Below are 144,179 nucleotides of genomic sequence, written 5' to 3' on the forward strand. Positions count from 1 at the left end.
TTATGTTTTATTGTATTATTTGAATATTGGTTATCCTTCTGTGCTATACATTGTTACCCTCCTTTGACCTGATAGCTAATTAACTATGTTTTAATTTGCTGTGTGTAAATTTTGTGAAAAAAGTACATTAACATGCACATTTGATTTCATAACTGATCTTTAGCTGTGAGTGTAAATGTGGCATTTGATAAAACATCCCACTAATATGAAAAGAATATAACCTAGATGCACTATTACTGTCTTATATATATGTTTTCTTCTACATTACCTTTTTGAGGCATTTGGCAGGAAAAAGGTGGGGTTTCTTTTGGTTTACAAAAAAATCAAGATATAATGTTAGTATATGGCATCAGTGAGCCCTGGTCACTGTCTGGTTTACTATTCTGTTCTCTAGCTTATGCTCTGTAGCTCTGTTTATCTCTTTAGTTCCAAGTTTGATATTTGGTGATAATACCAAGGGCACGTCTCGGAACAATCAACATTTGGCAGAATGTGCTTTCTAATTCTAAGTTTGCAGACCGTAATAACCAAGGTAGGGTGTTCAAGTCAGGAAACCCATCCTTCTGGAGCCCTCTCCTCTAAACTAGCTCCAATTTGAAGGAATGATAAGAGGTTTGTTTTCAGGATAGTAATAATGGCCAGCTGCTTACTGGATTCCACTTACTGGATTTCAGTCAGTCTTAAGAGCTTTAAGTGCTTCTGCTCATTTAATTCACAGTACAACCCTGTGAGATTGTTACTGTTTTACTTTTGAGAAAACTGTGGTTCATTCATTCATTTAGCAAGTGCATATGTAACACATACTATCTGCCAGGCATCAGTCTAGGTTTGGGCCTAGCAAAGAGTAAAATAGACACAGAGTTCCCGCCTTCTTAGAGTCTACATTTGCTGTAGCCTCCAAAAAGGTTTTGAGAACTTGGGAACCTCAAGCTAGAGTGCCTTTTGAACTCTAAGCCAAAATGTCACAATCTATTTGGCTCAGCGAGGGTTTCTGAGTGTCTACTGTGCATGCTCAATGGGAACAGCCTAAGACTGAGAGTCAGACATCCTCACGATGTGTCTGTGGGGCAAGTTCCCAAGCTTCTCTGACTGTATGGGTACTAGATGAGGTATCACTGAGTTACTCTACTTGTGTAATGGTTCTTTGTGCCTAAAACCTTTAGATACAGTCTATAAAAATATATGTACTCCAGAAACAATTGTAGATGCTGACTTTGAGGAATGTAAACCTTCTGTAGGATTATGTAGTTTGAAAGTTTATTATTAAGCTTTGGATTAGTAATTAGAAAGATTGGAAAGATGCTATTATTTCAGTTTTCCATTTGTGAAAACTGAGGTGAAGTGGCTTGCCCTAGGACACAGAAGGGACAAACATTGGGACAAAGACTCAAGTTCCTCTCTTCTTGGGGGTGCCTGGGTGGCTCAGTCAGTTAAGCGTCCAACTCTTGATTTCAGCTCAGGTCATGATCTCATGGTTTGTGAGTTCAAGCCCCCACATGAGGCTCCATGCTCTCAGTGCAGAGCCTGCTTGGGATTCTCTCTCTCTTCCTCTGTCTGCCCCTCCCCTGCGCGCTCTCTCTCTCTCTCTCTCTGTCTCTCTCAAAATAAATGAATAAGCTTTAAAAAATCCTGTCTTCTCACAAATTGTGGCCCAGCTCTGTCTCTATTTGGAAGGTAAAACTGAGCTTGTCTTGGAAAGAATTATTAATCTTTTAGTATATTCAAGATACTGTGAACAAAGATAAATGGAATACGGACTCTACTTTGTAGCACTTGTAGTTCAGCAGTAGGGGAAACACTTATACATAAAAACTTCTAAAAAGGAATAAGATGGTAAGAGTCTTAAGGAAGATTAAAATATGTGGCAATGGGAATTGGTTGGTGGGATAAATTATTTTAAGTGGGCATAAAAAAAGATTACATAGAAAAACACCATTTAAGCTTGTCATATATGAACATATGGAGTGTGTGTGTGTGTGGGGGGGGGTATTCTAAGTGATAGCCTAAGGTAAGTTATGGAAATAGGAAAGGATTAAGAAACAACTCAGAATTCAGTTTAGCCGGAGCATAAGCTGTGTAAGGGTAGCAGTAGAAAGGCCGGTGAGACGGGCTTGAGGCCACTGGTGAAGGTCCCCAGGAATTGGACTTTGCTTTATAAGCTCTTAGGAGCCAAAGGACATTTTGAGCAAGGGAGTGTATGATCAGAGTTGTGCTTCAGGAGATCCAAACCATCAACAGTGTATAAAATGGATTGGATTATGGAATAAAAAGGCAGAGTGTTATGCATGCTCCATGGTGCCAGGAACAAGAGAGGTGGATCTATATAGACTGGAATACTGAAGGATTTTGCTAGAGCAGGGATAACTTGGTCTGGACTTCGAAGAATGGCCAGATCTGCTAGGGAGACGTCTTGGTGGATGAGGATGAGCATTCATCCTTCTAGCATTCATTCTCATCAGGACTGTGGTCGTTTTAGGAATAAAAAGACATATTGCCCTTTGAAGAGCAAAATGAATAAACAGAAGGGCCCCCCAGAGTGAATCCGAGGGTTCAGAAAGCTCTGGAACCAACCAAGGAAGTAGAGTCAGGGGCCAGAGATGCCTCTGGGGCTGCATGACCTAATCCTAGGGCAAGTTGAGGCCCCGAGACAGGAATTTGACTCTTAAGGAGAATGTGAGGCTTTATGGTATTCCCAATCGCATCAAAACTAAACAGTCATCACTAGATTTATAGAGGATGGATGGACAAGATTAGACCAGGTGGCTGGACAAGACTCAGAAGCTCAGCCTGAAGCAATGTAGCTCTGCTAGGAACAGCTGGGAAACAGCTGCAGCCAACAGCCCCTGCTGGCAAGCTACTGCCAGCGACAGGCGTGCTCAGCACCCGGAGAAGTGACACGAAACCTGCAACGCGAAGCAATGGGCATCAGACCTTCCAGGCCAAACCTGAGACACACATTAGGAGGCCTCTTTCTGCTGGTTGACTTACTGTATTTCACTTGCCCAGGGAGGAAAAATGCCAGCAGATTATCTTTCTTGCTTCAAAAGGAGACCAGGAACCTCCATTTTGAGTTTCTTAGGTCTTATATGTCATTGTTGTCTACACAGCAAGCCTCCTGCAACTGACAGACTTTTAATGTGCTAGTGTGTTTGTGTTTACGAAATTGCCAGGATGTTGTCGGGCTGATTCATCATTCTACATTCCTACCAGCAGTGTATGGAAATTCCAGTTGGTCCTTTCCAACGGTTGGTATGGTTGGTTAGGCTTTAAAGGGTTAGTCATTCTAATAGGCTATCATTCTAATAGGCTATCTAATAGGCTATCATTGTGTTAATTCACATTTCCCTAAAGGATCTTCTCATGTGCTTACTTGCCATCATATACCTTCTTCGATGAGGTGTCTGCTCAAATCTTTTGCCCGCTTTAAAAATTGGATGCTTGCCTTCTTTTTAGTTCTAAAGATTCCTCGTATATTTTAGATACAAGTCTGTGATCAGACCTATACTTTGCAAATATTTTTTCCAAGTTTTTGGCTTCTCTTTTTATTTTCTTAACAGTATCTTTTAAGAGCAGAAGCTTTTTAATTTTGATGAAGTTTTTGCTTTCTCCTTCCCCCATCTCTCTGATTCTTTCCGATCCAAAAACAAGGCAGATTCTGTTGGCTCACCGTGGCTGATGTTTGAACAGGGCCATGCTGGGTCAAGTTGCACCTGAGTTTAGTTCAGGCATTCCCCCTTATATGTTTGTGATTCCATAGTTTTTGTGGCAAAGAGTACAGGAATTGAGTGAAAGAGGACCATGGAAGGTGAAGGTTTTGTGGGAACTCTCATCAGATCTTCAGTTTGCCCAAGAATGGCACTCAACCCATTCCAAAGGATTTTGAGGGAGTTTCTCTTATATTCATTAAAAGCAGATTCCTTGACAATTGTCTTTTTGGACATTTGGATCTGGTGCAAAATGTGACTTACGTAGGAAGGGAAGATTTGAGTCTGAGCCTTGTGACTTAGGGTGGTAGATTTCCTTGAAGGCCACTTCAAGTGATTTCAAAGTATTGACTACTCCTGATATTTGAGTCATTCTCCAAACCCTTCAGAGGCCAAGTTGCTTCTTGTTAATAAATTTATTTATTTATTTAGAGAGATAGAAAGTCAAGGCTAAGAACAGCTAGTCTTAATTTCCAGAAAAATATCTGGAATATTCTTTAAAAACTGTATTTCATGATCCTCTAAAAACTGTTTCTAAAAATGTGTTCCTATACCAACCCCGTACTTACTGAATCAGAACATCTAGTCTGCGGGTCTCCCTGTGATTCTTCTGTACATCCACACTTTAGAAATTAGGGAGAAATGGCTTTTCTTGTGTGTTTGATCAGTTATACAATGTGAATGCTGGCCTTTGTGCTGGGGCAAAAGGATCACAGGAAGGCAGACTTTATAACCAATTTCATGCTTTTTATAATCAAAATTGTGTACTTCTAGAGACGGTGTAGGAAAGCAGGATGAGAATCCCACACCGACCCCTGGAGCAAAAGGGGTTAAGTTGCAGGATGCTAACTAGCAGGACTGGATTATTACCTGCTCTAGGCAGGAATGCACCTAAGTCTATTGGCTGCAGGCAACAGAGTCCCTAAGGGGTGTGGGGCAGAGGCATCTGTGGTTGGGAGGCATTATTTACTGCCTATTCTGTGGGGCTGAGAAAAGTGGATGTCATTTTATTGAAGTCAGAAGGAGTGGAGAATGGCAGAAGTCATTTCCTAGAGGTTTGGCATTTGGTTGCAGAGGTATAATACATGTCAAAGAATGGCTTTTTATTTTCTTTCCTAACAAAATACAAACCTTCTTGTAATGCTAAAAAAGAAATGGTGTTTATCATGAAATACAAAAAGCTTCAGACAAGTATGACATCCCATTTATCCACGATGTGAGACCATCCAAAGCCAATAATAGAGCTTTCCATATATTGGATATACACTGTACTTTCCCACTTCCTCATGACTGTGTATGTATTTTCTCTTAACGCTTATCAACATTCTATCCATTTTCCAAGGATAGACTTAAATGCCAAGTACCACCTGACTGTAGTCCCGCCCTACCCATGCCCCCACTCCCCCACCCCCCACCCCCCATCCCCCATGCCCCCACCCCCCCATCCCCCCATCCTCCACATCTTGCTGCTATATACTTTCAACTCTTCCTTCTGACAGGAGGTCATTGCCTTGCCCAGATTAAGTCTTCTCACTGTTCTTATAGTGCCAGGCACAGGATCTGTTTCAGTGCACTTGCCGTATTTTCCCCAACATCTGAAATGTTTTTCCCCTCTCTGCTCTTTTTTTTTTTTTATTTTTTTTTCAACGTTTATTTATTTTTGGGACAGAGAGAGACAGAGCATGAACGGCGGAGGGGCAGAGAGAGAGGGAGACACAGAATCGGAAACAGGCTCCAGGCTCTGAGCCATCAGCCCAGAGCCCGACGCGGGGCTCGAACTCACGGACTGCGAGATCGTGACCTGGCTGAAGTCGGACGCTTAACCGACTGCGCCACCCAGGCGCCCCGCCTCTCTGCTCTTTTAATACAACTCATATTTTAAGATCAGAATAAATCCCACACCTTTCTCAAGTTTTTGCTTGACCATGGAAGTCGATCACTATTTCTGCCTCCTCTGCTATTATAAGAATCTCTATCTCTGTACAGATCTGTATCTGTATCATTTTTCATGATTTGTATGATTTATTATCTTTTCATGAGTTTTATCTTTCCAACCAAATTTAAGTTTCTTGTAGGCTATATGTCTTCAGCTTCTTCATGTTCCTCCATAAGACTGTCATAGAAATCTAGCAATTCTAATGTTTCCTGGTGAAATTCAATACAAAGAGAAGATTCTAGAGGCTAGAGTAACACACACACACACACACACACACACACACACACACACACAGAGCTATGTTCTAATCTGCCATTTAGAACATATCTGAATCATACCTGTACTTCTCCTATCTCACCAGATGGTGAGCATCTAGGTGGCAAGGAATCTTGTGTATATCTTTAAATTCATAGTTGACAGTGAATTCATATTTGTTGAATTGATGATTAGAATGGACCTTTTTATAACACCAAAAAACATGATATACCCTACCCTTACCTCTCAGCATTCTTTTTCTTTCTTTCTGTTTCCTTCCTTCCTTCCTTCCTTCCTTCCTTCCTTCCTTCCTTCCATGTGCTTTTAAAACTGTAATATCAATGAATAGAACTGCTTAGAATTGGATATAGTACCTTGCATATATCCTACTGTTTCACATCTCTGTGTCTTTGTTCAGAAAGTGAGTGCCCTCTGGAATGCTTTGTCTTTATTTGGCCAACTTTATAATGTTCTTCAGGCCTCAGCTCAGAGTCTTCTCTAGGAAATCTGATCTGAACCCTTAAGAGTTACGCTGCTTTTCTGCTATATTTCCGGAGCAACCTGTCCACACCTCTATTTTCACCCTATCATATACTGTGGAAATATTCTGTTCATGTGGCGGTCTCCCTGGTTAAACTCCACCCCTCCAGGTCATAACTGTGTCATGTTTTGACACAGGTTATTTCTCAACCTGTTACCCATCTCCCACCCCTCATACACAGTCTGGTATAATATCATAGACATGCCATAAATGTTTGTTGAACTGTTGGCCCGTAATTCTCCACTGGGGGGAGGGTGATTTTATTCTCTACAATGCACAGTACAGTCTCTTGCCCCACCCCCCCCCCCACCTCCCACCCCACACCCTTCCCCAACCCCAGGAATTATCCAGTTCAGAATGTCAATATAGTGCAGAAGCTGAGAAATTCTGGCTTTCATATTGTGGTGTGAAAAATGTTTGCTAAAAGGAATGCTTTGGAAATTTTAGACGCTATGCTCTCAACTCTATATTATTTGTCTTTCAGGAAGACTTTTAGATTTGCATTCACAGATGGGAATGAACTTACAATAGTAGCAACTTGTGATATGCTAGTGAAATGGCTTGGTTTCTAAGTGTGATCAATGTTGGAAATTAGAAGTTAAAAGCTTTTGTTCATGCAGGGTTCTGTAGGTTTACTAAAAAACTCTCTACGCAACTATTTGAATTAGTTTCAGGTGAATATTAAAAGATCGAATCTTTGTGTGTGAAAAATCAATCCCACAGGGATTCAGAATAGCTTCTCCTGGTCATTTATGAACTGAACTGGGGAACTTTTTGAATTTTATGTACTAAATGTAGCCATACTCCCACATAAAACTGCAGGGGGAACTGTACTTACGCAGGAGAGACTCTGGTATGTAACTGCACGCAAACATGGCTTTCAAATGACTTCAACTCACCTACTTAGACCAAAGAGGCTGTCAGTTAATTTAACAAACTATCCCTGTTCCCTGATCTTTGGGCCATAAAAATTGTTCATCTGCTCAGTCACAGGCCATTTAATTTTGGATGCATCGTTGCCAGTTGGTTACAGTAATTAGCATTCCCTATATTGTGGCAGCTTCCCTGAAGCTATGCTAAGTAGGGTTGCACTTTTGTGTGGAAACATAAGCTGGGTTGTGCAAATGAGCCTGGCCACCCATCTTAGAGACAGAAGCCCTAACTGCCATCTTCTTGGCTCGGGGTGCCTTCCAGGCCCACCTGCAGATCTTATTTACTGATTATTAATGACAAGAACTGTAGGCAGCTGTGAAAGGCACAGCATGGCAACTCAAAGCTGCAACTCAAAACTATCCTCCGTGGGACTGTAATTTTCTTGAATGACACCTGACTTCATTTTAATTTCTTTCTTTGCTCCAAATGCACTTGTGCTGGAGAAATGCAATAGAAATTCAATGAGCTTCATGTTTAATAGGCAGACTTGCAACATTTGTTGGTGCATCTGTTAGTTTCCTGGCAGAAGTGGGGCATTTGGAAAGGAAATATACATTTGTGTCTGTTCCAGAGTTGGCGCACAACCTGTAAGGCGATGATTCAGCAGGGCCCCTGGTGAGATACCAGAGAACAAGGTTACCTAGTGGTTCACTAGTTGCCAGTCTATGAAGATCATATATTATTTGGGTTTAAAAATCAAATTTGATTGAATAAATGTTAATTTCCGAATAACATCAACCTTCACGGTTAGGAGATCAGATTTTCATTCCAATTAAGAGGGACATGGTATTCTATGTATAACTCTGAAAATGAATTGGCTTCATTAGGAATGAAAGCTGGATATAGTTCTTTCAAATGCACACATCTGCATTTTAGTTTGTACATCTGCAGAGTTTTGGTTTCCCGGGAAACCACCATGCAAGTTTGTAAGAAGGTTCACCCATCGCACGTTGCTTTATATCCAGAGTGACTTTATTTCCTTTTCTAATACGCTAGAAAGTAATATTTCATCCGTGGAATTCATTTTCGCATGTTTAATTTTCAGATTAATAGGATGAACACCTTGAATGTCATTAAAAATAGGTTATGTTGTTTTCTTCCATTGACTGATGCTAATGCAAATATGGGGGCTTTAGCTCACATTAGTTGCCTTCTTGTCTTTTACTGCAAGGCTGAATTGTTCCAATGAATAAAGGCATCTGAAGTTGAAATTTTGGGGGTGAGGAACTTATAAATTTTATGACGGATTGGCCGTTTTGCTGTCCTCTTTAATCATCATATTCTCTAAGCACAGTGAACTCTGCTAATTAAAAAATGATCTACGTAGTCTGGGTGCAATTAATCTTTATTTGCATAAGTTCTGAGGAAAAATAAAGTAAATATTGCAAGTATGGAAAAGAGCTACTTTCGGTATTTGGCGATTGTGCACGCGGTGGGAAATAGTGATGGTGACCACCAAGATGAGGACCAGGAACGCGTTCGCTAGTGCAGTTGCCTCACACTACCTTCTTAAACGGAAGTCCACAAAGGATCATTTTCATAAAATGCCAACATCAGCTCAGGAATCCAAGAAGAACAATGGATGTGCCGGGGGGGGGGGGAGACGGGACGGAGCCCAAGTCCAGGAATTTCTCATTTTGTTACAAACAAACAAACAAACAAACAAACAAAAACATGAAAGGCTCAAACAGAATAGCCACAGCAGGGGAAGCCAGGAGCAAAAGGACTTCAGAACCCCAATTTAGAAATTCTTTCAGACCACATCACAAGAGCTACAGTAGGAGGAAAAAAATGGGACAAGTTCTCATTGTCCACGATGTATTTCTGTTAGAGCAGGTATCTTTTAAAACCATAGCAGGATCGAAAAGCTAAGGTCTGCTTCCACTCCTATTCATTTTTTAAGGTAACAAAAGTCGTTTTGCTTTTGCTAGGGGAGGAGGAAAGAATGTAAATACTTGTCTGAGAGTATTGTGGTGAATGGCCTTTGGAAAGCTTTATTGACAAGTGCAACCTCAATTATAAATGAAGGGAAAGGCAAGGTGTTTGTAAAGGCAGTCTTTTTATTGGGGTCTCCTAGCAGGTTATTCTGGTCAATGTCCAGAATGAATCAAGAAAGAGAAGAATTCAGAGTGACTAGAGTTCTGTTCTCCATTTTACCATCCTCGATGGCTGTGGGACATTGGGGAGACTCTGGAGGGTAAGCAATTTCTTAGGTGGTTGCAATGAAATTTTATTTTGGTCAGGAAGACCTCTTCTAGGGGAGCCAGTGATATAGGAAGAAACGAAGCCCTAAGTTTTTGAACTTCGCAAAGTTATTTCTTGTCCATAACAAATACACGTATTTTGCTGAGTGCCATCTGTAAGTTCATACCTCCTAATGGTAATTCACCAAACTATGATAAGTAGTGAGAAAATAAAATGATGGTAATAGACATCAAATCATATAACTTAAAAACTGAAAGGAACCTCGAACATCACCAACACACACAAAATAAATTAATAAGAAAAGAGTTTCCCCCCAGAAAACAAAACAAAACAAAACATGATTTTTTGTTCCATTGTGGCCTATATTTAAAGCACTGGCCAGGTTTCCTCTTAACTCTTTGTATGCTGTTTGTTCTGCATTGTTATTGACTAACTGCAGGAAAATAAAGGGATAATTGTAAGATAATTGAGGCCAGGGTTTCAAAAATTCTCTGAAGTGGATACCCTGTCACAGCAGTTCAAAAGTGGGTGTAAACTTTGCCCAACTCTCCAGGTAGATGATATTCAATCCTGGAAGTTATCTTTGGGAAGCCCAATCAATTCTCTAGTAATTCTGGACATTCGTGTCTCGTACCAAGTAGATTTGGAGTGGAAGTGGGGAGGGGTTTATCGTTAAGGAATACATTTGTTCTCTGATGATGACATTTGGTTTATGGAAACTTAAGGGGGTATTCAGCCAAAAAAAAAAAAAAACCCATCTGGGACAGATTTGCTTTGCTGACTGCATTAAAATGTACCCTAGATTCGTTTTAATCAGGTGATGGTGATGCCAACAGATCAGGAGGCAACCGCCATCAAGGAACTAACTCAGAGGTCCCTAGAAATAGGCATGGCCCATAGGGCCATATGGGAAGGCCCTATGGGAAGTAATCCATACCCGGTAGGTCAGGAGGCACAAGGGACAATGGGGAAACATGGCCACCAGCCTTTACTGAGTTTCTGCAAGAAAGGCGAGGCAGGGCAGGGTAAACAGTTTAGGACTGAATAGTTTGAATAATTTCAGTGAGCTCTGGATTAAATGGGTGGTTTCTAAGTGCCTGATACCTGGCCCTGAGGTGATACAGGATAGGGGAAATACTGGCATGGCGTTTGAGAGTTTGTTTAAGGAGGCGATTGGGGTAATGGGTTTTGTTTTGCGTATCGAAAGCAAACTCCCAGGCAAATTGTTTTGCTATCTCTAGGAATTAGCCACCCCTGGAGGAGCAGTCCCTCCCCTGGTCCACAGGGACCCCAAAATGCCAAAGAATCAGAAAATATAGAAAATTAAAAACATGATGAATGCACTGGCCCTCCTTCAATCTGAAAAGCCTGTCTTGTAGGACTGACCTGCAACTAAAGATGAAATCTTGAAATTGACTGGATGCTGGCCTTCCTCTCCTGAAAACAAAGTGGGATCTTGACAACAGATGGCAGCTTGTCTTAAATGTTTGGCCAAATAACTCTCAAGGAAGTATAATAATAATCAGAATTACTATTTATTGATTCATTACTCTGTGCCAAGTACTATGTGATGCACTTGGCATATATTATCGTATTTATTTCTTTTTTGACAAAGTAGGTTCTGTCATCTCCACTGTGATATGAATATACCAGAAGCTTAGAGAGGTTTGACAACCTGTCTCTTGTTACTTCCTCAGTTGACAGCAGAGTAGGGAATCTTACCCTGTCCACCTCTGGCCACCGAGGTCAAGGTGTGTGCTCTTAACTGCTACACTTAGATGCTGAGATTTCACAGAGCGGTGAAAAGGAAACAGTAACAAAGATAAAGAAACTGACTGAGAATTGGCAGCATTTTAGTTTTGCAAAGACCGTTTAGTGGCAGGGAGGTGGGGGAGAAGTTATTACACTATTCCAACAAAAAGACAAAATATTTGAAAAAATGGAAGTAAGAAAGACGTAATCTCAGCACACAGAGCAACTGTTTCCATGGAAATAAATGCAGTTCTGTAAAAACTCACTGTGGTGCCCTGTCACTATAGATGGTGTCTGAAGGGCATGGGTTGGGGATAGGTGTGGGGCAGCACTGAGCACTGAGTGGTGGCGAGGGTCCTGGCACCTGTTGGCAGTGCTCAGCATCTGGTAGGAGGCCCTACAGGAGGCCATCCCCCAATGTTGTGAAGAGCGACAAGAGATCAGAGTGGCAGCTGAGAGCTCTATGGCTCTTTCTAGAAACACCATTTTCAGAAACCCCAGAGCAAAGTGTCGACAAAGGATGAAAGGGATTTAAGGCAAATACAAAGAGAAAGGGATGCATTTAGTGTCTTATTTGACTGAAAGGCAACAGGATAAATGGCTTATTCATGAGATAAAAATTTAGCAAAGCTGTGGAGGACAAAGGTGAGGTATTATTGAATAAGGACGAGAGAACTTTGTGCAGAGATGACTGGTGACCAAATATCCTATGTCCTCATTAAGGACAAAAAAGGGACATTGGCTAAAATAGCAGCAGGAAGGTCATAAATCAGATATACAGAGCACATGATGACTGCAAGGTTCCTGAAATACTGGAATTAAGAGTAAGAAGTCCTGTTCCAACTCCTTAGCCTCATTAATTCTTAGCTGTTGATCAATATGAACGATGGAATTCATTTTTTTTTTTGATCCTCTCATTTCTATTTACAGCTGAAATGAGTTCTAGGACAGGTCTTTCCCATTTGCCACTTTGCCTTTTTCATTGTGATGAAATATTTGTACATTTCTTTTCAGAGCTATTGTTGGAGGAGGTCACCGAGAGGACATGACCACAGGTTGACCTGGAGGTGGACAGGGGGCAATCGGAGGCTCCTCACCTCCTCCCCATCCTTAGAATATATGTCCCGCCCACTGTTCCACACCAGGAGCTGTTTTCAGGACAGCCTCGAGAGAGTAAGGTGTTGTTGAGACTTTCTGAACTGTTTACGTGACATGACCCCATTCTGAATGGGACTGACCCATTCAGGCCTCTATGTAAACTTTTAAGATTCTGGCAGGAGGGTGTGGAGAGCTACTAATCTTGCAGCCGCCCAAGACAAGCCCCAAAGGTAAGTTCGCTTGCTCATGTAAACGACCACCTACCAGTCTAGAATGGTCTGCCTCATTTTTCAGTCTCTCCTTGCCCTCTGTGTAGGGGGGCCCAGAAGGGGAGCAATTTGCAAACCAATAGCTATCTATGAGACTGAAGTAAAGAATCTCCTTTTTAAAGTTTGTAAAGACAAATAAAGTAGATGGAGGAGGGAGATGTCCTACCTAGGTCTCACTTTGGCCTTTAGGAATGACAGCAATACTGTGTCTACATACGCATACACTAATGTGACCTATGGCTGTGATAGTGTGTCCAGGAATGTAGAACTCAGCAATTCAGGAAACGGTTTCAGGGTAGGAAGGAATACGAGCTTTGTGATAAGGGTCCAGCAGAGTGAAACGCGGTATGTGATTGTCTGGCATGCAGGAGACCTGAGGTCTTGCTTTCGCTTTTCCTCTATAATTTTTGGGAATGTTTGCTTTCTCTCTGTACCTTTACGCCTTTGCATTTACTTTGTTACTCACTAGCAAGCTATGATTATTGTAAAGAAAAGGGCAGATATGTCTCAGGCTTCTTGGAAGAATAGTTCTTAGCATTAGCACATTTTGGAGCATGGTTTTACCAAGTCCCTTGTCTTTATCTTTATGAGCGCTTGGCAAAGGAGGCATCATTTTTTATATTTTGTAGATGAGGAATCAGAGACCCTTGAAAGGCTACTGACTTGCCCACAGCCACATAGTAGGGGAGATGAGACTGAAACTCAAGGCTGTCTAGTTCCAAAGCAAGGGCTCTCCACCTGTGGTGTGCATATGCACCGAGACCTTGTGAAACGGCAGGCTCGGGCACAGGGGTCTCAGACATGGCCTGAAACTCTGCACTCCTACCATGCTCCCGGCTGCTGCCCATGCTAGTGGTCCCTGGACCACAGGTGGAGGAGCGAGGTATGAGACTACCTCTTGTTAACAAATACGGTAGAAATCTTAAGTTGCCTTCCTCCTGAATTGAGGGGAAAGTATTCAGTCTTTCACCCTGAATGTGATGTTTGTTGCAGTTTTTGTTTCTTTGTTTGTTTTGCTTTTTTGGTTTTTTTTGTAAATGTCTCCTATCAAATTGAGGAAGTTCCCTTTTATACATAGTTTGCTGAGAGTTTTTATCGTGAAGAGATCCTGAATTTCTGCAGATACATTTTCTGCATGAATTGATACTAGCACATAGTTATTTTTTAATGTTTAGTTATTGAGAGAGAGAGAGAGAGAGAGAGCACAAACAGGGGAGGGGCAGACAGAGAGGGTGAGAGAGAATCCCAAGCAGGCTCCATGCTGTCAACGCAGAACCCGATGTGGGGCTTGAACTCACGAACTGTGAGATCTTGACCTGAGCCAAATCAAGAGTTGGATGTTTGACTGAGCCAGGCAGGCACCCCCATAGGTGTTTTTTAAAAGACTGTAATTATACTGATTGGTTTTTGAGTATTGAGCTAGCCTTGAGTAATTATTTTCTTAAATAATATTTATTTTATTTAAATTCTATATATAAGATATGCTTGTTGAAGAACATCCAGCAAATAGAAAAAGAAAAAGGTAAATAAAAATTACCCAAAATTTCACCACCCACTGGTAATATTGCTAATGTATTATCAAGCTTCCATATAGCTTTGAAGAAGCATTTATGTATTTGTATTTTTACAGAGTTAACAGTAAAACAGTGTAAGTATACTATGTACACCTTCCTTTGTTTATGTGACATTTTATCTTTAGCGTTTAAGATTGTTAAATGCTCCAGGCCTCCTTTGCCTCAGCGACTGTGTGCTTCCTTTAATCTGGAATCCTTATTGACACTTAGGTTCTGTTCTGCTTGTTTGCTGTTTGTTGTTATCCTTATGAAGTAGGACCAAAAGTATGCATATATAAATATTTGCTAATTCTTAACAAATTAAATTCATTTCTAGAAGCAAAATTATAGACTCTTTGTGTGTCAGTATCTTTAACATTCTTTTTTTTTTTAATTTTTTTAACGTTTATTTATTTTTGAGACAGAGAGAGACAGAGCATGAACGGGGGAGGGGCAGAGAGAGAGGGAGACACAGAATCTGAAACAGGCTCCAGGCTCTGAGCTGTCAGCACAGAGCCCGACGCGGGGCTTGAACTCACGGACTGCGAGATCGTGACCTGAGCTGAAGTTGGACGCTCAGCCGACTGAGCCACCCAGGCGCCCCAGTATCTTTAACATTCTTAATGCCAATTTTTTTAAAATAATTTTTTAAATGTTTATTTATTTATTTTGAGAAACAGAGAGAGTAGGGGTGGGGTAGAGAGACGGGGAGAGACAGAATCCCAAGCAGGCTTCAAGCTGTCAACACAGAGCCACATGTGGGCTCAATCCCACAAACAGGAAGATCATGACCTGAGCTGAAATCAAGAGTCGGTCGCTCAACTGACTGAGCCACCCAAGCGCCCCTAAATTACTTTTATTTTTTTTAATGTTTATTTATTTATTTTGAGAGAGAGAATGAAAGCGAGTAGAGGGGAGGGGCAGAGAGAGAGAAGGAGAGAGAGAATCCCAGGCAGGCGCCCGCTGTCAGTGCAGAGCCCGATACGGGGGCTCAGTCTCACAAACTGCGAGATCATGACCTGAACCAAAATCAAGAGTTGCACACTTCACCGACTGAGCCACCCAGGTGCCCCCCACATTACTTTTAAATAGCCGTGTACAAGAGTGTTTTGGTCATTCTCTCTTTTTCGAAATTAATAAACTGTTTTTTAGAGCAGTTTTGGATTCACACCAAAACTGAACAGAAAGCAGAGTTTCCATATAGTACCTCTTGTCCTCACACATGCACAATTTCCTCCCCATCAACAGACTGCACTATAGTGGTACAGCTGTTAAACTGGATGACTGTATACTGACACACATTATCACCCTAATTCCATTACATTAGGGTTTATTCTTAGTGTTGTACGTTCTATGGGTTTTGGCAAATGTTATTATCTTTTAAAGTACTTTTATCAAATTGGTATTGCTGTCTCCCATTTTAAAATTTAGATTTTCTTTTTAGGAGATTTTTTTAAATTTTTTAAGTGTTTATTTATTTTTGAGAGAGAGAGAAAGAGAGAGAGAGAGAGAGAGAGAGCGCGCGCGCGCGCGCGAAGAGGGGGGAGGGGCAGAGAAAGAGGGAGACACAGAATCTAAAGCAAGCTCCAGAGCCTGACACAGGGCTTGAACTCATGAATGTTGAGATCTTGACCTGAGCTGAAGTCAGCTGCTTAATCGACTGAGCCACCAGGCACCCCTCTTTTCAGGAGATTCTTAAGTACTCAATTGAACTGTTTATGTCTGTTGACTTTGCCTATGCTATCGACATGCTCTTGTTTATGTTGTTTGTAAAAGCTTCCCATGCAATAAGGCTTGTAATACTTTTTCTGTGTTTCCCGCAGTTTGTCGTTTTATTGTAGTTTGCAGCATACAGAGGTTTAAATTATTATATATTGAAATATATTAATTCACTGAAATACTTTAATAGGTTTAATAGTTATTCTATTGATTTATAAAGATTCCTTCTGGTCATCTTATCTTCAAAAAAGGACAATTTTCTCTTTCCCATTCCTTACTTTTATAATATGTATGCACACGTTGTTTCTTATTCTTGTCTTTTTGCACTGGCTAAGATTTCCAGATCACTGGTTAAGATAGCAGTGATAGTGAGCATCTCTTGTTTTTGTCTCTAATTATCGAGGGTCTAGTGTTTTACCATTTAGAATGATCCTTATCACTAGCTCTTAAAATAAACTTGTAGCAGTGAGGATGGTTTCTCTATCTAGGTTACAACGAGTTATTCCCAGCAATGACTGATTCCTGATTTCCGTGGGATACTATGGATCTTTGACTCTGACATTCTCAGCACCTGCATACCAGGATGGGGCTTTGAACCATCAGTTTAGCTTCCTAAGACTGTCTTGGAATTCTTTCTGGCAGCAGCCATTAACTTGGCATCTCTCTGTGGTAATTTTGCACTCTTCCACAGTATATCCAGACCATAAAAAATCAATCCAGACTTTAGCTGCTGAAAGCTCTACGTTCAGCAGAGGCTCCAGAGAAAACGAAGCCCCTCGGTTATCAGATGCTTCTACTATTTCCATCATTTGCCAGAACTCCTGAGGAACAAATACTCCTCTTTTTATTCTCTTCTCTTGGATTAGGAGTCCCTCAGAGCAACCATTCCTGTCTTCTGCTTCTCAGGGACAAGGGACACTCCTCTGCCCACTCCCAGTCTATCTAGACCTGCTGGTTCCACTATTTTTAGGAATCCTGTGGCCAACTGAACGCTTTCTGATTCCTGTCCACTTGGAACTGAAGTTTTGTAAGGGAATTAGAAAAACTGGAGGTGGAGAAGCAGGTAAGCCATTTGACCATCTCCAAAAGCATCCCTTGTATCTAGAGAGATAACCTCTCAGCATTCTGGAAATTACGGAATCTGCTTTACTGAGCAAGGGGTGAAGGGTGGAGGAGTGATTGGGGTATCTTCCAATCTTCTTTCAGACAAAGGGGTTTGCATTACAATAGAATGGGTAAAGGCAAAGATCTGGATCCTGAAAATCTGGATTTGAATCCTGGCTCCAATACTTTTAACTCTTTGATCTTGTGTAAGTTACTTAACTTCTCTGTATCTAAGTCTTTTCAGATATAAAATGGGGGAAAATAAAGGTATCTATCTTGTAGGATTCCTTTCAGAGTTTAGTGTGTTTATCTCTCTGTATCTGTATCTATTGATATGTAGATAAGCAGATATATAAGGTTTAAAACAAATGCATAGCGAATAGTAAGCTATCATTATTCAGGTGAAACATGATAGCCCTCTACCTACTGTTCTCAATCCAACTCCTTTGACCTTTTAGTTAGCAGAAAAATCTCCCCAATTACTAAAATAAACGGCCACTTTTAGATCTTAGTAGTGGTGTGAACTTTTATGTTTTAAAAATTACTTAATACATTTTAATAGATGTAAAATATCCTAGATATATTTTAGTATTAAGGTAGGAGAGGCTATTAGAGTCCCATAGGCAGACGTCATTAAAAAACCTGCTTGTAATCTTGTAATGTGGGGATGAAGTAATGAGGATTAAAAATAAAATGGGTTTGGTAATTCTATTGAACTTGTCATAGATGTAAGCACAATAGGATGAATCCAAAAGATACTATGATAGATAAGCTACCACCTAACTAATACCTTTGAATATGGGACAGTAGCATTTTTTTAGATTCAGCCTAAGGTTTTGGTGCGGTAGACCTATAATGTAAAACATCTGCTTGATGTAAAAATGTTTTTGTATGTTAGGTTGGATGTCGAACAGAATCATATGTGGCGTCAGATGATACTCCAGTGCTAGATTTAGAGGCTGGCAATTATAATTCAGTATCTTTTTCAACTACATGCAAATGTAAATATATGTCATTTGCATACACCATTATACATTTGCCAGAACTGGTTACGACTGTGATTAAAAGTAAGGATTCTGGTTATCGATAAAGGGGATTTATTATCTCATTGCCTGCATTACTAATTTGTTGTAAAGCCTTGCTACTGAAAGCTTGGTCTACAGATCAAGAGCACTGGCAACATTTGGGAACTTGTCAGAAAAGTGGAATTTCAGACCCCTACCAAGACCCAATGACTCAAATCTGCATTTTAACAGGACCCTCACGTGATTCACATGCACCTTACATTTTGAGAACCACGGGTCTAGGGCAGTGGTGTTTGAACGTTTCTGTACACCGGAATCATCTAGTAAGACTTTGTCCTAACAGCTCATACCAAGTAAATCAGATATCTAAAGGTGGAACCCAAGGCCTCAGCATTTTTGAAAATGCTCCACGTGATTCCAAGTGTGCAGTCAACTTTGAGAACCAGTGGTCAACATCCAGGCAGTGGTCTGCCTTCCTCCAGAAGGACCCTCCTTTTTTTCAATCTCCGATTTCAAGTTGGAGTTTGGGAGCAAGAGCAGTCTATTTAGGTGGAAGCCACAGAGACTAGAAAAAGGAGGTTATATTCTTTATGGAACTTAAGACCCAGGTTTCCCAGAGACGCAAGCATTCAACTCTGTATTTTCCATGACTTTCAAGTGCTCATAAGGTAGGGTAGTTAGGGGTAGTGATTTGTTTTTGACAGTTTCTAGTGAATGTTACTCCAGATGGGTGAGGGACTAGTGATGAAATTCCATATTGTTCAGTACAGCCTGTGTCTCTCACTGCAACCCTCGTTACTTTCATTTACAATGATGGCAGCCCAGAGTCAGTGAAAGGCACCATGTGAGCAGTCTACTGGGAGAATCTTCACTCTCAGTAATCAGTCTGGAGGCCTTGGCTCAGCACCCGGGTGATGGGGCTACATCATAAACAGCACCATTGGTGTTGCTTTGAGAAAGACCTATGCCCACAAAGTTGCCTAAGTTAATTTTTTCCCCTGCTGGGGAACTGCCTTCATTTGCATTGACTCTCAATGACCTACCTTCCTTCGGGCAAACACCGGCCTGCAGTCAGAAGGTCAGAAGAGTGGTTTAAAATAGAACTGTGTATTTAATGAATAACAATTGCCACACGTGGGTTTTGGTGACATCTCATGCTAGCAGCATCTGTAAGCTTAGGGTCCTGGATCAAGCAGGCTACAGGTAGGAGGCTGGCATAGGTAAGCAGCAGAAAAGGTGGTGCAAATGGCAATGGGCTACTACTACTCAAAGCCTTGTAAACTGTCGACCGAAAACCTCCCTTGTTCATTTCATTCAAGTGATTACAGCCTTTTCATTTTTTCTTTCATATGCTCACTTGTGACTTGGATCATTAGCACATGCCCCTTGCAACAGGGGAGGCTGACTTGAGGTGAGAGGGAAACAGCAGGAGAATACGAACTCCTAAAGATTCAGCTTTCATGGCGGGCCTGCAGCTTGAAAATAGACATAGAAAAATAGAGACGATATGACAAATAAGCAAAAGTATTGTTGATTCGAGTTCTTGCAAATAATTGCCTGGATGCAGGCAATTTTTAATGTAGAAAAATGCCCTTAGGGGCTTGGGGAATACAAGAGAGCCACCTGAGATGTTTAAGTTTTGGAAAAACAACTATTTAGCATGCACAGTGGCTACTTTTTCTGCTGTATTTTAATGTATGCAAATGTAGTCCATACTGGAACAACAATCTCACGGCAGGTCCGAATGAAGCCAATGTAGGTGGCGCTTTGATGCAATTTTGATTTGAAATTACTCTTAGAAAATTATGAGTGTGTCATGTGGTGGCAGCATGCAGATAGTGCAGGGAGAGGATATTGATTTTTTTATACCCATTTTAAAATAGAGAACGTGTTGTATTCCAAATGATGTGATTAGGCAAACTATTAATATCATAAAGCTCTCCATAAGATTTGTTTTTTTGTATGTTCTGAACACACAAATCAATATTGAATTCTATTGTTAGTCTACTTGTGTGCTTGTATATTTGGGCATTATTTAACTTAGATAAAAGAGGAGGAGAAGCTCTTGATCTTATATAACCAGTTCAAAGATTTTTCTCTAGAACCATTAAGATTTACTTGAACGTAAATATCTATTGATCTTTAATTTGATCATTAATTCTTTTTGTAGATCTATAGTTATACTCATGTTGTAGAAATCCAGTTTACATGGAGATAGTGCTGATTAGAACCTGCATATTCACAGTGTTGCTGTGATATTTTGATGTCATCATTGGGCAATTACTGAGTGTCCATTATATCTAGAATTCTTTATGTTGCAGAGGAATCAGAGAAGTTACAGAAACCTTGATCCCTACCCTGAGGGGAAACAGGAGGGAACTATCATTTATGGAGTATTCATTTTCTACCAACCTCTAGAGTATTTTCATGTTATCACAAATAAGCCATACAACGAGCCTTGAGACAGGCATTATTATCCTTGTTTACAGATGGGAAAACTGAACCTCAGAGAAGTCAGTCATTCAGTATCACACAGATTATGATAGGGAAACCAGGGTTCAAGCTCTGATGTCTCTTATGTCAAAATCTTGCCTTTTCCATCAGAAAGAAATAAAGCATAGATTTAAACATTTTGCTATAATCACAGCTTTTATAGACAAATATATCAATGTTGAGAGAATGCTAGAAAAATTAACATAAGTTAGAGTGGATCCAGGAAGACTTCTGGGAGACGGTTTTTGGTTTTTGTGTGTGTTTTGTTTTGTTTTGTTTTTTAACGTAGGGCTTGATCCCGTGACCCTGGGATCATGACCTGAGTCGAAATCAAGAATAGGTCATCCGTTGCCTAACTGACTGAGCCACCCAGGCGCCCCTAGAGAGAGTTTTTATAAAGCGTCTTGTATGTGTTACCATTGCCCTCCTCTGCCTGGCAGTATTGTTTTTCTACTACTATCTTCTGCCTTGCAGAATCTTGATGCTAATTTACTAACAAAGACTGAAGTATGTCCATTTTCCTGAAATTATAGATGTGAAAAAACACTTTCTGTTTCTGGCTATTCCTATGTGCCCGTATTTTTAAATTCATATTGCAACTTTACAAAACGTGGGCTTTTAAAGCAGAATGTCACTTAAAAATAGGTTATTTCTTAATAATCATAAGAAATACATTATTCACTCTTCAGGCAAAATGGAGTAGCGTTGAATTCACATCTATACTCGTGATACCCTGATGTTACAGCTCCTATCTCTCTTCCTAAATTACCCAAATCAGCAACTTTGGTGGATTTATTTACTTGATTGGTATTATACAGATTACTCACAAATGCTAGTAAATCAACTTCTGTCAATCCTTATTGCATTTGCAGATAAGAGAGAAAGATAAGAACCCATAGGGACAGATGAAATTAACCTGGGTAAGACTCCCCATGCAGTAGCATCTTCTGCGGTGTATCAGTTTCAAAATTATGCCACTGTTGTTTCAGGCTGACCTGTGTGACATGGTCCAGAATTCTGTTCAGTAAGATGAGCGGGGCCACCCTCAACATTGCAGGCTGTGCTACTTTACTTTTCTATATTCTTGTAACGCTGGTTTCCTGCTAAATGAAATAATCTCATCTTTGGCTTCTATGAAATATTGAGTTTATTAAGGCAAGCTTTCTGTCCCTATTTAGGGCATGGTCTCCTGCTGGGCACGAACGAGTGGATTCTAAAGAAACCGACAGTTTGCCTTCTACAGAATGATTTGGGGGTCTCTGAGCTCTTTGGATGATTATCTACAACAACTAATCCATAAATCAATACTGATATTATGATCTGAGAATGGCTTTATTGTATTTTACATATTAAAACATAAGCTTCTGATCTTTTCTTTAAAAAATAATATGCTGATTTATCCTTTTTGAATTCATGGCACGGATCCTAACAACACAAAGTTATTTTAAAAATTCAATATTAAATGATCTCCTTGGAGTCAAATGAGAAGTAAGCAACAAGACTAAGTATATATTGCTTAGAAGAGCTGCTAGTTTGATACAATGGGAAGTGATATTTAAGCTGCTGTTAGCTAGAGGTGATTCATGAAATCATTTAGAGAACTCTTAAATGTAGAGGTATCTCTTATAGGTATGTTTCTTTGGTCTGGAGCCAGGCCACTACACCAAGAGCTGAAAAGCCTAGGTCCTATTCACAATTCAGTTGCTGTGTAAACATCAAAGCAACTCATTACAACCCTGTGCCACAATCTGTGGGAATGCTTACCTCCCAAATTTGTGAATAAGCCAAGTATTAAGGAACTACTGCTTATAATAACGTCATGGTATGTTACATTCCCAGAAACTTTAATTATATCTGATTTCACATCTACCTTTTGAAATCACTGATAATATTAGGCACATATTTTTCGTTGGCACCTTTTTTATTGTTGTTAAATATTACCTTTGTTTTTAAAATTTAGAATTATTCTATGCTATGAGACTGTATCATTCTTGCTACAGCTCTAGTCCATGACTTACTATTTGCAATGATATTGATAATTTTACGCTTTTTAGCTTCTCATGTTAAACTTTGACAGAAGGTCCCCAGTTCTCACCTATGCTTTCCTTGATTTGTCTTTTCTTTTTTTTTTTTTTTTAATTTGTATTTTATGCTGTCTTTTCACGTTAGGACCCTACCCATATGGTTTTACCTATTAGGAAGATGTGTTCATATATCAGTGCTTCCTTTTAGAGGAAAGGACATTTACAACTTTAAATATGATGTTATTTAGTCAAATTTAAAATATTTTTTTAAATTTTTTTTAACATTTATTTATTTTTGAGACAGAGAGAGACAGAGCATGAACAGGGGAGGGGCAGAGAGAGAGGGAGACACAGAATCTGAAACAGGCTCCAGGCTCTGAGCAGTCAGCACAGAGCCCGACACGGGGCTTGAACCCATGGACAGTGAGATTGTGACCTGATCCGAAGTCGGACGCTTAACCGACTGAGCCACCCAGGCGCCCCAAATTTAAAATATTTTAAATGCAAGTCGGGAAATGAGAGGCTGGAGCAAACTTGTTTTGGAAAGGAAGAAAAATCAAAAGAGAACACTGAAAGGGAAACAAAAGGAAGAGAGCAGAAGAGGCAAAGAAGCTTTTGAAAACTTCCTCCTGTCTGTCTCAGCAGCTGGCATCTTTGAGCTTCTTCAATCCCGGAGTCCTGTGCAAAATCTCTATTATGTTTTTAAGCATCCACAGGGTTAGTGGGTGTGTCAGCCATTGCCTATGCAATGGTAGTAGTACATTTAATGGCATGTGTCTCATTCATCACTAGTCTCAACAAAAAGGAAGTGTGGCAACTTGTCCCTCGTCTGCCCCCGTTTCTGCTCTTTTGATGTCTGCTGTCTTTCCTTCTGGGCCTGGGGGGAAGGTGTGGGTCAGGACAGCCAGGACAGTGTTCCTGAGCTGGTTCTGTCTCCAAATTCCACCAATCTTGAAGTGCTAGGGGAGGGAAGAGCATCCCTACAACAGTGCCAGGCACATAGTAGGGATTCGAGAAACATTTAGTGAGTAAATAAATAAGCCAAGGGCTGTGAGATGAATCTGGACTTGTCTGAAATGCAGTTGGAGGCCTGGGGAGGCAGCAACCCTAGATAGACCATGGAAATATGGGGGGAAGTCATATAGAGATCACTCTCAATCAAACCCCATCATCGCCTACATTTTAAAAAATGGGTTTATAGTTGACATGATAAATAAAGCAAGTACAAATTCTGTGTACAGTTCAATGAGTTGTGACAATAATATATAGACCTATGTAATCACTGCCTCAAAAAGATACAGGTAATTCCAATCATTCTGGAAAGTTCCCACATGCCCCTTTCTATTTCCTCTCCCTCGACCCCATGCTCACTCTGAGGTCTTCTATAGATTATTTACATCTCTATTTGGATTTCCTGTAAATGGAATCTGGTTTTCATTTCATACGAAAACATTTCTAACTTTTTTCACTAAATGTTTTTGAGGTCCATCTATGTTGTATCAAGTAATTTTTTTTTTAATTGTGGAGTGATATTCTGTTCATACGGACACATCTCAATTTGTTTATCTTTTCTCCTGTTGATAGACACTTGAGTTGTTTTCAAGTTTTGACTATTACAAAGTTGCCATAAATATTAAAAATACCATCCCTAACCTTTGGCAAATTTCTAATCTGCTCTTCATTTCTATTGTCATTTTAAGGATGTTATATAGGTGAAATCATACAGTATGTAACTTCTTGGGTTTGTCTTCATTCACTCCTCATAGTGCTCTGGAGATTCAGTCAAGTTGTTGCAAGTTATGAGTAAGTGATCTGTTCCTTTTTGTTGCTGAGTAGTATTCCATGGTGTGGATGCACCACAATTGATTTAATCATTCACCGTTTGTTAGACATCTGAGCTGATTCCAGTGTTCAGCTATTATAAATAAAGCTGCTATAAATATTTGTGCATAGGTTTTGTGTGAAGCATAAGTTTTCATTTCTCTGGGATAAATGCCCAAGAGTGTAATTGCCAGGTTGTATGGGTAGTTGTATTGCAAGTTTAGTTTAGTTTAGTTTTTAAATGTTTATTTATCATTTTTGAGAGAGAGACAGAGTGCGAGCGGAGGAAGAACAGAGAGAGAGGGAGACACAGAACCTGAAGCAGCCTCCAGGCTCCGAGCTGTCAGCACAAAGCCCGATGTGGGGCTCAAACTCACAAACCGTGGGATCATGACCTGAGCCAAAGTCAGACGCTTAACCAACTGAGCCACTCAGGTATCCCGCAAGTTTAGTTTTATAAAAAACTGCCAAACCATTTTTCAAAGTGGTCATATCATATTCCCACTAACAATGTGTGAATTATCTAGTTTCTTCACATCGCCTTAAGCATTTGATGTTGTCATTATTTTTTATTTCAGACATTCTGATAGGTGTACGGTGATACCTTGTTGTTTTAATTTGCCCTTCTTTAGTGGCTAATGATGTTGAACTTCTTTTCATGTATTTATTTCCCATATATATTCTCTTCAGTGAAATGTTTGTTCATGTTTTTTGCCCATTTTTTCATTGGGTTGTTTGTTTCTTTTACTGTTGAGTTTTGAGAGTTCCTTATATATTCTAGATATGGGTTCTTTTTGGATTTATGTTTTGCAGATATTTTATCTCAATTTGTAGCTTGTCTTTTCAGCCTCTTAACAGGGCTTTTCACAGAGCAAAGTTTAATTTTGAAGAGATGTAGCATCAACTTTTCCTTGTAGGGTTCATGGCTTGGTGGTAAATTTAAAATTTTGCCTGGCCCTAGATCCTGAAGACCTTATCATATGTTTTTTTCTAAGGTTTTATAGTTTTATATTATACATTTAAATTGGTGATTCATTTTGAGTTAATTTTTGCATAAGGTATTAGATTTAGGTTGAGGTTCTTTTTTTTCTTCTTCCCTTCCTCCCTCCCTCCTTTTCTCCCTACTCCTTTTCCTCTCTTTCTCCCTTTCTTTCTTTCTTTCTTTCTTTCTTTCTTTCTTTCTTTTCTTTTCTTTTCTTTTCTTTTCTTTTCTTTTCTTTTCTTTCTTCTGTGTCTATGGATGTCCAATTGCTCTAGCACCATTTGTTAAAAGACTATTGTTCTTCCATTGAATTGCTTTTGTGTTTTTGTCAAAAATCAGTTGTGGATATTTGTGTGGATTTATTTCTAAGTTCCTTATTCTGTTCTTTGATCTCTATGTCTATTCTGCCAATACCATATACTCTCGATTATATGACTATATCTTCGCCAGAATATCGGGTAGAGTGATTCCTCCCATTTTCTTATTATTTTTCAAGAACGTATGAGCTATTTGAACACTTATGCTTTTCCATGTAAATTAAATTTGTAAATTTTAGAATAAGTTTGTCTATGCCCACAACATAGACAAAAACTTCTTGCTGGGATTTTGATAGGAATGCTAAACTTACAGGTCAATTTGGGGGAGAATTGACGTATTTATTATATAAAGTCTTTCAATCCATGAACATGGTCTGTCTCTCTATTTAAGTCTACTTTGATTTCTGTCATGAGCTTTTTAGTTTTCAGCACATGGATTGTGTACATATTTTATTGAGTTTATATGTAAGGATTTTATTTTCTTGGAGCAATTGTATCAATGGGATTTTTAAGTGTTTATTTACTTAATTTGAGAGAGAGAGAGAGTGCACACACGTGCAAGTGACTCTATTAGCACAGAGCCAGTCATGTGGCACAATCTCACAACCATGAGATCATGATCTGAACTGAAATCAAGAGTTGGATGCTTAACTGACTGAGCCAACTAGGCGTCCCTGAGTGAAAATTTTTAATGCAATTGCCCTGATTGTATCCAGTCATTATATATTATGTGTGTTGGTGGAGGGGGCAAATGGCTTGTCTTTTATTTTGTAGGCTGTCAGACCAAGAGGAACCACATCTTGATCTGAAGGAGAGGACTGCACATCTCCCAGAATTCCTCAACTTTAAATTCATTTAATAACTAGATGAAATATTTGGATTGTCTTTTTTGAGAAGTGGGTGAATGTGTTCTATGTATGTGAAGAAAAGAGCACATGGGTCTTTGCATGGCGAAAGGGGTGGATTGGGGCAGAAATTGTCTCTTTATATTCTGTTATTCCTTTCTGCACAGTAATAGAATTTTCCGAATTTTTCAGAAAGTCACCCAATTTTTGGCTTCATTTTTCAGCCTCACTTACACTTAAATGTAGCCATGTGATTAAGCTCTGGCCTATTGGTATAAGTGGATATGATATACCAAGTTTTGGAGTTCAATCTTTAAAGAGGAAGAATGTAGCCATTGTGGTTCCTCTTCCATCCTTCTAGCTACCTGGAGTGTGAATGCAGGGCTGGGCCCTTCTGGATGTGAATGAAGGTAACACTCTCCATTCACATCAAGGGGATGTGAACAGTAGTAGGGATATTAGACAAACAAGATGGAAAGAGTCAGGGTCCCTGAAGTGTGAAGCCATAATATCAGCAAAAAACTGCTTATGCTCAGTTTGGGGCCCTTTTACAGGAGTTGAACCCACATCCTAAAGTATAATTTACTGAGCAAGAGACAAGAACTATTAATATTTGGGGGTAACACTTAGCAATCATTTTTCTAAGTGAACATATGGTTAAAATTATATTTTATTTTCATTTCTCTATATTTACTTTTGTTAAACAATATATATGACTGCCTTCTTTGTCAAAAGATGTACAACTATGATTATACTTTTAAATAATGACAAGCATTCCAATATGTATCTACCATAGTTTAATTAGCCATTTTCTCATTCTTAGCCAGTTTTTGCTATGATAGATAGTATTATAATGAATGCATTTTTATATAAATCCTTGACCACATTTTTGACCATTTCTTTTGGATGGATTATCAAAATTACTTGTTACTTGAGCAAGAGAATAAGGCTCTGTAAACCTGACAAATTAATTCCAGAAAACTGCACTAGTAAATGTATGTTTTCTTGTCCCCTTACCAAGATAATTAACATTTTAAAAATGCTTTTGCTATTTAGATATTTGAAAACAGTATCTTCTTGTTATTTGAATTTGCATTTTAAAAATGACCAATAAAGGGCGCCTGGGTGGCTCAGTTGGTTAGGCATCTAACTTTAGCTCAGGTTATGATCTCATAGTTCATGAGTTCGAGCCCCACATCGGGTTCTGTGCTGACAGCTCAGAGCCGGAGCCTGCTTTGGATTCTGTGTCTCCTGCTCTCTCTGTCCCTCCCCCCCCCCCCCCCACATTCTGTCTTTCTCTCAAAAATAAATAAGCATTAAAAAAATAAAAATAAAAAATAAAAAAATGACCAATAAGATTGAATTGTTTTTCTCATTTATATCAGAACCATGAAATTCTTCTTCCATAAAATAGCCATTCGTATTATTAAAAGATAAACTGAGGCACATTAATTTTTTTAATTAATTAATTTTTATTTTTAAATTTACATCCAAGTTAGTTAGCATATAGTACAACAATGATTTCAGGAGTAGATCACAGTGAGTCATCCCCTATGTATAACACCCAGTGGTCATCCCAACAAGTGTCTTCCTTAATGCCCCTTAGCCATTTAGCCCATCCCCCAACCCACAATCCCTGCAGCAACCCTCAATTTGTTCTCTGTATTTAAGAGTCTCTTATGTTTTGCCCATATCGCTTAGAATAATATCCTCTAGTTCCATCCGTGTTGTTGCAAATGGCAAGATTTCATTCTTTTTGATTGCCGAGTAATACTCCATTGTATATATATTCCATATCTTCTTTATCCATTCATCTGTTGATGGACATTTGGGCTCTTTCCATACTTTGGCTATGGGAGATAGTGCTACTATAAACATGGGGGTGCATGTGCCCCTTCAAAACAGCACACCTATATCCCTTGGATGAATACCTTGTAGTACAATTGCTGGATTGTAGGGTAGTTCTATTTTTAATTTTTTGAGGAAACTCCATTCTGTTTTCCAGAGTGGCTGCACCAGTTTGCATTCCCACAAACAATGCAAAAGAGATCCTCTTTCTCTGCATCCTCGCCAACATCTGTTGTTACCTGAGTTGTTAATGTCAGCCACTGTGACAGGTGTGAGGTGGTATCTCATTGTGGTTTTGATTTGTATTTTCCTGATGATGAGTGATGTTGACTATCTTTTCATGTGTCTGTTAGCCATCTGGATGTCTTCTTTGGAGAAGTGTCTATTCATGTCTTCTGCCCATTTCTTCACTGGATTATTTGTTTTTTGGGTGTTGAGTTTAATTTTGGGTATTAACCCTTTATCTGATATGTCATTTGCAAATATCTTTTCCCATTCCATTGGTTGCCTTTTAGTTTTGCTGATTGTTTCATTTGCCATGCAGAAACTTTTTATCTTGATGAAGTCCCAATAGTTCACTTTTGTTTTTTATTTCCCTTGCCACTTCATGCTGAGTAAGTAGCTTCATGCTGAGTAAGAAGTTGCTGCAGCAGAGGTCAAAGAGGTTTTTGCCTGCTTTCTCCTCGAGGATTTTGATGGCTTCCTGTCTTACATTTAGGCCTTTCATCCATTTTGAGTTTATTTTTGTGTATGGTGTAAGAAAGTGGTCCAGGTTCGCTGTCCAGTTTTCCCAACACCATTTGCTGAAGAGATTGTCTCTTTTGAATTGGATATTCTTTCCTGCTTTGTCAAAGATTAGTTGCCATACATTTGTGGGTCCACTTCTGGGTTGTATATTCTGTTCCATTGATTTAAGTGTCTGGTTTTGGGGCACATTAAATTTTTGACAGTTCAAAATCAGGAGATGCCAAACTGAAACTGGTTAGCAGAGCTGCACCAGCAGGAGCTAAGGAAAAGGCCTTTATAGAGCAGATACAGAAGCAACCAAGGGAATTATTTAATTGGCTGTATCTTCAGGGGTTTACCTTATTTGGGAAAATCTAGTTGGCTGTTTGTGATTGGTTTTTCTTAAGTTTGATTTCTTAATCTTGAGGCATTTATAGGAATCCACTCTGGCTTTGGTTTGTTTTTGCTTTCATAGGCTGCCAACGTAATAGAGCCACCTTAGTCTAAGGGCCTTTTTGTGTAATTACTTTTACAAAATTCTTTTTTTTTTAATTTTTTTTAAATGTTTTTTATCTCAGAGAGAGAATGAGACAGAGGGCAAGCAAGGGAGGGGCAGAGAGAGAGGGAGACACAGAATCTGAAAGAGGCTTCAGGCTCTGAGCTGTCAGCACAGAGCTTGATGCAGGACTCGAACCTATGAGCCGTGAGATCATAACCTGAGCCAAAGTCTGACACTTAACCAACCGAGCCACCCAGGCACCCCGAATTCATTTCTTATATTACTGTTGATCCTTAGATAATGATTTCATTGTCTACTTTACGTGAATTCCTTTTGTATTGAGAATATTCATTCTTTATAATATAGCATATGTTTTCCTAATTTGTTCTATGTCTTTTAACTTTATGATATTTTTCTTTTTTAATTTTTTTTTCAACGTTTTTTTAATTATTTATTTTTTTGGACAGAGAGAGACAGAGCATGAACGGGGGAGGGGCAGAGAGAGAGGGAGACACAGAATCGGAAACAGGCTCCAGGCTCTGAGCCATCAGCCCAGAGCCTGACGCGGGGCTCGAACTCCCGGACCCGAGATCGTGACCTGGCTGAAGTTGGACGCTTAACCGACTGTGCCACCCAGGCGCCCCTAACTTTATGATATTTTTGATCAGCTAAAGTTCTGAATGTAAAATGATTTAGGATATATTGGCATTTCCTTTCATTCTTCCATTAGTTTTATGATCAGAAAGCATTTCTTTCTTCAGAAATAAGATATATTTTCAAATTTTCTATTATCTTGGAGTTTTTTTGTTTTTGTTTTTTTTTTAAGTAGGCCTCACATCCAAGTGCCAAGCCAACATGGGGCTTATACTCACAATGCTGAGATCAAAACCTGAGCTGAGATCAAGAGTTGGTTCCTTAACCAACTGAGCCACCCGGCTCCCCTAAATTTTCTTATATTTTAAAATATTTTTATTTTTACATGGATTTCTGAAAGTAACTTAAAACGTATTTTAGTGTATGGTATGAGGAATCTAAATAATTATTTTATCATACATAGTTTTCTCAGTGACATAATTCGATTATTTCATTTCTTTCCCATTTATGATTCTTGCATGATCACATATTGCATTTTTACAGCATGATGACTGTAGTTAACACTGCTGTTTGATATGTAGAAAGTTGTAAAGAGAGACGATCATAAGGGTTCTCATCACAAGGAGAAATGTTTTCTTTTGATTGTATCTAGATGAAACGATTGATGATAATTATACCTACTGAGGTAATCTATTTCACAATAGAAGTAAATCAAACCATCATGCTGGACACCTTGAACCTACACAGTCATATGTGTTAATTACTTCTCAATAAAACTGGAAACAATTTTATTTTACATATACTAGGGTTTATATGGCTGTCTCTATGGTTCTTCCATTTACTCCAAATAGCAACTGTATTTTTATTGGCTCTTCAATATTATATTTCAAAAAAATTTAATATAAAAAAGCCAAAGAATGATACAATAATCATTCATATTCCAACTACCCAGAATTAATATTAACATTTTTCACATTTGCATTGGTACACAATTATTTTAGTTATTTTGGCTATGTAATATTTCATCATAACTGGCAGGGCAACTTCCATATAACTATTTTTTTCCAAAAGTTTCTTACCTGTTTTTACTTATTTATTCTTTAAATGAACTTTAAAACCATTTTATTAAGTTCTAAAAATTCATTGAGAGTTTCATTTTTTTTAGAATTTTGCTGATAAATAATTTACAAAGAAATGATATTCCCAACCAGAAAAATCACATTCTCTTATTTTCTTGTATCTTCTTTACAGTTCTCCATAGATTCACATAGTTTTTGTCAACATGGATATCACATATTTTGAGTTAAATTATTTCTTAGTACCCAATGATTACTTAAAGTTTTGGTATCTCTTTCTCCCATTGTATCTTCAAATGGGTTACACACTTTTACGCGTTTATTCTCACATTGGATTTGAAGAACCTAGTTTGGAATGGTTAGACACCTTTCTTAAATTATACAATAGAGTGGAAGAATGAGATTTGTACCTATGTCTTTTTAATTCCTAATTAAAGTATAGTTGACATACAATATTATATTGGTTTCAGGTGTACACATAGTGATTGCACAATTATATAGGTTACAAAATGTTCACTGTGCAAAGCCTAGTTACCATCTGTCACCATACAATGTTATTATGACAGTGTTTTTACTGAGGGTACAAGTAGTCCTTCCATTCTGTTCCATTCTATCACCTTCTGATACTGGCAAAGAGCCTAAAAACTACTGATAAGAACTAGGATATGAAACACAGTGTCAAGTTCTGAAATGGAGAAACAATATCATGAGGACTGGCTTTTGCATTCAAGACACATCCTTTGAAAGACAAAAACCAAGTGGAAGACACGTAATTAATTGCAAAACAATGAAAGAGATCAGCACAATTGTTTTGCAATAGTGATTACTCAGTGGACCCCTATGAATTGAGTGAATGCAAGATGAGCTTTCACCAGATTTCCTGTTTTTGCTGTTGCCCACTCAGCCCCTTTTTTGGCTGCTGCACTTTTTACTGCTGGTGCTTATTTTTGTTCTGGCTTCTAGATGCCTGTGGCTGTGTATTCACCAATGTTAAATAAACAGTCTGCATCCTCCAGCTGGATGCCCTGCTTTCTGAGAAATGTCTGTGGTTTTATTGCAACAAGTCCTAATGAAACTTGGTCCAATTACATAAACTTATTAAATATTATATGAATAACATTGCCACCACCATGATGTATGTTGTGATTCACTCCCGACTCGACTGGCAATAAATAGCCATTCCCCCAGACAGATAAGCTTTTGCAGATGGCTACCTCTGTTCCTCAGCTGGCTGCTGTTCCCTCAGAAAGCTGACTTGGCTCCACAGCCGCGGAAACTATAGCGTAACCAGGATGCTGATGAAGAGCAAGCCTGGAGCAGGGCAGAAGGGGGGTCATTTATCACAGGATAAAAATTCTTCCTTTCTACAGGTGGAGGAAGGAGATGCAGGGTAACAGCAGGAGCAGAGTTCATCTGGCAGATTTATTTATTTTTTAAATAAATACTCTAGGACTTACTCAAGAGTTGTGCTCTTGAAGGTAGTCAGTCATCTCAGGAGAATCATCGTTTTCTAACTTCTCTTGAGAAATCTCTTGCAGAACATGCCTTCGTGATAGTATTTCATATGTCAAATAACATTTGATATTTCATATATGCCTTCTGCGGAGCCCCATCTTGTTTCTTTGACGATGGCTTTCATTTCTGGAAATGGCCAAAATTCACTGGAAATGAAATCTTCTGGGTAAAGCTGGTGAATAAAATAGAGAGCTGGATGTTTGATGATGACTGACATGTGATTGTGCTGTGATCAAGCGGATTTTTATTTGGACTTGAACTGGTTTTAATGACAAAGAAGTTAAACATAATGGCAGCTCATTGGTTTGCATAGATTTATACATTTATAGTTCCTGAGGCTCCTTTTTTTTAAGGTCAAACTCATTTGTAAAAATACATTCTAGGTTGCCTAGTTAAATGCCAGTCATATGATCTGAATACCTCTTCCGTGTCTTGTCAGAAAATTGTGGGATTAACCAGAGCTTCACTATGTCCTCCTGCTGCCAAACCCAGATTGCTTCTCATTTAGTTTGTTCCCTGTCCAGGAACCTGATAAAATGCATTTATCACGTGGTCTCACCCAGTCCCTAATGGAAGAGATGATTTCTGAGTATTAAAATGATTGATTAGTTGTTGGGCCACTTGGCCATTTCAGTGGTTTTCTTTTTCTGGAAAGTTGCAGCCATTTTACATCTTACTTTGCTATAGTTTGACAATATCCAAACTTATACTTATTCTCTTAGGTGATATCACTCCATCTTATTCAAAAGGAACTTAGACCTTCTGAAGTGACCTTGATAAAATGGGAATGGGCTTACTTAACCTTTTCAAAAGGCAAACTGGATGCATATATTATGAGATTCAATTATCCAATGATAAGCAAGAATAGCCTTGAAGAGAGGAAGAAGTGGACCAAAGAGGAATCAAGAAAAAGCATTCTGGAAGCACCAACGGTATAATAGCTGCCACCACCACGTCCTAAACGTGTGTCACATGCCATGCACTGTGTTTGGGACATTACCCATATTATCTCATTCAATTCTTGTTTCTACTGTATTTGGTAGCTATTTTCCTCCCACTTTCAGGATTGGTGCTCAAGATCACATGGTAATAAGTAGTGGAACTTGGCTTTAAATCCGCATTTTCCTAATTACAAAGCCCATTTCTTTGTTCCAAACTTTATTTGATTTGCACTTTGACTAGGGCTGTAAAAGGTGTGTCGGCCATTACGGTAGAAGAAAGAAAGGAGATACTCATTTTCTTCATTTAAACTCTTGCGGCTAGTTTAGAACTTGGCTCAAAATGTCAAAGACATAAAACGCAATACATAAACAGAATATAAAAATGCAATAATAGCTAGGTTTGGGACCCTGAAAAAGTCATTTAATGAAAAAAGATGGAATTGGCCCGCACATACAATAGTACACCGAGTGAATTTCCTTATTAAAGAATGAAAGCATTTCGTAGTCCCCATTTTGCGTAATCTAAAATGTGGAAGAGAGGTTATCTTTACACAACATTCTGCACTTTGATGTTTCCATTCGCTATGCCATTTTGGCTTTCTGATACAACACTCACTGTATAGTTAGTCTCCCTCTGAGAGCTTTCTTCCAGATCAAAAAAAGATGGAGTAGCATGGATTATTTTGGTTTGTGCATTGCTCCTTCTCTGAGGCAGAAATGTTTGCGTTTCTGTGGTAAGGTCACTGGGAGACTAGCTCTGCACATAGAATTTCAAATATAGCCTTTGTACTCCATTTCTCTCAGTTAATTTACATATTGTTGCTGTATCACCTGTTAGCTTTGCAGAGAGCATACATTCAAGAACAGTAGAAAGTTTGCTGTTGCCCAATGACGAGGTTGAGATATTTAGAGTAGATGGAAAATTAGATCTGGATGAGAAAGATTTCTTACAAGATTCCTGTCCCCTCTCTCTTTCCTTCCACAGATATTGAAAACATCAAGAGAGATTCTTTGTTTTGCTTCACTCGATTGTTTTACATCACGTTTCATAATATTGTTCATCCTTTTCCATTCCTTTCCACTTCTTAAAGCTTATTTTGCAATTTTTTTTTGCCACACTTTAGTGTTACGTTGGCCGTTGAGTTGTCACTCTCCCCCATTAGACCACAAACTCTCTCTGTCTTGTTCAAGACTGTGTGCTCAGCGCACAGCCAAGCACTTGACACTTGTGGGTTATTTGTAGAATGAATGAGCGTTAATTGAGTGGTTGGCTTCAATAATTTTTAACAGGATCACCAACACTTTCCCCTCAATATTCAACTAGATTTTTTTTGTTATCAATACATGGTATCTTATTTAAGCAATAGAATAGTCTGAACACATAAATGTATTTTGCAAAAAGTGTACAAAAAGGCTAAGAGAAGTCGAGAAATTGGGCAGAAAAGGAGCTCCCGTGTATGTAGAATTATCAGCTCCTTTTTGTTTCTCTTCCAGGTTGCAGAGATTGAATTTTCTCCAGTTTACACTTCCCTCTGCAGCTGCTCACCCGTGGGGACTCTGTGAGCTTCCAAAGCTGTGCAGTCACAAAGGCTGCTGAGAGATTATTGCCCATGGGGAAACTGAGGAGTAGTGTGACTCGGGCTGCCAGTGCCACTAGAATTTATTTAGATTTTAGCATGATAATCCAGACACTGCCCACATTCTCAGAAAGACATGAGTTTAAGAGAAGTTTATTCGCCAATATAAGTGAGTAAATCTACTTTTTTTTTTCTTTTAAATTAGAAAGGGTCATACTTAGACAATGTAGATTCTTAGGTATTTGTCTTTATCAGCTTTTAATTTAGTTTTACTTCCTCATATTTCCTCCTTTAAGTCTTTTTTTTTTTGTTTGGTTTTGGTGGAAGAGGAAGGAATGCAGAAAACAGAAAAATTATTTGTTATATTTTTTTATTCTTACTCAGAAGTAATATGAAGTATCTGTCTACTTCTTTTTTTAAAATATGTTTATTTTTAAGAGGCAAAGACAGAGTGTGAGTAGGGTAGGAGCAGAGAGAGAGGGAGACACAGAATCCAAAGCAGGCTCCAGGCTCTGAGCTGTCAGCACAGAGCCCAATGCAGGACTTGAACTCACAAACAGTGAGATCACGACCCGAGCTGAAGTCGGCCGCTTAACCAACTGAGTCACACAGGTGCCCCTCCCTCTACTTCTAATAAAAGACTGGTATAGATGAGTCAGCCTAATTTAGGTCATGTTTATTCGTCAATACCAACATTATAAGCCCATTTAATTCAATTCAACAAATATTTATTGACCATTTTCTCTCTGGGTAATGAGATGTGACTATGTGGTCCGTATAAATATAATAAATATATAAATGAAATTAAAAATGAGACCAATTATTTAAGCCATTCACACACAAAAATGAGCACATCAACAATATAGATAATATTTTTTAAGTTTATTTATGTATTTTCAGAGAGAGAAAGTGTGCCCACAAGTGGGGGAGGGGCAGAGAGAGAGAGGGAGAGAGAGAGCATCCCGAGCAGGCTCCATGCTGTCAGCACAGAGCCTGACGCAAGGCTTGAACTCACAAACTGTGAGATCATGACCTGAGCTGAAATCCAGAGTCAGATGCTTACCTGACCGAGCCACCCAAAAGCCCCTGTAAATAATATTTCTAAAAAAAACCACCCATCCAAGTAGAAAACCAAGATCATTTTATGGGAATTTTCCTTTTTTAATTTAAAATTTTCACTGATTCAGTTCCTGTAATTACTATTTTTCTTCCCAAGTCTGTGGGCTGAGTCCACGAGCTGCCAACCCTGTGGGCCTGAGATACTTGGAAAATAGCTAGGATGTTAAAATTTCAAATAGAATTTGGACCTTCCATTTCCTTAGGCAAATAATTGTTCTTGTGTTTCCAACTCTACTGATGATCTTTTGCTTCTAGAAAAATTTGAAAGAGAATTCCTCAGAGTTTTTTTGTTTTCTTTAAATCAACTTGCAAAACCCAAACAAGCTTGCCTGGTGTACTAGAATGTGATAGTATCTTCCTAAAGACTTCTCAGGAGAGTGAAGTGATCAGAAAGCAACGTGATAGGAAGTACTTGCCTTTCTTCACTTAAAAGACACAAACAAAACAAAAGAATAACAAATATTTGCTACTCCGAAGAACTGGATGAAAGGTACAAATGGTAAAACTTCATTAATATCGTAAAGCTTGTTAATATCATGTGGCATCCATGATTTCCAGTTATTTGGTATACTTGAAGGATAAAAAGATCCAAAGACTAAAAACTATTAAAAAGTGATAACTTCGTGTGTGATGTATATATTGTTGTCATGAAATTCTGGGGACATGTTTAGGTACTTCCAATATGAAGTCTGATTCATTAATTGGTTTGTGCTTTAAGAGTGTCATATTCTGCTACTTTTATCTATAGTCCTGTGAGTCCACGGCCAGCCCAGGTTGGGTAGAGTGCCTACAAGTACAGTGGACAAAAGACTAATGTGCTTACGCAAAGGACTAATGGTGTCTGCCTGGCTGAATTGAGAACGAGTTTGGTTAGGAGAGAATGGCTGTAATACAAAAATGAAAGGGCAAAACTGGCTTCATCTAGAAGAATTGAAGAGGGTGGAGGGAGCTGCTACTTGTATATTACAGTTTGAAGTCCCCTGAATTTTTGTGAGGCATCATTGGTTGGAACTTCTTGTAGGTATCAGTACTGAAACAGCGTGTGGCCATGGAACGTGGGACTGGCTAGTTTCACTGGTGTGATAGATCTGAATCAGAGAAGGCAAGCCTGAATGGAGTCGGCGGTATATAAGGGTCTGTCGGGTGGACTTCCAAAAGGGCAGAGGATCCTGCAAAAGATTCTGAGGCAGGGGGCAAATTTGGACTTGAACAAGCAGTTTTAGTTCTGTGTTTTAGACTCTGCAAACTCTTTAAAACTAATTTGGGTTCAACACACAGATGATATGCTCCTTTGACTAAACAAGTAACATTTTAGTTTGGCTTCTATTTTCCTTTAAAAAATTGGCATGGCTGAATATTTTATCATAGGCTAAAGCTGAGTTATTCTATTTAAATAGCACCTTGAAAATATAACACTTAAAACCAGACTGTTTTAGCAAATATACATGGGCCTTTAGAGAATTTATTTTGGGACCCAGTTTTATTTCTTTTTTAATCACATATTTCTGCTCCGCTGGAAGATCTGCTGAATTTAGACTTCCAAGCAACATGAGCCCCATTAAGTTTTCATCCACCAGGTCTTTTCCTAACCATCTTGTCTTGTGTAGGAGACTTCTGGAACATGTAAGCCAATGATGAGGTACAGACAGATCTCTCTCTCTCTCACCTTAGTTCCTAATTAATAGATCCAGTTCTGGGTACAAGTAGTTATACAGGAAATATTAATTTTCTTACGTTTTCTAACAAATTCATTTTTAAAATTTTTATTTAAATTCCAGTTAGTTAACATAGAGTGTAATATTAGTTTCAGGTGTACAATATAGAGATTCAACAGTTCTATACATCACCTGGTGCTCATCATAAGTGCACTCCTTCATCCCCAACACCTATTTAAGCCATCCCCCCGCCGAGCTCCCTTATGGTAATCATCAGTTTATTATCTAGAGTTAAGAGTCTGTTTCTTGGTTTGCCTCTCTTGGTCTCTTGGTCTCTTGGTTTGTTTTTTTTTCCCCATTCTTGTTTGTTCTGTTTCTTAAATTCCACTTATGAGTGAAATCATATGGTATTTGTCTTTTTCTGACTGACTTATTTCACTTAGGGTAACACATTAGGGTAGCTCCATCCATGTCGCTATAAATGGCATGATTTCATTCTTTCTAATGGCTGAGTAATATTCCATTATGTATAGATACTACATCTTCTTTATCCATTCATTAGTCAATGGACCTTTGGGCTATTTCCATAATTTGGCTTGTGGATAATGCTGCTATAAACATTGGGGTGCATGTATCCCTTTGAATTAATATTTTTGTCTTCTTTGGATAAATAGTGTAATTGCTGGATTGTAGGGTAGTTCTGTTTTTGACTTTTTGAGGAACTCTAACACAGTATTTTTAAGGTAGAAATAGGTGATATATTTTCCTTCCACTAATCTAGTCCTATCCTGGAAACTCATTCTCTTATTCTTATGCTAAACAAGCACTGATTGAACATCTACAATACAACAACCATTGTGCTAGACATAGAGGGTACAGACATGAAAAATTCTCTCTGTGTTCATGGAACTCATAGTCAAGTGGGGGATATGAACAAAAACTAGAAATGTCAATTCAGTATGGTAAGTGCTACACTAGAGTGTCCTTTGAACCCAGGGAAGAGCCCTCTAACCTAGCTGAGGGAGGAAGTGGATTAAAAAAAGAAAGATCAGGGGCTCCTGGGTGGCTCAGTGGGTTAATTCATTTCAGGTCATGATCTCGCAGTTTGTGAGTTCGAGCTCCTCATCGGCCTCTGTGCTGACAGCTCGGAGCCTGGAGCCTGCTTCCGATTCTGTGTCTCCCCCTCTCTCTGCCCCTCCCCTGCTCATGCTCTGTATCTCTGTCTCTCAATAATAAATAAATGCTAAAAAAATTAAAGAAAGAAAGAAAGATCATAATTAAGCTGAATTCTTAAAGGAGGAGGGAAATTTAGTTCAGGTGGAGAAGTCTAGACAGGGTATCTTGGGTCAATAGTAGAGCATCAGCAAAGGAATAGAAGCAAGTGGCTTGAGGGAAGGTCATTATGTATGCCTGAAGCACTGGGGTCAGGGAAGATAAGATAGAAAGGAGCCATATCTTGGCCTTACATGTCAAGAGTATGGACTTTAACACAAAACAAGGAGGACTTTAAGCTAAACTCAAGGGCACAGAAGTATTCCAAGGAGGAGATTTTGCATTTTCAAAAGGCCACTCAGGTAAGGTTGAGGAGGGTGTGTTGGTTGAGGCAGGAGGAAGTTCTTCTTTTGAGAAGATTAGTCAGGAGATGTGTACCACATACAGCTGAGACAGGAAGAATTTTTGAGCCAAGTTACTAATGAGTTGCAGATAAAGGGATAGGCAAAAGAGTTACTTAGAAGGAAGATTCTTTAGGACATGGGATGATATGGTGGGGAGAGAAGGCGAGAGATGGTGCAATCAAGGATCAATTCCATGCTTCCGCCTTGGGTAAGCAGGGGTGCCAGTTACTAAGATAAGAACATAAGGAAAAAGGATTTGGGGGACAAAATTATGAGTGTGGAATTTGAAAGTCTATGGAACATAACTGGAGATATCCAGAAAGCAGTCTGTGTGGAGCTCAGAAGAGTTGTGTGAACTGGGGGAAGGGGGGCAGATTTCAGTAGAGAGAAGCTATTTGCAGCCATGGGTGTGGTTGGGACACCCAGAAAAGGTAAAGGAAAATCAGTTACAATACCAATGTGGACATTAGGTTACCTACTAAGGGGTAATTCACTAGGAATGGAGCATTAGTCTCATGTATGAATATTTCAGCCCTCTTAGAGTAACACATTTCTTTAATTTTTTTTTTTAAATTTAATGTTTATTTTTGAGAGAGAGAGAAATGGAACATGTGCAGAGAGAGAGAGGGGGAGACAGAATCTGAAGCAGGCTTCAGGCTCTGAGCTGTCAGCATAGAGCCTGACTCCGGGCTCGAATTCACCAACTGAGCCAGTCAGACGCTTAACCGACTGAGCCACCCAGGCGCCCCAAGAATAACAAATTTCTACCTGATATTTAAATTAATTAATTTCTTGTTCCCTATGACTCTCTGATCCTACCCTCTTTTCTGTTATTCTCTGCAATGATGTGATCAACCGATCTGTACTTTCCTGGTAATAACAAAGCACATATCACTGAATTAGTTTAGTGGTTTCTCTTTACTGCTACAAACATCTGCTTTCAAGTTTTACTTCTCCGCTGTATGTTTTTTCTACCCCTAATAAACGTGAGCACTGTGATCAGAAAGACGCAGGTCAATGTCCGATACAATTGAGGACTTTGTTCCCAGCAACAAATACTTGCCTACGTTTTCCAGACACTTTCCAGGATACAGGGATCCAATGGTGAACATCTTCAGCATTCACACAGAGGTCATGGTGGGCAAGCCTCAGGCCTCAGTACCAGACAACAGAATAAGAGACAACGGGAGCATGTGCAGTGGGCTAGAGGTGAGGAAAAACCTGTGCCTTTAGCAGAGCTGAGGGGAGAGCCGGATATTGCAACTTTCTTCCATTGTATTGCATTGGTTGTAACTTTTCTTGCTTTGTCATCTGGACATTCTCCCACGACTTTGGGCTGTAACTATGTCATCCTCTTTTTATGCCTGTGTGTCTTGCATTTCTATGTTGCTGTCACTTGATTATTTTCCCTAGAACCCCTCCCCTATCCTATCTCTAGTGACCCATTTTCCTAATTCTGTGGAGAGCGCAATGTTCCTTTAATTCATGCTCTATGACATGGTAGCATTTGACCTCTCCAGGCAGCACCTACCCAAAGGCCTCATGTGATTTGCTACCCAAGTGTGGCCAGCTCTACAAATTGAAGCCATGGATACAAAAGAGTAAGATGACTTCCGTAAGAGTGACCTCGGTGTGTTCTCTTTCCTAGGTGAAAATGATCCCAACGTGAGCCCCCGTTAGTAAGGTAAGGGCTTTGATTAATTTCTCTAGTTGTAATACTCAGTTCTCTATAAGCTTGCCTTATTTTCGCTTGGGACCAACAGTGGTCATCTCTGGGCTGAACAGCTGTGTGTAGGGAGCTTCAGGAAGCATCAAGCCAAATGCTATGCAGTGGTGTATGCCCAGCCTCACTCCGCTGCTCTCTGGCCACCCGAAGTGTGCTGAACGGTTCTCCTCCATCCTGCTATTTTATCACTCCCTGGGGCATAGAAGATCTTCCTACTGTTGTTATTTTATCCTAATGGGAATCCAAGTCAATTCAGCATAAGCGGTAGAACATCTACTATTTATACAAGACACAGTGCCAAGTGCCAGAGATAATATCTAAAAAAGTTGCTATCTCTGTTTTAGAGGGGCTTATAATTTCATTGGGGGTGGGTGGATACAGGTGTTTACTGAAATAGTGAAAGGGTCAGCATTTTGAGTCTTTGCTTTCCTTGCCTTTTGATTGGATTCTATTCAATTTTACCTAGCGGAGACGACTCGTCTGTTTTATACTTTCATTCCAGTGGAGGCGTTCCCTGGCCACCCTTTCTAAAATAGCACCTCCCACCCAGACTCACACTCTATGCCTTTTCCCTGCTAAACTTTTCTTTTTTGTATTTGTGATCATCTAACACAATTTGCATTTTACTTATTTGTCATATCTATTATCTCTTTTCTATGTCATGAAAATAGGGATTTTCATCAGCTTTATTCACTGCTGTATCCCAAGTGCCTCAGTAAATATTTGTTGAATGAATGAATAAATAATTCAATGCACGCACTTATTCTTTCCACAAATACCTACCATGTGCCATGCACTTGGGATGAAATGGTGAATAAAATCTCTATGATCCTGCCCTCATGTAGTTTACATTTGGTGGGAGAGATTGAGATTAATTAAATAGACACATAAATACAGAATTACAAACCCAGTTTGTATATCCTGTCTTCATAAGTGATCAACAACTACTAAAAACCTGCTTTACACCGTAACCTCTCAACTATCTAAGTCTGTATCTTAATCTGCAGAGCGATTTCTCATCACCATATTGGTAAAGACAGCAAAATCGAACACTTCCTGGCAAACAGACTTGTTTAAGAGCCAATATAACACTATACTGCCCTCTTCCAGTCTGTCTAGCATTTGGAAAATTAATTTGACAAAGAAAGTTAATATCATATATGTAGAATGTCTGTTCAGCATATTTATCCAGTGGGATGCAGGTAGATATGGGCCACTGCAGATGTATTCTGGATTAATTTGTTTTTAGGGGAGTCTCCTGTCTCAACAAATAAAGTTCGGGAACTTTTGGTGCTGTTACAAGGATATCAGATTTTTAAACATTAATTGTAGAATATTCTAAGCCCACTGACTTTTACTGGCTTTTAAAACAAAATACAACCCAATCTGAACTTTCAGTTTCAAAGCATAAATGTTCAAGAAGTGCTTTTGAAGTTTTACCTTATTATTTTAAAGGTTAACATCATTTCTTTGACTTGAGATGGAATCTTTAGGGGAACTACCATAACAATAGTTTCTATGGGATTATTGGAAAAGAATGTTAATCAGCAACTGCTCGAGTTTCTCTTATGTTTACTTGCCAAGGGGTCAAAATAATATTTGTTTGAAAGTTTCATCCATGATTAACCTCCATACTGTAGTATTGCTTTTTCTTGTCCAATTCCCGTAACAAGCAATCTTCTGAGTAATGGCTGGTAAATAAAGTTGTCATATATATTGACAGTAAGAACTAAACTATCACTGCCCACAGTTCCCCCTCCCCTCCCCAAATTTTAGGATTGCAAAATTAACACAACGTTTTGTTTTTTGTTTTTGGGTTTTTTTTTTTTTTTTTTAGATCTAAATACATACCAGCTGCAGTCTTTGAAAGTCTCATATCATTTTGTTAGCACAATGCCTGCCTACGTGAGCAAAAACATGGGAACTGCATCCTAATGCAGTTGACAAGATTTTTTATTTTCATGATTACTTCTCTGCCTTTTTTTATTTTGCCTGCAGGCAAAGGTTGGCATACATGTCAAGAGAATGTTCTCCAGCTGGGGCCTGCAGTACAGAGAATTGTATATACCAGAGGGCTCATGGGAGTCTAGGCAGATTATTATGGTAATATTGGAGGCTGCTGTCCTCTCCCTCCCACAGCTGGGCCGCCTCTCTCATTGTAAGTATTGAAGCAATATGTTTTGCAAATTATACGTTGGGAACAACAGGGACCCAGTAAAGTGAAGAAAAAGAGAAACATTGCAAAATGTTGCCTTTAATATTATATTTTTCTTGTTCATCAAGCAAAATAAATTAAAGCTTTAATTTTTTTTAATTAAATGAGGATCGTATATTGAAAAAAGAGCTATAAGAGTAAAAACTTAATATTGATTTTATTGAGTGAGAGTTTCAAGAAAATATCGTTACAGAGAAATTAGACAGTAGCCTGATTCAAGAGAATCATGGTAAGATTACATAATAGCCTTTATTATGGATTTCAAAAATCCTTTTGAGTCCAATGAAGCTGGGTTAGCAAAAACTGCACAAAAAATATCATTTTAATTAGTGCTAATGTGATCTCGTCATGGTCCAGCTGTTTCACGCAGGATGAAAATGTGTGTTACTTTATTAGTAATGCATCTTAGAAAAAAATGTCACTTCTGATTTCAAACATTTGTTATTAAAGTACATTTTAATACAATAGTAGAGCAACATGATTGATTTGGTGAAATGAGGCATTAGTGAAATTCAGGCAAAAAGGCTTAAAAGCCTTCTTAATTGAGGAAGAAATGTTTTCCTTCTGTCTGGCCTTCCTTTCTGGAAACATTAATAACAAAACAAGAGTCACATTTCTATTGTGAATTTTGAAGACATGCCATATAAGAGAGAGTGAAAATGCCAATAATCCAGAAATTAGCATTTTTTCCCTTATAGAGCAAAAAGTTTCCCCCCACATCGAAAGTTGTAGGCTAATTTTAACAAATGCTCCGCTGTTTCAGTTTTCAATAATGAATTTAAATTTATTCATCAGCAAACATTTCCGCATCTGTCTCGACAGAGCATCTACGACTCATTCTTTTGGATTCAGCTTTCATTCTTTCAGCCAGTCTTAACTCAACTTCTCCATTCAGAAATGAAATCCTGAATCCTTAGAATAAGACCTGATTGAAAAACTTAGGAGTGTGGTTCAAATCTTCCTCTTCAATTCTTAGTTGCTTTGGAAGATTTAGCCTCCTCACACGAGAAGCACACTTATTTGTCATATGTCTTCTCTTCCTTCGCCACAAACCTATAAAACAGCTCACCATGTGCCATCTTGTGCCTAATATATTTATCCACTCTATTTATTTGATATCATGCCAATATATTTTAGTTGGCTATTGATAGGGGTGTCCACGTACAATTTACTCCCCTCAGCTAGATATTCATTTAGGAGGAATTGAGTAAATAAAAGGCTGGTAGGAAGTGATGTTCAACGTAATTGCCAGCCTCTGTGATCTTTACTGAATTATAGTTATCATTTGGAGGTGGTAATGGGGGGAGGAAGCCAGTAATTCTCTATTGTTTTTCAGCATTGTTTCTCATTATTCCAATCACTGTCTCAGTGTTTAGTCAAAGAGAATATAAATACTCCACTTGGTTGATGCTACCAGGGAACTTATGTGTTTATTTCAAGCTTCTGCTGCTTGATGCGGGACAGTGCTATTTTACCATCCTTTTAATTCTTCTTGTCACGTGGACTCGAGCAAGTTTAGTCCTTTGAAAGTCTGAGAGACTGAACAGAAAGCAACTTTTGATTTTCTAAAATAGGCTCTTTCTCAATGATTCCTTTCCTGTGCTTTCTTGGTGTGGGAGAGCTTTGGTAGACAAAACAATTTTTTAATAAGCCCCCATTTGATGTTAAGCAACTATTCCTTTTGCATGGGGGCCCAAGATGTATGCATACACACACACACACACACACACACACACACACACACACACTATTTTTCTACACATAATGTCATGCTACAGTGAATGGTGGTAATATGACGTTCTCTTGTGATTTTACTGGTGAGAGAATGTAGGCACCATGAAGCCCTGAGAAAGGAGTAGAGAGAGGCTTGTTTTTCTATGTCTCTGATCACACTGATTCTCATGGACCCAGTATGTGCTTCACTAATGATGAGTGGATGAAATGATATTCCACATTTGATGTATTCTCCTTATTTTTACTTTGAATTTTTATTAACATAGAAGCATGCTTTTTAAAAAAATGTTTATTAATTTTTGAGAGAGAGACAGAGTGTGAGCAAGGAAAGAGGAGAGAGAGAGAGGGAGACACAGAATCTAAAGCAGGCTCCAGACTCTGAGCTGTCAGCACAGAGCCTGATGGGGACTCGAACCCAAACCATGAGATCATGACCTGAGCCGAAGTCAGACACTTAACCGACTGAGCCACTCAGGTGCCCCGAAGCACGCTTTGTTTAGTGAGGTTTTTCATGTATTGAAAATACAGGTGTCCGTCTGCTTGGGAGCACTACCAGCCTATACCTAATGGGAGCCAAGCCAAGGACAATAAAGACACAGCAGTGGCTACAAGATATTTTTCTCTCTTTCTCCCACTATTTAGAGATATGCATGAAAAAAGTGGGGTCCAGACCCAGATTTGGATTTCTATCATACAAAAGATAGGACTCCCATAATGCCAAGCCACTAGATAGAGCTTAGCAGTAGAGGAGGTCATGCTGTCTCTCAGTACCCGTAAAAGGGGTTGGTGGCTTTCAGGAAGAGAGTGGCACTTTTGAGGATACCTTGATCTTCAGTATGCTCAGTTCCCATCAGTTAATCTTTACTGAGTGCCTACTCTGTGCATAGATGTGCATTAGGCATTGTGGGGGAATCAGAAGAAAGTGGAGATACAGTTTCTGCCCTCAGAGGAATTTATAGTTTTGTTAGGGAGACAAATAAGGATAAAACTCAAGCTAAAAATGGCCAGGTTCTGAAGGAGTGGTACAGACATCATGGGCTCTAAGAGTACACCAGAGTGGTCAGCATGGGTTAGAATATCGGGACAGTTTCAGATGTCAGAGCTGAATAGTTATGTCAACTTCTGGGGGGGGAGTGAATGATGGAAGTCAAGGGGCTGAAGGGTGGAAGCGTTTCCATGGACAGTTTCTGAGCACCAAATGAAGACTCTCTGTCCAGTCCATAATTTAGAGGACAAGTTAGTGATCAGGTCTAGTGGGGACCTTCTCCCAGAACGTCATGGCTGTAGGAATTTTGAAACAGGTCCAGATGGGATGAAGGCTGACTTTTCAGGCCTGTGAAGTTAGCATATCACTTATACTGACTCCATTTAAATTTCAAATTATTTTAAAGTCTTGGGACACTTCCTATCCTTGACCAAATTCTTCTGGAAGTATTGCTTATGCATCTGTCTCCATGTGGGCAGATTCAGTTAGTAGAACTTGACACTATATTGACACTTGAAAATATAAATTCCCTTGACCAGGGTAAAGTCTTTTCTTAACGAACACAGATGACTTTCACATACCTACATCCCTTCATTGTCCAAGAAAAATTGGAAACTGCTAAAGGAGTCCAGAGAAACACTAAAGGAAATGTCAATAAAATTTTACCAATAAGTCTTGCAAGTGAAGGATTGTGTGTGTGTGTGTGTGTGTGTGTGTGTGTGTGTGTGTGTTCAAAATGTGTTTTTCTGGGCAGACTTGCTAAAAGTGCAAATGCCTGGGCCCCACCATAGACCTTCTGAATCTGAATCTCTGTGATCAGGGTTTAGAGAATCTGCACTTCCAACAATATCAGTAGCTGATACCTATGTACAGTGAACTATGAGATCTACCAGTACAGAATTCGTAAAATACAATCTTTGCATTCAATTTACAAAGAAACTGGTCTGGCCAACTGGCAGTAAAATATCAGATTAGCATCTATGAGATTCAAACTAACATGTTCATAGCATCACTAGATGCCAGGTGTGGCTCTAGGCTCTTTTATAGATATTATCCCTTTTAGTTGCCACAATACTATTATGGGGGCGGAGTCTTATGTTTCCATTGTACATATGGGTCAATAAGCTCAGAGAGGTTTGTGACTCTCTGGAGATCACCCAGGAATTAAGTGGATCCAAACCACTACATCTCAGTTACCTCCATAGTGCCCTACGCTGATTTCTCTCTGCTGCCCAGTAGGATCCTCACATAACTCCCTCACTAATCAGCTACTATGGTATTAGGAAATCAATTTATTTTTACCAATTACATAAGTAATACCTGGTGGGAGGACAAGTCTACTAATGCCAACATTGCATGATAAACTCACATCCCTTCTTCTGAACTGCCTCTGCCATCATTAGCGTAGATATGTGAAGGTTCAGTGGGTGTGTGCCGACAAATACATGTAGAAAAAACTCAATACTACATTAAAGACATTGACTTTAATCCACATTTAGTTTATGGAGGAAAACCAGAAGGGCAGTATAAGGGCCACAGTAAGGTATGTGCATGAGAGATGATGTCCATACTATTCATCCAAATTTTCCAAACCTTACAAACCCTACAAGGAAGCATTAGTTTGCAATAAAGCGTGGTGGATAAAGACGGGGCTCTGGAGTCAGATTATTGGGAATAAATCTTCTTTGCGTCCTTAGAAGCTGTCTGACATCAGGCAAGTTGCTTATATTTCCTGGGCCTTAGTTCTGTAAGATGGGAATGGTGACAGTCATCCTTATAGGGTCACTGTGAAGATTGGAAGAGATGACTCACAAAAAACCTTTAGGACAGTGCCTGACACATGCTAGCATGTCTCATAGATGTTAGTCATGTTAAAAAAAAATCAGGCTCAGGGTCTGGACATGTAGACCCTCAAAGGTGTCTGTTGAATGTAAGGCTATGTCATCCATGTTTCCCTACCCTCAAGGGCACGGTGCCTTTTGATAGTGCCCCTTTCTTCCTTTTCATTTGTTTTGAGACTGACCTGATAATAGTCATCTTACTAAATATTCTTTTTTAGAACCTGGAGAGTTTCTGCCCTATTCTCAGAAATGTGTGATAGTTTGAAGATAATAGGCTGGATGAAAGGAGAGAGTGAAGTAGAAGATTCTTTCAGTCAAAGTTCTAATACCTGAGCATGGTCTGTCCCACCTGAGTGGTCACTTTCCCCTTCACTTTCCTTCTGTCCTTGACATTTGCTTTCTGCTTCAAGACACCCAGATGCTGGGATCACTGTCTTTTGTCTCCTACTCTCGAGTTGTGTTTGCTCAGGATTGTAGTCAGCCACTCCTTCCCTCCTCCCTGGAGCCCATAAACACTGCTTTTCATTGAAAGTGGTGTGTGTGTGTGTGTGTGTGTGTGTGTGTGTACAAGGGTCCTTCTTTAACCTGGAAGCCTTTCAAAACCAAGGCGTAAATAATTAATTTGACTAAAGCAATCAAATTAGCAGTAACTTAGGTAGAGCCAAAAATTACGTAGATGGAAATGAGGACTTTTGAATGATTGTATTCTTTTCCCCTTTGAAAAGTAGAAACTTGAGCAGAGCTGCTCAGGGTTTGGGTGCTCACTTGGGAACCTGTTCAAACCACGTAGCTTTTGACCCCCCATTTCCCCCACAGTTCTGACACTCCCTCGTCTCTGTCCCCTGAAGAGAACCAGCACTAAAGGAGTAAGAAGTAGAAATAATGGTGTGTGTGCGTGTGTGTGTGCGTGTGCATGTGTGTATGTGTATGTGTAGATATGTGTGTATTTTTTTTAACACAAGTCTTTTAATTCTTTCCATAAATTATTGGAAAATGATCAAGTGATTATTTCCTTTAAAACCTCTGCATGAATTTAGCTTTGTGTAACTAGGTTTTGTCGTGTCAGAGAATTTTCTTCTTTTTTTGGTAAGAATTAGTAGCAGGCTTAATACCTTAAAATTATATTTTGAAGCTGGTATCGGTAATGTTCAGTATATTTGATTATTTTATTCTGTGACCACTATTGTAAAACAAAAAAAAACTAGTTGTTCTTTCACATTCATGACAATTCTGAGTATAGTCAGCATGGGATTAAATACAAGATTTCTAACAGTTCCAGAATTTCTATTTATATGTACACTATGAAGAGGTTTCTTGAGGGACTTTTATTTTCTGATTCTTTATCAATTTTATTTCTCTATGTATTATGTGGTGCATTGCTGCTGTTATTATTGTTTATCTCTACATCACTACTGAAGACAGTATTGCATTTTCCTTCTCTATTTTTTTTTTTTTTTTTTGTCTACCAGGAACAACATCAAAGTTTAAATATTTATGGTAGGGATCATTTTAAGAGGTATTTTTCTTTTCCTCCAAACCACTTCTAATATGAGATGTTATAAGAGAACAATATGAGAAAGTTAAGATAATATTTGTCTTTATTGGTGTTTTCATGCTGTTTTCTAGTTGATTTATATCATTATTTAATGCCAAAATGTGAGACCTGATAAAATAATAATGCAAAATGCTGTATGCTTGCTTGGTTTTTATTGTATCAATTTGTATTGAAAATACATAAAATATTAAAAAAATAATAATGCAAAAATTAATTAGGTCTGATGAACACTGGGGTGTTCATCTTGACAGTCCTTGAATAACTGTGTTTTGGTTCTGGGGAGAATGCACTGTTGCTCTGGAAGAAATGAGGGCTTGGTTGGAGGGAGGCTATAACATCAACTGTCACCTCTCACCCCCAAGTGTTTTCATTTTCTTCAAGAATCCCACAGAGGTTTTATGAGTTGTCACAGTGCTTGTTACTAGGCAGGGATTAATCAACAAGTATTTATTACAGACAAAAAGACAATTTTCCAAGTGCTTTTCACCTGCATTATTCAATATCATCCTCACACCAGCTCTGTGAAGTGGGAAAAAAAATGTCTTGTTGAAATGACTAACCATTAACCCCATAACTGATGAATGGCAGAGCCTGATTCCAAATTCTGAAATGCATCCTCTTACTAGGTGATAGCGTCTGTGTTAAGTGCTTTATGAATAATCTCTATGATTATCACACAAATTCCGGAAGGTGGTATTGCCATGCTTGGAGGTAATCAGGTCAAAGCTTAGCGAGGTCAAGAGCCTTGCCCAGCACCATGTAGTTTGGGGTACCAGGATTAGAACTGAGGCGTGCCTGATCCCAAGGCTGCATTTAAACTCCATGCTGCCTCAGTGTCCTTGCCACTGGCTTCCAAAAGAAATCTCACCATATATTATCCACTCATATATTATCCATTATTAATTCTTTCAGTCAGTCATTACATACCAACATTTTCAGCTCAACTGTAAGAGTTATTAAAGGCATGTGAGATAGCTCCTGTCCTCTTATATGGGTTAAAAAGGGACCAGATTTAAGGAGCACCTGGGTGGCTCATTGGTTAAGTGTCAGACTTTGGCTCAGGTCATGATCTCACAGTTTGTGGGTTTGAGCCCAGCATCTGGCTCTGTGTTGACAGCTCAGAGCCCACAGCCTGCTTCAGATTCTGTGTCTCCCTCTCTCTGCCTCTCCCCACTCACACTCTGTCTCTCTTGTATGCTCAAAAATAAATAAAACATTTTTAAAAATTTTTTAAGAAAGGAACCAGACTTGAGATCTTTTATTACAATTTATTTTTGCCTGTTAAAAAATGCTAAAAAAGAAGTTCTTTCAAGATCTATGTAGTAAGGCATATTAGTGAGCATTCGTGCTCATACATTGTCTCAGCCCAGGGAAATGAAAGAGACTTAAGCTGTGAAAGGAGAATGCAGATTAGTAATTACCACCATTTATCCTGCTTCTGCAGGGTGCAGGCGAGGGACATAGAAGGATCCATGAAGAATGTAAGACAAAGTCCTTATCATCGTGGTACTTATAATCCAGCTGAGTAGACCAAATCCACATGTGGGTTCACGGCATGTGTTGTGTACCACAAGAGGAAACCTGCTCTCACTTGGCATTTTGTGTTTGCCATCTCCTTGGTGCAGCTCTAGCTCCACGATTGTATTGAATATCTATAATCAGGGAATTTTAAATAACCAGAAAATATACAGAAAATAAATTGTCTGTTTCCAGACAATGTAGAGTACCAAGGATTAGATATATTCCCCCCACCTGAAACTAAATATACCAGGAAAAGTATTCGAAACAACAAAGGACAAGGATCCCTAAGAGATGGGAAACAGATGAGGTCAGGTCTATGACTGCTCCAACTAACTGCGTAGAGAGAGTGTCTGGACTACAGCTCAAAAAAGAGGAACCCAGGCTATAACCCGCAGACTCCTTGATTTGAGGAGACAGAGATGTGAATCTGGGAGGAGAGTTGAAGGTGGCTGAGGTTCACAGGACAGAGTATTTGAAAAAGAACCCCAAAGATCTGCAGAGGTCCTCCTTGAGTATTTAGCTGAGTACTGAAACTACCCATAATTGGGGAAAGGACCATCTGAAAGGATTACAGGGGAAAATGCCTCACACACCCACAGGGAGAGGCATAAGGTTGTTCCCAACAACCAGACTGGTGAGCATTATAATTGAAGGGGTATCAGTGGATTACTCAGAAGGGCTTTATCTCAGTAGTGGGGAAGAATGATCCCTACACTAAACAGAGTTCTGATCTCAATTAACAAAGCAAGACGTGAAAAGATCAGACTGTTTCTGTGTGACTTAACTTCAACCCAGAATAAAGCTAAGAAATATTTAATATTTACAGAAATACAAAATATCCGGCACTGAAAAAGAGAGAATCCACAATCTCTGGCATTCAATCAAAGATCACCAAGCAGGCAAAGAAGCAGGAAAATACAATCATGAATGAGGAGAAAAATAAATCAAAATCAACCCAGAACTCACATAAATGTTACAATAATAGATAGAAAAGGACATTAAAATAAACTTTTATGGCTTTATTTCATATGTTTAAAAAGTCAAGTTAATTGGCCATATCAATTGGTGGTATGGATGTGAAAACATAGAAGCATAGAAGCTTTTTATACACTGCTGGTAAGAATGTAAAATGGTATGACCATTTTGAAAGAGGTTGGCGGTTTCTTAAAAAATTAAACACACACTTCTCACATAGTTTAGCTATTCACCTCCCCTATTAAAAGAAAGCATATGTCTATATAAGACTTGTATACAAATATGCTATATTCATAGCAACATTACCTGTGATAGCAAAAACCTCAAAACCATCCAAATGTCTATCAATAGATGAAAGGATAAACAAGTTGTGGTATGTCCATATAATGGGCTACTACTCAGCAAAGAATAGAAATAAACTATATACACAACAGAATGTATGAATCTCAAAATAGTTATGCTGAATGAAAGAAGTGAAAATAAACAAAAAAAAGGAGAATCCCTTCTGGATGATTCTATACAATACATCAGACTGTATGGTTTCATTTATTTAAAACTTTAAAAATTACAAACTAATCTATAATGACAGAAATCACATCAGTGGTTGCGTAGGGGCAGGGATGGGATTATAATAGGGAATGAGGAAGCTTCTAGAGGTAACTAACCTGACTGTTGTTATGGTTTCACGGTTGTATACATATATCAAAACATGAAATTGCAAATTTTAACCATGTATATTTTATTATATGTCATTTGTGCCTCAATAAGGCCATTAAAAAAACTCTAAAACAAAAGTAGTAAGGCTAAAATTAATAAGACTAAAAAATAGCAAGAAAGAAATCAGTATTGTTGGTTGTTTAGCACTTTATAAGCTCATTTGTATTTTTCCACTTGAGAATCTTGTCCTCCTCTTTGAATTCCTTTTTGTTATGTTTTCCATTTATAAGAGTACCTTAATGACTTCCAGTGTGCCTTTATATGACATCATGACACTTGCCTCTTTAATTTTCAGCTTTCAGGATTTTCGTTGATGCTAGTCATTCCCCTTCTCATTTCTAGGGATTATGTAGGCCTAGCCTAGGACTTTTTTTTTTTTAAACATACTTGTGCATTGCCAAAAAAGAAAAAAAAAAAAGAACCCACCAGTGAAATATTTATATTATAAGCTTCCAGATTTTGAGGCACTTTCTGATGTTTTGGGCGTATGTATTATATTGTGAATATTCAATATATACTCATTATTAAAGTCATTGATCATATTAATTAGCAGATGGAGGTCAAGAACTCTAAATACATTCCCTTAGGACAAGAAAAGACCAATGGGGAAGCGTGTAGAAATATAGATTGGTTTAAGAAAGCCTTCAAGCTATGCGGGAAAATAAATATAACAAGTTTTTTTAAATTATTAAGCCAATAAAAATAATATAAAGCAATGGTTCTCAAACCTGGCTGCACAGTAAAATAGCATGGGAAATTTTTTAAGAGCACCCATGGCTGAGCTCCAATTTATACCAATAAACTCAGAATCTTTGGGAGTAGGGTCTGTGCTGGTAATTTTATAAATCTCGCCCAGATCATTCTTGTGCTGCCAGGGTTTCAAGAACCTTGAGTATAGTCATTTGGAATAGGGGCATTAGACTAGAAAGACTGCCCTTTGCCATTTTCAACCTGAATGACTGTGGATAAGGAATTACAAGAGTGGTGTCAATTTTGCACATTGGAGTCACTTGTGGAGTTTTACAAACTAGTGATGGCTAGGTCCCTCCCCCAGAGAATCTGCTTTCAGTGGTCTGAGGTATAGGCTGGGCATATAATGTGCAGCCCAAATGATGAACCTCTGTTCTTAAAGATAAGCCAGGGCACCTGGCTCAGGCGGTTGAGCTTCCAACTCTTGATTTCAGTTCAGGGTCATGGGATCAAGCCCTGTCTCAGACTCTGCATAGAGTGTGGAATCTGCTTAAGATTCTTTCTCTCCCATTGTCTCTCTCCCCAACTTGTGTGGGTGCGTGCTCTCTCTCTTCCTCTCTCTCTCAAAAATAAAAACATCTTAGGGGCGCCTGGGTGGCTCAGTCGGTTGAGCATCCGACTTCGGCTCAGGTCATGATCTCGCGGTCCGTGAGTTCGAGCCCCGCATCAGGCTCTGTGCTGACAGCTCAGAGCCTGGAGCCTGTTTCAGATTCTGTGTCTCCCCTCTGTCTGACCCTCCCCCATTCATACTCTGTCTCTCTCTGTCTCAAAGATAAATGTTTAAAAAAATAAAAAAAAAACATTTTAAAGATAAGCTTCCCCATCTGTGATGTGGGGATAGCTTTGGTGTGTGTATGCAATGCTTTAATGAAATGTATGTAAAGCACTTAGTATTGTTGTTTGGTTTATAGTAAGCAGTTGATGAAAGGTAATCACTGTTTCTGTGTTTTCTGAAATATCGCAACTCTGGAAAAGTGAGACCCATCCAAGTGAATGCCACATCTCTGACGGTTTTGCCAAATTCTGGAAAAGTAGAATTTATATTAAACAAACAAACAAACAAACCCTCCAAACCCATGAAGACTGTATGAAGGGATGTTATTTTATATAGGATAGGGCTGAAACATAATGAGGCTTTGCCAGAATGGAAGAAATTTGTCTTATGAGGAAAGTAGTGGCTCAAAATGGTAAGAATACAAGGGTTGGGGAAGATGGCGCACTTGTACCCATGCTCAGCTTCACTCGGGAGCTGGTTGAAATGGGCTAGTTGATGAAAAACCCTGATTTTTTTTTTTAAAGTAAGGCTTCCTGTTGGTCAGTGTTTTTATTTTGGCTGTTGAGGATGATGTTTTCCTATTGTGAGAATAAAGACCTAAAAGACAAACAGTGCCTCATAAATGCCCAAACTTGAGCACATAAATAACAGCTATTGCCAAGACTCCCTGGGACTTACTCGAGTTGGCTGTGCTACGGCACTGTAGCATAAATAGCCATGTGCCATTAGTCATGGGCTATTGCTGCCATCATCATTCATGTACCTAGACCTTCACTACCACCATGTCAGTGCCTTTCTCTCAGTGTCCTCATGCCTCAGCCTCTCCGATGGCCAAGGTGTTATCTTCTCAAGGTGTTACTACCATATTGCAACTCTGCTAACATTCTACGTTACCTTCCAGTCCCATCAAATACATTTTCCATATTGGAGTATAAAATTAGCTTCCAACTCGTGCATTATTTAGTTGCCCTGCTTCCCGGGACAGGTGAATGCAGCTCACACACCTACTTGCTATCCCATGTGTGAGCTTCTCCTCTCATACCCGTGAAGGCCCTTTGTCTCTCTCTTGAGCCTCCACTCTGTTCAGTCATGGTGTCGGGCATAGTGTCATCATCCCCGTGTGACTAATGAGAAACTTGAGGATCAGAAATACTAAATAGTTTGACTGAGGGCACACAGCCAGTAAGTGGTCCCACTACGGTTTGCATCTGGATTTGATCCCAAAGCCCGTGGTTTTCCACTGTTGGTATATCACACGCTGGGACTTCATTTTTTTCAAATGCCATGAAGAATTTATTCCATGCTTCCCTGATAAATATCCCTGATTCTGGTCACCATAACAGGTACAGTTGAGATACCCTCCTTTATTCTAGCTTTCCATTTCCCCAAACACATTAATTAGAACTTGTGCAAATCTCTTTATTTTTCAGGGGGCTTGAGGGTAATTTCTGAGTTACTTTCATTCTTAAGTTTCATTTAAGTTTCATTTATTAGACTCTGTCTCAAGGAGAGGGATTGCTCTGTTACCCTTCTTAGAGCTAGGTAAAGATTTTGAAGCAAAAGTATGTCAGCTACCTTCAGAGCAACGTGTTGTCAGTAAATATCATGCTACTTTCAGAATCCAGTCAAATCAGTGTATGTATTCTGTTTTCTATGAATGGATAGTGTTTGAGTCATGGATGGTCTCTGACTTCAAGGGGTTTATAATCTGGTAGTAACAAAAACATGTTGAAAATGACAGCAATGATAACTTCCCTTACATTAATTTTTTTTTTGGCAGTGGGGGTGGGGGACAGTGCAGAGAGAGAAGGGAGAGTGTGATTGGTAGAGGGAAAGAGAGAGAGAGAGAGAGAGAGAGAGAGAGAGAGAGAGAGAGAGAATCTTAAGCAGCAGGCTCCATGCCCAGTGTGAAGCCTGACGCGGGGCTCAATCTCATGACCCTGGGATCATGACCTGAGCCGAAATCAAGAGTCAGACACAATCAACCAAGCCACCCAGGTGCCCCCTTAAATTAATTCTTTATTAATTGAATTGTTAAAACTATTTAGGGTGTGTAATTTACCCAAACATACACAAAACGGGCAGATGCCTTATTTTCCATTTCTCCTGCGTGAAAGCCAAACCACGAAGTCGATCTGTGACTTGCTTCCAGTCTTCGCAGGAGAGGCTGACTCACTGCTCTCTGGCCAGCTGTGCAGCAAGGCAGATGCCTGTATCCTTTGTCATGCCCCTTTCAGGTGAGATCCAGGAGCAAATCATGAAATTTTTATTTCAGGGAATTTTTATTGAGGATTGATGGACTTCTTGGGAATTTTCCCAAGTTTGAAAATTAGGAGAAAAGGGCACATAAATTAGGTAAAATTTTACTTATTTATTTACTTATATTTTCTCAGCTTTTATTTTTAAGTAATCTCTACACCCAACGTGGGACTCGAACTCACAACCCTGAGATCGAGTCACATGTTTCTTTGTTTTTTAATTTTTTTAAATGTTTATTTATTTTTGAGAGAGAGAGAGTGAGCAGGGGAGGGGCAGAGAGAAGGGAGACACAGACTCCGAAGCAGGCTCCAGGCTCTGAGCCGTCAGCACAGAGCACGACACGGGTCTTGAACTCACAAACTGCGAGATCATGACCGAAGCCGAAGGCAGATGCTCAATCGACTGAGCCACCCAGGTGCCCCAAGAGCCACATGTTCTATTTTTTTTTTTTTTAATTTTTTTTCAACGTTTTTATTTATTTTTGGGACAGAGAGAGACAGAGCATGAACAGGGGAGGGGCAGAGAGAGAGGGAGACACAGAATCGGAAACAGGCTCCAGGCTCCGAGCCATCAGCCCAGAGCCTGACGCGGGGCTCGAACTCCCGGACCGCGAGATCGTGACCTGGCTGAAGTCGGACGCTTAACCGACTGCGCCACCCAGGCGCCCCGAGCCACATGTTCTATTGACTGAGCTATCCAGGTGCCCCAAATAAGGTAAAATTTTAAAGGAACTATAATACCCTGCACTTACAGTTAGGTGGCTGGGCGTTCTTTGTTATGACACCGCAGACCAGCTGTACCATACGGACAGCTGTTCCAGGTCAGTTGCATAATAAGGCATCATGGGGCAGCTCAACAAGTATTTACTGAGGGCCTGTGATGTGCTAGGTACATCTAGGTACTGCTAGGGACAGTGGTGAACAAGCCAGGCAAGATCTCTGATCTCATGGAGCTTGTATTCTAGTTGAGGGAACCAAGGAGAAGATGGCAATAACCAAGTAAACCATTAAGTGAAGATGTGCTATAAAGAAAATAAAATAGAACGATGTGATAAAGGATGAGAGGGGGATGAATGCAGACGGGGGTCAGGGAAGTTCTCACTTAGAGATGACTTTTGAGCTAGAATCTGAGGGGAGAAAGGAACCAGCCATGTGAAGATTTCTAGGAAGACTCTTCTAGGTATTCAGAACAGTGCAAAGGCAGGAACAAACTTAGTGTGTACAGAACAAAAGACCAGTGTGGCTGTATCAGAGAGAGAGAGAGAGAGAGAGAGAGAGAGAGAGAGAGAGAGAGTACTAGAATAAAAGGGAAAGGGCCCATTCATGGAGGCACTCTGAGAATTTTGGCTCCCACTACAAGGGAGATAAAAAATAGAGTTTCGAGTAGAGGAGTGTTTTGTTTTGAAAGTAGTTGTGTCTTAGGACAATCACTGTTTCCTCTGTCGAGAATAGACTGTGGAGAGGGAAGAGTAGCAACAAGGAGAACATTTGGGAAACTTCTGAATAACCCAAGAGAGGGAAATGGATGTGTCGATGTGTAACTATGGTAGGCAGTGGTCAGAATCTGGACATGTTCAAATGATAATTTGATGTGGGAGAAAGGGAGAAGTCAAAAAGAGTTCCAGGGCTTCTGGTGTGAACAATGAGAAGTTCGGGATTTGCCATAACTGAGACAAGGAAGGCTGTAAGTGGAACAATTTCTGAGGGGAAGATCAAGGGTTCAGTTTGGGGCATGTGAAAGATGAGGTGTGCCATTGCAGATGGTAAGTGAACTATTAGATATACAAACCTGCAGTCCGCGGGGAGGTTCGTCCTGGGGAGTACACATTTGAGCATTGATAGCGGATGGGTGGTGCTTAAAGCCATGGGGCTGAGTGAGATCTCTAAGGGGGTGTTAGATCCTGGGGAAGGGATGCAGGACAGATGAAGAGTGGGTCTTCATGGAGCTTGCTTTCCAGAATGTGTTGAAAAAGATTCTCGATGTTTCTGTCTTGTGAGTCCCTCCTTTCCTCCAGGTTGGTTTGGTTTGATTTCACCCATTTTTTTTTTCTTAAACCAATCTCTGGCTTGTGCCATCAGCTGACAACATTCACAGATTTCTGAGACTGCATGAATATTTAACACCTGGATAAAAAGTAATCTTAAGTGATTTGGAAAGATCACCTAAACTGAATAAGATATGTATACAACATCTAATGGAGCTGGAATGTCTCTTCTACTGTGCTGTTCACGTAACATTTTGAATTAGCAGAACTTAGGAGTAAAGATGATTCTATCCTAATGTGTCTTCTTTGGCGCGGAAGTTAGTTTCTTGGTCCTTTCAGGTACAGAGTCCCTAAATCCAAGCTTTGTTTAGACTTGGAGGATGCTAGCCACATCCAAGAGGGATTTTTTAATTAACGGTTTGAATATTTCTATGGATTAAAAACTGTGCATTTGGGAAGCCAATGAAAACACGAGTTCTTTCTGTTTGAACTCTTAAATGACAGTGTAAGGACAAATACAAATTAAAATAAAAGGCTTAATTTTTCCTGCTGAAAAATGAAGGAAAAGATACCCCTTCCCTTTTTCTTTGTGCATTTATTTCAGAAAACTTGTAATTGTATGTACTATCTCCTCTCTTTCAAATCTTTTCTTTTTTTTACTTAAAAATTTTCTTTTAATGTTTATTTTTGAGAGAGAGAGAGAGAAAGAGAGAGAGAGGCAGACAGAGCGCGAGCAGGAGAAGGGCAGAGAGAGAAGTTGGGAGAGAGAGAATCCCAAGCAGGCTTGGCTGTCCTCGCAAAGCCTGATGTGGGGCGCGATCTCACCAACGGTGAGATCATGACCTGAACAAAAATCAAGAGTCAGATGCTTAACTGTCTGAGCCACCCCAGGCACCTGTCTCCTTTCTTTCAAATGTTTGTAAATCCTTTTGAAGATGCGATTCGCATTTTGTCTGCTTTATGACTTGGGAATGTCTTTCTCTAGGACCTGAGAACCATCCGTTTAAAATGTAAGCGTCAAGGGGGGTAGTGTCTCACTCTCCCAGTTTCCGAGGGATGGAAGGAGCTGGACTTCCAGCGGGTGTGCTGCTCCAACTTGAAAACCTACCTCCTGCCCCAGAAGTGTACAAGTTTGTTTTTTCTCTGGGAAAGCCGGTTAGCCAACACAGATGGTCACCCCAATTACTAAGTCAAGTGAGAACAGTTTGTTCTCAAACAAATGGCACTATCGAGTCCTCTGACTTGAGGACTAGTTATCGTGTATCGCGAGGACATGTGTGCGGTGGGTTGTATCTGCGTGACTCTGTGCAAGGGTGAGATTTCCTCTCTTTGCAATCTCTTAGCAGGTTGCTTGTGATGCACATCACATTCCGGTTAAATGCTTGTTTAATAACGAAAGTGGTTTTTTTCTCTACTCCCTTTGTGGAGAGGATTTCTGGGTTGGCAGAATATTTTGTCTTTAATTATGATTCCCCAACATTAGTTTCTAGTGGGTGACCAAACTACCGACACTCTTTGGTTCTCTAAAATCTCCTTTCAAACATTCGTGGGTAGCTTATTTCTGTTGGATATTTTAAATGACCTTTTGGTCTTAAAAGTAGAGTTGATATTCCAAGATTAAACTCTTCCACTCTTAGAGATAATTCTAATCACTGTATTCTTGACATTATTAGTTTGGGAGTTTTTTAAAATGGTATGCCCACATTCTAAGGATAATCACTAAGAGATTTAGAGTCCCATTACAGTTCTGTTGGTGTTGGTATTAGTTTGTTAGGATGCTGTAACAAAGTAGTAGGTGGTCTAAATGACAGAAATTAATTTTCTTACAATTCTGGAGGCTAGAAGTCCAAGATCAAGGGGCTGTCAGGGTCACTTTCTTCTGAGGTCTCTCTCCTTGGCTTGCAGCTGGTGGTCTTCTCCTTGTGTCCTCACATGGCCTTCCCACTGTGCCTGTCTGGGTCCTAATCTCCTCTTCTTGTAAGGATACCAAATTGGATTAGGGCCCACCCTAATGACCCGATTTTAATTCAGTTACTTCTTTAAAGATTCTACCTCCAAATACAGTCCCTGGGGTTAGAAGTTCTAGACGTTAGAAGTTCAACATATAAATTTTTGGCAGACACAATTCAATCCATCACTACACATATTCAAGCTGCTAATAAGTACGTGCAAGGGTAGTTTGATCAAAGTTCAGGAGAGACTAGAATGTGACTGGTATTGAAAATAACTTCCATGGGATTACCATTCAACACTCCGCTTATCTTCTGTCACCAGAACCAATATCTCCAAACTTATACCGTGTATATCTGTATTTTCCCCCTAAAAAACCAAGATTGTTTTTGAATAACCATTAGTTCTTTCAAAGGAGGGACAAAGTGTTTTATGGGAAATGTACCCCCCTTCTTTGTAGCTTCAAGTTGGCATAGTATATTACCTCTTCAAATGGCAGAATAAAATGTCTTTATTGCCAGCTCCACCCTAAAATACATGCATGTACAGTTAGCCCCCAAATGGCACTTACAGCCACTAATTAAAACTCAATTCCCTCAGTGATCACTATTGTATGTATGAGGGAAGAGAGAACACATTTTCTGACCTTCTCATATATTTGCGTTCATTAGGAAATTGGTGCTTCCCCCAAGTACATTCTGGTGACCCACAAATTGACTTGCCACCCAGCCTGACCCTTAAAGGAAAGAGGAGAAGGATGAAGACGTGCAAAAAGGTGGGCATATTTTCTCTTCAGACATTCTATTTGTCTCCTTCTATTAGATTTATTTTTGGCACATAGAAGAGCACATCCATATGGGGAACCTTTTAAAATTGCTTGTGAAGAGTAGGCATATTTCCAAGAGGAAATGTAACCTTGCCTTCATCTGGTGTATCAGATCAATGCGCTGTAAAAGATCATGTTCAGTTACCTCATTTTTTTGAATTAGAATTAATGGCTCATTAGTCTTGATCATATCAATATTATAACACCACTTACATTTGATAGAGAAGGGAAGGAGGCTGATGGAGTGCACTTATTCCCTCTTACTCTTAGTGAATACAGCGTGTGCCAACCTCAGGGAAAACCAGCAAGATCCTGGAGGTGGCCCTGTTCAAACAGGCCCCATTTAGGGCAATTGCGGACTCTTTTGTAAGAGGCTGTTGGAAGAAGAGTTAAAAGGTTCTAAAGGTTTTGGTCCCTTTGGACATATATTAGCGTTTCCCCTCACTTTAGGCAGCAGGCCAGAGTGGGGGAACCAGACACCCTCAGCATTTCTTTGGCCACATGTTGGACCATATGTTGGAAACTGGAGCAGCAGACATTAAGAATCTTCTCTTGAACATCTCCGTGAGGAATTCCGTCTACAAAGGAGCACATATTTCTGCAGGGCTCCAAGAAACGGGCAGGCTGAGCTTTTGAAATAAAAATAAGAAATATTGCAAGGCAGAAGATGATCTCGTTGAGGATATATGCCTTTCCCAATCACTTAATTATGCCAAAAGAAACAGGAACCAAATGGACTCTAAAATCAAGGCAAAGAAAAATAAAGCAAAACAAAATAAAAACTGCCTTCGTGGAAGGAAACGCCAGACCAGGAGTAAGGACTCTGGCTGTATTATTAACTTTGTCACTAGCTAACTGGGTGGCTGTGAATAGTGGGTGTTTTATTTTGTTTCATTTTGATTTTTCCCCCGCACGGCACCTATTTTCTTTGGGAATCGTCCCCCATCCCCACCCCACACCTGGCTGGGCTGTACGCCTTTGGCACATGAGTTAATATCCTACCTCTCGGGCCACAGTGATTGGCTCAAGGATAAATACATGACCAAACCAGGGTAATTAGGGTCTTCCCTGGGATTTTGCTGGAACCATCAGGAAAGAAGCACTTACTCTCACTGTTACTATGAATTAAAAGGATAATATAAACCAATAGTCACAGAAAGGTCATCCAGAGAAAAGCCGATCTGAGAAATGCCCAGATTGCAGCAGAGCCAGGTGACACATATTTCAGACCTTTAATCTCGCGAGGCCTGGAGTTAGTCACTCTTAGAATTCCTTTGTATGCTAGGAAATACATCCCCCTAGCTTTGGTTGGGACTTGGCTCCTTGGAACCTGGTTATTACACTTTGTATATTTATTTATTTTTTTTTTTAATTTTTTTTTCAACGTTTATTTATTTTGGGGACAGAGAGAGACAGAGCATGAACGGGGGAGGGGCAGAGAGAGAGGGAGACACAGCATCGGAAACAGGCTCCAGGCTCCGAGCCATCAGCCCAGAGCCCGACGCGGGGCTCGAACTCACAGACCGCGAGATCGTGACCTGGCCGAAGTCGGACGCCCAACCGACTGCGCCACCCAGGCGCCCCTACACTTTGTATATTTAGATTCACCTCTCTGAGTTTCCTTTTCCCATCTGTGGAGGAACACAGTCAATATAGTGGATTCCTACGTTTCATTCTATCTGTGAGCTTTATATGACTCTAATTAAAGCTCTTACCAATAATTACCAATAATCTGTTGTGATATTTCTCCTCCTAGATGGTAAGTCTCTTAGAAATCTCCAAAATTTATCTCAAAAATTTCTTCTGGGGGTGCCTGGGTGGCTCAGTCAGTTAAGGGACTGACTTCGGCTCAGGTTATGATCTCACGGTTCATGGGTTTGCGCCCAGAGTCAGACTCTGTGCTCACAGCTCAAAGCCTGGAGCCTGCTTTGGGTTCTCTCTCTCTCTCTCTCTCTCTCTCTCTCTCTGCCCCTCCCCTGCTCATACTCTGTCTCTTTCTCTCTCAAAAATAAAATAAACATTAAAAAATTTAAAAACAATTTCTGCCAGTTTTTTGGAAGTTATGATGATCATACCTGGGGTTAAATTTCTCTTTATATTAACAATGAATGAAGGGTTTGATAAGAAAGTTGATAGTGTAAACAGGATCAGAGAGTACCATTTAAGACCCTTTTAAGAATACAGACAGCTTTTAGAAGAGAAGGAGGCATGATAAAAACCTAACATCTATTCATTAAAGTACATCTAAGTGTTAAATATAGCTATTGCAGCTACTTGAAAGCAATAAAACTAAATATTTTCCTAAAAACTTAATTAATAATTAAGACAGAGCAATTCTACCAGTGATTTTGATCCTCTACACCAATAAAAAAAAAATGGAGACAAAGTTCGATTATGCAAATATCGTTAACAAAATCTCCCTTCCCCACCCCCTTTAATGGGCATGACTGCATGCTGGCAAAGAAACAGAATTTGAGTAGAGAGCAGTTTTCCTTGGGAAAAGGCACTCAAGAACTTGGGGGTGTTGGTAAAGATTAACCAGCATGATTTAAAAAAAATGAGGGGCGTCTGGGTGGCTCAGTCGCGATCTCACAGTTTGGTTTGTGAGATCAGGCCCCACTCGGGCTCCGTGCTGACAGCACAGAGCCTGTTCAAGATTCTCTCTCTCCCTCTCTCTCCCCCTCCCCTGCTTGTGCGCATGAATACTCTTTTTCTCTCAAAACAAATGAACTTAAATTTTTTTTTAAAAATTAAAGGACAAAGGACAGTGTTCTGACTTCAGGCTTTTTCACTGCTCCCTGCCCAGATTTATTAACCTCCTGTTAATAAATAGATCCAGAGGACTGAATTAAGAGGGGACCAATAAATATTCTTTCCTCTCTCACCCCTTGAAGAGGCTCACCAAATTTTACTAACCTGATTTCCAAGTGGAATCTAGTATAAACAGAAACGTCTTTTTGACAGTTCTGAAAATATTACATGTCTCCGCAGAACAGGCACAAAAGTACAGTAGCACTTAGCATTTGCAGCACTGGAAAGTGATTAATTAGCCATTTAGCACCCTTCCATAATATTTAAGTGTTGATTATAAAGCAAAGATACAGATCATCAAAGTCAGGGAAATGAAGGCTTCAATAAACAGTGCGTGTTTGAGAACTCACAGCTTTAACTAAGCCATTGTAGACTTGCCTGGTGCTTCTCCTGGACTCCGGCTGTCTTTGGGGAGGGGTCTCTCCTTCACCCCCTTGTTGTTGCCCCCCGAAGTGCCTGTTGTCCTGCACAGCATATCGGTGACTCAGTGTGGGTGGTGCCCTCAGAGTGCGTTGGCTGAGGTTTTGGAAGAATGGCCTCCCTTTAGTTGCAGAATCTCTAATGTATCATCAGGAGCCAGAGGGAAAAGATGATCTATTTTCTAAAGCAGAAGTGACTTAGGAAGTCCCTGATGGGGAGGTTCATCTCTGACTATTTTGGAAAGTGTTTTCCAGTGCTGATTTCTAAGAGTGGATTCTGTGGTTTGAGTGCCTCTGCTGAAGATATCACAGGAGGAGTGAATGGATACTCATGTGTTACCCACTTTGTGTGGCTCTGAGCTAGCAGGTACAACGTCAAGTAACCTTGTTCATTTCCTAGCATCCTTCTCTTTATATGCAGAGGATCAATTCATCCAACAGACACTTGCGAATTCCTTGTGGGGCCTGTAGTCTTGTGTCGGTCAGTAGTTATCAAATTGGTGTGAATCACCTGGGAGCTTATTAAATTACCAATTTCTAGGCCCCGCCCCCAGAAATGCTAATTCAGCAAATCCAGAACAGGGTTTAGGGATCTGATTCCCATTTGAGGGTTTCACGAACACCCTTGGATCCCGAACACCACTCTTTGAAGTGCTGTGGGGATAGGACAAATTCTTGACTGACAATCACTCAGTCACAATGGCAGGATGAGCCCCAGTGGCCCAAACACCCAGATGATGGCAAAACCCCACAGAAGACCGGGCAGAGCCACGGGAATTTTGGATTATTGTGGGCTATATTTAGACATGAAGGAGTTTTACAAAGAATTTTAAAAATTTTTTTTTTTTCGTTTATTTATTTTTGGGACAGAGAGAGACAGACTACGACCGGGGGAGGGGCAGAGAGAGAGGGAGACACAGAATCGGAAACAGGCTCCAGGCTCTAAGCCATCAGCCCAGAGCCCGACGCAGGGCTCGAACTCACGGACTGCGAGATCGTGACCTGGCTGAAGTCGGACGCTTAACCGACTGCGCCACCCAGGCGCCCCTACAAAGAATTTTAAAAGTAACTTGGACTTGAAAGAAAATCGAATTTGATCCATTTCTTTTCTTCCTCTCTCCCTTTCTTTCTTCCTCTTTTCTTCCCTCCCTTTCTTCCCTCCCTCCCTTCCTTCCCTCCCTCCCTCCTTCTTCCTTCCTTCCTTCCTTCCTTCCTTCCTTCCTTCCTTCCTTCCTTCCTTCCTTCCCTCCCTCCCTCCTTCCCCCTTCCTTCCTTCCTTCCTTCCTTCCTTCCTTCCTTCCTTCCTTCCCTCCCTCCCTCCCTCCCCTTCCTTCCTTCCTTCCTTCCTTCCTTCCTTCCTTCCTTCCTTCCTCCATCTTTCTTTCTTTCTTTCTTTCTTTCTTTCTTTCTTTCTTTCTTTCTTTCTTTCTTTCTTTCTTTCTTTCTTTTCTTTATGTCTTATGAGGCAAATGAGATCCAGAGAGGTGAAATGACTGACCTATATTCACTGAGTTAAGACTTGAAGGGCAAGGACTAGAAGCAAAGACTTGTGTCTACAACAGCCTTTGGGGAGTCTGCTCTGGATGCAATGGAAGTGGGTATACAGACCAGCATCCTTTTTTAAAAAGGCAGGTAATATTATCCTTTATTTACAGATGAGAAAATTGAGACACAGAAGGATTAAGAAACTTGCTCAAGTTTGCAGAACTATAAGCAGTTTGCCTCTATATGGCAGTGACTGCCTCCCCCCCTTTATATCACTTCCTTATAGAGAAGTTCATAAATCCGCCCATGGCGGCTCCACACTTGGAGGGGGGGCAAATTATTGGATGACAGGATTAGGATTTTGAAAAAGTCCCAATGGACTGAAACTAATGATGTGACTTAATAGGGATAAAAGTAAAATTCCACACTTAGGTTAAAAAAAACTGGTTGCACACCTATCAGGATGCTAGGAAGACCAGGCCTAAATACAGTTCCTATGAAAAAGGCTTAGGGGCTTCAGGAGACTTTGCGCTCATATGAACGGATAATGTGAAGTGTGGCAGTCACAGAGCTTATGCAATTTTAGGCCTAAGTCAGAACAAGGTAGGTGAGTCCTCCTGTGTTTTAGATATATTTGATCATAATTGGAGCGAAGTGGAAAACACATTAATCAGTATCTTTCCAAGGAAGGAGAGACCACGAAATTACGTTCCAAGGTGGAAGTCTTCTGTATGGCAAAGTGGACGTTTGTGGGTGTTGGTAGCCCAGCATCTACGCCTCCAAATACTCTCTCTTTCTTTTTTCCTCTCTCTTGGTAACAGCACCTACTTTTCCTTTATGGAATTCACTGCCCTCACCCCATTCTCTGTGGTCCTGGTGGAAATGTAAATCGTAGTGTCCTTGTGCCCCACACAGTTCTAAGTCCAACCAGACCCTGCTCCATCCTTGGGGGATTCTCATCCTGGATTGAATGATACATGAAAAAAGATGGTTGGAACAGGATAATTCTGACACCAGCAACCGCGGGAAACTATGTGCTCTTCACCAAGATTTCCGCACGCTGCCCCGGTTCCTGTGTTTTTCCATCTGTGTGGATCATTCTTCATGATCCATCAGCTCATTCCTTCAGAAAACATTAACACGCGGGGCACAAGACTGCCAACCCTGATCCCTCCTCTTTCCTCCTCTTCTCATCCCCATCTGCCTCCTTCTCTTCCTCTTTCTCATTTAGGGAAATGCTAGGCTCCAGACTTGTGTGTAGGAATGAATATGAACACAGCGAGCAACTTCTTAGCAAGTTCAGTAACATGGAACTGTGTGTCTGAACTGTTTTGAGTATCAGGCAGTCATTGTCTGGCACCAGATGGGTGACAGATTCAAAGAGAAAAGTGTAACTCAGGTGCTGATTGATGAAAGAAACAGTTACCAAGGCAGGCATAGGGCTCTGGATAGGAAAATAACCCACAAAAACAAAAACCCTAACTGACGAAAAGAATCAAGAAAAAAGGGCAAAATTGCAAGAAGAGGAAGGGAGAGAGGGTGATGATAATTCATTGTGTGGGGTTTCTTTGTATACCAAACACGTTCACAGACTTTCCTCCTTGCTCTCTGTGAACTCTTTAAGTCAGGTGTCATCACCCCTGGCTTCTATGCAAGCACCTAGAGGTCTAGAAAAACGTGACTCGCTCAGAGGCCCAGAGCTAAGTGCGTGACATGGGTACATCCCAGTCATGTCCACTGACCCTCCCACCACCTCTCCCTCTCACCCCTTCCCTTCCCCATCAGTCCCTCTGGCTATGAATCTCTGTTAAAATTCTTTTTGAAAAACTCCCAGTTTCCTTTGTCTTCTTTGAGCATGCGCTGTGCCTCCTGTTTTGTTTAGCACCCGCTGCAAAGCTCATCTCTGGCTTTGGAGACAAACATCCGAAAGCGAAAGCAGGTTATATGACGCACAATGTTTCTTTCTCCTGCTCTTGCTTTCCAGTCAATGTCTCCTTGGCCTGGTTTGCTATTCTTGAAACTTTGCTGGGTGACAAACCGAGAGCACTCATCAGCCTCACCCCTGGTCAGTCGCTGAGAACCGTCTCAACCAACCAGAACGCAAGCGGCTGTGTTCTGACCAGGTCTGGGGTAGCCGGGCATGAAATCAAAATATGACACCGTGTTCCTGTGGAAGGCTGGAGGAAAGGAAGTGTTCTTAGGATCCGTTAGAGATTTTTCTGAGAGCAAAAGTCCCAGGAAAAGAAGGGAACTGTGTTCAGGAGTGGAGTTTGTTTTAAGTACCTGATTCCTGCTGTGAACAGTGATATGTGGTTGTTTTATAAATTAGCCACATTTGAATTCTAAATCACTGTAGGTGCAGCAGAGCCTTTGATATAAGACTAAGCTTATTTTTCAACAAACAAAGTAATTGCTCAACATCGGTGAGTCGGTGGGAGGGGGGGAGGGGAGAGTCTGCTTTTTGAGGAACTATACCTGCTTCCCAGAGAATATTCCGAATACCTGACAGCACAAAATAATGGTATTGATAAGATGAATAAATCTGATCCTGGGTATTTTATGTCAAATTGGTAGAAGAAAAATTTTCGTGCAAGTATGCAGAAAAGTAATAAACCTGCTTGAGGAATAAATTTAATGGTTTCTCGGCCTATATATTTCTAATAATTGTTTATACTTTTAATTTAATAGTATTATTCCTAGCAGGAAGCTTGTTTTACGTTGTATAGAGATTAGAATAAAACTGCAGAATCAGAATTTTCCAGAAGGCAGTTCCCAGGGGATTTTGACACCGTTAGCCACAGCACTATCATGTTCCCTTCTTTGTCTCAAAGACTCTTCTGTCAATAAATTTTGAATACACCTTGATCACTCTTCTTCATTCTCCCTCAGGGATGTGGGGGGTGAAAGGAGAGGAGAGATAGGTCTTAGAGAATTTTTCTGTAAATTATTTTTTGGTTTATTACTAAAGGCATCTCCACAAATATAATTTATGCACATACGTTTTAGCTCTCATTTAAAGAGTTAAAATGCCACACCGTAACCTGATGGTATTTTCAAAAATGAAATGGGTGTTTGAAGCAGTCGTAGTGCGTTTCTAGGAATAGTCGCAGGAAGCAGTAAGTAGGCAAGATAATCGTTTCTGGCTGTTCTTTGGATGCTGAGAAATTAATATGGGCTTGGCTAGCTGTACCATCACACCTTGCAATTCAGTATCACCTCTCCAGGCTCTCAGACTAAAAGTCCAGAAGTAAGCTTTACCAAGCAAGTTTGAAATGTGTTGGCAAGCCAACGTGGAAAGTTCCTGCTCCCATTGCTTACGTTCCGCCCCTTCTGGGGATACATAAAACCTCCAGTCCCTACGCTGCCAAGTCAGCACTTTCCAGGAGCACTTAGAAGCCATGGCATCCCCACCTCTCCATCAATGACAGCCGAAAGCCCTAACTTGGTAATGGCATAATGGGGAACGAGGCGGGGGCGTGAGAAAGGGTCTCGGGAAATACTTTTCCAGAGCAAGTCAATATGAATGTGAGGTTGTCTTCCAGAGCGAGCGGTCGAGCCCGGTCCCGGGGATTCTGCGCCCTTGTGCTATTAATATCTCTGCTGCTTTCCTGTTCTGCACGGCGATCCGGCACCACGGTGCATTAGGCCGGTGCAGGAGCCGACGTAGACAGAGTGTCTGCGAGACGGAGCGCTCCGAAATATTCTGCAGGAAACAGCCCCGCGCTGACAGAGAGCGCCCAATGGATGGTCTCCTCCTCAAGTCTGCTTCTATTATAAATCAGATGCCTACTTAAAAAATGAGCGAAGTATAAATAATTTAAAACAAATCAAAGGGCTTTATTACCACCATGGTACCCAGGCCTTTGAAGATAGCTCGGCTACCCAGCACATTTAGGGATGCTCGCTCTGCTTTGCTCTCCCGTGTCTCTCCCATAATGACATATATACCAAGAAAAACAAAACAAAACAAAACAGAAAAAGAAAAACAAAAACCCCAGTACATTATCAAGGCTAAGGTCACTTGCAAGTTTCAGCCCCAAGGGAGGCCAGAGTTCATTCCGGGGAGTCCACATCCACGGTCTAACTAACGTGAGTTTGTCTCCCTCTTCCTCCCCAAAGGAACTATGGCTTGAACACTAGAGGGGAAGATCCCGGGACAAAACCACCAGGGATCCTCTGGGAAGCATTTAAAAGCAAATATTCAATGGCCCAGCTCTTCCTATCTTGATTGTTACTGCTTCCAGTTCTGATAGAGCTCAAACTTCAATGACCCTTTCCTTCCTTCCTTCCTTCCTTCCTTCCTTCCTTCCTTCCTTCCTTCCTTCCTTCCTTCTTTCCTTCCTTTCCCTCCCTTTCTCTTCCTCCCTCCCTCCCTCTCTCTCTCTTTCTGTTGTTACCAAGGCCTGATGACCATAACCTTGACTATCCTATTGTAGATCATATTTTGTTACTTACAACCATGTTTAACTTGTGTTTCTATGTGGCACGGTTATCTGACCCCTTTGTCAATAAAATGCAAAGACGATCTTTCACAGGGAGAGATGGAATCTGATGGAAAATTAGTAATGACTGGGGCAAAACAACTGTGTCTCATGAATTAAAATGTGTTGGAAGCTTAAGTGAGAAAGTAAGAATGGAAAACTGGCAGTGAGAGTGTATAGGAGTCATGAAAACTTTGTCAAAGCTATGGCCCTGAAAGAAAAGAAAGAAATGAATTAGGGCGACTAAATTTGAGAGCTTTGGCTCAGGAAAAACACTCTTAGTTTCCAAACCTGGCCACACATATCACTTAGGGCCCTTATAAGAAAATTAAGTTTTCATAGATTCACACAGGGAGATTCCACATCAGGAAATCTGGGGTGGGGCCCAAGAATAGGTACCTTGGAAATCATTGCTCAAGATGCAATAAAATGGTAGATTTTATGCAATAAATGGTAAATTCTGTGCAATAAATGGTAGATTGGTACTCAACACTTGTACTTTTGCTGCTTACCTTGAAATAATATAGATTGGCTGGGACTAGAGCCTGTAGTTAGCCAAGCATCTGAAAGTAATTCCACTAGTGGTTGGAAGTTGAGATTTATGGCAGTGTTTGCAAATTGTGGTTTTATTTTTATTTCTTTAAAAAAGTTGAAAGAGTATGGACGAATGGCATTGTATTCACTTACCAAAAGACAGTTGACTTGGTAGCTGTATTACCAGAATGAGGATCTCCCCCCACAATCCCCGACAGCTGTTTTCTAAAATATATGTGTCTGAAGAATCTTATCCTCTTAGCCAAGATGAAATCTCAGTCAATGTGGAAAACAGAACTAACAACATCTCTTCAGAATAACAGATCTCAAACTTCTAAGGATCTTTTTACTTTCTCAACTATTGAGGGCCCCAAAGAGTGTTTTTTTTGATGGGTTATGACTGTTGATATTAACCATGTTAGCAATTAAAACCAAGAACTTATAAAATATTTTCATTTGTTTAACAATAACATGATAAACCCTTAACATGTTAGTATAAATAACATGTTTTTTGGAAAAAACAATTATATTTTCCAACAAAATTGTGAAGAGTAGTGATTTGCATTTTTCACAAATCTTTTGCAATGTTGGTCTTTGTAAATGACAGTCGGATTTTCACATCTGCCTCTGCATTCGGTGTGTTGCAGAATGTCCTTTTGATTGAAGCATATAAAGAAAATCCAGCTTAACAGGGATACGTAATTAGAAAAGAGAGGTCTTTTGTGGGTCCCAGGAATGTGTCTCAGGGACTTCTGGGGCCATACTCTGTGAACTTCTCCTGTAGAATGACCTCAACACCCTCGCCACGGTGGTGAGCTAGAGTCATCAGCTGAAGGCACTCAGCAGTGAGGTCTGTGGTGATTGATTCCAATCACAAGAATTTCAGATCTAAAGACAAAGCATGGGAATCCAGGTTGGCCAAGAGAAAACCATCAAGAATAAAGTGATGTGAGTTCTAGAATGAGGTGTGATGGGGGACACTTACGGGGAGTCCTCCATTGGAGAAATCTGTAAGAGCTGTTGTACATCATCTCTGCTGCTTTGGAATCTGAGGGCAGCTCAGACCCACTGCTTTAGGCATTAAAAAAAATCTGGTTAGTTTCTCTGAGGCCTTCAGAGAACTCAATAAGCCTCTCTTGATGTTTCTGAGGTGTCTTTCTGAGGTGTTCTGAGGTTGGAGCCTATTATTCAGTTAAGTAGATGATCGCCCATAAGCTTTATCCAGCTCTCTCTCTAAGCGAATGTCTTCCCTCCTTTGCCTTTTTCAGCAAGTTCATAATCTCTTCTATTTTTGAACAACTATTTCCCTGTTTCTCTCTTTTCCATAGATTAGGCAGTTCAGCAGTCCTTGGAAGAGGTTGTAGGTTCGATTCTTTCACAGGTTGTCTCACTGCCCTGGGACTCTGACTGTAGAATTGATCTAGTCTCATCAATTCTGTGACCCTTCTCCCTGGTTTCTGCTTCAACCTCCTGAATCCAGTAATTAAAATGGCCAACTGGTTCCGCTGTGAAGTCTATTAAGGAAGGACTCCCTTATGGCATGGGGCTCCAGAGCTTGTCTCAGATGAGTTTAAAATCCATTGCCCTTTTCAATATTTTAAGTTTATGTTCCACATTAGTTACAAGGTCACAATGGTGGGTGTGTGGTCAAAGGCGTCTCCCATGTGCCGGCTAGTAGTTTGTAAAGGAAATTTGCACATGGGCACCACCCTCTTATTTTATATACCTTTGCCATGAGCCGTGATATCAGAAGCTCAGCCCCATGGTAGAGCCACAGAAGCGTTCCTTTCCACCATCTTCCTTTCTGTCTCCCTCTCTATCCACCCTCCCCATGCAGATGGAGATCCTGGGGCCAACTCCAAAGTCAGTGTCTGCTTCTGAACCCTTGCCTTCCCCTGCAAGTCCCCTGTGGCATTTCTAATGACAGAGCAGCTCTGGCCAGAGGACAAGTTAGCCTCTGGCAGCATCTTCCTCCTCCATCCTGTCCTCTCATCCATTGCTCCCTGATCATTTCAGCAGGAAAGGGAATGAATGTTTATTGGATGCCTCCTATGTATCAGCCACTTCTATAAACTTCCTGTATCTCAGTCAATCCTAAATAACTTTATAAATCTTTACTTTTGTAGATGGGTAAACAAATATTGCACCAGGTCACCCAACACTCATGCTTTTGTGCCACTTTGTGGCCAGCCAAAAGTTGGCTACATTTGAATCCTCATTCTCATTTTCTCCATGCATGAAATGATACTCATTCCTAAGTCCTATCAGTTTTACCCTCGTTAAAGTTCTCTGAGTTGTCTCTCTGCACCATGATTCTGCTTTCACTGTATCACTGCATGTTCTTCTATCTCAGCTGCCTTCCGATGCCAGCCTCCCCACTGGGCCTCCCCATGCTACGCCCACCTCTTTTCCTGGAGCAGCGGACTTCGGGGTTAGTGGCCAAGGGCATCCGTGCTGCAGCCCAATTACCTGGATTCAGATCCTGCCACTATCAGCCCCCGACTCTATAATCTCGGGCAGTTGGTTTAGTTTCTCTGTGTCTTGGATTCCTCACGGGTAAACTGGCAGCCAGAGGAGTACTCACCTCACAGGACCTTATTGAGACTAAAGAGGTTGATGCACGTAAAGCATTTGGGACAGTGCCAGGCGTGTGCTGAATGAGTGTTAGCTGCCAGCTTGCTTTTCCTGCTGTAGAGTTCAGCTCGGCTTTTGCCTCAGTGGAGCAAACTTCAAAGACTCCCCATTGCACACCAGACAGAGACCGAACTCTTGACTTGGTCTTCAGTGGTGTTGTTTTCCTCTAATCTATTTTCTGGACCTCTTTTCCATTAGATTGCCATATACACCTCCAGACAACCAGAACTGCTACACATCTCTCTGTGTGTCTCATATTCTTGCTTCTGTATCTTTATTCCTCTGCACATTTAGCTTTCTGCATGTTAGAATTCCATTCATTTTTCCAGACTCAAAACCCAATGGCATCCTTTTCAAGAGGGCTTCCCTGATCTTCCCAGCAGGAAGTAATCTATTTACCTTGTGAACTCCCATAGCTCTTTATACCTTTCTTTTGGCACTTCATCATGTTTTATTATCAATTACAGTTATTTATGCTATTCATCTATCCAGCTAGAAGGTAAGCCCTTCCAAGGTAGGTTTATCTTGGCATTTCCCAAAGTGTCTATATAGTGTCTTGTTCATAACGAGAACTCAATAAAAATGTTTCTTTGAATGGCTGAGTTTTATCTAATAATAATAGCTGCCGTTTATTGAGCTCTCCCTCGGTGCCAAGTACTATGGGAGGGTTTTATGTATCTTGTCTCATGAAATCTTCACGACCCTGGATGGTACTAATTATTATTCCTCCCATTTTTCAGAGGAGGACATCGAGTCACAGATAGATAGATTAGGTAATTTGCCTGAGATCACCCAGAGGGTAAATGATGTAATCTTTGGATCCTAGTGCTGGTCAACTCCAGGCCCATGCCCACATCCACTGCATTAGGGCGCCTCTCTGGTTGTCAAAGGAAGGCTTTATGGAGCTTGATCAACGCACGCACGCACATTCCTCCTGCTACCTAATTGGCCATTGGGCCTGCTGCCATCTGAGCAGTGGGATTTGCACACCCATAGCTCTGCCTTAGCTGAAATGCACTTCCTCCTTTCAGGGGAGGGTGAATTCTAAGAGCAGTCACAGGGATCCCTTGTCTGCCAGCTTTCTCCTAGGGGAAAAGCACCGAGCTTCATTAGGTGGACCGACTATAGCAAACTCTCCAAAGGATGTGTCAGCATTTATGCTATGCTGATTAAACCACAGAAAACAAATCACTCACTGCCTAATGTGCAATGCAATGTAGCTTATTTGATAGTATATTTATGCACACATCTTCAGGAACAATATCCTTGTAAATCTTGTATCAGACCCTTGGGGAGATATTGGTAGTAAGCAGGAAACCAGCAAACACATTGATCCTACATGCTCTGTGATGTTAGCAGTCGTCATGAAATTGAATTTCATCTTAACATATTAAAATCAATATACAGTGTTCAGTTTAATTTAGAATGTAAATACCATCAAGGGTTTTCAAGACAGAGAAAATAATAGTTTCTAGCTCGGGTATGTATCATTACACAGGCCACTTTCCATTTTTTAGAAGACGCATGACCCCGGAATAGAAAAATCTCTAGCTCAGCCTGTTAGAGGAAACGGGAACTCAAGTTCTCAATTGATCAGAATCAGTCGCTAAGAAGGGGTTCTCATTTTAAACTAACGTGGAAAGTGTAGCTATTTTTCTCCATAGTTTTGTTTTGAAATAAAATCTTGCCTAAAGTTGCACTTGCTGGTTTTAATTCTCAGCTGAGCTGAGCCGTGTGTCAGAGACAAGGCTCCTTTGTAAAACTGCAGTGGGAGGGTAGTGGCATTTTCTCAGCCTGTTACAAACCCCAACGAAGTTCTCTTTGACATCATTAGAGATGTGGGCCCAAGTGCTATTCCTTCTCTTGCGGTATGGGGGTAGGAAGTTCAGAGGGCAAGGGCCCCCACTTCTCTCACAATCCTGTTCTGCTTTCTCCTCCAAAACTTTCTAATTTCGTGGATAAAATGGGAAATGGTCATTATTGTGATTGCTCTTGTGTAAGCTTATTGCATGTTTATTGAAGAACGGAGATGAGCCAGGGACGATGGCATTCAATTCTTGACCTGTGTGGTTCTAGTTAATATCTTACTAGCCCTCTGGCGTCGGCATCGTTGGTATTTCTATTTCATAGATGGCAATTGGCCGCCTAAAGGAGTGAAGCTGCTTGGCCAAAGTCTCACAGCATGTAAATAACAATCAGAATTTGAACCTGGGTTTGTGGGACCCCGGAACTGGAGCTCTTGTCTGTGACTGGCCTGGAGGGGGTAGCCGGGCTCTCTTGGAGAAATTATTCAGTCTTCAAGCAACTTTCAAGCCTCTCCTTCTAGAGAGACTTGAAAAGAATGCAGGAGGAGAAAGGGATTGTCGTCTGATCTCAGTGTGAAAGTGTGTGTTTCCCAGAGCACCGGGGTAAGGAAGAGAGTAGACACAGGGGCCGTTAGCAGCCGCGATTTTGTGGCTCAGTACATCCTTCCGTTTTCATCATTGCTGCTGGCTCTTGTGAACACACTAGTTCCGTAGATCTCTTTTAAATACCTGAAAGGCTGAATAGGAAGTAGTTAGTCAATTGGGTAGCTCTCCGAAGTACACAGCCACATGAGTCAGGCCTGAAGAGCACATTCATCTTTTCTTTCCTTCGGACTGGCACATGCAATGCCCAAAGAGTACGTAATCGTCCAGTCCAAGATGCTTATTGCCTGTGCTACCTGAGCACTCTGAAAAAATAAATAAATAAAGCCCCTTAGTGGTATTTAAGTAGTCCCACTTTTATCCTTAAAAGAATATATATTACCCACTGGTTTCTAGATTTCTTGCGGTGATTGAGTAGGGCCGTACTTTTAGGAGCCACTTCTCAGGTTAGGATCACAGGGATGCTGTGAGGTAATGTCTGGAAAGCACTTTGAGCTCCTTGGAGAAAGGTGCTACGTCAATACCGTGTATTATTATTTATTGTCAGCCTGAGAGAAAAGCACAGGCAGGAGATGCCTTTTGTCTCCTTCCCTGGATACACCAATGCCGTGGTGTAGGTAGTTTTCAACTGGGGGAATGTTCCAGCACAAGCAGCCTTTGACTGAAAAGATGCAGGCTGCATCAAGGACACCTCCAGGGACTGGGGATCGGTTTAGGGCCACAGACGAAGAGGGACACACTCTGCAATTGTGCAAACCAATCCCACTCTCGCTTAACGAGCAGAAGCCGTGCTCTTGTTACACTGGGAATTGGATTTAGTGGGGGAGGACAGAGAGAAAGGGAGACAGAGACTCCCAAGCAGGCTCCTCACCGTCAGTGCAGAGCCTGATGCAGGGCTCGAACCCACGAAACCAAGAGATCATGACCTGAGCCGAAACAAAGACTCAGATGCTTAACCAACTGACCCATCCAGGTGCCCCAAGTCATCTTTTAGTTCTCAGTTCAAATGCCATGACTTCTTCTCAAAACTTATCGAAATAGCTGATACGGTTGAACTCTGTGCCCGCTCCTTCCCCCATATTCATATGGCGAAGCTCTAACTCCCAGGACCTCAGAATGTGACTGTATTTGGAGGCAGGGTCATAAATTAAAGTTAAATAAGGTCATTAAGGGGAGCCCTAATCTAATTTGACTGGTGTCCTTACAGGGAGAGGAGATTGGGATGCAGACCGCACGGTGGGAAGGCCATTCGAGGACACAGGGAGAAGGTGCCCGTCTACAAGCCAACAAGAGAGATCTTAGCAGAAACCAACCTTGCCAACACCTTGATCTTGGACTTCCGGCCTCCAGAAGTTATGTTATGTAAGCTACCCAGTTTTGGTACTTTGTTATAGAAGTCCTTGCAAACAAATACAATACCCCAAAAGTAGTTACAGAAAAAGATGCTTTTGTAAAATGTTGCTACTGAAAATGTAGTCCACAAGCTAATGGCAGTGGTATCACCTTTTCTTGGTAAGAACTGCAGACTCTTGGGGCGCCTGGGTGGCGCAGTCAGTTAAGCGTCCGACTTCAGCCAGGTCACGATCTCACGGTCCGTGAGTTTGAGCCCCGCGTCAGGCTCTGGGCTGATGGCTCAGAGCCTGGAGCCTGTTTCCGATTCTGTGTCTTCCTCTCTCTCTGCCCCACCCCCGTTCATGCTCTGTCTCTCTCTGTCCCCAAAAAATAAATAAACCTTGAAAAAAAAATACATTTAAAAAAAAAAAAAAAAAAGAACTGCAGACTCTTAAGCCTTACCCAGAACTTTGGAATTGAAATTTGCCTTTTAATGAAATCTCCAAATGATCTGTATGCATGTTAAAGGGTAAGAAGAGATGCCATTGAATGATTCAGTTGGCTTTGAAACTACTCCCAAAATTAGTGTTTAAATGGGCAGGAATTTATTATTTCTCATGATTCTGTGGGTTGTCTGGGTCATTTCTCTGCTGGTTCCACCTGGCTGCATGTGGCTACATTCATACAGCCTTTGCTAAGCAACCTCACCTCCTGAGAGTTTTATAACTTTTTTGTTTGTTTGTTTCCATTGTTCATACTATACAGCTACCTTATATTTACAACCAGCAGTACTATTTTTCTATTTATGTTGGGAACATAAAATTTCATCTTTCAGTAAATACGCTTTTAAAAAAAAGAAGTTAATGCAAAGAAAGTTCAGTAAATGTTATAGGCTGTCTGAGGCTGTAGCAGAAATCATGAAGTTCGATGTGAACAATTAAAGTTTGAGAAACACTCTTGTATTTCAAAATTTGCAAATTTTCCAAGGAGTCAAAGGCTCACCTACTCTTCTCAATAAATGTAGGTGTCTTCAAGGGGGTGGCAGGGAAATGGAAAGACATCAGGTCATTAAGATATTTCTTCTCCCTTAGACCCAGGAATCAAGTGGGAGCTCAGGGTGAAGGTGAGAAGCGCCTCCCTACTTCCTCTCTTACTATGTTTCCGTTTCCACCCAGGATTATTATGGTAATATCAGCACCTGACATTTATGTGGGGTTTTATGGTTTGAAAAGCTCTTACGCGTGCTTGATGTCATTTGATCTGTAAAGCATTTGATCTGTATGGCATTTTATCCTATATAGAAAGTAAGCAGAGTGATCGCTTGTCTTTGAAGGACAGGAAAGCCTGGTTATTGTTGGGACAGCTGTCGCGGTGGGGGCAGAGCTTCTCCGATATGCACGGTTTTCTATAAAGCTGACCCCGTTTGTTGGAAGCCAACTGTGCTTTTCGGTCTTCTGGGAATCGCTGAGTGAAGCAGAGTCAACGTTAACTGCACGTTTTCCAGGGAAGGGCAGGGCCAATGGATTGAACCGTGTGGTGGAGAGTGGTTGGCCAAAAATCCAGGACTCTTGCAGGGTGGGCCACATGGGAGTCCTTTGCAGCCCTGCCTCATGGTCTTGGAAGAGGCATTTTATACTTGACAATATTGGCATGAAGTTGTGCGCCCTCTACAGTCCTCCCATCCTTCCAGCCCTGATTGAAATCCTAATTTCTTTTCTCAGGTCACAGAGGTGGAATTTCTCTCTCCTTTTCTTGCAGTTTCACAGAAACTTTAAGGTTCCTCTATTGTATCATTTGTCACCTTATCTTGGAGTTGTTTGTGTTTGTGTCTACTCTCAGTGCTAAACGGCAGACAAAAGTCTTACCCATGTTTCTTTAGACCAAAGCCCTGGTACCTACTTTGCATGTGGCAGGTGCTGAAGGAGGCTTTTATTCTCAAGTACTTGAGAATAAAACACAAGAGACAAAACGTTTCCAAAAGAGCAAAAATTTAAGCATGTTGTTTCTTATCAATATCCTCTTGAGACTTATATTTTGTGAACTGTAGTGACGTCTAAAATTGTGTGGTCCAGTTCACCTTTTTTTATTTTTCCATTTTCTACCATCCTTTGTAGATATGAAATTTCAGGGCCATCTAGGAATTATGACTGAATCAAGTAGTGCTATCTTGTGGGACTTTGAGCAGGTTTTTATTTTTAATTAAAAAAAAGGTGTGGTCCTCATTCCTCTACTACACTTTGAAAATTACAGGCATACGACTGAATTGTGAAATAGTCCTACTTAAAAAAAATTCTTTTTAATGTTTATTTATTTTTGAGTGAGAGAGACGGAGTGCTAATGGAAGAGGGGCAGAGAGCGAGGGAGACACAGAATCCGAAGCAGGCTCCAGGCTCTGAGCCGTCAGCACAGAGACTGACGTAGGGCTCGAACTCACAGACTGCAAGATCATGACCTGAGCCGAAGTCGACGCTTAACCGACTGAGCCACCCAGGTGCCCAGTTCCTACTTTTACTAAGGAGTTATGTGTACATTAATTAGAAGTTATTCAGACACTAGTATGTGTTAAAAATATTCCAGGGGCACCTGGTTGGCTCAGTTGGCCAAGCCTCCTACTTTCGCTCGGGTCATGATCTCATGGTTCACGAGTTCGAGCCCTGTGTCAGGCCCTGTGCTGGCAGCTCAGAGCCTGGAGCTTGCCTTGGATTCTGTGTCTCCCTCTCTCTCTGCCCCTCCCCTGCTCGCACTTTGTCTTTCTGTCTCTCAAAAATGAATAAACATTAAAAAACATTTTAAAAAATCCAGATAATGTCACTTGAGTAAGATTTTAACAAGTGGAACTAATGCCATATATGGTAATGTAATCATTTACATGAGAAGTATGATTGGTTTAACATTCAAAATAAAGGCTACTTAAACAGGCATATATTTTGCCAGTTGCTTTTTACGTTTTTAAGTAACGTATAATTAAAATTATTAATTTAATTAATAAATTTAGTTTAAATTAATAAACAATTAATTTAACTATCTTTCCATAAGTCTAGTTTAAATTTAGTTTAAATTAATAAACAATTAATTTAACTATCTTTCGGTAAGTCTACAGCACCAGAGCTTGACTTCCCATGAACACTTGGTTTTCCCCTCTAATACTGAGTATTGCACTGTCTTTTCATCCAGGTCCTGAATTTTACTAAGGGGAAAGTGTCAAGCATCATGTAAAGGCTACGCAGTGTTTCTGATCATGTGCAAAACCCTAGACATATTTTGTTTATTTGTGTAATTACTCCTCTTAGCTGTGAAAATTTGGAAGTGCAGGTACAGGAGCAAAGTCTGCATGACTTACTGGATTTGTTCCATATGTTGACTTTTAAAAACCAGCACATGTCAAGAGCAAGTTGGTAAAAGGCAAAAAAACAATCCCTGATATGACCTTTCCCAGCCTCCCATGAAAATGCCCAGATAGGGAGCTCAATATCATTTAGAAAACATAGTCTCTTAGAAGCTTCCACAGTGTGTCATGGGGACTGAGATGCACAGACAGGGAGAGCTGCAGAAGAAAGTGACTGTTGATTGACTTCAAACAAGGGAAAATGGATTAAGATGCATATATTTTAGTAAAAATTTAACGTATATTAAAGGGAACGGAGATGAAAACTTTGAAAGGCTTGAATACTCCTGAAAATGAAAACTCACACTCAACCATATGGCAGAGTCCAGGAGGGAGGCGAGTCTTGCCATCTGTGGTTTGAAGACACGGGTTTGGAGAATCCAGCTGTAGCTCACACATGCACTTTGAACGTGAACAGCACGGCTGGCTGGTGAGTGGGATGGAGGGACAATGTTGACTCTTTTCTTCAGACTGCCTCTTGGGTGAAGAGGTTAGAGCAGGTAACTGGGCAGTTGCCATTTACTGGTTAGGACGTTTCCCCGTTGGCCAAAATAGAAGCAGCTCCTCTTTGTGTATACTATTACTTCTGGTATTCAGTACATCCGGAGTTGAACTGTGAACTGATGCGCCCTAGAATCCTTAGTCACTAGGTAAACAACATGCTTAGTTACTAGGTAAATATCAAGTATATACACATGTTTATGTGAGTATGCACTTGTGTCCTTAGTAAAATTTTAGAGAACTTGGAAACTATGATTTATAAGGTTCTCAGACCACATTCTCTCACCATAATATAACAAGCAATACATTCTATTGAAAAAATTTTAAATAGAGATGTTCAGGCCCTTAAAAGTTAAGAAAACTGCTTTCCTAGTAAGTTGGTTAATATAGAAATCAAGAATGAAGTTATAGATTATGTCAAACATGCAAACATGAAAATATTATTATATATCAAAATGTGTGGTGTATCTACGGATGTGCTCAGAAACATATGAGCTTTAAAAGAGAGAGAATGTAAATCATTTAATCACTGAACCCAACAGTTAAAAGAAAGAAAAGAAAACCTGACAGGAAATCAAAACGATGAAAATAGCAAAATTAAAAGCATAATTAGAAAATGAATCTAAGAACTGGTTTCTTTTTAAGAACCTCAATGAACCAGATAAACACTTAGTAAAGCTACTGAATAATTGAAGAGATAAAATATATGAAATTAGAAATAAGAAAAAAGTGATCATAACTCCTCGCAAGAGCACACTATGTACAATTTTATATTAATAATTGGAGTCTAAATGAGATGTATGATGAGACGTATGATGATTTGGGGAAACAAACCATATATGGTCAAAACCATATATGGTCATAGAAAACCTGCATAGATAATAAAAATATAAGAAATCGTTAAAACTTTTTTGTGAAGAAAATTTTTGCCAAGATAATTGTACAGCCCATAATAAAAAAAATCTGCAAAATTTACTGACGGAAAAAAGTTCAGAGCAGAAGGGATATGCATTTGGGCGGACACCAGCATGGCTTCCCCCATCCTAGAAGCACTTGGAAATGGGTCCTTGGACAGCGGGGATTCCTGAGAGATGGTGATAAACAGAGCCCCCTACTGACCCTACTGGACACATAACTTCAGTGAGAAATAGAGCTCAGGATTGGTTGAACGGTTGCTATCTGGAGGTTGCTGGTCTGTCTTGACAGATACTATGCTAATATAAAAACATATCCAACAACATTGAATAAATTACTCAAAAATAGACCCATTATCTAAAAGGCATCACAGATAAGTGCAGAAGGCATGAAGATTAGTTAAATGGATAAACAGAAATTTTAGTTTTTATTATCATAGAACAAAATCATTTTCACATGGATTAGAGAGTTCGAGGTAAAAACGCAAGCCATATAAAAGTAAAAAAAAAGATGATAGTGATGGTTGAAACTCTGAATAGATCTGTATGCTTTTGAGGGGCTTAAAAAATTTTTTTGGAGCTGGAAGAAAAAGTTCTCTCCAAAGAAAGCCCCATGCAATTTAAATTAATAAATGTTGAATTAAATATTAAGAAACTATAGCCCAGTCAGTTGGCATCCAACTCATCTCATATGTAATTATATATGAGTTCTTAAATCGCAAGAATAAAGGCATGTGATTTATTCTTAGCACAACTCATATTTTAGCTTACAAGATCTTACAATCAACATCGAAGATGACTTCTAGAATTCCAAGGCATCATTGGCCAGAGTTAGAGGCATGGGTTCTTGAGTTGGCTCTTCTGCTTATCAGCAATGGGAGCTTCTTCAGCCATATGGCCTCTGGGGGATGGTTTCTTTTTCTGCAAAAGGTATTGGACTAGAAGGCCTTTACAAGTGTGAAAGACTGTGATGGTGTAGCTACCCCTGTGAATAGTGTAGCTCTCCACGGCAATCAAAATATTACGCAATATTGTTATGAGGGGATATGAAATGGTACACAGACTGGTTTAAGGGAAAGTATGTATTTATAAAAGCACGAATTAAACAAATTAGTCATATTTTCCCCTTGAGATTTGAAAGTATGCATGTGCATACTTAGGTAAGGTACAAAGAAAATATGTTAGTCTCTTACTGAGTCAAACTCCAGAATTCCAAAGTCATCAATTCACTCAAAAGACCTGGCGAACTATTTTTGATGAGTGAAGTTTTGCAAATTATCCTGTAAGCAAGCCAACCCACAAAGTAAAAGAATAATATATCATGAAAAGTATTTAGGTCATTTATTTTGATATGTGAGGTTTGATTTTAATTATTTATACAATTTCATAGTGCAGCAGTAAGTGTCTTGTGGTATTTTTCTAAAAAACAAGGAAGATGTCTAAATGTGAGCTCTCACTAGAGCTTTTTGCTGTTAAATTTTTAGAGAAACGTTTATTTAGTGAAACATCAAGTGTAAGGATAAATTACATTCAAATCAGTAAGGTTCTGATAAACCAAATGTGCTTTTAACTCACAAAATAAAAAAGAAAGTACAGACGTACTTAAGAGTAGGAAGAAGTGAAGTAACTAAGTAGTAATTTGTACCTGTGCTTCTCTGAGCTCTGCTTCTGCTTAAGGTTACTAGGAAGATTTTGAACTTGGGGTGAGATCGCAGGCTTTCCTACCGCATTCAAGGGCGAGAACAGGTGTGTCAAAGACAGTGAAATAGCAGGTGAGGTAAAAGTCTGTCACTGAACGGGGGCATGATGGTCAGCCAACATGTATGAGCAGCTCCCCTGTGTCAGTCACTGCACGAGGCTCCAGAAATGTGAAGTGAACCGAACAGAGCTCTTGCTCTCAAGGAGCCCCAAGTCTAGTGTAAAGACAAGCATATTTATTGGTTCGGGTGAATAACATTATGTGCTCTGATAGACAAACACCCAATGCTCAATGGCTTAACACAATGTAAATTCACTTCTTAACAGGGAGTTGCCTTCTGTGTTGTCACTCAGTCGCAGGCTTCTCCCATCAAGCGCTTGCTGTCTCCTGGGGCTGTGAGGTCCTCTGCTGGACCGCTGTATGGAATCACAGAGGAACTTACAGGTCAGGACGGGGAGGGACACATATCACCTCTGCCCACATTCTGTTGATCAGAACTGAGTCACAAAGTCCTACTTAACTGTCAGGGAAGCCGGGGAACACATGGCAACTTTGTGCCCATGAAGTGACAAATGCGTTCTAGTGAACACATATGCCATGCCATAGCGTATGACGAAAAGGGACCTTAATCAGTGCAGGGTTACTAGAACAAAGGTAGAATACAATGCATGGTGGAGGCCAAAGGAAGGAGGGTTGACCTGAGCTGGGGTGAGCTGACACAGGAAAAGAAATTCCATTAATGGCAAATATTAAGCTGCGTTTGCAATTATGGGCTCAATAAATCCATAGTGGATAAAGATAACTAAAATTCTGTTTAAATTATGTTACTAGCCTCAGCTAGTTTATAATACAGAACCATGGTGGCTTTTTTAAGTGAGATTTTTATTGAGATAATTGTTGATTCACAGGCAGTCGTAAGAAATAATACAGAGCGATCTTTGTACACGTTACCAACCTACCAAATTTATTCAGATTTTCCCAATTTTATTTGTACTCATTTATGTGTGCGTGTATATTTATTTCTATCCATTTTCTTTCTTTTTTTTTTTTAATTTTTTTTTCAACATTTATTTATTTTTGGGACAGAGAGAGACAGAGCATGAACGGGGGAGGGGCAGAGAGAGAGGGAGACACAGAATCGGAAACAGGCTCCAGGCTCCGAGCCATCAGCCCAGAGCCTGACGCGGGGCTCGAACTCACGGACCGCGAGATCGTGACCTGGCTGAAGTCGGACGCTTAACCGACTGCGCCACCCAGGCGCCCCTATTTCTATCCATTTTCATTACGTGTGTAGGTTCATGTCTCCACCACCACAAAGTGCAGAACAGATCCATCACCACAAGGATCCCATCTCCCTTTTGCCCCCTTCCTCTATTATCCTCTGGTAACCGCTACTCCCAACTCCATTTCTAAAATTTTGTCATTTAAGAAATGTTCTACAAAGAGAATCAAACAGCATATAGCCTTGGGGGATTAGGTTTTTTCCCCCACTTGGCATAATTTTCCTCAGAGTCATCTAAGCTGTGTTTATTCGTAGCTTCTTATTTTTATTGCATTCTATTCCACGGTTTGGATGTACCAAACCTATGTTTGTACCAAATATAAACGTATGTTTAACTGTTGGCCCATTGAAGGACATCTGGACTAATTCCTGTTTGGGGCTATTGCAAGTAAAGCTGCTAAGGACATTTCTGTATAGCTTCTTTTTTTTTCTTTTTTCTTTTTTTTCTGTCAAGAGCATCAGTTTCCATTTCTCTGGGATAGATGCCCAAGAGTGCAATTTGCTAGGTCATATGGGATTCGTATATTTAATTTTGTAAGAAATTACTAAATTCTTTTCCAAAGTGGCTGTAGTATTTTACATTCTCACCAGCAGTGTAGGAAAGATCCAGTTTCTCCACATCTTGACCAGTGTTTAGTGTTGCCATTTTTTTTAACTTTTTTTTTTTTTTTTTGAGAGAGAGAGAGACAGAGTGTAAGCCGTGGAGGGACAGAGAGAGAGGGGCACACACTTCAGAATCTGAAGTTGGCTCTAGGCTCTGAGCTGTCAGCACAGAGCCCGATGCAGGGCTCAAACTTGTGAACTGTGAGATCATGACCTGAGCCGGAGTTGGACACTCAGTCGACTGAGCCACCCAGGCACCCCTAGTGTTGTCATTTTTTTCGTTTTCGTTATTCTGATAGTTGTGGTTTTAATTTCCCCATTTTCCTGATAGCTAATCATGTTGGACATCTCCACCCATGCTTATTTATAAACTCTTTACCAGAACCGCAGTGGTTTTGGTTTGAAAGAGACTTTAGAAATTTTCTAAAGGAAAATTTTCTAAGAGGAAATAACTTCCTCTTCTTTTTACGTTACCTTTTTTTTAATTCTTGAAAATTCCTATTGATTCTTCGACATCTAAATGCCTCGTTGTCTTTGAAGCCTTCTTGAATTCCAAAGCCTGAGTTAATTAAGCCTTTTCTGACCTTTAAAGGCAGAGTGAATCTCTGTCTTCCCTGGGTTCCAGTTTGTTTCTCTTTCTGTTATACCAGTTATCAAAGGGTGTGTTCATTAAGGTACTTACCTGTCTGTGCCTTGAGAGAAGGGACTGTCTTATATATTATTTGGCCTCCCCAGAACCTAGCATGGTATCTGATGCCTTTATTTTTTTTTTTATTTTTAAAAAAAAATTTTTTTTTTCAACGTTTATTTATTTTTGGGACAGAGAGAGACAGAGCATGAACGGCGGAGGGGCAGAGAGAGAGAGGGAGACACAGAATCGGAAACAGGCTCCAGGCTCCGAGCCATCAGCCCAGAGCCCGACGCGGGGCTCGAACTCACGGACCGCGAGATCGTGACCTGGCTGAAGTCGGACGCTTAACTGACTGCGCCACTCAGGCGCCCCGATATCTGATGCCTTTAAACACTTAAGGCTTTTTCACTGAGTTTGGGTACTTCTGTATGTTCTGCCTCTTTCCCCAAAGGATCGCAGCATCTCCTTTTTGGTAGACACTGCTAGGCGTGTTCACAAATGTTATCTCATTTAGACCTCCCCACCAGCCTGAGAAAGAGGGATCTTCATCTGTATTTTGGAGATAATGAAGTAGAAATTAAACAAATTAAATAATTTGAAAATTGCCATCCTAGTCAGGGGCAGAGTTGAGACCCGGCTGTGGATCTTCTGGTTGTTGTATCACAGTTGCCCAGAGGGGGCGCAACTGAGCTGCATTCCTTCTCCTGCACCACGCTGATGGTGCAACTAACTACTCCCATCCCAATCACTGACGATTGTAGAATTTGTTCATGCATCCTACTGACTGTGCTTCCCTGACAGATCCCCGATTCAGAATGGGCAATAATCATTGCTACACTTCCTTTTCCTGCCCCACTCTGCTCTGAACATCCTCTTCACCAGCCCTGGAGTCTTATTAATCTCACTTAACCCATTCCCCAGGGGTCTTTATTTTTTATAGTGACTCCTGCGCCCTTGGCCTTTGGGTTCTCCCTCTATATTTCATCTCCATTTTTTTCTGCTTTCCTCTAGTTTGATGCTACCCATTTCTCAAGGGAGTTAGATTCCCTCTAACGGAACATTTTTGAGGTCCTATAATGTAAAAAGTGATATAATAGGTTGTATGAAGAATACAAAGATGGAGAGATCAAGACTTTTTGTGTGGTGGTTTTGGTGAATGACAGAAATCTATTCGCATAGACTTAAGCAAAGAAGAAGAAAAAATGTCTTATGTAATTGAAAATCAAGACGTAGAACTTGCTGCAGACCTGGCTGGGTCCAGGTACTCAGCCAATGTTGTCAGGAATCTGCATCTCTCTCTCTCTTGTTCCTTGCATCTCTTGGTTTTGCTTCCCTGTGGGTTGGCTTTATGCTTAGCCAGCTCCTTGGCTCCATGAATTTTCTTTTTAATATTTTTTAATGTTTTATTTAGTTTTGAAAGTCAGAGAGAAACAAAGCATGGGAGGGGAGGGGAGGGGCAGAGAGTGAGGGAAGCACAGAATCCTCAGGAGGCTCCAGGCTCTGAGCTGTCAGCACACAGCCCAACGTAGGGCTCTACCCCACGAACTGTGAGATCATGACCTGAGCTGAAGCTGGACACTTAAGCCCACTGAGCCCCAGGTGACCTTCCATGAATTTTCTATCATTGGGAAATCATCCCAGAGAAAAGAGAACATCTATTTCCCAACATCTCCAGCAAAATACCTTGGATGGATCTTGCTGGCCGGACTTGGTTCTCATCCCCAAACTAGTTATTGTGGCCAGGGATATGGAACATTCTAATTGATCAATCCTAGCACACACCAGCTCAGGGGAAAGTCTTGCTGAATGGCTTAGATTGAGAAAGGGAGTGGTTCCCCCAACGTGAAGAGATACAGATTCACAGAGGAGACCAAATTAGTAGCAAATGCTCATTGAAGAGAATATGACAGTAGTTCATACAAAAACCAAAACAAAACAAAGCAAAACAAACAAACAAACAAAAACAACCCTGAAACCTAGACAAAGGCCATGCATAGTAGCAGGAATTGAGAAAATAGTCTGACCTTCAACTTGGGAGGTAAGTATTATGTTGCCAGTTTTACAGATGTGCAACCTGAAGCTTAAATAAAAATTAATAATTTTCCTATCATCCTATAGCCGATCTAGAACCAAACCAAGTCTATGCGACTCTAAAGCCCATGTTCTTAACAACTAGGCTACAAGGAAACCTGGAGGAAGGGGAATAGAAGGGGAAACCACCTTACTGGTATGCTCACCACAGCTGCCTAAATGAGAAGGGAACAAAGAGGAAATTGTGTGTTAGCTCTGTTATTCAACTGCATCCTCAATAAGACTGAGAGGAGATGGAGAAGAAAGGTGTTCAAAAAGGCCTTATCCTAAACCAGGTTCCCCAGTCTTGGCCCCATTGACCTGTTAGGCCAGATCATTCTTTTTGTTGTTGTTGTTGTTAATGTTTATGTATTTATTTTGAAAGAGACAGAGAGAGAGAGAGAGCATACAAAAAGGGGGAGGGGCAGAGAGAGAGGGGGAGAGAGAATCCTAAGCAGGTTCCACACTCAGTGCAAGCCTGATGCGGGGCTTGATCTCACGATTGTGAGATCATGACCTGAGCCAAAATCAAGAGTTGGAAGCTTAACCAACTGAGCTACCCAGGCACCCCTGGGTTAGATAATTCTTTGTTGTTGGGAGGCTGTGCTGTACATTGCAGGATGTTTAGCCCTGGCCTCTGCCCACTAGATTCATGTAGCATTTTCCTCTTATTGTGACAACCAAAACAATTTCCAGAATTGCCATTTATTTCCTGGGCACTCACTAACTCCATTGCCTCCTTTATCACCACTTCAGTGGGGGCCTGCCTGGTTACCCTGGAGCAATCGATCTTCTCCTCTGTCCTAATGGAGCCTCAGCTCCACTGTCAGGCTCCAGTATTTTAGACCTTCTTACTCTCCCCCAGAGGTGATTCCAATAACACTCCCCTTCCCTGCACTCCAAACAATGTGGAACATGCTTCTGGAGATTCTGGGATTTCTGGGAAAATTTGGGGGAAAGAAATCCGTGGCTACTGGGATCCTGAAATACCTTGTTTCCAAAGAATGACTATATGGAAAGGGAAGACCACATAGATGGTAGGTCAAAGGTAAGGTTAGGTGAGTCATAATTGGTTGTTTCAATTGATTTTTGTCACTTTTAGATTGCCTACGTTGCATTAAATGCCATAAGGTGAAGAGGGAGAATGCTACTTTCATCATTCACAAGCATCGTGACCGGGCATAACCCAATCCCCCTCAGCCTTGGTTTATCTACAACATGGAGCTGGTGTTATGCACATGTCTCTGAGGCCATGGTTTTACAGAGCAGCAGTGCTGAGCTATCACAAATCTGGCTCCACATTATCAAGAAAGGTTAAATACTTAATATATACCATTTCAGATTAAGGGAGAGTTTGGAATTGTCTAAGAAACAGCTTCTAAAGATGTCCATCAAAAAAAGAAAAAAAAAGAAAAGAAAAAGATTAAAGTAAAACATTTCAATAGGCTTCCAGAAAAATTCATTCCAATAGAATATTTGCTCACCTATGTCGGTTCTGTGTAGTTCGCTGCCCTTTTCAGATTCTGTAAGATTCTAAACTTGTCAGTTTGGTATTGTCACTTATGTAAGGGAAATTGTTGTGGAAAAACCATCTCTTCTTTTTGTCATTTGTATTTGGAAGACTGTTTTAACTCTTATTTGGGCCTCTGAATCTCCCAACTGGAGAAAGGAGAGGGCTCTTAAACTCAGATGTAAAAGAAAGTGACTTTCTCAAATAGAAAAGGGGACAAGAAAAGGGTAAGATATATATACATTTCTTTTTAGGTCTAATTGTGACATAAATATCACTTTCTTCTAAATTATTCCCCAAGTATCATTCTCTAATAGTTGCCCTGCTAAAATAAAATTTGAACTTTGAAATTATTGCCAACATCAACTAATACACTGAGACAGCAGCATGAAATCTGCTCACCAGTTTTTGTCAAGGACCAGAGTAGCTCACGCCGGGTGGACCATGTGGCTACAGCCCTCTAAAGCCCCCTGGCTATTTCTCAGCTGGGACTGTTACAACTTCACCTCTGTTTATCTAGTGCGCTTTCTTAACTCCTTATAAATAAATGGCCATGTCTTTGCTCTCTCCCCTTCCTCTTTTTATTCTGGTGAGACTTTGTTTATTTTTCAGTCAGGCTACATTTATTTGGTATCATCAGGAAGCGATTCTGATTGATCAGGGAACTTCGAAAACACGAAGTGTTGAAACTTCTAACAGTGCACTGTTGATTGAAAATCTTTGCAAAAGGGCAGTTCCATACCTTAGTTATCAGAGAATTGGCCAAATTCAAATTTTTCTTACAAAGCAATCAGGTGGAAATGTAGAAGAATGTCCCAGATGTTGAATTTTATAGACTCAATTTACTTTCATTTATTATTTCAACACAGATTTTCCGAGCGCCTATTATATTCCATATACCCTTTTGTGTCTTTATATTTAATTCCTCCTAATTGCCACAATATTGAAATTACACAAAATGTCTAATATATAAGAGGCAAAGAATACACATTTTCCCCCACATTAATTTTTTAAAGATTAGTTTTCAGGAAGCAAGAGAGAAAATTTTAAGAACACAGTAAAAATGTACTACAATTTTGTCGTATTAGTATGACATATATTCAAATCATTTTATCTGGTTTTCTCAGTTCTAGCAACTTCCACCTTCCTATGCAGACTCAAACATAGATTTAAAACAGAGGAAGTAAAAATGTCTCGGAGACTGATAGAATAATTGTAGCAAAGTCCAAGAATATCACTCTAATGAGATGAAACGAGCAATACCCTTCTTTTTCGGGAATAGACTGTATTTGATCAAATTGAAACATAGTTGAAACTTAGGGCTCATGCTTGGCACTCAAGTTCTGTGGGGAAGGAAACAGCAGAGGCTACAGACAATGATAGCAAGGTGAGTGGCTGGTATGACTGCCCTAGAGGTTGAGCAACCGATAGACTGTAGCAAGAATCACCCCAAGTAGAACCCCCAATTCCAGTGATAAAGTCTTGATGTTAATGAGAACTTTGAGAGATTGCGAAGAACAAATGAAAAAAAAATCTTATAAAATCGAATGAGAAAATAATTGGCCATTGATCCCTGGGCCTGGCAAGGGTGCTGCATGTTCGAAAGGCTAACTGAAAAGAGCAATCTAACAAGCAGAAAGTAATTCATACGATTAAGAGGACTGTGTGGTTAAAAGGTGAGGCTAAGAGAGGTAAAGAGGAGCCAGAATAAATGGGTCTGCAAGGAAAATGGGGAGCCATTGAACATGTAAGCAGAGGAATGACATGATAAGATTTATATCTTGAAAAGATGACAGGCCATGGTGTGAGAGTGGAAAGGAGAAAGTGAACCTAGAAGCAGCAGGAAGAACATTTAAAAATAACAGAACCCAGGCAAGAAGATCTGATGGCTTGAATGAAGTACTGTCTTTGGGAACGAAAAGAGAAACGGACAGGTTGTAGAATCATCACCGGGAAGGTCAAAGCATTACAACTTAGGGGTTGATTGGTTGTCAGGGGAGAATTTGCGAGATGTGTCAAGAACTGTGCCTTGATGTTTCTCTTCAGGCTGGCAGTGAATATGCAAAAGCAATAGGATTTGAAACACGTTAATGCATGCCACACACCGTCACATGTATTTGTTTGTCCTTCTAATCCTACTGCTCCTTGGAAACTGTACCGAAGGCACTTACAGTTCCAGCTTCTGTCCCTGAAATTCAGTTGGACGTGCATTAGCTTGGTATATTTGATTTGCAAGGTCTACCACCTATCTGGAACTTTCAAAGCAGACCTGAAATGTTTATGCATCTGTGGAACATATGGAAATTGACATCTAAGCCTAAATGTAACCGCCATCGAATAGTCTTTCAAGCAGCAGTTGGTCTGTATGGTGCTATTTTGTATGTTATTGAAAAGTTGGTTTTAGGGACTTAAAATTCCCGAAATTTGGTGTCTTTAGTTGAGAAATAGGTCTCTGGTAGCTAGAACCTATATAACTGAGTTCACGGAGAAATCATTTGATGAAATTAATAAAGAAACTTAATGTTCTCTAGGCAATTGTATGCTGCCAATGTGCTAAATCTTTGTCCGTTAACTTATTAAATTATTGTTTTATGAATCTTCTGGAGGACTATATCCAAATTGAATGTTTTGCCAATATTAATCCCCTACTGGTGGTTCTAACAAAGAGTCCTCTTTCAGGGACAGGTCTTTTTCCTTGGGGAAGTAAATAGAGTCAGTGATTTACTGATAAAGCCACCCAGTATATACATCATCTCTGTCCCATATATCAATGTCACGGGCAACAGCTTGCTTTACTAAGTGATTCTGCAGTGTCTTCTCAAAGACCGTTTGGTTTAGTAATCAGATCGAAGTGCCAACATGCATACTTTTTAGCATCGTATGAATGGTTTTCATCTTTAACAGCACAATTAGTTTGGAGACATTTTTGCGGAATGGCTTCCACTGCTGAGATTTTATCCCACCATATTGGTCTACTTAAAAAAACGTTAGTCCGTGTATCACTTGTGTGCACTTGAGGCTGAATTATTTGCAACCTACTTTGTGTTTAAAACTGAAATGTTATTCTTGCTACCAATTAGGAGAATTTTCATATTTGCAGCTCTTCCTAACTGACAAGATTTTAATTTGATGTTAATTATCTAAATGGTTGGGGAGACTAAGCTGCCTTTCTGTTTCATTCTATTAAGTGGCATTCAACATTCCCTCCAAACCCTTGAACATGGATTGTGAAACTAATGAGCGATGGCTTTGTGAAAATTTACATGGGGGTGAATAGAGAACCGTAAAGGAAAAGGGCCCCTTTGATGATGACTGACAGATAATGACAGAGAGCTTTCCGTCTTGGTTTAAAAAAATAAAAAGGAGGTTTTACTGAGTGGGTAGTTCAGTTTAACATCTTTGTAGGTTGATCCTAGGAAGGACTTTAGGAAGACAATTGGAAGGACATAGAATTTTTTTTAATAAAACATTAAGATGAAGAAAAGTTTTTTTTTTAAAATGATATTTAAAAAACAAGTTATTGATTTTCGTACTGTGTTTGCGATGCTTGCATTTTAGCGAGTTCCATTTCAAACTGTTTCTCTGTAGAAGCGTGTCAGGCTATGTACATAATCTTTGGTAAGGAATTCTACTTGCAGCATATTTTTCTTCAAAGGCTTTGCATTTCTGCATAAAAAGCTTATTAATTATTTGTAGCTGCTTGTCATCGTGTTCTGATAATAGAAGGCTGGTCAAGGATAATAATTACCACTTCACCTTTTTGGATCGTATATATCCACTATTCCTAGTGCAATATTACCCAAAGCATCTCTCCTCTCCCTGTACACAGGACCAAAAGTGCAGGCACATCATTTATTGATAAGACAAAAAGAATGTAATGAAATTATCAATGTTCTTGAATTAATTATGAACATGATTAAGAAAGCTAAAATCTCAGGAGCCAGGATCTCATTACCCATTCAGTCTTAGGGATTGCTTTCATTCAGCTAGGCAAAAAGGCTTTGAGCAGCCCTACAATTGCCTTTCTCTCATTTATTTGTGCTAGAATTAAGGTTTATTTGTTTTCTGTTTTCTTCTTCTTCAGATTGTTTCTCTGTCTTTATCCATTTAACAAACTGTTCCCTCCTGTATCTCAGAAGGATGCACCTATAGGGCCTACATCTCTGTCTGCAGTCTGCATACCTTCTTCTTTGAGTGCATTTCTCTCAACTCATTTGCTGGAGCTCCTAAATATCTCTCAAGGTAAGTCTGAGAATGTAGCCAAAAAGTTCTTTCAGATTTATGTCTGCAGCTATACAACAGTTCTGTCTGAATCCCATTCAGCTAGGAGTCTTAATGACATCATTATTACGCTGTCTGTACTGGGCTAGATTTTACTTGGAGCCTGCACTGTATTATTACTTATCTTCCTTTCTGTGTGAACATGCTGCAAATAATACTTGTTTAAGGTGGGGGAAATGATTCAAAACTAAGAGGGGAATACATTTTTTATTCAAATCAAATTTCCAAGAGGAATATAAACCATAAGCAAAAAGCAAACCCATTTAAAATCTGTATTTGGTGTTACAGACGTCCTAATCACTCTGGAATTCCTACCCTCATCCTTACTATCAAAGCGGAGTTGAGAAGGATGACTGAGAAATAATACTATATTTAGATTTACGTGAAATATTCCAAGTGTTCCCTTTTTAAAGGCCTTCTGAATTTCTGGGGTTGTAATTTCCAATGCAAGGGAATATCGAATTGGTGTCTGATATAAAATGTCTTGAAATTGTCCTGATGGCACCTGACTGTTTTTTTTTTTTTTTTTTTTTTTTTTTTTTGTAAAACTGACCAAGGGTGATTTGGCAGCAAACTTTGCTGAAATGTGTTAATAGGTCGTTTATAAACAAGGTCATTGGTAAAGGTAACTTGCTGCCAGCCTGCATTCTAAAGGCACATACATACAGACTGATTGCAAACATCACACATTTGCATGGTATTTTGGCTTAAATATATTAATATAGGGCTCCTATTCGTGTGTAAGAGAATTAAGCATTGCAAAGATAAGACAGGGGAGAACTATAGCTTTAGGCCACTGAATAAATATGGTATATGTGATACTAAATCCATTGATCCTGGTTTTCTTTAAAGCGATGGTTTGATAAGATTGCTAAAACATCCAGGAATCCGAATGCATAAAATCATTGAAAAGCCAAAGCATGTTGAAGTGATAAGTGATCAAAGTGATTTGATTATAGCACACAAAATATAAAAATGCCCATCCCTAAATCTTAGGAACAACCTTGACATTGGAAGGTTTGTTAGAAAATGCGATTAAGTAACACAAAGGAAGAAGGCTACTTGCCTGCTTCTATAAACCTGCAGCCTCTGGCTCTGATATTTAGATAACTATGTATGTTAGATAAAAAATGTTTGTTTCATATTAACTAAATATCCAAGGTATTAAAAGTATATTGCTAGAGTGTTCTATGGCTCGTGAACATCGTGTCTTTTCATCTGGGCGTTCAAAGATTTCTGTCCTTGTATGTTTCATGTTGCTTTTTTGAGTTTTATTAATTTGATAAGCAAATGATTATTGGTACTTACTAAAATCACAGTTTCTAGACATCATTCTGCTTTAGTTCTTATGTTAAGTACATTCATTGAGCTAGGTGATTTAATTTGAAAGAGTAAAAATGAAAAAAACCCCACGGAATCTTGTTTTCAGACATCAAACAAAAATAGCAGTAAAGATAATTTTCTCACTTTATGAACCCAGAATGCCAGAAAAATAGCATGTTTCTTATGCACTTCATCTCATTCTGAGAAAATGGAAATATCTCTGAATTTCTTTTGATATTTCTTTCATATCTTATCAAAAAGGGAAAAATGAATCATAAAAAATCCTGCATGCCATTTCTACATGAAAGGATTGAACAGAAGTCCCATGTGGCTCTCTCAAGGGGAAGCCTATTATTGTGGTTCTCTACGTGGTGGTCTGTACTTCAGCAATTGGACACGATCAGGTGAACAAGTTTGGAAGCCGAAATAGACACAAACAGCAGAGGAGAAGGAAGTGCGCGTACCTAGCAGCAAAGTTGGCAAAGGGCATTTTGCTTTTTAGCTCTCTGGTGTCTAAGTAGAATACATTTTTAAACAATAAAATACCCAGGAAAAATCAATTATTAGTTGCCGTAGTGGGGCCAGATACAGTTAATTAAGGGAAACTTTAATCTACTTTTAAAAAGTTGCACTAGTGAAAATGTCTAAATGCTGATCTGAGAAAAGTCGAAAAGCCGGTTTCTGTTTTACAAAGTAACTGCCAGAAGCATTGTGGTCTACATGTTTTCATTAATTTCTACTGCAATAAAATAAAACCCAATTCTGTGTGTTTTTACTAACTTCAGCAAGTTCAGAGAGTTTGAAAACTAACAATTGAGTGACAGTGGAGAAGTTCGAATATTTAGCTGATTTTTTGAAGGCAGCATTACGCGGGGGAGAAAATAGGGATGATGTCCTAAACTGTGCAGAGCTGCGAAGTACCAAATTTTGGTTTTCTGTACGTATCTGACTTTGACACTTTACACTCCTGATACTGAATGAAAAGGTGAATGTATTCAAATCTAATTGATATGGGAATAAAACATCAACCAAAAGTCAACATAACTAATCTTAAATATTTAATACATGACTACTGTTTTTGTTCATTGCTTGAATTAGCTCTGAACCCAGAAAGTGCTAAAATCTCATATGTACGTGGAGTTATATATATTCACAAAGATGTCTGTTTAAAAGCAGCAAGGTATACTAGAAAAAGCATTAGCAGGTGTTAGGAGATTTCAATTCTGTCAATATCTAGGTGTGACCTTGGTAAGTTATTGAATCTCCCAAAGCCTCCATTTTCTCTCTGTAAAATTAGTGGGGCAAATTGACAATATTTAAGGCCCCCCTCACACACAAAAATCTATTATTTTACATCTACGTGTGTGTGTGTGCGTGTGCACATGTGCGCGTGTGTGTGTGTGTGTGTGTCTCCTCATTTCAGCGTACAAGTAAGCCCCAAATCTATCCTTAGCATTTATTTTTTCCAGTGTGAGGATATTCAGGAACACTTTTCATTTAGAGCATATGAAAATCTAAGATCGTATGTCCATCTGATGTCCCTGCTAACTGAATTCCTGATACGCAGGGCTTAATTTGCTCTTAAACATTCTTCCATTTGCATTTATGCTGATCTGTGCCTATAAACAGTGGGACCTGCTTCCCAGCAAATATGTCTTTAACAAAATTCCCCAAGAGTAGAAGGGGACTTGTTTTATCTTCACATTCCTCACAGCAAGTTGGTGGGTCTTAGCAAATTGCTAATAGGCTCATTAAGCTCCCGCTATGTGTATCTACCAAGCGAACGCAGAATTGATCATTACAACTAAAATTGGATTTCAGTTTTTGGTCGGGAGGCTCAAGTCTGTAATCTTTCAGAGCCGCAAGATTTTAAAAAGCTACTTAGTTTCGAGGGCAAAAAGTGGTGCTTTGCAGTTTGTGCCTTCCCTGGGAGTTTGAAGACAGGCAGTGTCCGGAGAGAGTTTGAGGGTCGCCTGTGGAGGGGGTCAGGTCTGCTCTGAATGGGTTAAGAACTACCTGCTTGAGATTGATTTAAATCAGTAATGGATCATCTCATAAAGCTGCTGTTACTAGATATTACCCTGCTATCTTGGTCCTCTGATAGCACTGATAAGAAGTGCTTACCGCACAGGAGGTTCCTGGAGGACAGATACTGTTTCCTGTACCTCAGGGAGTAAAAGCCATACTGCTGGATCAGTGACTTTTCCTAACAGCAAGTAAATTCAGGCCTTATCAAGTTACAGCACAAACTGCACTCATGTTTTATTATTCTCATTAGAGATTTAAGGACTAATTCCAGTTCTTAGCGCTTAGCAGTTTAATGTTTTCCATAGATAAGAATTAAGATTCTTCTGGGGGATTTTTTTATTTGCTAAAGCTTGCAAAATATAATGCGGTGATGCACTTACTGTGATGTAATGCGGTAGATTTTCTAAATGTCCTGAATGTTTTTAAGGCATACATTTTAAAAATTTAAATCTAATGACTGAATTTTTCCAAGTTGGACACGTTACCCATTCCACCGAAGCATGCCTGTCTTTGTCTGGGAACACAAACCTGCTGTCTGTCCTTCTGGAAATATGACAAAAGAGGACCAGACTCAATGCTTCCAGAGCTGGTCTTTAATGGCTGTATATTTTCTCAAAGTAAATTCACTTAAACGAGACTAAGTATAGTATCTGATTCACAAGAAAACCTTGAACGAGATCTGTTTTGTAAGTAAACTTGGCTTTAAATTATTTCCTTGGAGTGAAGCTGACTTTCCTTCTCAAACAGGTGGAGGAGAGCTGTGACTGTCATATTCACTCTACTTCTGTTTTTAAGGAGATTACAAAGTTTGAATTTGAAAGTAAAAATCCAGTCTTACTTTCGGCTTGGACACTCTAACATTCAATCGATGTTGCGGTGATTTTTCTGTAATAAGGGTCTGCTGTGGCCCAAAGTTAGTCTCCCTGACATTCTTGAAGGGAAAAAAAAATCATTTTTGAATAAGGAAGTGTAATCTAGGTTACACTGTGATAGCATTACTACTGCAAGTAAAGCTTAAGAATTAATGTCCTATAGTTTGGTTTTATTTACTGAAACTTGTCTTCTTGTATGACAACTCTAGTATGCAAAACCCTTACCCCTTGTTCCTCTTTGGTTTGTCTTCGGATTTTTTCCGTACATGTGGTTTGTGGCTGTATGATACTTGCAGGGGTAGCTGGACTTCAAGAGTGTCCATCACGGAGACCAAGGCTGTCAAGTTTTGGGTTTTTTTCAGAAGAAAATGTGGTACGTACGAATGAAAGTTGTTGTCGTTAACAGGCATTCATTGGCTGACACTTTAATATCCGTTCCTGGAGAAATGCTTTCCTGAGGGGGAGTAGTTCTAGCAGTAGGACGCCTGGCCGTTCGGGAATCCTGAGTATGTTTACTAGGAAGGATTAATAACAGAATAATAAAAATAACAACTCTCGCTTATTGTGTGCCAGACACTGTGGTCGAAGTTTAAATGAATCATCTGCTCCATCGACCGTTTTCAATGAAATTCTCCATGTGATAGGTGTACCTTGTTCCTGGTTTAAGATCGGGGAACCTGTTCTGGTCGATGTGTTGCTTATTCCCGGCTTTGCAGGCTTTGTGCCGGTTTATGCCCCAGATCGCTTTTCCCTTTTAGCCAGTGGTACTCTATCTGCCAGAAAAATTTAACATGCTTGTTCCAGTTACATTACTGGGTGCAATCCTCCCTTCTACAGGAAATAAATTTATTATGAAGAACTCCCAGTAGAAGCCTTGGAAAACTTACACAGAGCTGTGCCGTGTCCAAAATGCTGTTCAGTAGGTTTTCCAAAGCGCCCAGGTAACAGCTGGTGCAGGCCATGTGCCAGCTCTGACAGCCCATATGCTCTCTTTAGTGCAGTAATTATCTCAACACAAAACTCTGATAGCCTAGTCTACTGGGTCCAGTTTCCCTAGGTTAAATTGACTCAGTGGCTTTGTTAGTAAGTTCCTTTGGCACAGTAAGAACTTCATCAAGAGTTTAAGTGTTGGGATAGGCCTCAAAGACCAGTATGACTGCTACGTTCAAGACAGGTGGCTTATTAACCCTGAGAGATGGTAGGTGGCAGTCCGTTAGGCTGTCGCCCTTCAGCAATGCTCTGGTTAAAGGTCTGTCGTCGTTTCCCCCACATACTCTGCTTAGGGATGATGGTTAACCCGTCTGTTTGGGTAGCAGGCGAAGAGTTTAATTTTGTGTTTCAGTTCTAAAACGGGCACAAGGATTGCTCCTGTGTTTCAGCTGCTGTGTTGGGAACAGAAGGGTTGGAGTGAGGAGTTATGGGATAGGAGAAGACGTGAAGAAAAGCGAGATGGATCGAAATGGGTATAGCTTTTCTTAGAGTGTCACAGAGAAGACCTCTCTCTCTTTTTATCTTCCTGTGTCCTCTGAGATGCGAACGGCTCCTCCATGTTTGTGACATTCGAATGTTGGAGGCTTGGAATCCATATTTGTAAGTGGTTGCTTTCCTCCCTTCTTGCCCTTCCTTCCTTCCCCCTTCCCTTCCTTCCCTCCTTCCTTCCTTCCTTCCCTCCTTCTATGTCTCCTTCCTTTCTTTCCATTCCTTTCCCCTCTTTCTTCCTTCTTTCTTGACTTCTGAGAGACACAAACATCAAAAGGACCAGTTACGATTAAACTATAGCTCCAGCCCTGCAGTTACAGTAAGGACAAAACTTTCCATAAATTGAGCAGTCATGCTCTGGAAAAATGTTTCCCGGTATGGACTCACGGTATTCAGCCACTAATGTTTGAATCTAAACAAAGGTGACATGATATTAGCATCTCAGCTTCTTTTCTGTCTTCTGTTCTTAGCACAGACCTTGAAGGATGACTGGGCTCATCACGACATGCTTTTTGTGAGGCACGCGTTTAAACCACACTTCTGGTCTAGTTATATGATACCAGGTTCAAAATGTTAACAAGAAGGTTGAGCTACTAGATCTGTTGGCCAAGATCACCCTTCGGTGTGCTAAGATTGTGGGAACAACACAAATGTCTGCTTCTCCAATGGACCTGTTATGGGGGACAGTCTCAGATGCCTCTCAGAGGAGAAATTGCCTTAAGCACATTTGAGTCATTAAGTGCCAGAAAGTAATTAGATTACCTTAATAGTTATTCCTGAAACTAAAGAAGGATTCAAGCAAGGGCTGTCTCCGTTGTCAGTACAGCTTTGATTTCTTGTATTGAAATGGAATTCTGAGGTAGAAAGGAACACTCTGAAATGAATGAAATGTAAGGTCCAAGAGGGACTGGGTTGTATCTTATAATTCTACATAAACCCATGGTACCCACAAAGTTCTGATCATCTGGTTTCTTTCATTCTTTATCCAGTGCAGGCTAATCTATTCTGGCCAGACCTTGCCTGTTTTGTTCTGTAACTTCAGAGGGCAGAGCAGTTCCTGGCAAGTAAATATTTTGCTAAACACATAAATAAATGGATCGAAGGATGCCCTTTTATTTGTGGAAACGAGTCCAGCTGTAAGCGGCAGTGTACAATCTGTGGTGGGGAGTGGCGACAAGGACAACATGGTCCTGAGTATTGAGCCATCCAGTTGGGTGGGAAGGTCAGACTCTCTTGGGGAAAATTCCTGGTTTAAAGGATACCAGGGAAGCTCTGAGTACCCAAAGCTCTTTCCAGTGACCAAGGTCCAGGGGCAGGAACGTGACCAGGTATGATTAATTTCAAGCTGTACTCCAGTTGAAATTGGTTCACTACTAATGTAATGTCATTGCATTATTGTGTTTTCAATTTAATAAAGCAAATTATAACCCCAAAGAGCTTCTACAGAAAGCTAGATCAGCTAGTTTATAAAAACCCAAACACGAACCTTTGTTATTTAGTTTTCAACTACAGGTAGTTATACTTCTAAAGTCATTATTTATATGTTGTCAGGAGTACTCACCAAATTTATTGACTTGTACATTATTCTTTGCAAATAAGTTCTGGCTGCTCTCTGCATATTATAATTAAAACGACAGGGACTTTAATCATTTATGAAATTTTAAACTACATACTGAATATAAATGTATCATTCAATGTGATAGAATGAATTAAATTCATCACTGTCAAATAACTGTATAAAAGATGAAATATCTCTCATCCCACATCATTAACTTATAAAAAAAAGAACCAGATTTGCAAGCATTGTAATAATACTCTTATGGTCTTTTAAGGACTCTTTGAAAACTAAGGCATTTGGCATATTCAAGAAAATTACTTTTGACCAAAAAATTGGTTTCTCATTTTCTCTGGAAAAGTTCTATTTGAATTTGGTGAGGAAGGGTAACTTTTGCCTAGAGAGAATCAAATAGATGGACGCTTTTCTATAGAGTCAAAAAGCATATTTTATTACCATGATGTAAATAGTTGGACATAGATAAAATAGAGTTTGGGTAAACCAAACCATTGATGCAAAAATCCTTCAGGTTGAAAGGGTAATTTGGGATAAGAATCTAACTGAAATATTTATCTGGTGCGAGTAAGTAGCTGGCATTTGCTCAGTCCTCAGCCAACCTTTTGTGAGTATCCAGACACAACGCCAGCACCTATATCTCTAAGGAAAACAAAACAGATTTGGCAGGCAATGATTCTGATAATTGTTTTCATTTTCTAGTTTGCCATAATCATTACTGTTTTTAGCTGATATCGATACTTGTTTAATACTATAGGATTCAATTCAAAATAGATTTTACTAGGTAACTTCATATCAAAACTCTAAAATGTGAAAATCTGTCACTTATTGATTTATTATTTATTGATTTATTTACTGATTGATTTCAGGAGAATATGGGTCATGGACTTTTTAAACCTTCTCCTCCAATCTAACTGAGTCTTCTCAAGTTTTAATTATTTTGCCTATGTTTCTTGATTTCCATTATTTCTTGGGCAGGACATTTGTTAATTCATTGACTGATTTATTCATTCATTTAACAAACTTTTTTTAATCTAAAATTTTTTTTAAGTTTACTCATTTCTTTTGAGAGAGAGAGAAAGGGGGGGGGCATGGGGAGGGGCAGAGAGAGAAAAGAGACAGATTCCCAAGCAGGATCCATGCTGTAAGCATGAGCCTGATGCAAGGCTTGAGTTCACTAACTGTGAGATCATGACCTGAGCAGAAATCAAGAGTCAGATGCTTAATCAACTGAGCCACCCAGGTGCTCTTCATTTCGTAAACTTATTGAGCTTAGCAAGGGGTGGGGGGCAGGGTAAAAAGGGGCTTGGTTTGGGGACAAGATGAGAATCTGGTCCCCTCCTGTCAAGGAATATCTATCTACCTAATCTACCTAATGGAAGGTACATGAGTCTTCTTTCTTTCTTTCTTTCTTTCTTTCTTTCTTTCTTTCTTTCTTTCTTTCTTTCTTTCTTTCTTTCTTTCCTTCTTTCTTTCTTTCTAATATGAAATTTATTGTCAAATTGGTTTCCATACAACACCCAGTGCTCATCCCAACAGGTGCCTTCCTCAATGCCTATCACACACTTACATGAGTCTTGATAAAACCTGAAATGGGCAGTGCTTTCATAAATTTACGGAATTAATTCATTGATTAATTTCGAGAAACAAAAGTATAAATTAAGTAAGGTGCTTAAAACAATCTTTCTACTTCTCCATTTGTTTAATCCAGCTCCCAGTCACACAACTTCATGCAGTGTTTCCAACCAAATATAAGGAAACACGACATGACTGGTGGAGTAAAGAAGCTTTTTGTGGTGTTCCGGGAGAGACAATGGGTTTTTATATAAGTTAAAATAGGAAGGAAATCTCAAGCCCAGGCAAGATATGCTACTGTGGGAACCAAAGCCATAAGTTTTCCCAATATTCAGTGTTATCTCCAGTGATATTTTATCTTGCCATGAATTTTAGATGGGGTATTTTGAGAGTCTAGTTAAATGGTATTCAACTCCTTCTGTTCTCCAAACTATTGAATTCTTGTTTCATAGCAGCCAAAACTAAGAAAGTCACTGTCATTTAGAATTTTACATATTGTTATTTTAACTACAAGATACCCGACTGACCTGTAGTTACTTAAAAACTATTCTTGGGGCGCCTGGGTGGCTCAGTCTGTTAAGCGGCCGACTTCGGCTCAGGTCATGATCTCGCGGTCCGTGAGTTCGAGCCCCGCGTCAGGCTCTGGGCTGACAGCTCAGAGCCTGGAGCCTGTTTCAGATTCTGTGTCTCCCTCTCTCTGACCCTCCCCTGTTCATGCTCTGTCTCTTCCTGTCTCAAAAATAAATAAAACATTAAAAAAAAAACAAAAAAACCCCAAACTATTCTTGATAAGTAAGACTTTTTTGGGGGGGAGTGGAGCAAAGTCAGGAAATGGGTATAAGACTTGGGACTGTAGCAAAAACGTATTGCTGTGGATTAATATACCCTGCTCTGACAGAGCTTCTTAAAAGCTGACTAGAAACCAGTGCAGCCTGGCTTTTATTTTATGGCATTAACTTCAGCTCTATTTTAATCAGCAAGTTTGAATAACAACAAGACTATGAAAATGACTGCAGTAATTAATAAGAAAACACACACACACACACACACACACACACACACACACGCGCGCACACACACCAGAGAGCAGAATCAATAATTCAAAGAAATGTTTTCGATGAAAAAAATTGTTATAAAAGGTTTTTTTGTTGTAGTGTGTACGATTTCTCCCCCCAACACATGGGTTCCTATCTGTGAAATGTATTCCATATGCATTGATTTGCCTGCCTTTAAAAATGGCATTACTTCTCATTTGTACTCTTTCTTACTAATACTTTTTTTTTGCCTGTGTTTGTTTTCACAGAGCAGTGTTTCCTCATCAGCCTACTTTAGAAACTTCTAGACAGGTTTTAGTACTTAGCCTCATCATTAAGAACCTGATGTGAAAATTCTGGGTTTGAAAGCAAGAAGCCTTGCTGAAATGCTCTGCCAAGGGTTTTGAGCAGCACACAGCTGTATTCTAGACCTGTAACTGTATATGGTGGTAGTCGGTATGAGGTAACAAAGCCTGGCTCAAGATAGAAAGATGCCAGCAATTTAAGCATCTCTTTCTAATAGCTTTATGATGGGACCCGTTATACTGAGAGATTTTTATTAGGCTTGAAATAGAATTTTTACAAAGTTGCCGCAGAGTCGGAGTAAAGTGCATTTGCTAAACCCTTTATATTCTCTTCCCCCTGTTCCTCAGTATTGTTTCCGAATGGAAGGTGAAACTGTATTCCTTGGTGTGCAGTTTAAAGTCAAGAGCAGCAATATTTAGCACATGCTTGGGCAACCTTGTTTGAAATCCATGCCGCCCCTCTCTGGTGTTCTGATGTGCCTTTAGGGGATGCTTGCCTGTTTGTAGTTTGTTTTCTTTTGTTTAAGGTTTCAGCTACTGCATTGACTAATGATTATATAGCAGTAAACTCTCGTCCCTGCTAAATTCAGTAGTGATGCCTCAAAAGCATTTTTCCCTTGTGTGACATAAAACAATAAAAGAACTAGACAAACCCCTTTTGAGGAAGAATAATCCTTTGTTTAAAGAAAAGAAAAGGCATCTCCTTGATGCCAGAGGTGGAGAATTCAAATCAAAGGCCGAGCTAATTGATAAAAAATAAAACAAGTGTTAATCCTGCAAATTTTTTGCAGTTCGTTATTATTTGTCAAAGTTGTTACTAGCGTACCCGTTTTATCCACGCGCTATTTATTATAAAAATTCTACAATATTTATTTATCCCATTATTACTTAATAGACACCTCTGCTCTTCAGTCTAAACTCTAAATAATAAATCTCTTTCTTCTGAATGCTGTTACCAGCATAATTTATCAATAGAATTTTGGTCAGGCAGTTGTATTTTATTTCTTTGAAGATAGTGAAATGTAGCCGTTCTCCCCTGAATTTGTTCTTTAATAAAAAGTACAACAGTTCATTAAAAAATATAATTTATATATCACAATTATGACTAAAAATTAAAGCAACCAATAGATTTACATAATGCATATTATTAGCCTTTAGATTTACTAATGCCAAGTCCAAAGAATTTGAACATGCCATTTAATTGTTCTCCCTGCAATTTTTTTAATGAGACTTGTGGCCATGATTCTGAGTGATAAATTCCTCTTGATTTGCCTCCAGTTGTCACTGGCCAAACCTTAGGGGATGAAAGATTAGTTACGGTTGCAAAAGACTTATTATTTTTAACTGGAGAATTTTTAATGTTCTTAACCCAATTAAGCAGAGAGTGAAGAATCTATCAATATTGTTGTCAGTTTATTAGAGGAAAAAAAAATCTCCCAAATTTTAATTTAGCTGGAGATGCCATTCAATTTCTGCCTTTAGCTTAGAGTAGAATAAGATCGTATTAAATTAGTAGTTGACCCCGGTGCCTAAATGTCACATCGCCCACGTAAGGAAATTACCTTCTGATTTAGACAAAGATTTCGATCAATGAGCAGGGTTTCAGCCCTCATTCAATGTTTAATAGCATTTGTTTTTAATCACCCAAATCCTTGAATAACAGAAGCAAGCTGTACAGCGATTTGCAGATGCTTGGTTCTGTAGTGAGATTAATAGGTATATTCAGAATTTTAATCCCAAATTTCAAAACTCCAAGGGGGGAAAAAAAAAGTTTTCTTGTTAAGTTTAAGTCACGAATCCAAGAGACCGTATTCAGGCCACAAAACAGTCCAAGTTGGCCCCAAACACAGGTGCTCCCAGTTTGAACATCACGCCTGGCTTTTCTGCAGAGAAACGAAATGAAAGAGCAACTTCAAACACAGGTGCAAAACCCCGCATCTGTGAGGGACAGCCCGAAACCATGGCTTTCTCCTGACCATTTTCGGCTTGTAAACCTCATCCTCCATGGAGCACCTGTGTCAGAACCAATCAGAGATGTGTATAAATGTTATCAACACCTACACATCATTACTTATTCATCAACATCAGCACCAAATATTGATGCAAACATGCAAGGGTGGTTTTTCCCTTTCCTGTGGAGCGGCTCTTTCCTGAAGCTTGTGTCCATTTGCCCTATGGCTGATGGGAAGGAGTAAAATATGCAGATAAAAATTGGGATGATGTCGGGTATCACACTCTGAATTTGTGTTGGTATCACTTTTCGATCTGTACCTCTGATTCCTTCGGTGGGAAAAATGGAGTGCACACAAAAGGTTCCAACACACTGATTGCCTAAAGGCCTAATTGCAATAAAGCCATACTTTGTGGACTACTTTGATGCAGTCACTTCCTCCCTGGTTGTCTGGGGCCTTCGCGCCGTTTGGTTAGCGCTACATTTGAAGCTGTGTAAGATTTTGTTTTTCAACAGCAGTAGCAAGCCCCAGAAGCAGCAGGATCTGGCTTCCTGGCAAACTCCACAGGCATTTGGGTTAGTGGCTTTGTATTCGCCTCTGGGTCTTTCCTGCACAGGGCTGGGGAGGGGCTATTGAGCTGTTAGAGGCTTTGCAAACCATTTCTTCTTTGACAATTTAAATTTATGTGGTTTTTAATTGTCTGTAAACAAAGCCTTTTAAATCTAGCACTAAATCTCCATCGAGGTCAGCTGGCATCCAAAGGGATGGTTGCTGATTTAGTTGGGAGTCTGCTTTTCTTTTCCTAAAAAAACCCTCTCAATCAGTTTATTGTCCTCCAATAGAGATGCACAAAACACACAAATCGCTTGGCCCCTCCCCCCCACTTTGAATGAATAGATAAAAATCCATCTGTTTTTTATCTGCCTGTTTTGAGGGGCCAAATTTGTGTCCTTTGTGAAAAATGGCCTCAGCGATGTAATTTCCTAGCAAGCAGCTAGGAAGATTGACCAACACTTAGGTTTTTCATCAGTGACGTTAGCTGAGAAACTTTCAGTCTATTTTTGGTTCTAAATGGGCCTGAGCTAGAGATCATTAATGTTGTGACTAATTAAGAGCTGAAGATATAGCACAATAAACATGTATTGGTTATCATGGTTCACAGAGTATTGATTATGTGACTTTATAAAATAAAAAATAATAAAAAAATGGGGGAAAGGGTGGCATAGGGCAAACGGTTGGTTTTCTATAGATAGTTGTCATACAGCTGACAATAGTCTTTCAAAAACATAATTTAAGACACGTGCAGACAAATGTCTGACTGTAGGTCCCTGGCTTCTGGGAGCTCCAGTAAAACTGGGCCACATTTCCGCTCTGCGGCCCCACTGGGCCCTGGCCCGAGCTGCCCTCCTGCCGCTCGATCCTGCATACTCCCTGTCACAGTGCTCCCATTTCTCTGAACAGCTAGTTCTGTCTCAGCGGCAAGTGAGAAAAAATCAACCGTTACAAATGAGGAGAGACGTAGAGCTCTTAGGAAAAAAGAAGCATAAAACCCACCGAGCAACTGTGTTCAAATAAAAGCTGTCACTGCTGAGCGAACCGGAGATTCAAACTCTGGCACAGGATTCCTGTTTTTAAGCAGCCCTGGCTCAGAGCTTACGAGGAATGGAGAAGAGCTTTTCAGATCGTCCTTCCTTTGTCTCCTATGAGCCCTCAGTTCCTGCTTTGAGAAAGAACCGTGAAACCAAAAGGAATACTTCTGCTTCTCTAAATGTATCTGGATACGTGAGTTGTTATCTCACATGGAGAAGTGTTTTTTTTTCTTCTGAGTCCATTTCTAATTTTCAGTGAGGCCAGATAATAAAAAGGAAACCGCCCGTGTTTTCGGAAAAGAGCAACTTTGAGTCCTGATTTTGCTAGTTACATGTCCTTGCACAAATTATTTAATTTTTCTGGTCACAATTTTCTCACCTGTAAAATGGGAATAGTATCTACCTTGCAGTGTTGAAACATGGGCTAAAATGCGATCATTTGGAACAAAATTTCTTACAGTACCTGGCACCTCTTAGCATCAAAAACATTCCAGACCAAGAAATAATTTGAGAAGGACGCCTAGGTGGCTCAGTTGGTTAAGCATCTGATTTCGGCGTAGGTCATGATCTCAGCGTTCGTTGGTTCGAGCCCCGCGTCCAGCTCTGTGCTGACAGCTCAGAGCCTGGAGCCGGCTTCAGATTCTGTGTCTCCCGCTCTCGGCCCCTCCCCCATCCGTGCTCTGTCTCTTAAAAATAAAATGTATTAAAATTTAATAAAACGTTTTTAAAAAAGAAATAATTTGAGAAAAAAACAAATGACAAGCAAAACAACAACAAAAACAAACCAAAAAGAACAAAGGAAAGAACGAAAGAACGAAAGAAAAGGACAGGAAAAAAGCAGCCCTGATAAATAGGAAAAATATGAATCCCCAAAAGATAAAATGATGGGAATTGTTAGGACTTTAAAAAGTCATGGATCAAGATAAAAACTGCATACTATGCCGTCACTGGATTAGACCAAGTAAACAGAATTTGGTGCCTGAAAAATAGTTCGTTATAGAGAGCAGATGTTTGAAATGGAACAGGGATTGTCCTCCCAATGCAGGGATGAAACGTGAAAACTGTGATGAACAGAAGTTGAAAAGTTGAGCGGCCCTGGTTACGCAGAGGCAATGGGCTGTGGCCCCTACCAGCAGGGCTCACGCACACTTTGGAGAAAGAGACTGTGGTCAGCGAAGGCCCATGCTTCCCTCATACATTCTTCCTACCCACGTCAGTCTGGCCCATCTGGTGGCTTGGGCTGCTCCATTTGTGGGCGCACATCCAAACCAGGTAAGCCACCTGTTTGGTTGGCTTTGAAGATGCATGGACTTTAGTTGAACTGTTCTGCAGTAAAGTCACTCTTGCAATTTCAAGGCCATTCAGGATGAAAATGTTGGGGAAGCCAGATTCCTACTTCCTTACCATAGGGTCTCAATGCAAGTTCATTCGTTCATTCATTCATTCATTCATTCAACTTTTTTTTTTTTAATTTTTTTTTTCAACGTTTATTTATTTTTTTTGGGACAGAGAGAGACAGAGCATGAACGGGGGAGGGGCAGAGAGAGAGGGAGACACAGAATCGGAAACAGGCTCCAGGCTCCGAGCCATCAGCCCAGAGCCTGACGCGGGGCTCGAACTCACGGACCGCGAGATCGTGACCTGGCTGAAGTCGGACGCTTAACCAACTGCGCCACCCAGGCGCCCCATCATTCAACTTTTATTAAGCACCTACTGAGTGCCAGACACTGTGCCGAGCTTTGAGAATGAAACTGAGCTACAGAGACATGTTCTCTGGGCTCTAAGGGATAGAATTGCTTGAGGTGGTGTTACCTAACCCCACCGGCATCCCTCCACCCTTGCTTTCGGGTCCTATGGCTTCCCTACTGATCAATATGTATCCCGCTGCCTTCGCACAAGGCTGCAGCACACTAGAGTCGCCTAGGGTTTTTCCTGTTAGCTAAGTTTCAATAAATCAGATACTCTGTGTTTGGATCCTGTCAGAAAGTAGCTAGATCAGGCCCAGAGGGGTTAATCTGAGATCAAAGATCAGATGGGAAAAGAAGATATTAAAAATAGGTGTCAAACAGTAAATAATAAAGTTGAAATAAATTAGTGGATGGGCTGATGGATAAAGGGAACATGAAGCATACATTTTAGGTTCTTGATCACTCTCTTCTCTGTAATCTTCCTTTCTGGTTTCATCTAACTTTAAGCTGTTAGACTAGAAATTTTAATTCACTATTATTAATAAGTAATAACTACTATTTAGATAATTATATTATGGTATATAATTATAAAACCGGCTATTAAAGAGTTATTAATAAATATCTAATCACCTCAGAGAGATGTTTGTCCTCTTCAACCAACATCTCTCCCTTTCCCTCACCCCCAGACCTTGGCAACCACCATTCTACTCTGTTTCTACGAACTTAGTTTTTTTATACTCTACATTTAAGTGAAAACATACAGTACTTGTATTTCTCTCTCTTATTCCACTTAACATTATGCCCTTAAGGTCCATCTGTTTTGCCACAAATGGCAGGACTTCCTTCTTTTTTATGGCTCATTCACATTCCTCTGTGCATGCACACGCGTGCGTGTGTGCGCGTGTGTGTGTGTGTGCATTTCAGTCTCTTGCATGTGAATTTTTCATTTTCTCTACACCACTTATTGAAGAGATTATCCTTTCCCCATTGAATATTCTTGGCTCCCTTGTCAAATATTATTTGACTGTATATGTGTGGGCTCTTGATTCTCTTTAATCACTCTGTTTTTATGCCAATAGCATATTATTTTGATTATTATAGCTATGTAATATAGTTGGAGATCAGGAAATGTGATGCCTCTAACTTTGTTCTACTTTCTCATGACTGCTTTGGCTAGTCAGATTCTTAATGATTCCTTTAAGGTTGTTTTTACTATTTCTGTGAAAAATGCCATTGGAATTTTGGTAGGAAGTGCATAGAATCTATAGGTACCTTAGGTAGTATAAACATTTTAACAATATTAATTCTTCTGATCTATTGAACATGGATATCTTTCCATTTATTTGTATCTTCAATTTATTTCATCAATGTCTTGTAATTTTCAGGGCACAGAACTTTCACTTTCTTATTAAATTTATTCCTAAGTATTTTATTATTTTGATGCAATTGTAAATGAGATTATTTTATTTATTTCTTTTTCAGATAGTTTGTTGTTAGAGAAATGCAACTGATTTTTGTATGCTGATTTTATATTTTCCAATGTTACTGATTTTATTTATTAGTTTTAATAGTTGTTTTTGGTGGAATCTTTAGGATTTTCTTTCTTTTAAGTTTTTATTTAAATTCCAGTCAGTTGACATAGAGTGTAACACTAGTTTTGGGTGTACAATATAGTGACTCAGCACTTCCATACAACCTTTGGTGTTCATCACAACAAGGGCACCCCTTCATCACCATCATCTATTTAACCCATTCCCCCACCCACCCACCTCCCTTCTGATAATCATCAGTTTGTTCTCTGGAGTTACGAGTCTGTTTCCTGCTTTGCCTCTCTCTCTCTCTCTCTTTTCCCTTTGCTTGTTTGTTTCTTAAAGCCCACATATGAGTGAAATCATATGGTATTTTTTTGTTTTCTGTCTGGCCTATTTCACTTAGCACAATACTCTCTAGCTCCATCCATGTCACTGCAAATGGCAAGATTTCATTCTTTTTTATGGCTCAGTAATATTCTACCGTATATGTATACACCTCTCCTTTATCCGGTGCTCTATCCAGGGACACTGGGCTGCTTCCATAATTTTGCTATTGTAGATAATGCTGCTAAAAACACTGGGATGCATGTATCCCTTTGATTAGAATTTTTGTATTCTTTGGGAAAATACCAGGTAGTGCAATTGCTGGATCAGAGGGTAGTTCTATTTTTAACTTTTTGAGGAACCTCCACACTGTTTTCCAGAGAGGCTGCACAAGTTTGCATTCTCACCAACAGTGTAAGAGGATCCCTCTTTCTCTGCACCCTCACCAATACCCATTGTTTCTGTGTTGTTGATTTTAACTATTTTTTTTAAACATTTATTTATTTTTGAGAGACAGAACATGAGCGATGGGGCAGAGAGAGAGAGACAGACAGACAGACAGACAGAATCCAAAGCAGGCTCCCGGCTCCAAGCTGTCAGCACAGAGCTTGATGTGGGGCTCTAACCCATGAACTGCTAGATCATGACCTGAGCCAAAGTCAGACACTCTACCTACTGAGCCACCCAGGAGCCCCATTGTGTTGTTGATTTTAGCCAGTCTGACGGGTGTGAGGTGATATCTCACTATAGTTTTGATTTGCATTTCCCTGGTGATCAGTGATGTTAAGTATCTTTTCATGTGTCTGTTGGCCATCTGTTTGTCTTCTTTAGAAAAATGTCTATTCATGTCTTCTGCCCATTTTTAAATTGGATTGTTAGTTTTTTGGAGGTGCTGAGTTTCATACGTTTTTATATATTTATTGGATATGTCATTTGCAAATATCTTCTCCCATTCAGAAGATCGTCTTTTTAGTTTTGTTGGCTGTTTCCTTTTCTGTGCAGATGCTTTTTATTTTGATGTAGTCCCAATAGTTTATTTTTGCTTTTGTTTCCCTTGCCTCAGGAGACATATGTAAAAAGAAGTTGCTACGGCCGATGTCAGAGAAGTTTCTGCCTGTTTTCTCTTTTAGGATTTTTATGGTTTCAGGTCTCACGTCTAGGTCTTTAATCCATTTTGAATGTAGTTTTGTGTTTGATGTAAGAAGGGGGTAAATTTTCATTCTTTTGCATGTTGCTATCCAGTTTTCCCAACATAATAAAGACCATATATAAGTAGGTCTATCATCCTAAGTAGGGAAGAACTGAGAGCTTTTCCTCTACTATCAGGAAGAAAACGGGGATGTCTACTCTCACCACTATTTAACATAGTATTGGAAGTCCTAGCCACAGAAATCAGAAAACAAAAAGAATCAAAAGGCATCCAGGTAGATAAGGAAGAAGTAAAATTTTCACTATTTGCAGACGACATGAAATAGGTATAGAAAACCCAAAAGAGTCCACCAAAAAACTACTAGAGCTGATAAACAAATTCAGTAAAGTCACAGGATACAAAATCACAGTAAAGAAATGTGTTGCATTTCTATATACCAATAATGAAACAGCAGAAAGAGAAAATAAGGAATCAATCTCATTTACAATTGTACCAAAACCAATATGATACCTAAGAATAAACCTAACCAAAGAAATGAAAGACCTATACTCTGAAAACTATACGGTGATGAAAGAAATTGAAGATGACACCAAAAAATGGAAAGACATTCCATGCTCATGGATTGGAAGAACAAATATTGTTAAAATGTCTGTACTACCCAATGCAATCCCTATCAAAATACCAACAGCATTTTTCACAGAGCTGGAACAAACAATCCTAAAATGTGTATGGAACCACAAAACACCTTGAATAGCCAAAGCAACCTTGAGAGAGAAAAGTAAAGCTGGAGCCATCACAATTCTGTGCTTCAAGTTATATTACAAAGCTACAATAATCAAAGCAGTATGGTACTGGCACAAAAATAGACATATAGATCAATAGAACAGAATAGAAAACCCAGAAATGAACCCACAACTATATGGTCAATTAATCTTCAACAAAGCAGGTAAGAATATCCAGTGGGAAAAAGAATGTTTCTTCAGCAAATGATGTTAGAATTTTCTTTTTTTTAAAGTTTATTATTTATTTTGAAAGAGGGAGGGAGTACAAGTGGGGAAGGGGCAGAGAGAGGGAGAAACAGAATCCCAAGCAGGCTCCATGCTGTTAGTGCACTGCCCAATGCGGGGCTCGAACTCACCAACTGGGAGATCATGACCTGAGCCAAGATCAAGAGTCAGAAGGTTAACTGATTGAGCCCCCCAGTGACCTAGGGTTTTCTATATTAAGAATTTACAATCTGCAAACAGAGACAATTTTCCTTCTTCATTTCTGATATGGATGCCTCTTATTTCTTTTTCTTGCCTGATTACCCTGGCTAGGATTTCTACTACTATGTTGAACAGGAGTTTTGGCCCAGGAATTTTTTGATCATTTAACCACTTCCAAGCCTTAAATTATCTATCAGGTGATACTGGGGCTTAAACTGAACAAATTATCAATTACCAGGACTTCCTATCTGTTTAACTCTGTAATGCCACATGCAGACAGATCAATAAGTTAATTGCAGAAGGTAGACTCTTAATGAATTAATTAAATTAAACAGAGTGCAGTATTGGGGCACCTGGTGGCTCAATCAGTTGGGTGCCGGCTCTTGATTTTGGCTTAGGTCATGGTCTCACAGTTTGTGGGATTGAGTCCCACGTTAGACTCTGCACTGTCAGTGAGCCCACTTGGGATCCTCTTTCTCCCTCTCTCTCTATCTTTCCTCCATTCATGTGCACTCTCTTTCTCTCTCTCAAAATAAATAAATAAACTTAAAAAAAAAAACAGGGTTCAGTAGTTCTTAAATTTGTGACATGGGAGAGTGTGGGAAGGCATGGACATGCTTTTATATATTTACTTATTTTTGATGCACTTTTTCTTTCTTGAACCAAGGGATTTTCTAAAGAATTTTTCTTGTCTTAGAGAGAGAGAGAGTCTGTAACTTGTTCCAATAGAACTGAGACTCCCAGGAAGAAAATTTTTCATGATAGCATCTGTTAAAATGTTGGTAAAGAAGGATTAAGAAAGGTTCCACTAGATTTAGATTAGGGGAAGATAAAATGCTGGCAGAGGCCAATTTGGGTAAAATATCACAGCAGTCATGCAAACGCATTTCCTTTGAAGTAGCAGCTTCTTCCATTTTGTGGTTGAATGCTATCTGAAGCTTGGTGTTTCCTGAGGTTCCTTCCAACTTTCAGTTCTCTTTAGACTCTATGTTTTGGCCTTGGTAGTCTTACCTTCTACCATGGGCTAAATTAACAAATATATGGAGTTGGAGTTGACTCTTAAATGTCTAAATCCAGCCCTACCTCTTTCTCATCTCCAGACACATTAATCCAACTGCCTACTGGAAATTACCATTTAGATGTCTCACATTTTCCTCAAATCTAAGATGTCTGAAATAGAATTCATCATCTTCCCATTAACTGCAACTTCTTCCATTTTTCCTATAACAAAAAATGACATGCCCCAATTGCCTAACCCCAAACCCTGACTCCTCATCGTCTCTTCTTCTCTACTTGCCATTAATCACCATGTCTGGTTGAATCAGCTTCCTAAATATATCTCCTATCTGTCACCTCTCTTCACCCTTACTACCACGTGCCCTGCTTTTGTCATCTCTGGACTAGAGTACAGGAAGTTTCTCCTAATTACATCTCCTCTTCTAGTCTTGTTTCCCTCTAATTCATCTTCTTCCTTCCCAGAAGAGTGATTTTTCTAAAATGCCAATAAACCAGTGCAAATGGCACAATGCAAATGGCCAGGTTAAAACTCTTCAAATGTCTCCCTTGCTTAACGTTCAAACTTCTTAGCTTGCAAATCTCTCCAACTACCTTCTTTCTGCATCTCCTGTTGGACCCAGATATAATGATCTGTTTGTAGTTCCCAGGATACATTGATGGTTCCTGGTTTTGTGTTTTTGCTCCCAATCTTCCTTCTAGAAGGAAGGCTTCTTACTCCTTTCTTCTTCCCCGTATCCCCCACCCCCAATGTCAGCCTCCTTATCCTTCAAGATTTTTCCAGACTCAGCTCAAGGGTTCCCTCCTTGGATTAAACCTTTTCTGAACCACTCTCTACCTATAAGGGTAGAATTGGCTATAAACTCGTTTGGGTTTCTGCTGTACCCATTAGACTCTAAAATACATTTAACTCTTTATTTCACTCATGTTTTAATCTATGTCTCTTTATGAATAGTTTTTAGTGTCGTCAACAGCTAGTGCCATTTTCTGGCATATAGCATACTAAATATATTTGGTTCTTTGCTTGATTGACTGATAGAATAAATACATGTGTACCCCTGAAGAGTTTTTTCTTAGTACCAAGAATTAAAAAAAAGAATATAAGGTTTTTATATTTTGTTTCCTTTTCATCATCATAAAACTTTCTCTGTACTGCTAAATGTTGTTAATGGAATTAACACTTTACATGGAATAATTATGTTGCTTTGTGTTGTTTCCCATCTTCAATGTTCCTAAGCCACCCCCAGATTTATTTAATTTATGTTGTCACGTATTTAACACCTTGTGATAATGTTAGAATTTGAATTGATTTCTACAAACATATTTACAGGGATATTTATGGGTTTTTTTCTATTATCGTCAAAATATCTTCTTTCATTCAATTAAGATACCATTGTCTCTTGCTAATTACAGTAAATATACAGAGAGAGTCAGCCTCTTATCACGTCTAACTTGGTAATTTGATATGGTTCCTATGGACACTACTATTAGAACCTGATATGGGGTAGAGATTTGGTAGATTTGATCAGTTGTTTCAAGGTGGAACCTTCTTTACTCCTTACTTTGGAAATTTCATTAAGAATGTATTGAGAGCTTAGCCTTTTCCAGTCACATACTAGGGAGGAATAGAAAGATCATAAGCACAACTGCTTACTTGAAGGAGTTTATACTATTGAAGTAAAGTAAGACAGTTGCACAGAGAGCTACAACATAAAGATAGGATGAATGCCAGGAGAAATATACAAAGTATTGTGGGAACATAGAAGACATAATTTGTTGCACTAAGGTGATGCAAGGAGAGCTTCATGGGAGAGGGGACTTTTAAGCTTGGCTTTGAAAAATGAGCGAGATTTCAACAGGTGAAAGCTGGGGAGGGACTTTGAGCACCAAAGGACATGGTCGGTGGGTTGACCTGGAGAAAGTTCATGGTGTGTGAAAAAAAGAAGTGGAGGGATGTTGAGAACTGGAAAGATAAGTTATAGCCATATGAAGTAAGCCCTTGAATACTTCACCAACAATCAAAACTCACAGGAGGCTTTGAGCAGAGGTGAACCTTTTTTTTTTTTTTGCTATTATCTACCCACAGTAGCATATTATGTTCCCCTTATCTTTTATACTCTGCATTTGCAAAGAAATTGCCATGATATCCCTTGTTTGGAGATGAGATGTTCTTTACTAACCACTTTGAAATCATGCTTTTTTTTTTTTCCTTACTCAGTCTTTTGGCACAATGTTTTGCTATTTGAACTTCAGCCACACTTTTTTTTTTTTGTTCCTCTGGGGGCACTGCTATTAGAAACTAACTGATATGGGGTATAAACTGTTCTATAATTACACTTGCTGCAATAAAGGGCTCTTATCAAAGCCTTCTAGCTCGCTACCTGCCATTTGTTTTAAATATTATAATCTCCACCTGATATCTGTTGTGTCATCCTAGGGATGCACACTGAGCAATATTCTCTTGGAAATGTCATATTCTTTTACTCGTTACTCTTTTTAAGGTCAAAAATTCAGATTTCACCCACTCTCATGAGGGTGGGGTACATGCCCTGTTGGACATATATTGTGACTCTTCTCCCAGTTGTGGCTTGTTGTTTCATTTCTCTTAAAGAAATTTTTAAAAAATAGTTTTATTAAAATATCATTTATATGCCATAAATCCACCCATTTTTAAGTATCCAGTTCAATAAATTTTAGCATATTTACAGAGCTTACAGCCACCACTGCAATATAATTTTAGACTATGTCTACGCTACTAAAAAGGAAACTTGTCTCTAATCACAACCATTCCCCATTCCCACTTTCAGCCCTAGACTAACCTACTTTGTCTTCTTTTTTTTTTCAACGTTTATTTTATTTTTGGGACAGAGAGAGACAGAGCATGAACGGGGGAGGGGCAGAGAGAGAGGGAGACACAGAATCGGAAACAGGCTCCAGGCTCCGAGCCATCAGCCCAGAGCCTGACGCGGGGCTCGAACTCACGGACCGCGAGATCGTGACCTGGCTGAAGTCGGACGCTTAACCGACTGCGCCACCCAGGCGCCCCCTACTTTGTCTTCTTATATTTGTCTTTTTTGGACATTCTATAAAAGTGGAGTTCTACAGTATGTATCCTTCTGTGTCTGACTTCTTTTGCTTAGCACATTTTTGAGGTTCATCCATGGTGTAGCATGTGTTGGTACTTCCCTTCTTACTGCCGATGATACTCCGTTGCATGGTTATACCACATTCTGTTTATCCATCGACCGGTTGAGAGACACTTGAGCCACTCCACTTTTTGGCTGGTGTGAATAATACTGCTACAATCATTAGCACGTAAGCTTGTGTGTGTGTGGTCGTGTTTTCATTTCTTTTTGGTAGATTCCTAGCCTCTAGTTTCTCTGCATCCTCATCACCACTTGTCACTGTCTATTCTTTTTGATTATAGCCATTTTAGTGAGTGAGATGGCATCTCATTGTGGTTTTGATTTGCATTTCCCTGACGACTAATGATGTGGAGCATCTTTTTTATGTGCTTCTTGGCCGTTTTATATCTTCTGTGGATAAATGTCTATTCAAATCTGTTGCCCATTTTTAAATTGAGTTGTTTTTTGTTATTGAGCTGTAAGAGTTTTAATCTGGATGCAAGTCTATCAGATATGTGACTCACAAACATTTTCTCCCATTCTGTGAAATTTGTTTTGTCTTTTCATTCCCTTGATGGTGTCTTGGGAAGCACAAAATTTTTAAATTTTGACAAAATCTGATTTATCAACTTTTATCTCTGTGCTTTGAGCATTTATTTATTTATTTATTTATTTATTTATTTATTTATTTTTGAGATGTGGATCAGGTTAATTCACGGAAACTCTAGTATGTTTACAATTACATAATAAGGGGAGGCTTTTATCACTTAATTTGCAAGGTAGCTGGGCCTGTTCTCCCCAGAAGCATTGACTTACTGCTATGGATTTTCTGAAATTACATCAGTGAATTAAAATTACTTTCAGCTTTGAGGATTCACTGCCTCCACAAACTTCTCCTTTTCCCTCTCGCTATCCTGATGTAGTAACGAATCTGTCCTGAGAGTTTCAGAGTATGTCATCTGCCCGGCTCCCTAGGGGTTCGAGCGCCACAGCGCTCTCTCACAGTACATTTGAAGTCAGCCCATGTGCCCGGTGTTGTTGCACATGGAGGATCCAAGCCTGGTTGTCCAGACTTTGTTCAGATTTCCAGAACTCAAAGCAGCAGAATTAAGTTAGGAAAGAGCCTGGACTAGCAGCCAGAAGACCCGGGTTGTGGTTCCAAATCTGCCTCTTACTTGATTGCTCACTTTGATGGAATTACTTAATCTTAGTGTCATGTAACTTTTTCATTTAGAAAATGAACTTTAGGATCTCTAATGTCTCTCCTTTATGGTAGTGGCTCTCAGTGGTGGTGGTGGACAGGGATGATTGCCCGCCAAGATCCCTACTGCCCTGGGCTAATTGCAAGACATTTTTGCTTGCAAAATGTAGCTGAGGGGGCGCTACTGCGTGTATTGGGTAGAGACAGGGATGCAGTTACACATCCTACAGTGCTAGCCCCTACAACAAAGCATTATCCAGCCCCAAATAGCAACAGTGCTTGAGAAGTCCCACTTTTAGGCCATAGTTTTTATTTGTATTTTATTGTTTTTATTATTTTTTCATGTTTATTTATTTTTGAGAGAGAGAGTGTGAGCGGGGCGAGGGGCAGAGAGGGGGACAGAGAATTTGAAGTGGGCTCCGTGCTGACAGCAGCGAGCCCAATGCGGGGCTCAAACTCACAAACCGTGAGATCATGACCTGAGCCAAAGTTGGTTGCTTAACCGACTGAGTCACCCAGTATTTAAAAATCTTTTTTGAGTTTATTTATTTATTTTGAAAGAGAGAGAGCACAGCAGGGAAGGAGCAGAGAGAAGGAGAGACAGAATCCCAAGTAGGCTCCACACTGTCAGCACAGAGCCCAATGTGGGGCTTGAACCCACAAAACTTGAGATCATGACCTGAGCTGAGATCAAGAGTTCGACGCTTAACTGACCGAGCCACCCAGGCGCCCCTAGTCACCCAGTATTTTAAAAGAAAATTCCCCTGTATTGTTTTCTCCAAATATTTCTTTTATTTCCCCAAAGCTCAGCTCCTAAGTTGAGCCTCTTCGTCTTAATTCATAATGATATTTTTTCATTTTCAGAATTGTTATGTGACTTATTATTGTATCAGTAATAAGTATAGTGCAATAGAAATAAAACTATAACTGTAAATAATTTCTCTTTTTAAGCAGTAGAAACTATATATTTATAAGCTAATCAATTAACATATTATATTTATTAGATTTTCACTTTTGGTCATTAAAGTAATTCTGGGTATTATGAACATTTTTTAATTCCAGCTGATCTCAAGATACCTGCAGCCTGCATTAACTCACAATTAACAGTAATGTCAAAGCTAAAAAATTTTCCAGTTCACATGTCAGAGGCATTTGAGAATCTTTCCCAGGCCCAGTCCATTTCAAACTCTTCAACGGGGCCCGACCCGGCAAGGAAAGATGTTGTTTCACTCAGGGGACTAGAGACCCTGCTCACGCTCATTTAGGGACAATCTGTCAGCTAACGAAATGAAGGCAGGGCCTGGGTGGAGATTTCATCACAAGAGCACTCTGTGACACATACAGAGAATTTGTTTTATAAAATAAATTTCCTTGCACTTTCCCTCTGTAACTCACTCTGTTTTAACATCTCCCTGTTTCTCCACCATATCGTGTAGGTTGTAGATTATTATCCATAATATGAACCCGCTTAAGAAACAATCTAGAGCATATCATTGGAGTCACTCATGGAAACATTAAACAGCACCAGGTGCAGGACTGACCCCTTGAGGACTACTACTCAATATGCCCCCAAGGCTGACATTTAACCATTGATGACTTTTGAGTAGGGCCCTCTGACCAATAGCACATCAATCAATAGTGTACTCCTAGCCCCACATTCCCAGAATCACTTCTTCTCTTTAGAGCTGCCCCCATGTCTTCTCATTAGTTGCTTCCCTCAGAGAGTATAGCTGAAATGCACAGGCAACTGCAAATGACTTAGAGAGAATAGACTCAGTTGCATGATAGGACAACAGTCAGCTGGCAAATGTAAAAATGCAATGATTTTTCGGTTTTTCTTTTCCCTTAACAGGTTACTAAAAGAATCTCTTCCACCTTTTGTGGAATGTGCTTTCCTAATTGTCTTCATTGAGCCTTAATCCTTAATTTGACCATATGGACTCCATGCGTGTGTGTGTGTGTGTGTGTGTGTGTGTGTGTGTGTGTGTGTGGTGGGTATGCATCTGCATGCTGAGGGGTTAATCTGTTCAATTACCTTTGGATTTTACATGATATTCTCTCTATGGAATATCCACTACTCAATTTTATAATTTTACCAAATGAATCCAACCTTTGTACTTTGTTCATTTATTCAATTGTTATTTGGTAAAAGATTTTTAGGAATTAAATACATATTTTTATTAATTTTAGATTTTGGAGCAGTTTAAAGTTCTACAGAAAAATTGAAGAGGGAGTACAGAGAGTTGCTATGTACTTCCTGTCCCTCCTCCTCCCCAAGTTTCCCCATTAGTAATATCTTGCATTAGTGTGGTCCATTTTTTATAATTGATAAGCCAATATTGACATATTATTATTAACTAAAGTACATAGTTTACGTTAGGGTTCATTCTTTGTACTGTACAGTTCTGTGAGTTTTGCCAAATCCATAATATTATGTACCTACCATTATAGTATCAGAATATTTTCACTGCCCTAAAAATTCTCTATGCTCTGCCTTTTCACTCCTTCCCTCACTGAACTTTTTACTGTCTCCGTAATTTTGCCTTTTCTGGATTGTCATATAGTTAGAATCATAGAGTGTGTAGCCTTTTCAGATTGGTTTCTTCCACTTTAAAATATGCATTTAAGCTTCCTTCTTTTTTAAAATTTTTTTTTAATGTTTATTTATTTTTGACAGAGAGAGAGAGAGAGAGAGAGAGAGAGAGAGAGAGAGAGACAGAGCATAAGCGGGGGAGGGGCAGAGAGAGGGAGACACAGAATCTGAAGCAGGCTCCAGGCTCTGAATTGTCAGCACAGAGCCCAACGCGGGGCTCGAACTCACAGACCGTGAGATCATGACCTGAGTGGAAGTTGGATGCTCAACTGACTGAGCCACCTGGGCGCCCCTAAGCGTCCTTCTTATCTTTTTTTGCTTGATAACTCATTATTCTTCCTCCTCCTCCTCTCCTTCCCCTCCTCCTCCTCTTCCTCTTCCTTCTTATTCTCTTCCTCCTTTCCCATCTTCTTCTTTCGTAGAATAGCATTTCATTGTGTAGATGTACCATAAAGTGTTTGCCTATTCACCTATTTAAGAACATGTGAATTGATCCCAACATTTCCAATTATAAATAAAACTGCTGTAAACATTCTTGTGCAAATTTTGTGTGGTCACAAGTTTTCAGGTCACTTGGGCAAATACCTAGTAATGCAACTGCTGGATCATAAGATAAGAAAGTGTTTAGCTTTGTTAAAAAAAAATGCCAAACTGTCCTTCAAAGTGGCTCTATAATTTAGCATTCCCACCAGCAAGGAACAAGAATTTCTCATGTTCCACATCCTCTCCAACATTAGGTATTGTCAGTGTTTTGGATTTTAGCCATTCTGATAGGTGTATACAGATATCTCATTGCTATTTTAATTTTCAGTTCCATAATGACACAGTGACATTGAACATCTTCTCATATATCTACTTGTCATCTGCATGTCTTCTTTGGTGAGGTATCTGCTCAGATCTTTTACCCACTTCTTAACTGGGTTGTTTTCTTCTTAAGAATTCTTTGTATATTTTGGGTACAAGTATTTTATCAGGCATTTTTTTTGCAAACATTGTGTCCCACTCTGGTTTGTCTTTTCATTCTCTTGACCGTGTCTTTTACTGAGCAGGGGTTTTTAACTTTAATGAAGTACGACTGACCCATATTTTTCTTTCATGGATTTTGCTTTAGATGTATCTAAACACTTGCCAACCCAAGGTCACCCAGAGCTTCTCCTATGCTAGCTTCTGGAAGTTTTATAGTTTGCATTTTTTTTAATTTTTTTTTTCAACGTTTTTATTTATTTTCGGGACAGAGAGAGACAGAGCATGAACGGGGGAGGGGCAGAGAGAGAGAGACGGAGACACAGAATCGGAAACAGTCTCCAGGCTCTGAGCCATCAGCCCAGAGCCTGACGCGGGGCTCGAACTCACGGACCGCGAGATCGTGACCTGGCTGAAGTCGACGCTTAGCCGACTGCGCCACCCAGGCGCCCCTATAGTTTGTATTTTTACATTTAGGTCTATGATCAATTTTGAGTTAATTTTATGAAAGTTTACATAAGGTCATTGTCTTGATTCTTTTTTTTTTTTTTTGACTTGCATGTGGGTATTCAGTTGTTTCAGCACCATTTGTTGAAAATATTACCCTTTCTCCATTGATTTGCCTTTGCTCCTTTGTCAGATATTAGTTGACTATACTTGTGGGCCTATTTCTGGGCTTTTTATTCTGATCCATTGATCTACTGGTCTATTTTTCAACAATACTACTCTTTCTTGATTACTGTGGCTTTATAGCAGGGTAGTGTCAGTCCTCTGATTTTTTTTCTTCTACTTCTCCACTGTGTTGGCTCTTCTGGGTCTTTTGCTTCTCCAAGGAAACTTTACAATCAGTTTATCAATATTCGCAAAGTAACTTGCTAGACTTTTGATTTGTATTGCGTTTAACCTATAGGTCAAGTTGAAAAGAACTGACAGCTTAACAATGTTGAGTCTTCCCGTCTATAAACATGGAATATCTTTCCACTTATTTAAATCATCTTCGATTTCGTTTACATTACTTATAGCTTTATTCATATAAATCTAGTACATATTTTGTTAGATTTATACCTAAGTATTTCACTTATTTGGTACTAATGTACACAGTATTATTTTTAATTCCAAAGTTCAATTTTTTATTGCTAGCATATAAGCAATTGAATCTGCATACTAACAAACATACAGCCTTGCAACTTTGCAACCTTGCCATAATCACTTAGTTTTAGGAACTTTTGTTGATTCTTTGGGATTTTCTCCATAAATAAGCATGTCATCTGTGAACAAAGAGCTTTATTTCTTCCTTCCCAATCTGTATACTTTATATTTCCTTTTCTTAGGTTTCCAAGGAAAACCTTCCTTCCTTTTCTTTTTAGCATTTTCTAAGACTGCCAGTATAATATTGAAAAGCAGTGGTGAGAGGGGACCTCCTGGCTTGTTCTTGGTCTTAGCAGGAAAGTATCTAGTTTCTTTCCATTTGCTATGATATTGCCTGTAAGCCTTTTGTAAATTTTCTTTGTCAAGTTGTGGAAATTTCACTCTATTTATAGCTTGCTGAGAGTTTTTAAAATCACAAATGGGTGTTGATTGTGTCAAACGCTTTTTCTATACCCATTGATGTGATCATAGGATTTTTCTCTGTTAGCTTGTTGATGCAATGGATTACATTAATTGATTTTTTTTAAATTTTTTTTAACGTTTTATTTATTTTTGAGACAGAGAGAGACAGAGCATGAACGGGGGAGGGGCAGAGAGAGAGGGAGACACAGAATCGGAAACAGGCTCCAGGCTCCGAGCCATCAGCCCACAGCCCGACACGGGGCTCGAACTCACGGACCGCGAGATCGTGACCCGAGGTGAAGTCAGACGCTTAACCGACTGAGCCACCCAGGCGCCCCATACATTAACTGATTTTTGAATGGTGAACCAGCCTTGCATGGCTGAAATAAATCCCACTTGTTCATGGTGTATAATTGTTTTCATATGTTGTTGGACTTGATTTGCTACTTTTTTCTGGAGGATTTTGCATTTGTATTTATGACAGATATTAGTCTATAGTCTTCTTTCCTTTGTCAAATAGTTTTCTATTTCAATTGGCCTAACATGACATCCAAATGGATTACCAATTACCAGTAGTTATTAACAGAATTATTTTTATCTTACAATTTTAATATTACCCAGGTTGAATTAGATAAAGAAAACTAATTCATAAAACCTTGACTATAGAGAATCCACTCCCCTCCAACATTATTAAGATCAGAAGTTTGCTTTTATTTTAGGCATGGTTAACCAATTACATAAAAGCAATTTGCCATGTTTGAGGTCATGGTTCTGATACATATTTTCTTTCGTACTCATCAAAAGTTTAAGCAAATATGGATGAGAAAAAAAGTGACTGCAAAGACAAAGTTACAATTTCTATCTCAGTAACAAGATTAGGGGATTAGGATGAATAACATTTTCACTGACTTTTTAGTTGGTATTTTAAAAAATAATGTACACAGTGGAGGAGTTAAGAGATCTAATGAGTTTGAAGTTTAAAGTTTTAGCTCTTTTAAGAAAGGATTGTGAATGCTTGATAGGACATGATTAGGACCTACATTATTATATTTACATTTATATTTGATTTGTCTTGAGGGATATGTACACTGTCACATTTGCAAATGACATAACAAGGCATTATGAAACTGAATGTTATTCAGACAAATTACTTATTTTTGTGTTTATGATTTATTCTGTTATTTATTTCCATGGTCTACCCAGCGTTTCTGGAGGCCAACATTAATATCATTTAACAGTTATATGATTAACAGCCTAGTATAGTGATTACCACTCCCAGGCTTATTCTCCTGTCATCCCTGAAATGCCTATACACAGAACAAAAATCCCACAACCTGATTGCATTCCATTCTATTAGCCCTTAATAATAATGAGTAAGAGTTATTTATTTATTTATTTATTTATTTTAATGTTTATTTATTTTGAGAGAGAGAGAGGCAGAGTGCGAGCGGGGGTGGGGGGTGGGGTGCAGAGAGAGAGGAAAACACCGAATCCGAAGCAGGCTCAAGGCTCTGAGCTGTCAGCACAGACCCAGACTTGGGGCTCAAACTCACGAAGCATGAGATCATGACCTGAGCTGAAGTCAGACACTCAACTCACCCAGGTGCCCCAATAAGTAAGATTTATAGATTTATGCTGTGTGCCAAGTGCTAATGTGTTACAGGCATTAATTCATTAAATTATTACAACAACCCTATGAGGCAGGTACCAATAGTATCGTTTATTTTATTCATGAGGTACCTGAAGCACAGAGAGGTTATCACATTGTGTGCAAGGTCACCCAGCCAGAAACCAAGATGTAAACCCAGGTGTTAAGAATTTAGAACATTCTCTTATCTACTGTGCTACACTGACTTCCAATTAAAGAAGAAATAAAACAAGCAAATACTTCCAACTTTCTTTAAACAAGTTCTTTATTTCATCTATTTGAATCTTATAGACACTTTAGACATAATATAGAAAGAAAATAATTTTTATATGCCTTTGATGTATTCTTTTTTATAATAAGACATTAAAATTTTTTTTTTTAACATTTATTCATTTTTGAGAGTGAGAGAGACAGAGCATGAGCGGGGGAGGGGCAGAGAGAGAGAGAGAGAGAGAGGAAGACACAGAATCCGAAGCAGGCTCCAGGCTCTGAGCTGTCAGCGCAGAGCCAACGTGGGGCTTGAACTCATGAACTGTGAGATCATGACCTGAGCTGAAGTCAGATGCTTAACCGACTGAGCCACTCAGGCGCCCCACCTTTGATGTATTCTTTATATTTTATTATAAATTTAACTTCACTTAATAGAATTTAAATTTATGATTTAAATGCCCTAAAGGGGATTTATTTTTTTATTTTTTAAAATTTTTATTTATTTATCTTGAAAGAGACAGAGATAGTGGGGGAGAGACAGAGAGAGAGAGAAAGAGAGAGAGAATCCTAAGCAGGCTCTACTGCCCACTGCGGAACCCAACATGGGGCTTGAACCCACGAACTATGAGATCGTGACTTGTGCTGAAACCAAGAGTTGTACGTTTAACCGACTGAGCCACCCAGGCTCCCCCAAAGGGGATTTATTAAGTCCCCTGATTGGGGAATCTGGAATGCCTCAGAACAACTGGATCCAGAGGTTCAAATCCTATTCTTAGGTTGGTCTCTCTACATCTCTCGGATATATTTTCTCTATAGGATGGGCTAAATGGTCTCCAGTGGTTACATCTTAGAAGCCTAACAACTCCAATGGAATAATTATATATCTGTTAATAATGTTTTTTTTTTTTATCAGACTTCAAGAATCAACTTCATGATTTTGCAGATTTCAGCAAAATTTATTCAATTTACAAACCTGGTAAAATTGAGATGGGACTCTATGCTGCTATACGTTGTAGGGACTTTTAGAGTTTTGACCTCTTTTTGATATTTACTCTTATTGGGGAATGTGAATTATCTTATTAACATTGCCCACACCTCACACTGACTCATTTTTGATGAAGAATTAACTTAAAGCACTTCCATAGAGATGCTCCTTCTAATTTTCTCCCTTAACACACTGCCCCTATGTGTTCTGATTATTCACCTTCCTGCTCTGACTGATATGGGCAAATCCCTCTCTGAAGAGTCAAAAGGTGAACTAGATGTGAGTAAAGTCACTAGCCTGCATAAGGACTCGTCAAGAGCTGACTGACTGACTGTATTCTGACGCGTTTCTCTTCCTTACAGCCAATTCCTCACTGACAACATCATGAAGGCCATGGCCAGCTCCTCGTGTAATAGGATAGTTCTACTCTCTCAAGCTGTAGGCTGTCCTGTTTGGTCTCCCAGCGTACACATGGGAGCTTATTTTCCCCGGTCATCCAGGTGTCCTCCATCCTCCCTAGGTCTTAGGAGTGTCCTAGGAAAGGGCAGACAGGTGTCCTCAAGGGGTAGGTAAATGAGGCAACACTCAAGCTACAGCCAGGCTCATGACTCTCCCCCATGCTATAGGAATCTTTCTCTCATTGGGATGATTGGCAGGTGGCATCTTGCAATGAGGCCAGTCTTTGCAAGTGGTCCTCGTTCAGTAGGGCTGGGGTCGGCCCCCTGGTCCAGCATAGCACCTTGTACACTGAAATGGCACTTCCGTTAGTGGTCCTTCTCTTGGTCTACTTCCTGGTACTTTTCTGAAATACGTTCACTCCGAGACCTCACCCTAAGATGGGGCCTTACTTAGGCATTTCCAACTTCAAAACGAGTGCAATGTCCTCTTGCTGGGCCCTTTCTCCCTTCTCTTAATCTCTTCTGGAGCTGAAACCACGCCTGGTTCCTCTCACACAAAATCCCCCAAAGTTTCTTTTCTTCCACGGTAGGGCTTAATAATGGTCACTAGTTCAGGGTCCTAAGTGAGACCTTAGCAACATGAAAATGTACTGACTCTTTGAGAAAAAACAACAACAACAAACTTTTACCAACATAAGTATTCTTAGGAGAAGAGAGGTTTTCTTCTATCCTGAGAAGTTACTCTTTTTATAAAAGTGAGATAAATGGCTTCACAATCAGTAAAACAATTGAATGAAACATGAGATCTGAACTTTTTGTATCTTCCCTCTTTCTGTTACACAGCTGTCCAATCTGCTTAGCTTGAGAAGGTTGCCAGTTTTTTATCTACACCTTTTTTCACGACCAAGCAGAAATGCAAATAGTGCCATGATTCCGTCTTCCTTCTAGATCATTCTTGCCTCATCACTATCTAACAGAACTTTCTGGGATGAAAGCACTTGATACCTGGCTAGTGTCATTGAGAAGCTGAATTTGTAAATTCTTTTATAACAAATTTAAATTCAAGTAGCCAGATGTGGCTACTTGTTATCACATTGGACAGCAGAGGTTTATGTTTTCTGGAAAGCAACTTAATAACATACTAACAATTTAAAAATGTTCATATATATATGTCTAGAGGTTTTATTTATTTAGAGCAGTTTTAGGTTCACAGTAAAATTGAGTAATTGGAACAGAGATTTCCCACGTACCCACCACCTCCACTTAATGTATTTTTATTTTCAGTACTATATTCCATTCAGTGAAATGTTCATATGTAAGAATGTTTATCATAATACTGATATTCTACATAGAATGAGAAGAGTCAAATTGTGGTACAAGCTATGAAAAGTTGGGCTAAAAATAAAATTAAATACACGGGTTAATTGTTATGTAATGGTGTTAATATGCATAGATTCAAACTTTCTACATAGTGTTATCCCAAATTTAAATACATATATTATAGACACAATTAAAATAATTGAAGTAAACCAAATATTAATGGCTTTATTTTTAAATAGTGAACATATCAGTGATTTTAATTTCTTCTGTATATTTTTCTTATAATTTTAAAATTATAGTGAATAGGATTACTTCCTAAGTGGGAAAACCCTTAGTAAACATTATGTTAAATCAGGTCATCTGGGTGGCTCAGTCTGTTAAGCATCTGACTTTGGCTCAGGTCATGATCTCGAATTCGTGAGATTGAGCCCCACGACCAGCTCTGTGCTGACAGCTTAGAGCCTGGAGCCTGCTTCGGATTCTGTGTCTCCCTCTCTCTCTGCCCCTCCCCTGCTCATGTTCTGTCTCTCTCTCTCTCAAAAATAAAATAAACATTAACAAATTTTTAAAAAACATTATGTTAAATCAGTTGTAAATATTACAGAAGACATGAAAATAAGAATTGACAAAAGAGTACTGGCCTTGACAACTAGAAGTTCAGTGGTGGAATCTGATAAAGCCAATTAAGGTAGATGGTCTCAGAAGAGATCAAAAGGGACCAGAGAGTGAGTGGGGAGAAGAGACCCGAAGGCATCAGGCTCAGCCTCCCATTCAGAAGGTGTGGCTCTGAAAGGAAGGAGGAAAATATGTCATAATCATATCATCTTTTGAGAGTCTACCAAGTATCACACTTGATTTTTTACATTTGGCTGACAAAACAATTAAATGTTATGATGTCTGTGTATAATCAGAAAACTGACGCGTAGAGATACTAATTTGTCTTACAAAAACAAAGCAATTGATATTAAAACCTGGCGACTTTCCACCGTACTCCATTGTCTCCCACCAGATGGTTAAATAAGGTCAGGTGAATGGTGCCTTCTTTCTTCTTTCCTCCTTTCCTCCCTCCCTCCCTCCCTCCTTCTTCCTTTCTTCTTTCATTCCTTTCTGCAAGTGAAGACCCATCTAGGGACAGAGGAAAGAATCACAAAAGAGTAGCCAACTCACGAATTTGGATTCGGGCCAGCCTGGATTCAAACTCCTTGCTCAACTCCAGGCATCCTCTTTTACCGCTCCAGCTCAGTTTTCTCATTTATCCAGCGGAGATAACAATATATACCTCAGAGAGCTGTTATGATAATTAGAAATATAATGTATGTAAAAGTATCTAGCACGATGCCCAGCACAAAATAGCCTTAATACACAGTTGATATAGTTATTGATACCATTTTGTTACATGATTGAATTGCCCTTGGTTTCCTGGAGGTGATAGAGGGCAGGTCTTGACTGTGTTGTATATTTAGGAATAGTCTCTATTTTTGTATGCAAAGATGAATAAAATTTTAGTCACTGGCTAATTCATTCCCTTAGCAGACTTCCATTAATGCCAACCGTGTGCCCAATATGGCTCTGGGAAGTGGAGATGGCCCTCTCCTAAGAAGCAAGCAGACAGACACTTATGTAAAGTGATTATCAAAAAGCAGTTAATAACTGCTCTGATAGAGACATATACTGAGCGCTGGGGAAGCCAGGGGGAGGTAAGCATTCTGCCTGGGGCAGTCGCAGAAGGCATCAGAGAGAAAGTGACTTTTTAAAAATGTTTATTTATTTTTGAGAGAGAGAGAGAGAGAGAGAGAGAGAGAGAGAGAGAGAGAGAGAGAGATAAGACAGAGAATTCCCAAGCAGGCTTCGTGCTGTCAGCACAGAGCCTGATGCAGGGCTTGAACTCACAAACTGTGAGATCATGACTTGAGCTGAAATCAAGAGTCACATGCTTAACCGACTGAACCACCCAGGCACCGGGAGAAGGTGACTTTCTATAGTGATGATAACCAATACCATCTTCTAGGGGCCCAGAAGTACACTAAAAGTTGTGCATAGTTTATTGCATTTGCCTTTACTATGTCATCCTGCCTCCCACCTCATGACCCTCAATGAGAAGTTGCAATATTAACACGTCCCCTAATATGCCATCCAGGAAAAGTGGAGGTACAGGGCTCTCGAAGTGTTTTCTATGAGAAGCTACCCCTCACAGATGCTACCTGAAAAGGACTCCACAGTTGAATATATTTGAGAAATAAGTAATACTCCTCTTAGGCTATTGCAATGTATGGTGATTTTATAGGTTCTGAGAAGACTTCCCTGAGATTTTTAAATTCAGACTTTCCCAAATAGCAATTACATTTTTAAAAAAGATAACTGTAAATAGCAAATATCTGTATGCTTTCTGAAATTCTCTTTCTAAGAGGGAGAGTCATGGGAGTAATGGTGACTTCTGTTACATATTTTAAGGTATTTCTAATGAAAGTGGCACAGGCTTGAATGGGTGGAAGTGACAGTAGGAGAAGTTGAAAAATCATGAAATGATATAAAGGGTGGAATCAGAAAACAGCAAATCTGTGTTGTCTGGAAGAGTACGTTGATTAGAAGAGAGTAACTTCCTGAAAATTTAGGTTAAACTCTTGTAAAATTTCAGGAAGTTGATTTGGGGATCGTATTTAGAAAAGATATGCAAAACTATCATTATACTGACATAGACATACCCTCTGTTTATATTGTTTTGCTTAGTTTTACTCTTTCTTAAGCCATTCCTAATTAAATTACCCTTAGTCATTTTTTTCATATTTCCCCAGTATGTTAAATTTGGTTCTGCAATATTACCTGTGAATGAAAAGGCTTCTGAAATCACTAAAAAAGACTTTTAAACAGTTTCTAGTTTTCAATTGCATGATTGCTTTTCAATGATAGTGTGGTCATGACCTGAATTTTCTTACCAAGTGCAATGAATCTTTTCTTATTGCTGGTTAATTATTACCATTGGATGAATATCTGTTTAATGTAATGAACCCGAAGTGAGTCTTCTAGTTTCCTTTGAAGGTTGTGAGACAAATGGTTCTAGAAGATGATTAAATGATAAAAAGACACATTCCAGGGACGTCCCTCCCTGTCGTGATCCCACTCTTTTGCACTTGGGCTCTTTAAGTTTCCGACTGTCATCAAATCGGAGTTTCCCCGGAAGTGGCCCATGGTCCACTCAGTGATGCGCGCATCACAACTGTAGCGAGGAGCTCCAAGGAAAATATAAATGACCAGAGCGAAGTGACGGGGGGTTTGACAGCACAGGTGCAAAATCTCTATCGCGGGGGTCGGCACCAGGTGTCGCCTGGTATCGTTCCGGTTTGGGACAAGCATCCTGGGATGCGGGGAGGACTCCCAGGCCCCCGTGAGTAATTGCCTCTGCAGGAAGGGAAGGGTTAGGAAGAGCTGGGGCACAAGTGTGGAGGAGACTCGCCTTGCCTTCCCTCTCCGCAGTCAACCCACATTTCACGACGTCCATCTCCTCTTTTCCTTCCACTACAGTAAGGGGAAAAAAATTAACGAAGGCCTACTTTTTAATTAAATGTAGTACCACTTAGGAAGATGTATGCTAATCTGAGGCCAAATCTGCCGCCCTCAGCTTTACAAGATGCTGGCCCCAGCAGAGGCTGTAAAGCTCTCGATAAGAGAGGCGAGGAGCAAGGTGCAGGTCCCCCAGCGATAACCTCCTGACTCCGATATTATAGGTCTTTCTGCTGGAATTGAGTTCTACATCTTACTCGATGGGTTATTGTCACCGATGAGTAATGAACGCACCCAGCCCGAGTCCCAGGGTGCAGGAGGCGGTCGGCCAGGCCACCGGGAGGCCCAGCTGTGGGCGGCGGGGCGGGCGAATGAAGAGAAGGCAGTTAAAGGCGCAGTGACAGCGGCGACCGCGCGGGCCCTGCCGGGGGAGCCGCCACAGGCCGGCCTGGCGGCCGGGGCAGGGAGCGCGTGCATTAATCACAATGCTCCCCGGGCTAATGGGCAGCGCCGAGAAAGCAGCCGGGACCCCAGAACAAAGGCAGAACATGATGAAGGGCGCCCCTCGGCCAATGGGGACTTTGCAGGGCTGGTCTGGAGAAGGAAATAAATGGCAGTTACCACCGCGGCAAACTGAAGGCGTTAGGCGTGATTAGGCAGCGCGCTTAGGGGAGTCTGCTCGCGGGCCTAACAGCGTGCCTTCGCGAACCCGAATTTGTTTCTTTGCATGTCTGATTTGCTAGCAGCCTCCTAAGGAGTGGCGAAGGGGCTCCTTTCTGAGCAACGGCACTGCAGGCTTGATAGGAGTTCTGTATTCGTTTCTGGTTGTAATTTTAAAAATCATGTCTGGGTAATTTCTAGGATGTAACAGATGACACCGTTAGGTATGAATTTAAAATCCTCGTGTGCGATGCGTTTATATATTATTCTTTTTAAAAAAATGTTCGTTTATTTATTTTGAGAGGGAGAGAGAGCATGGACAAGCAGGGGAGAGGTAGGGGGAGAGAGAGAGAGAGAGAGAGAGAGAGAGAATCTCAAACGGGTTCCACACCCAGCGTGGAGCCGGACATGGGGCTTGATCCCACAACCCTGGGATCACCACTGGAGCTGAAATCAAGATTCGGACCCTCAATGACTGAGCCACCCAGGTGCCCCTGTGTATTATTCTTAAAGTTACCATTGAATTGAGAACCTGACTAGCTATCTGCTAGTGAATTTTTTTTTTAAATTTTTTAATGTTTGTTCATTTTTGAGAGGGAGGGAGAGAGAGAGAGAGAGCATGAGCAGGAAAGGGGCAGAGAGGGAAACATAGAATCCAAAGCAGGCTCCAGGCTCAGAGCTGTCAGCACAGAGCCAGATGTGGGGTTGGAACTCAGGAACCATGAAATCATGACCTGAACCCAACTTGGATGATTAAGGGAGAGAGCCACCCAGGCTCCCCTGCAGTGAATTCTGATATTCCACTTGACCATTTCTTCTCTTAAAGTTGGGATGGTGGTGGAGAGACAGAGAGAGAGACAGAGAGAGAGAGAAGAGAGAAAAACATGCCTCTAGCCAAAGATAGAAAAACTTTAAGAGCGTAAATTGAAAACACGTGACCTTTCTCTGAGTCTAACATAGTGCAGTTTTTAGGAATGATGATTTAAAGGGAAGTAAACCAATTGGCATTTTCTTTTATATTTTTATAGTGATTGTATTGCACTGAATTATATGATAACCTGATTTATTTATAATCCTTTTTATCTGGAAGATTTTTATAATCTTCACATTTAGCAAAATAGTTCTGATGCTTATTTTAAGAAAGGTGTTAACTCAGGAATTCCTGGAAGAAAAGGATGGAAAATGTGGAATTAAGTACCAAAAGGCAGAGTAAGTGGGTCACTAGTTCAGGCTGGGGAAAAATAGGGGAGACAAAGTTTCCCCCCTTCAAACCAGGAGCTCCTAAGGGTCTTTGGCTTAGGTGACACAGTGGGGCAAACTTTCTAACTCGCCAGTCTCTTGCAAGAGTAGGGGTGGTCCTTTGCATTCCTTTTCTTTGCAACGATGAAATTGTGTTAGTGGTACCTAGTGCCCTGTTTGTCTCTTGTGATTCAGTTCCTTTTTGAAAATAACCCTCTTCTTTTTTCATTTTTAGTCACTGTGATATGGTAATGTCCTACCTCTGCACTCCCCCTATTCCATGCTGATTAGAGAAGAAGCAAGTTAGAGCCATTGAACTAGTTGTCAGCCTACCTAGAATCTAGTTCTGCATGGTTACTAATTGTTTGGCCTTTGGCAAGTGGTTTCATCTTGGGGAGTAGAGGGGACCTCCTTTTTCTCATCTGTAAAATCCACACTTGACAATGGCATTTCATTGGCTTTTTGCTCCTTCCCTGAAAATGCAATTAAACTACAAAGTCTTCACCTGTCTCTAGTTGCCTTTGAACAAGGGACTCAGAAACTGAAATGAAAGGTCTATCATGAATTAGGATACACAGCCTGTTCCAATAGTAAGTTTTGCTAAACTCACATGTATAGTATATGAGATAAAGTACCTTAGTGCCTTTAATATGGGGAAGTCTTAGGGTTTTAGATAATGACGTGCAACATCCCAGTAACTGCAAAATTAACACATCAATTACCGTAAGTTATGGTCCCCAATTTGCAGGGCTATCCTCCTGTGATTTCTTCTCTCGGCCTATCTGTGTGGTTCGGGCTCGCTTCCTGACTGCAATCAGATCCTCACCTATCATTATAATAGAGTGTCCTGAGTCTAAAGCACACCCAGTTCCCTCAGAATCATGGTGCATTAGTCAGAACGTATGCCATGCAAAAACCACCCAGGCCTTTGTGGCGTTGTAGAATTCTCCTACCTGCCAGATCATCATTTGGACAAATAGGTTTGGTTCCCATAGTCCTGCAAATAAAAGAGTTGAACCAGAGAACTCATGGCTGCTCTTATTTCAGAAGAACAGTTGACTATCCCATCATTTAAAGTAAATCAAGGAGTCCTATTTTGAGCCAGGGAAGAAAGAGATTGAACAAGTACATCATGATTTAGAAAATCAATTCTGTTAGTTAACCTTCAACCCGCAGCAGTACCCCAATAGGCTCAGGTCAAATGAGTATTAATGAATGTTTTTCTGAATGTGTGATTCTAATGGATAGGATCAGCATATTGTTATTTTTTTACACTACATTTTTAAATTTTACAAAATGTAAAATGGCTGAATTGGCTTAAAAAATATACAAAATGCATGGTTCCCAAAAGAGTGAAAAAATCCTCACAACTAGAAGATTCTGAGCATAAGATTGTACATAACCTTAAAAGTCTAATTTAGTTTAAGATATTGATTGTAGATAAGAATCTGAAAATGTCATTTAGCTACAGAACACGTTATGTGTATATATACATGTATGTACACACACACACACACACACACACACACACACATATATATATATATATATTTCTGTATCCATGTCAAAATTTCTCAGGTGGTGTTCATTTTGATTCTTGCAGAAGTATCAGGAAGCAAATTTCATGGTGTACTAAAGACTGATAGAGCAGATATAATCACAGAAAGCACAAGCAAGTGTTTATTCCTTGCTACATAAAGATTATATCGGCGAGAAAAAAACTCTTCTGGAATGGATATAATTCCAGTACTTGCTCTTCTGAAGTGGGATTAACTCTTTTTGCTGTGGCCCATGCCCTTACATGTTCTAATGCATTTGAATTGCTGCTGAAAAGAAACTAAGTTCTTGTTAGAATTTAAAACACAGGCTCCATTTCTGCCTAACAGTCTTGTAGCTGCACATTCCCTGAAGTGTATCCCATCTGCTTTTGGGAGCTCTCATTGCAATATGCAGTGATTGCAGGATAAGCACACCATTTTCCTGTCAATACTTTCCTATTAGCCTCCTGGATCCATACATCATCATCTTGCTGGCCTGCAGTTTGCTTATCTTTGTCTCCGAGGCTGCCTTTGATTTATCTAACACCCAAGCTAATGAGGCATGGAGCCCAGGGTGGCTCCAAGGATAATGCACTCCTGTATAAAAATGCTTAAGGAAGGATCAAGTGCTAATCCATTCTAGACTAAAAGGCCTAGCCCTTCAACAAATGTTGTATTTCTTAATCGCTAAACTAAGACTATAATAGCTCCCCCTTAAGCTACTACCATCAGTAAAACTATACACACTAACTACATGCAATTTACCAAAAGAACTGAAAATTGGATTTTAATTTGTGCTTCCAAAAAAAAAAAGGCCAAAAAATAGTTTCTATCTTAGCAACAGTTATTACCATTATTTGACAGCATTCTTATGCAAAAATAAGTTAGCTTTAATATTTAATTTACAGTAATAGTTTTATATTCCCTCGCTGGGACCTATGTTTTTCCAAAGACAAAAATAACAGAAGCTACAATGTTACTGTGGCAAGGATAAATCAAGCCGGCTATTTCAATAATGGAGGTAATTACAAAGTGTACATATCTGAAATGTACGGAGTGGTTAGGGGTTGTTTAATTAACATAAAAATTTCAATATCTTCAGCAAGTGTATTGGTATCACAAAAGCATTGTTAAAAATGTATTTCAAAGTCGTTACGAATTTCACTATTTCAGTTATACACATTTTGAGCCATACGGACCCTCTTTACTGGTACACGGTGAATGTTACATCATTGCCAACTATACAGCACAGGTTGAAGAAACTAGTGACTATTTAATTTGGCCAATACATTAATAACTAAACTGGAAACACAGGCCCAAAATATTTCTCTTAGAAATAATGTCCAAGTAGAATATCTATGTTAAACTAGATGCGTCGATAATTCCCAAATATCTACCCCTCTTATTTTTTCAGTGTAAAGGACCCAATGTACAGAGGTTTTCAGAAAGTGATTTGCTCTTTCTATTGGTCATATACAAGGAGCAGCAGAAGGCAGAAGATTCTTCCTTTTATGAATCTTTTGCCAGTGGTAGGATCAAAACTATTCTATTTGAAAGCAAACATGGAAGGAAGGAAAGGAAGGGAGAGAGAGAGAGAGAGAGAGAGAGAGAGAAGATGTGAGAGAGAGGAGAGAAAAGGAGGAAGAGGAGAGAGGGAGAGAGAGAAAATGAAAAGAAAAAATGCCAGTCTGCAACTCGATCATGGGAAAAGTCCCAGGAGAAGGAGGTTCACTTGGTATCATGGTACAACAGGAAAATCCTTCACCCGTTGGTTCACTTTATGCCCCTGAGGACCTGACCAAGGTAATAAGTCCATTTATTGGTCACTAACTGACATTATTGAGAACCAGGGTGGAATTTAATGATGTGACATTATTAGGAATTGTTATTGAGATGTAAATGATCTTTGGTTGGTTTATTTAAGTCACATAGAGAACCTAGTTTAGAATGAAAATTACTTATTGATTATTAGAGCAATTAACAGAATAAATTTTAGTGCTAGTATTAACATTTTCCTGAAGTCCAAAACTATTGTGGCTTAAACTCAGCAAAACACTTAATTGGTCTGGGATTCAAAGATTAACTTCTGTGGGGAGATTTAGCCTTATAGGATTTTTTAAAAGCAGCAAAAACAATTGCCAAAATCTATTCTAAAATATTTGAGGTTCTCCCATTTTGGCTTTAGCAGGGGACAAAGCAAACAAAAAACAAAATGTCAGGTAAGGTGGAGTTTCATAAACTTAACCACATAAAGAATGCAATATTCCGTTTTGCTCTGCAAACAAAACCAACCCAACAAAAACCTTTGAGACTAATTAAAGCGGAATCTGTATTGTAGATTTCTTTTTCCCTTTCCTTTTGTTAACGTCTATCAGTCAGTCAGCATCACTCATCGTTATGGGGTTGATTTCCTTTAGTTCTAATTCTTTCTTTTATCAGTTTTATTTTAAAGATAGAATCAATTTTTAGAATATGGCTTTTGAGGGGCGCCTGGGTGGCTCAGTCGGCTGAGCGTCCGACTTCAGCTCAGGTCACGATCTCGCGGTCCGTGAGTTCGAGCCCCGCGTTGGGCTCTGTGCTGATGGCTCAGAGCCTGGAGCCTGCTTCTGATTCTGTGTCTCCCTCTCTCTCTCTGCCCCTCCCCCGTTCATGCTCTGTCTCTCTCTGTCTCAAAAATAAATAAACTTTAAAAAAATTTTTAAAAAAAGAATATGGCTTTTGATAGGACTGATCATCCTTGCTATGACCTTCAAGAAGTGAGAATGGTGTGTACACTTCCATACGCAAAGATGTAGAAGAAAGTTAATGCATCGTTCAACACCCAATCTTCGAAATTTGCTTGAATTATTTTGATGCCACGGGCAAAAGGTTTTTTTGCTTTGCTATCGTTTTGTTCATTTTTGTCTTTAACTATGTTATTGCCATTAACCTGATCTTAGTATGCCTACCTATCCATGGTGCTGTGCTGAATACCCTTCAAGAAGGAATTCTAATGGGGCGCCTGGGTGGCTCCAGCGGTTAAGTGTTTGACTCTTGATTTAGGCAGCTTAGGTAATGATCTCACCGTCTGTGGAATCCCAAGATGGAGCCCCCCATGGGGATCTGTGCTAACAGTGTGGAGCCTGCCCTTCCCCTGCTCCTGTGTGCTCCTGCATGCATGCTTACTCACTCTCTCTCTCTCTCTCTCTCTCTCTCTCTCTCAAAATAAATAAACTTAAAAAAAAAGCTTAAAAAAAAAAAGAAATCCTAATGGACCTAATCTGTTGACTGGTATTATTATTATGTAGAGCCTTAACAGATATGCAAAAGCCTGAGTAAGCATTTGGGCTAAATCATTGTATTGGTTTCTTGGGGCTGCCATAACAAAGTGACTTAAGATGACAGAAATTTATTCTTTTACAATTCTGGAGTCCAGAAATCCAAAATCAAGATGTCTGCAGCGCTGTGCTCCCTCTGAATGCTCTAGGGAAGAATCCTTCCTTGCCTCTGTCTAGCTTCTCGTGGCTTCTGGAAATCTTTGGTATTCCTTGGTTTATAGCTGCATCACTCCAATCTCTGCTTCTACCTTCACATGACTTTCTCTCGGTGTGTCCCTGTCTTTCTTTGTGTTCTGTGCTCTTCTTAAGAAGACATCAGTCATTGCATTTGGGGCTTACCCTGTTCCCCTACATCCTCAGCTTAATTTGAGTACATCTCCAAAGACTCTACTTTCAAATAAATTCACAGGTTTTGAGAATTAGGACATAATGGTATCTTTTGGGGGTCACAGTTCAATCCATGACAGTCATATATATAAAATCATTATTTCTCACCTGGTTCATTAACAACTGCTACTGTTTAGTGGGTGCCTAGCGTGTACCAGACACGTTGCAGGCTTTATAAACCTGTGTAAGAAAGTACTATAATTCCAATTTGCACATAAAGATATCGAGCTTTAGATACCTTGCCCAACGTCACAAAGCTTGTGCAGGGCACAGCCAGTATTTAAAGTCAGGTCCTTCCTATTTGGAAGTGCACGTACTTTTCCTCCTATGGTTTTTGTGGATCAAAGAGAACATTAAGTGCTTATACTTGGTTTGGTAGAGGGTTCAGTCTTAACATAAAAATGACTTAAATACATATGTAAACATTCAGATATAAGGGAAGAAACCAATACTATACAGACCAGAATTATCTTAGATCATGCTGGAATCCTTCAAAATGTACTCACCTTGCCCAAGGAGATCTTCATTTTGTGGCGTGTGTGTGTGTGCGATATGTGGATAACACCACACATTACATGAAATATAAAAGCTCCTCCCAGTGTTCACTTTTTGTAGTTCCCAAGGCACCATGTATTTTCGGAGAAGTATCTGTTAAAAGACATTATAAAACAGACCAATGAGATTTTTTAAGAAGTTGAAACAACTAAACAGATATCACTTTGGAGAGGTGTTAGGGGATAATTTTAGATGTGGACACCCCGCTTATGTTAATGTAGGTATTTGATTCCAAACTGCTTTAGTGTAAAGTTTCTAATTCAACATTGTGCTTGCTGAAGCTTATAAAAACAGAGCTTAGTTCTATCTCTGAGTGAAAAGGGAAGAATGAATTATAAAAATGCTTTTATTATTTCTTTATTACACAATTGTTAGCGACAATAGGATATTCTAATTAGAGTTTGCATTTATTTGGTTATTATTAGCGAAGGTGAGCATTAAAAATTATATTTGTTGGCCATTTACAATGATTTTATTTGCCTGTTTATGTTCTTAACTCTTTGTGTGATGTGTATGTCTGGGAAGGAATTGGGCATTTTTTTTTTCTCCTAATGGTTTGCAAGAACTCTTTCTATAGTAAGGATGTTAGTGATTTGTCAATCATATTTGTTGCTTAATATTTTTCCCTGCCTACGTATTTCCCCTTAACTTTGTTAATAGTGCTTTTCTTTGACCCCTCTTCCCCTTTTGGAGTCTCAGGACACCAAAGTTATTGAGCTGTTTCTTTATGAGCCTCTCTTTAAGGCTGTGTTTTAAAAAAGCATCCCATTCCCTGAAGACTATTTAAGTATTTTCCTAACATTTTTATGATTTTTTATTATCATCCTCATAATTATGATTTTGCATTTTTATCTTTAATCCATGTGATAACTTTTAGCCCAGGTTTTAAGTCTTCATTCTCTTCAAGACCAGGAAGAAATACTGTTCTCCCTAAATTAGTAGCATCTATGATATGCCACACTGGAGAAAGATGCTCCTTAGGGCGGAGGGAGGGACCCGCTGCATAGTCTCACTGAAGCTCAAGTTCTTTAGCTCACATTATGTAATAGGACCTAAAACCCATATACTGGCAAACTGCTTTCCTCATTCCTGTCTCAGTTTCTCCACTCTTGAACTGCAGAGTATTGCGCTTGCCTCTAATTCTTCAGAAGCCCTTGCCCATCGCATAACTGCTCTTTGCCTGTGCTATCCATTAGGATGCCAGACCACGTTTATGCGAAAGATGAGGGGAAATCACAAGTGAGCAGCATAACCTGTCCGAGCCCGTTTGCTGATCTATGAAGAGGAGATAACAATACTTATTCACATGGTTGATATGAGAAAAAAAAAAAAGAAATGATTGATATAAAGCACGTAAAAGCATTAAATTTATTATTAATGTTATTAGTGTTATTAATATTGTTTCACGTCTGATCAAAGATCTTGTTTGGGGGAGTTTTATTTTTATTTATTTGTTTGTTTCCTTTTTTTCTTTTCCTTTCAAATTTTTATTTAAATTCTAGTTAACCTACAGTGTGGGAGATGTGTAAATATCCACTAAGCTGGGGTTTATTTTTGCATTTCAATTATTTGCAGTCACTCTGCTCCTATGGAAGCATTAATATAGACCATGTGGGCCATTATTTAACCCAGGGAAATGTGGATGGCCTCGGGGTAATTACATAAAGTATCATGAAAAAACTTAAACTTTTAAAATACTTTTAGGGCCCAGCTACTAAATATTATCTTTTAAAAATTGTGGAATGGTAATTAGGAAATGACCTAGACATGTGAAAACATCACCTAAGGATGCTTAGGGAATTATTGAAAGTGTTTTCTGCAACAATATCCTTTGCATTACTATGTTGCAAAAGATATGTAATAATGCAGATGGCATTACAATTTCTACCTTATTCCTTTCTATTTTTTAAGAATCAAATTACACCATTGAACCAGGTTACTTAATCAGCTTCTTAAAGATTAATAACAAAATAGACAAACGAGGTGGAGCAAACTTCGTCATTCACTGAAGCATATACAAATTCTTAATTTTAATGGAAATTTCCTTTGAGTCAGCAAAAAACGTACATGGGGCTTTTTTTTCTCCGAATCAATCTGAGCACATTAGGTCAATAGCAGACAATTGAACAACTGTCACTCTCCTGTAACAATATCCATCAGGAAAAAAAAAGTGTGATTATAAACTTCTATTGCCCTAATTTAGTGTTCTAAACCTACAGTTATTATAAGAAGGACATAGTTAGAGGTGGGCAGGGTTATTTACTGATTTACCTTATTTACCAATCGGCCTCATTGCCTTTCACAATACTTCAGACCAGAATTGTCTTAGATCATGCCAGAATCCTTCGAAATGTACTCACCTTACCCAAGGATATCTTAATTATGTGACTTTGTGTGTGTGTGTGTGTGTGTGTGTGTGTGTGTGTGTGGTGTTTCAACCATTGAAGATATGCTTGCTTTCTCTGTACTCTAAACGCATGTATTTTTAGATTTTTTTGAGATAGTTTTTCAGACAATGTAATATCTATAATAGATAAAATTTGCTTCATGCTAATCATAGGCATTATAAATTGAAAGCCACATGCTTAGTAATTAGCCTGTAGGGTTTGTCTTTCTGCCAGGATAGGGTGGACTCCCTGGACAGAAGATGTCACATCAACTACAGGGAAGCTGTGCTTGCTCTTATCCAAAAGGCCAAGAAGGAAGGCAGCCAACTGGCTGGAATTTAGCAGTCAGTCCAATGGTTTGGTGCCTGCTGGATGTAAAGTAATGGACAGGGTGCCATGGGAGATCTCAGATGAAGCAGAAGACACAAGAAGGGCTTTAAAGTCTAGGAAGGAGGCCTATTGAAAATGGAACTAAGCAATAACCCAACTAAGAGAGATGATCAATAAAGGATAGTTTTCAGTGCTTAAATATTTCAAATTAGGTAATTGGTGAGTATTCTAAACACAACAAAATTTGTGTTATTGAAATTTTTTCTCGGGATCCGTTTTTGCTTTAGAACCAAAAGCTACATTATTTCTGGCCATCTTGGTTACTGTTGATTGCCTGCCCAGAGGTTGCTTCTCTCTTCTTCCTTTTGAGGAGAATTTTCTGCTGTGGCCTCACTCCTCCTGCAGCCACGTGTCACTTGAGGAGTGCCCAGAGAAGCCGACAGGCACTTGACATCTCCCTGGTAACTCTCGTTGGTGGGCTGTGGTGGACATGTGACCAAGTTGGACCAATCAGATGAAAGGAGAGGTTTTTTATTCTACGTTGGGGGGGAAGTCACCTCCTTTTTTTTTTTTTTTAAGCTGAATGCACTTGGGAAAGCCTGAATCCCAGTTGTTGTTGGCCACCCTCCTGTGACCAAGAAGGAAACCAATCTGAAGACAAAGTGCCTATATACCAAGGGAGTAGGGCTGAGAGAAATGACAAAAAGTGGAGAAGCAACCTTGAGCATGTAATGCCTTGAGATTGCCCTACCTAGGGCTTCCTGTTATATGAGAGAACACATTTCTAGCTTTTAAAAGCCAGTTGGAGTTGGAATTTCTGAAAGGATGCTAACGTCTCCATCATCTTATGAAGATCGTCATAGAAGGCAATTGTGTACTACATTTTATATAGCATCTTAATTTATTGTATGTATGATTCTCTTCCACCATGGCTTTGAAAGCTGCCTGCCTTACCAAGTCCTCTGTCTGTTGAAGAAAGCTGAGCAGTTAGACTTTGTGGTATTTGGGTTTACAGATTAGTTTTAAAATTATTTTAATTGCCGTACATTTTCATTTTTCTCAGCCATAAAATTGAATTAATTATATTTCTTTCACA

General features: G+C 39.7%; 1 long non-coding RNA gene across 1 annotated transcript; it reads left to right on the plus strand.

Moving 5' to 3' along the window:
• The first annotated feature begins 40,485 nt into the window (after positions 1 to 40,485).
• LOC123384570 lies at positions 40,486 to 77,927 on the plus strand. The gene is made up of 4 exons (XR_006595863.1): positions 40,486 to 41,426; positions 43,467 to 43,626; positions 61,401 to 61,504; positions 77,535 to 77,927. It is a non-coding gene; the product is annotated as an uncharacterized LOC123384570 (long non-coding RNA).
• The last annotated feature ends 66,252 nt before the right edge of the window (positions 77,928 to 144,179 follow it).

Source organism: Felis catus, chromosome A1 (genome assembly GCF_018350175.1).
Source record: "Felis catus isolate Fca126 chromosome A1, F.catus_Fca126_mat1.0, whole genome shotgun sequence".
NCBI lineage: Eukaryota > Metazoa > Chordata > Mammalia > Carnivora > Felidae > Felis > Felis catus.